General features: G+C 42.8%; 1 protein-coding gene, 1 non-coding gene and 1 pseudogene across 13 annotated transcripts; all 3 read left to right on the top strand.

Annotated features, from left to right (window-relative positions):
- Nucleotides 1-7289: 7289 nt before the first annotated feature.
- On the top strand, nucleotides 7290-9147 carry LOC106839376 (cytoplasmic tRNA 2-thiolation protein 2-like; annotated as a pseudogene).
- A 33721-nt stretch (nucleotides 9148-42868) lies between these two features.
- On the top strand, nucleotides 42869-99224 carry LRATD2 (LRAT domain containing 2). 12 transcript variants are annotated; one of them, XR_011493344.1, is made up of 6 exons: nucleotides 43182-43318; nucleotides 43860-45092; nucleotides 52520-52610; nucleotides 68703-68822; nucleotides 96279-96415; nucleotides 98818-99224. XR_011493344.1 is itself a non-coding variant. In XM_014854046.3 (2 exons), exon 2 carries the CDS (start codon nucleotides 43956-43958, stop codon nucleotides 44892-44894), a length of 939 nt encoding a protein of 312 aa, XP_014709532.2. In that variant the 5' UTR covers nucleotides 42869-43318; nucleotides 43860-43955; the 3' UTR covers nucleotides 44895-48617. The 12 variants fall into 12 exon arrangements, 4 of the variants coding, with proteins under 4 accessions (XP_014709532.2, XP_044599660.1, XP_044599661.1 ...); XR_011493343.1 differs by lacking the exon at nucleotides 68703-68822 and adding an exon at nucleotides 52698-52770; XR_011493345.1 differs by lacking the exon at nucleotides 68703-68822.
- LOC123275888 (U6 spliceosomal RNA) lies at nucleotides 77287-77393 on the top strand. The gene has a single exon (XR_006512061.2). It is a non-coding gene; the product is annotated as a U6 spliceosomal RNA (small nuclear RNA).
- Nucleotides 99225-144179: the final 44955 nt, after the last annotated feature.

The following is a 144179-nucleotide window of genomic DNA, read 5'->3' as shown; positions in this document are numbered from 1 at the left end:
AAATATGTACTTATGTTTCTTTTAAAGTAAAATAGAGCGTAGATGCTCATAACGGACTAATGCACAGATTTATCGGGTATCCGGCAACAAAAATAAATAAACAAGTAATTATTTATTCATTCTAAGAATTAGTAGCCAGTTGGAATTACAATATAAACTGTTTTCAATGTAAGATACAAATAATTGTTTATAATTATTTGTTTCTTTTTAAGTCTCAATTTAACCAGTTTCTCACTATTTATTGTTAAATATGGGTCTTGTTCTGTATGGATTTATTTAAATGACCTTTTTCTACTGTGAAATTTCCACTTCTTTGGATAATAAAGACCTCCTTCAGTTATGTCCTCTATGCAGATGACTTCCAACTCTATCTTTGGACCTGAGCAATCTCTTTTCCAAATGCCCCAGGACATTTTTATTTAAAATGTTTCTCTGTTAATTCAAATTCAATGTAAAAAGTCAAACCTATCATTGCCCCTCTAAATATTACCTTCCTATTTCTCCATGTCATCATAAATGTCACACTGACTAAAATGAAAATACTGGTGTCATTCTGTTTACTTCCATTGGCGCATCCGTCATTTAATGAATTTCCAAACCCTGCTGACTTTCCTTTTGGAGTGCGTCTTTCATCTGTCCTCTCTTGTCCACGTCCTCCATGGCTCCCTTAGTTCTGGTCCTCATCAATCAAGTCTGGATGAGCACAAGAAGCTTCTCTTTTGTCTTCTCACTTCTTTGTTTTTTTCCTATTCTAATCCTACCCAAATAACATGCCCGAGTTAATCTTTCTAAAATGTCGCTCTGCTCCAATCAAAGCATTGTACTCACTTTGCCTTGAGCATTTTTTTCTTTTACTATCTCTTGGCTTTTGCATCATTCTTTCTCCCTGAAATTCCCTCCTCTGTGTCCTGTCTCTCCAAATCCTACTCAGATCCCAGTGCTGTCTCAAGCCTAACTGCCCTCTCCCCAGGAACACATTTTGTCTCCATCCCTCAGGACAAAAGTACCCGCGCATGTGAACTCCGACCGTGTACAGCAGGGAGCCCAGACGTAAGAGACTTGGAATCTTCTTATTTGCCTAATCTTGAATAAAGCTCTCAATGGCTATAATGATTACAAAGAGTTGTTATTCCTTGAATGCCTACTCTGTTTTAAGCTCTTTATATTTATTATAGCAGTCATTATTTACTGAGTCTTTCTTAGGTGCCAGGTCTTAAATACATTACATGAATCAGTCCACACAAAAAGCTCTGTAAGGGAAGTAATGTTATTAGTACCATTCTTCAGATGAGGAAACTGAGGCAAAGAGAAAATTTTAACTTAATGAAGAAAGTTGCAACTAATAAGCGGCAGAGCTAGGACTCAAACCCAGAGTCCAGCTCCTGAATCTATATTCTTAACCACTACCCTATATTATAATATGCCATTTAATGCTATAATTACCCAACAAGATATATATTATTTGCCCTCTTTGAAAATGAGAAAAATGAAATTCCGAGAAGTTAGGAAATACCCTAAGATGTGGTAAGTGGAAATACTAGACTTTATATGCAAGTCCATCAGACTTCATTAAACAGCATTTTTTTTTAAACTGATTCTGATTTTTTTTTTAATTTTAATTTTTTTTTTTTGAGGAAGATCAGCCCTGAGCTAACATCCGTTGCCAATCCTCCTCTTTTTGCTGAGGAAGACTGGCCCTGAGCTAACATCCGTGCCCATCTTCCTCTACTTTCTATGTGGGATGCCTGCCACAGCATGGCTTTGCCAAACGGTGCCATGTCCGCACCCAGGATCCAAACCAGCGAACTCCGGGCTGCTGAAGCAGAAGGTGTGAACTGAACCACTGCGCCACTGGGCCTGCTTCAGCATTTTTTTATTTTGCTTGTGTTCTTGAGATATGCTTGACTACTTCAAAGAATATTTTGGGAGTTAAATAGGATCGTGCTTGTGCTTTATAAATGCTAATACACTATACTGAGTGTTGGGTTTAGTTCCCAGTGAGCACACTCTTATGTTGCTATCATGCCTATTAGCTTTAGACAAATAGTCTCCAAACTTTAATCGGCTACTTCTGTTTATCTTTATTCGTATAAAACTATAGTAATTTATGTATAAATTAAATATATGCATTACTGTACTAATAAACCTTGATTCTGTCGCTTACTAGTTAATTGGTTTTATGCTAGTTCCTTAACCTGTCTGTACTTCAGCTTCTCGATCTTTTATATGGGGATACAAGTATACATACTGGGTGTTGTAAGAGTTAAAATAATAATAAATGTAAAACCTTTAAAGCAGTACCTGGAACACAGTAAAATGCATAAAGCGCTAGATATAATTATTATGATTGTGTGTGTAACAAGACACACAAAAATGAAATTTAAAGAAAATGCGAAATATGAGTGAAGCAAATTTTAGTTTACTGACTAATGATAGAAACTTTTTTGCCTTACCTAAAAATAGTCCTAATATCATTAATTTTAGCAAGAGAAAGATGATTGAATATGCCCCATTGCTTTTGAAAGTCTGGATAAAGCCTTGAATGTACAAACCCTATTGTGGAGACGACAGCACTAAGCTGTCTCACGCCAATGATGCCACCATAAGACCACCAAGGAAGAACATGATGTGTGTTATTTCTCATACCCCTAGTCTTCCCATTAAGGGAACTCAAACATTCACAGCTTTCTTCTTTCTTCTGTCCTTCTCTGTCTTTACTGTCACACTCAAACATATGAATACACACACATATCATTTTAACCTCCATTTCTCTCATTTCACTCTTATATTCTCCATGAATGCTCCTCTTCCCCATTCCTTTTATTCTGAGCTGAAAAATTATTTTAATCGTTGCTTATAAGCATAAAGATAGTATTAGTCATATGTCAGCATTCAAGAAGATAGAAGCTATCCATTTTCACCTAAAATTATACAATAAGTACTAATATCCTCACTTTCAAAAACCTTCATAGATTTTTAGCCATCTCTTTCAGAATTACTATTTTTCACTTAAACTTTCTACCCATAGCTTCATCTTCTCCTAATTGTATCTGTCTGCCTTAAGCATTAGTATTCAAAAGACATATTTCCATCATTTTCTTATTCAATTTTAATATTGTTCTGTTTCAGGAGTTTCCAGTTCCTGGTAAGATGGAGTAGACATGATCCACTCTGTCTCTTGCACTGAATGTGGCTACAAGACCTGGACAGAATGCATGCAGCAGCTACTCGGGGACACTGAGAAGTAAATAGCAGCAGGAAGATTGAGAAAGAAGACCAGAATTTGAAGTACCAACAAACTAGTGGAGAATCTTCATTGCTTTTTCCTCCAGTATCCCCCAGCCTGAGCACAAGGCAGCCTGAAACCCAGAAGTGAGTACCAGCACAGAGAGCTCCAGAGAAGCCCTTAATTCTGCCTCAAGGAGTGAAAAGAGAATTCTAACGGTGAAATAAGAGACTGTATAAATTTCACTTGATTTTTTTCATCCTTCTGTTTTCTCAAGTCCCAGTCGCCAAGCAATGCCATGGCAGTGGTAACAAAGACCCCTAATGGGAGCCCACTGAATGGGAAAGGTGTCGGGGGGGCCCTTCCTCTCTGATCAGTGGGGCTGTAATTCCAAGAAGGTGGGGTGACTCCCTTTTGATTTTTACTCTTGCTCTGTTCTCCCAGTAATTGGCTCTGGACATGGACATGGTCACAAAAATGTGTGGCAGGTTTAACTAAAGCCCCAGCTTTCTAGGTAAAGAAACAAAAAGGGGACACCCAGGGAATAAGCACCAGTGGATTGCAAAGATGAATGATATCAAGAAAGTGACGCCAAAAAGTTATTTATGAACTCCTGGGCATCCCGGGAATCTATACACGCATAGAGGCGATCATAATCAGTGTGTCAAAGAATTCAGAGAAGAACATACAGACAGGCCGCTGCCCACATCACAGGCTGACCCCTGGGTGGTGCACACATTGTGACAGATATAATTGGAACTGCAAAGGCTTTAAAAACCAAACTGACATGGGAACCATAGCCTACAGATGGCAGGTTGGAACTTGTAGCCTGAACCTAACCAGGTCAATTGCCTGATAAAGCAAAAATACTTGTGTTTTCAATAGGATTTCAATAAGGCCAAGAGTCTCACAACATAACATACATAACGTGCAGGGTACAATCCAAGACTACTCAGCATATGGAGAACTTTCAGTCAACATAGGAAAAGGCAATCAACAGATAGTAACCTCAAGATGACGCAGGGTTATGGGTTGAATATATTGAAGCTCTGACCTCCAATACCTTAGGATGTGACTATATTTGGAGATAAGGTCTTTAAAAAGGTGATTAAGTTGAAATGAGGCCATTGGGGTGAGCTCTAATCCAATGTGACTGGGGTCCTTATAAGAAGAAACTTAGACACAGAGAGACACCAGGGATGCTTGTGCAGAGAAGAAAGACCACGTGAGATCCAATGAGGATGCAGCCGTCTGCAAGCTGAGGATGGAGGCCTTGGAAGACACCACCAAACATCCTGACACCGTGATCTCAGACTTTCAGCTTCCAGAATAGCAAGAAAGTAAATTTCTGTTGCTTAAGCCACCTAGGCTGTGGTATTTTGTTATGGCAGTCTAAGCAAGCTAATATACACTGATACCATAATTTTCAATGGAGACTTTAAAGTAGATATTTTTAAAATGCCACAACAAGCAATAGCAAATATTCTTGAAACTACTGGAAAAATAGAAAATCTCAGCAAAGATGTAAAAGATTAAAAGAATCAAATGGAAATTTTAGAAATGAAAAGTACAAGAACCAAAAAGTATATTAACAAACTCCCTTGAGCTCTGAGATGACAGAGAAAATTGTCAGTGAATCGAAAAATAGATCAACATAAATCATCCAATCTGAACAACAAAGGGAAAAGAGATTGAACAAAAATTAAGAGTCACAGGGACCTGTGGGGCAATAAAAAAGGTCTAAAATTTAGGTCACTGGAGTCCCAAAAAGAGGGGATAAAGAGGATGTTGATGAAAAAATATTTGAGGAAATAATAGCTGAAAATTTCCCAAGTCTAGCAAAAGACATAAATCTACAGATTCAAGGAGCTAAGCAAAATCCATACAGGATAAACCCCAACAAAACCCCACACCCAGACACATCATAATCAAACTTCCGAAAACTACCCAAGAAAAAAAATCTTTAAAGAAGCCAGAGAGAAATGATGCCTTACCTATAGGGGAAAAATTCAAATGACAGATTGATCATCAGAAACCATAGAAGATAGAAGAATTGAAGTTCATAGAAATGACACCAAAAGCAAGACTCACACAAAAAATTATAAACTAAACTTCATTAAAATTAAAAATTTTGCTCTGCAAAAAACATTATTAACTGATTGAAGAGACAAGCTACAGACTAGAAGAAACTATTTCTAAATTAGATATCTGGCAAGGAACTTGTATACGTGTATGTATAAAGAACTCTCTCAACTCAACAGTAAGAAGAAAAAATTTAAAAATGAGCACAAGAACAGACGTTTCCTTAAAGAAGATACAAGTGTGGTAAATATGCATATGAAAAGATGTTCAACATAATTACCCACTAGAGAAATGCAAAAGAAAAGCCTGAGATGCTGCTACATACATATTAGAATGGCTAAAAGAAAAAATACTGGTAATACTAGGTGTTCGCAAGGGTATGGAGCAACTGAAACTCTTGTATATTGCCAGTAGGAATGGAAAATGGTACAAGTGCTCTGGAAAATAATTTGGCAGTTTCTCATACAGTTAAACACACACATACCATATGACTAAGCAATTCTACTCCTGGGCATTTCCCCTTGAAAAATGAAAACTTGTATTCACACAGAAATCTGTACACAAATGTTTACAGCAGCTCTATTCCCAATTACCAAAAACTGGAAACAACACAAATGTCCTTTAATGGGCACATAGATAAATAAGCTGTAGTATATTCATATAAAGGAATACTATAGAACATTAAAAAGGACCAAACTATTGATACATGCAATAGCTTGGATTGATTTCAACAGAATTATGCTGAGAGAAAAAATTAAATATCAAAAGATTCCATTTATATAACATTCTTGAAGTGACAAAATTATAGTGACAGAGAGCAAAACAGATCAGTGGTTGCCACGGTGGGGATGGGGGATGTTATTTTAAAGGGGTATCATAAGGGAATTTTGGGGGGCACTGTAACTTTTCTGCATTCTGATTGTGGAGTTGGTTATATAAATCATACATGTGTTAAAATTGGAAGGACTATATACCCAAGAAACAGCCAATTTTCTCCTATGATAATTTAAGAAATAAAAGTAATAAATGAAAAATACATTCTCCTGTTGTATTTATTCATTTGATAACACGATTACTTTTCCAAAAGTTTTCGTTGTCAGATATCAATTACGTTGTTGGAGAAATGAGGTTTTGGCAACTAGCCTGGAAATCTAAACACAACTTATCACAATATTTTCAGGGAAAAAAACCCATAGTTTGAATTTCCACCATTGCTTGAAGTCAAAGAACCAAGATGGAGGCCAAGGGAAGATTGCCATGAGGGTGGGGTAAAGAGAGCTGTGTGCAGAAAAATAGGTCCAGCCAAGGGGAGAGGGTGTGGGTCCTCCAGGAAGAAAGGAAAGGAGAGACTTTCTAAGAGGGAAAACATCAGGCCTAAAGGGAGTTTGAGCTTTTAATCAGTGGCTTATCTACCTGAAAAAGACTAAAGAAACTGTTTCAGAAAGAAAGAGAGTGATCTTTTCAGTCACCAAACATTAGTCTGACTATTCTACCCCGGTGTTAGTCAGTTCAGGCTGCTAGAACAGAATACCATAGACTGGGTGGCTTATAAACAACAGGAATTTATTTCTCACCGTTCTGGAGGCTGGAAGTCCAGGATCAAGGCTCCAGCAGATTCGCTGTCTGCTGAGAGCCCGCTCCCTGATTCACAGATGACACCTTCTCACCGTGTCCTCCCATGGCAGAAGGGGTGAGGGAGCTCTCTCGGGTCTCTTTTATAAGAACAATAACCCCGTTCATGAGGGCTCCACCTTCATGCCCCAATCACCTCACAAAGGCCCTGCCTGCTAATACCACTACACGGGGGGTTAGCATTTCAACATATGAATTTTGGGGGGACACAAACATTCAGTCCATAGCACCACTGCCAGCATCAATAGTTAAGGGGGTGCCAGAGCAGGAGGAGGAAAATTCTAGAAATGACATTTTTTTTCTTTTACCACAGATACAGAGATATATATATATATTGTATATGTGCCAGATGGATGACGAGTACAGGGAACTGGCGCTGCCACGGCCTGGCCATGAGCAAAAGTGTGTGAAGTGCAAGGAACGCCTACCTGTCATGGTGACCCGAGTGGGAAGTGCCTTCAGCAGGGACTATTTCAAGGTGCTTTATGTCTACAAGTTCAGAGCCATGCTTGGGAAGAGCCAGCTGATCTTTCCCAGGGAGAAGGTTCTTCTGATGTGGTTTGGGGGGCCTTTGTCCGGCTACAGGGTCTGGCAGGTCCCTGAGGGCCTGAGGAGAGATTCTGTCAAAAGACTGCATTTTGTGACAGGGATTGTCTACGTTGACGAGGGAGCAGCCTGTGGCCAAAGCCCAGAGGACTGAGCAAAACCCCTGGCTGAAATGAAGCTGATCCTGCAGACTGACGGCTTCCCGTGGCACATTGTTGGAGGGGGTCATTGAAAGGACATGACCTCTAGCTGACAGGAAAGCTGGACCCAGGCAATCGGAGTGTTCCTCGCCCCCTCCCCTGTCCTTGGAATGTACATGTGCGTTCTGCCCACCGTTCCCACAGTGGGAGCCGTTTTCAAGGACGTAGCCTTGACAGAGTAATGCATTGTCGAGGCCATCTGGAGAGTACACACAACTGAATCCAGTTAAGGGCTCTGCATAAACTTTTAACATTCTGGTAGGCAGATGCAGAGATCTACTCATCTTGTGACTGCCCAGGACAAACCTCCTAAGTAAGTTCCTTTGCTTCTTAGACCACCTACCAATCTGGAGTGGCCTGGAGATTCTTTCTTCAGTCGCTCTCCCAGCCCTCCATGGACTGGGAACAGTTCAAATTTCACCCCAGGAAACTCCAGAGGTTTTGAACCAACAAACATCGCTGCCTTTGAAGTGGCGTTCGACCGGCCCAGTGTGCAGCACTGCCCACGGAGAGGAGCAGCTGAGCCAGCCACAACCGGGACCCTAGAGCCCAGATGGGATACCCACAGCTGCCCAGGTCAAGATTCTATCCAGACTGTTCGACTCAGTGAAGATTCTGACAGCCAAGGAGGAGCTTCTGCAGACCCTGCAGACCCACTTGATTCTACATGTGGCCTGGACCCACAGCTACTTCAAGCTCCTGATGTTGACGGCAGCACCCATCTGGCCATCAAGCTCAGGACCATCCTGGTGTCAGGGAGAGGGGCCTTCCTTGTCTGGGACAAGTTTCTCAAACAAGCCACACAGCGACTTGGTGGTGGTGCAGCCCACATGTGACTACACACAGAAGGAGGTCGCCTTCTGTAACCACCTGTTTGCTATCCGCTCCGTCGTCATGCCAGTCATTGAAGCCAAGGCCCCCCCAAAAGGCCAGCATCTACCTGCTGATGGAGGACTTCATGCTCAGGCTGCAAACCTACTTCCCCTCCAGTCAGCACCATGTGCAGGACGAATGAGAAGGAGGTCAAGGCCCCCAGGGACAGCTGTGGTGCCACACCCCTAGGTCTCCACTGCTTACTCTGAATGTGTACATTGGACCTGACAGAGCCATGGCTTTTGAGCGTCAGACTTCTTCACATCTCTCCCAGATGCAGCCTTCAACCCCACTGGCCGAGGCCAGGATGCCCACAGCATTCTGAGGCTCTTTAGGGATAGGCAGAGCTCAGAGCTGCTGTGAGGGGGCTAGAACCCTCCTTGGACCCCCTGCTACCCTACATCCTCATCGAGACCCAGCTGTGCAGCCAAAGGTACTGGTACCTGCTCTGCTGGGGCATCCTGGGAGGGGCCCTTCTCGTCATGAGCACCCGTGGTGCTGGCCCCCACCAGGGCCTGGGTCATGCAGGAGATCCAGAAATATCTAGTTGAGGACAGTGACGATGAGACAGAGACAGGTCAGAGCTGAGCACAGGAATGAGCTCCTGGAACAGGAAGTACCTGGGCCCTGCAACCCAGTGTGGTGGCCACCCAGCTGGGACTTCTGCCATGCCACACTGGAGCAGAAAGGCAAGGACGAAAATGAGCAGGCAGCATGTGATCATCCATTTGTATAAATAAAAATGTTTTTAATTAAAGAATACATACATATAATCTACTAAAATTAAAATAAAAGTTGGCTTTTAGCATGAGCTTGTCATGAATTTAAAATATGTAAGTTCATTGACACTCTTCCATTCAAACAGTGGAGTTTAAATCCCTTCATCTTGAATGTGAGCTGGACTTAGTGACTCATTTTCAACACATAGATGTGGTATAGCTGATGCTTTGTGACTTCAGAGGTTAGATTATAGAAAAGATACACGCTTCTCTCTCTCTCTCTTAGATTTCTCTGACTAGGGGAAGACAACCACGAGGCTATCCAAGCAACCCTGTGGAGAGGCACACATAGAGAGGAACTGAGACGTCCCATCAACAGCCAACACCAATGTGAGTGGTCCACGTGAGAGGGCCACCTTCAAAGTGGATTCTCCAGCCATAGCCAAGGCTTGACAGGTCCAGTCAACATCTTTATGGCAACCTCATGAGAAACTCCAAACCACAACAGCTCAGCCAAGCTGTTCCTGAATTCCTAAGCCACAGAAATGGTGAGGGGTAATAAATGATTATTGCTGCTTTAAGCCACTGCTACGCAACATTAGATAACTAATACAAAGCCCATATGCATCAGGCTTCACATACATTATCTTATGTAATTCTCACAAAGTAGAACATCTCATTTTACAGATGACCAACCTGCTGCCTGGAATTATTGAAGAATTTATCACATGGTCATGGAGCTAATTCACAGTCGAGCTGGAATTCACACTCAGGACACACCAGATAGGTCATAGGAATGGGTGTCAGGCTCTGGGGTTGCAGTCATGGAAAGCAGTGCATGGAGCATTGATCAGGGGGAGAAGCTATTGAACAGGAGAAGGGGAAGGATCATCAAGTTCAGCTGGAAGAAATGGAAGCACTAAATTAGCAAATTCAGTAGAAACTCCGCAGGCCAGGTCAAACTTGAGGAGAAGGAGTGAGATCTCTGGCAAAGAGAAAAGCAAAAGGAGATGAGAAAAAGGCAGAACTCTGGAATTGTTTGTATCTTTTTAACGGCAAATGGGAGGATAGATAAGAACACAGCAGGAAGTGAAGTGGAGTGAGAGTCTCAAGCAAAGCTACACTGCTCATTTCCTATTACTCAGTGTTGCCCTGGCAATAGGACCTCCACCTTATGGTAATGATATTTAAATGAGAAAAGTGCAAATGATGTAACGTGATTTTATTGGCGCTGATGTTCACGTTTGTCTAATTAGCTCTGCCTAATCAGGAAGTCTGAGTACGAATTTGGGAAGGGTTTTGTCCCAGAAAAAGAATGATACTGTAGAAGGGAACAAGGAGAATGGCACATGGGCTTGGGCTTAGCCTCCCAGGAAGGTCTTCCAGGTACCGCTGATTTGTTTCTTTCCCCCATAGCCCTGGTAGGAGTCAGTATTAAGTAGTAAATCTTTCCATTTTTCTTGCCTGGTCCATTCTGGTTTTAATGCTAAAGGAAACTCTATAAGTTAGGGCTCCAGCCTGGCCAGCTGCTCATTCCCAGAGCCCTGTGTAAGGGGACAGAACCCTATAGATGCCTGCTGCTTGGACAGCTCTGCCTGCTTCGGCCATTTCTGCAGAGGCAGACTGCCCAGAAAGAGTGTGTTTGCCTCCTAGGGCTGCCATGACAACGTACCAACTGGGTGGCTTAACACCACAGAAATTTGTTCTCTCACAGTTCCTGAGGATGCAGGTCTGAAATCAAGATGGCAGCAGGGCCATGCTCTCTGATGGCTCAGGTGAGGGACTCCTTCCTTGCCTCTTCCTAGCTTCTGGTGATTTGCTGATAATCTTGGGCGATCCTTGGCTTGCAGCTACAGCACTTCAATCTCTGCCTCTGTTGTCACATGGCCATCATCTCTGTATGTGTCTATGTGTCTTCTTATAAGGACACCAGTCATGTTGGATTAGAGCCAGCCCTAATGACCTCATCTTAACTTCACTATAGCTGCAAAGACCCTTTTGCAGAGCCAGGTCACATTCTGAGGTAATGAGGGTGAGGATTTCAACATAAGAATGGGGGTGGGGAGGAGGGACACAATTCAACCCGTAAAAGAAGGGAAATAGAACCTAGAGTCAGTAGACATCGCCCGAAGGAGAAACGACCCAAAATCAATAGCCCGAGTTGATTCACACTTTATATATACCAACCTACACTCCTGTGACAGTCCTTCTTCCTTTAGCTTCTCATGACACTTGTAGTGCCCACAATGCCACAGCTAATCTAAGCAATATGGTGCCAGGCTAGGAGTATGAAGATTTGGCGTGGCATGACATTGCGACTGACTGAGTGTGTGACTTTTCCAATTTGCCCACCTGAGCACCTGATCAGTGACCTTCCAATGAGTCTCCCTTGAATATACAGCAGCTCCTGGGTCACTTGAGCCTCCCTGGTTCACCTAGTTCACCCTTGGCAGGAGTTTCATCAACATAGATGACACCTGCTTCCTCGACAGTCTCTGGGTCCCAGGAGTATCTTCCAGCTCCCATCATCACAACTGCAAGTCAACCTCTGGGAAAGAGAGTGGGCAAAGGGCACTTTCCTTCACGAATCCTTAGGCAACAATCTGGAAATGGCACATGTCACTCCTGGTCACATCCCATTGTCCAGAGCTCAGCTGCCTGGTCATACTCAGAAGCCAGGGAGGCTGAGAAATGAGGTCTCCAGCTGAGTGGCCCTGTGTCCAGTTAAAATCAGGAGTTCTATTATAAAAGGTAAAAGGGCAGAATGAATATTCATGGAAAACTGTTTATCATATACTTTATAATTTTTTTAATGTGAGCTTTATTTCTGTGCCGTAATCTTTGAAAAGATTACTTAACATTTGCATAGTTTTCAACCATGTAGCTATATCATAATTTAAGTCATTTTCCTCTTGTTGGACATTTAAAATGTTAAGTTTTTCACATTATAAATAATGCTGCAAAGAACAAACTCACTGAAAATCTTTGTGCGGTTCTCTGATTATCTCCTTATGATAATCTCCTAAAAGGCTTCCTTGAGGTCCCCTGACTCAGGTCTTTGATACACGGACCAGATGAGATGGACTGGCTGATCCAGGTCATCTTTGAGAGAAGTGAGTGGTCCATGGCCCATTCTGCCCCTCCTCCACGCCACCTTGCTTTGGCCAGCTCTTCCTCTAGGCCCAGGGCTGGTTCTCAGCAGCACGCTACATGGGAGATAATGTGTTAGTAGCCAGATGTGCCATTGCTGGATGTTTTCAAGAGGTTTGATTTGAAGGACTTGCCTTAAAATTGTGTTCCGTGCATCTCCAGGCCCTGTGTATGTACTATTTTTATTCATCAATTGTATTTGTCTGCTGCTTTACAATATGCAAGATACTTAACCACACTTGATCTCACTGGCTAGATCCCAGAGTGATTTTTCTGAAACGCAAATCTGGTACTACCACTTCCATGGCTTAAACCCTTTGAAGTATCCTTGGCACTCTCCAATTCAAGTCCAAATTCCTTAACATTCCTTAACATAAATCTCTCTGACTGCCATATCAATTAGCTTTTACTGCAAAAAAAAAAAAAAAGACACTCGAAACGTAGTGGGTTAGAATGATAGCCATTTATTTCGCTCAGGATTCTATGGGTCAGAATGTGGGCTGGGCTGTGCTGAGCTGGGCTCAGTCAGACATCCACGGTCAACTGTAGGTCAGCAAGGTGACTCTGCTTCTGGGGATAGCTGACTCGGGGCTGGAGTGACCAAGAAACTGGGGCAAGTATCTCTCATCATCCAGCAGGTTATCATGGATTTATAAAAATGTCAGGGCCAGGGTCTAAGAGTAGCAAGAATCTTCCAAGTGCAAGAACTTTTCAAGCCTCTTGCATTATATTTGCTAATTTTTCACTAGCCAAAGCAAGGCCCATAGCCAACTCAGATACGAGAGACAAGAAGAGAAAACAGACTTCCCTTGTTGGTAAGAGGAAAAGAATTTGTGGCCATTTTTACCATCTACCACAACTTCTTTCTCTAGTCTCATCTCTTTTTGTCCCTACTCTCATCTCCATAGACTTTGCTCCAGCCAAATGGAACTGCTTACAGCTCCCCACTCTGCCTTGTTCTTTTAGGCCTCCAAGCTTTTGCTCATGCTAATGCCTCGCCTGCTACGCGCCTCCCACTATTCACCTAGCCAGCACCAACTAGGTCCCACTCTAGAGGTTCCTTCCTCCAGGAAGCCTTCTCTCATCTCCAGACAGGGGTAGATGTTGCTCCTCAGTATTCTCTGTGCTTCTGCTTTTAACCCTTACAATGCTGTGTTACAAATGTCTATCTTCTTGTCCATTTACCCCACAAGACTGTAAGGTACTTGAGAGCAAGCTACGTTTTCTGTTGCATACTTGGTACCTTGTGCCATAGAGTAGGAGCATCATAGCTGTTCTCTGGTCAACTGATTAACTGCATGTGAATGAGTGAAAGAAAATGGGTGGAGGACAGCCTTTTGCAAATCTATAGGCATCAGATATAACACAAGGATAGAATCTTTGAGTTGGAAGGGACCTTGGTTATCTTCTTGTCTTTGCATAAATCCTTTGAAAAACATGGTTAAAAATTGTTTCTCAGTCCATGGGGCACAGTGGTTGGGATGGAAAATCAACTCACCCCCTCAGCAGAACTCATTCTATTGCTGAACTGTTTTCAGGCTTAAAACTCTCTCTCTCCAGTTGAATACAACTCCATCTCCCAGTAACTCCCACCTATTGCCCAAGACCTTCTACCTGAAGCCTCAAAGGTACAGTTTAACCTGTTTCCCACACATCGGGTCTCTTCACCTGAGATCGCTCTTACCATGTTCTCACGTCCTCACCATCCTGGTGGCCCTCCTCTGGCCGTGCCCACTGTGTCTCTCTTTCTCTTGGAAAATGACATGCAGAACTGAAGAGGATGTTCCTCTGGGATTGAGTGATGCATCTCTGGGTAAGCCAGTTGTCAAGATCGTAACAGCAGCCGCAAAGTTTAAGAGTGCTGGGAATTGCAGGTCTCACAGAAATCGAACTCAGCCCCAAATCAAAACACTTCTAAGAAGTGCATTTAATCTCCACACAGGCAATGGCATTGGGAAAACGTGAGTCTTTTTTACCTGTTCTTATCATTTATATCTAAGTCGAGGCCTCGAAAGCTCAAACTTGCCAGATTTCAAATACCTCTTGTAAAAAGTAGCAAGAGATATGCAACATGTGTTTTATTGCAAATAGATCATAAGCTTTGGAATGAAACAAACATGGATTGGACAGGAAGCTCTAAAATGCATTAGATGTGTGCCCTAGGAGAGGGAGTTAACCTCCCCAGGGTGTGCATCTCCTCGGCATCCTCCCCGCCTAGGCAGGATCACACGTGTGTAATTAGTGTGAAGATTTGTCTAGAGCTTGTCACGTGTGAAGCTGAGGGAGTACACGCACTTCATGCATTTTCACAGGTACCTACTCTGTGAAGAAGGTTCTAGGATTGTGTTCGCTTTGAATCAGAGGAAATGGAGGCTCAGAGTGTTAAAGTCATTTGCCCAACGTCACAGAGCAGTGCTGGGCACTAAACCCAAGTGTCTCTAGCTCCAGAGCACGAGCATCCAGTGAACACTCTAGCAGGCATGGCACCTGCATCTCCACCTTGAAAGTCAGAGAAATGGGTGATTCCTGTCACTAACTGGTGACTGACAGGAGCTGCTGCAGCTTGGTAACCACAGGGCTCACACAGCCACTGTGCTCGGGCCTCAGTGGTAAGGGCCAGGCAAGGACTCGGTTCCATTCAACACCTAGTCAATTTCCTGGGGTTTGGCAGCTATGACAAATTTTGCTGCTATATTGGCACACTTTCCCAGAAATAGATTAGAAAGCAGGAAAATTGAAAAAAACAAAAAGAGAGAGAGAGAGAAAGAAAACCCACCCAAATGTGTTATTTTGCTAACAGCCTTAATTTTGTAATAAATAAAGACTGCAAATGGGAAGAAAATGCATGCAATGAAAATAAGCTGAGTGAATCATGGCATGTGATACGTGCAGCGTGTAAATATTCATGTGAAATCACCTTTTACTCCAACGCGACGGTTCTCCTGTGTGCACTTAGGGCTGAGTGGTTTCCGTAGGCCTTAGTTACCGACACAAACGCGTGTGGCTTTTGTGAGCGCGTGAGGAGTAACTAAGGACTATTAGCACCAGGCTGAATAATGTCCAATCCCACAGCAAGCCTCAGGAGCTCGAGCACCCTCTCCATTTGGCAAGGGAACAGTAATCCGTCTCTTGGTCTTTCCTAATCAACGGAAACTGAGCCGGGGGAGAAAATCCTTAATCTTAGCAACAGCAGGATCTGGTATTTTAGCTATGGAGCTTAAAGGGGAAAAAAAAACCAAAAAGCCTTGTTGAAAAGTTCAAATCTAGGTAACCAGTTTCTGAAAGCGTCTTTTGTGTGAGTCTTTTGCTGTGTGGGGAAGGAGGAATGAGGCCCTGCAGGGAGGTGCCTGGGCTGTCCTGCCTGCCGTGCCAGGGGATGGGCGCCCTTCCTGCGGGGAGAAACATGGCTGCTGCATTGCTCAGGGCTGGTACCGACTGTCACACTGCCTGGTGGGGAGGCCCGTGGAGGGAGGTGAGCTTGCCCCGAGGCTCAGCTGGCTTAGGAGCCAACATTCCTTTCCTTGCTCTGCTCTGGCCTCCCAGTGACCTCCGGGTTAAACTACAGTCAAGTCCAACAACCAGGATAACATTTATCTCATTCCTCTGTGCAGCCTCGAGCTGCTTCCCACCAAAGGCAACATTCTAAACGTGAGTTGTTAGAATTTCCTTACAAGGACACAGAGAGATGGGTTGGAATCTTACACCCTAAGCTATCCCAGGAAAGGGATAGCTACCTAGGGAAGGGAAACGTGTGGTGTGTGTACTGTGGGTGTGATTGTGTGTGTTTATACCATATTAGGTAATTGTGTGTGCAAAAAGGATCCTACATCAATTGCTTTATATATAACGGCAGAATGACTTTAAAGCGTTAAACCTGGCTTTCTCCTCTGCCTCATGGACGCAAACTCATTACATCACCGTTTCCTTCAAATAAAGGTCTATAGTTCAGGACAATAAAACTTTCTAAGTATAGCTCCGGATGTTTATTCCAGTTAGTTCAATAAGTACTTCCTGAACACATACTATGGGGAAGGTATTGCCCTCAGAGATAGTAATGCCAACAGGGCTAGTGTAGAGAAGAACAGAGATGTGTGAGTCAGACGGGTTTGAATTCTGGCTCTGCCACTTGGAACTTCAAGACCTTTGGTAAAAGAGCTGACACTTGGTGCCTCAATTTCTTCATCCATAAAGGGGTGGGGGGGTACCAATGTCCCATAGGGCAGATGTGAGAGTTCAATGTGAGAGCATATAGGAAGCATAGTAACACAATGTCTGGAGCCCAGAAGCTCCGTGCAAGTGTTTGCTGGTATCAAAGCCCAGATACCACTTGCAGAAAGGGCACAGCCCAATAGGGAGGCCATCCGTGGGCAAACCTGAGCATCTCAGGGTGTGAGATCTTCAACGGAGGTGAGAACACAGTTCTAGGGGAAGGATCCACACAGGGAAACTAGGGAGAGGAGCTGATGGTGCTGGGGTATGAGAAGGGCAGCCTTCCAGACGGAGGAGCCGCAGGAGCAAATGGAAGGAGATGGAAACCTGCCAGGCATTTCCAGAGAAGTTGAGTCACTTGAGTCTAAGAGAATTGGGAAATATTTCTGTTTCCTGTTGGTATTGGTTCAGCAAACTAGAGAATCTTTGTGAACTATTCCTGGCTCCGTATTGTTGGTGTGTTTGTGGATGATTATAAAACAGAAAACAAAATAATAAAGTAAGTGATTTCCAGAGAGCCATTTATCGAGCTCCCGCAGGTCTTTGCTTACATGATTTTCTTTCATTTAATCCACATAAACCTACAAGAAAAATATTGTTATCCCACCTTAACCAATGAGGAAACTGAGGCTCAGAGAAGTGACTCAGCTTATCCAAGCTCACACCATCAGTAAGAGGTAGACCTGGGGTGCAAAACCCACCTTGACTAATGAACTCTAAGCCTGTGTTGTCCCTTTTCTAAGCTGCCTCCCACAGGAGCATTTCACCTCTGTGCGCCTCCCTCTTGCTCTCCTCCAGCCAGGTTCCTCCACATCCCTCACCTTGAGGATCATGGGTTTATCTATCAGCAGGGTCTCTCTTCCTTGCATCCTGATCTTCTCAAACCTTTTCGCCCATTCCAGACCAGGCTCCCCACCCATAAAAGAGAGGTGGCAGCAGGAGGGCAGGCTGTCTTCTTCATGCAAAAAGACTCACCTCTTTCCTGTATGTTTTTAGCCTAGGGAATACTCCTGTGAGGTAAGACAGAGAATTTACAGAAATCCAGGTAACGTGACTTGTTCCTGCTCACACAGAAAATGATGGCAGAAGAAGGACCATGTGGAGGATCTGTTAATAGCAAGATCAGGGATCAAGCTGTTTCTCAAAGGGTCAGCCTCTTTGATGATGAGAGCTCCTGTCATCTTCATACACTCTACATTCCACACATACGGCGTCTTGGCAAGTGGAGGCCCCATTTCCTGCTCCTCCAAAACCCAATAACCTATTCTTTCGAGAACCATTACTTTAGTGATTAGTAGCTTAAACCTCTTTTTCTTCATAATAGCATGTCCACCTGCTACCAGAAATGACAAAGAAAAGAAAATAGGAGTGCAGGAAGTGGGATGGGTTGGAAGAAGTATTTGAGCATTCCTTAGGAGAAGAGAGAGAAAACAATTTTCTTTTTATAACAAAGGAAGCACAAACACATCATTATCCCACTTTCACTTTCAATGATGGGTTTGAGTTGGGACATATGTATGACTCTCTGTTCTTCCAGTTAGGCCCTGCTTCATGCACTTCACCCTAAAACATTGGCAACTCTTTCACATTTGATCTAGAAAAGAGCAGCACTAATAGTCATAGCTAACATCATTAAATACTGGAAATGCCGGGAAATGCCAGGAAATGTACTAACCTCTTAATATCATTTCATTAATTAATCAGTTCAGACAAGCTGTGAATTGGTTTGTGTTGGATATCTTCCATTGGTCCTCCACAGCCATCCCCACCCTCTTCCACTTTCCTGTCTCTGCCCTGGGAGGCTGGTCCATACAGATTATGTCACCTGCCCTCAAGCTTCTAGCTTCTAGTTGGGTTTGGCCAACAGGGTGCCTCAGGAAAGCAGGATTTTGGAGAAAGAAAGGAAAGGAAGGTCAGATTCCCTCCCTGTGAGGTTATTCCTGGTGGACTAAGGTCACAGCTGTTCTCAAAGAGGACTTCCCAAGCAATTCCTCCCCCTTTGGGTCCTGTCACTTCTCTCCCCTCTTTCCTACTGGCTTAGGAGTGGTCACAGCTCTGTGCTACTAACCTGGGTTACTTCATTCTCCTGTGTGGTTCCCTAAACCACTTTCACACACTTAAAATTTCTCCTTTTGTAAATAAGCCTTGTTTGAATGATCCCAACCTGAGTGTAGCATCTATTTCCTGTTGGAATCCTGATACATAGGTACTGTTACTATACCCATTTTACAGATAGGTCGTAGAGAGATAAAGCAGCTTGTCCAAGACCTCATAGCTAGTCAGTGGCAGAACTGGATTCAAAACCAGATCTGGCAATCCAGAGCCCATGTTATTAACTACTGTACTGTAACAACAATAAGTAGTTCTGGATGATGCAGGCAAGCTGGGAAGCCTGGGAGATGCAGCCTGGAGCATCTCCTTATGGGAACGTACAGTGCAGGTGGTTCGCAGACCTGTCAATCTGTTTATCAGGCAGAGACTTACGCAATTGAAAGTGGGATAAAAGATGAACACCTTCGTTGAGCCTGCCATCCCCTTGTCCTGGAGTCACCCTAAGATATCGGGAAAGAAAACACCTGCTGGTGCAGACAGCGTGTGAGGGGCTGTCAGAGCTCACCCACATTCAAATCCTGGTTGGGAATCAATTCCAGGGCCCCTTCAGCCTTTCTCTAATCACGCTGATTGAACAGAGAGAGGCTCCCAATGGGGCAGACCCTCATTTAAAACAACCAAACAGACAAGGACAGGCAATGGTTGATTCTCTATTCCAAAAGGAAAACCGGGACTACTTTTTACTCCAAACATCTAATTCATTCACTAGACCCCAGGAAATTCATAGTGGGAACTAACTAAGGACACCACCTCCACCTGAACAGGACCGCCCTCAGCATGTTGGTTTCTATCTTCCACCACAGGAAGCTGAATGATCTTTATTTAATGCTGCGACACTGAGGCTCCCTCTGCAGAGTGAGCAATTTATTATCTCAGGCCTTAGATTAAGTGAAGAGAATTTTTTACCTAAAATATCTACATATCTACATTTTCATAAATGATTTTACTATAAAATAGGAAAAGTCTATTTCCACTGTCTAAAGCAAGAAAGATCATCTTAAGCAAGAACTCTCAATAGAGCCTTCTTCCAAGTAGTTCTGTTACCTCTCATCTCTATCTTGGCATTCACTATGCTGAATTGTGTTTATAGGTTGTCCCCTGTGTTAGAAAGTAAGGTCCTCATAGGCTGATAGCGCATCTCTTTCATCTCTGTGTCCCTGGCCCAGCACAATGCCTGGCATACAACAGACACTTAGTACATATTACAGGATGAACAAGCATATGAATGCCCCAGGATACCCTGCCAGCGCTGCCATTAGAGTGTATTATGCAACGTTATGCTGACTCATCGACGAAGCAGACAGCATATTTCATTTAATTTTATTAGGTCCCATATTTGGAACATCATGATTGCTCAAAACATGTTTGGTAGGAAAAATGGAGATAGAGGACATAGCAAGCAAGAAATAAAGCTCCATTAGCTCTTGCCCTCCTGTATCAGCTAGAGATACTTGCAGGCTCTTTGGGTTGGTGTCATAGGATCACACCCACTGTATGCCTCAGTCACTCCAAAACGAGCTACATTTCCATCATGGTGTTACTCTATAGAGAGGACAATGGAATGGAAGAGTCTGGTAAGCAGGATGCTAGTTGAGCTGGTCACAAGAGCAGCAGACTTAGGGCCGGCCTGATGGCATAGTGGTTAAGTTCATGTGCTCTGCTTTGGTGGCCTGGGGTTTGCAGGTTTGGATCTGGGGTGCAGACCTATGCACTGCTCATCCAGCCATGGTGTGATGGCATCCCACATAAAATAGGGGAAAATTGGCACAGATGTTAGCTCAGCGACAATCTTCCTCAAGCAAAAAGAGGAAGATTGGCAACAGATATTAGCTCAGGGCCAATCTTTCACAGGGGAAAAAATAAAAGTGCAGCAGCCTCTTCCTTCATCCAAGTCAACTCCTAGTTAGCTGTAAGATCTCAGGTCAAGTGCCCTTCCTGTAGGAAACTTTCCGTGACCCTCCAATGGCAGTCAAGATGCCTTTCTTTAGACCACTTCACTCTGTTTGCAACTGTATATTCATTCACATGACCCCTTTGGTGAGTGCCTGACTTTCCTAAAGTTCCATCAGTTGGGATTGCAGCTGCTCTGCTCCTTATGCTATTCCCAGTGTCAAGCATGATGTTTTCCAAGTAGGTGTTCAGTAAATCAGTGCTGAATGAATGAATGAGTGAACAAATCCTCACTCTGTGCTCAAGTTGTATCAGACCCCATCTTCTCATTCCTGGTCCAATGTTCTTCCCCTCACACCAGCCATTTTAAATGCGGTCTTTTGTGTGTCTTTAAGAATTGAAGTTTTCTGTGACCCACTCGCTCACCCCCACCTCTGTTTCCATGGGTGCTGTCTCTGCCGCTGACCTATCCAATATCCTGGCCATCTCATAAAAGGAAGACATAAACTTGAAACCAGTAGTTTTTAAACATGCTTTCTGTACAAGGCCTCTCTTAAAACTCTACATCCAGCAAACTGTGGTACCTCCATACAATGGAATATTCAGTGATAAAAGGTATGAGCTATCAAGCCACAAAGAGACATGGGGGAAATTTAAGTGCATATTGCTAAGTAAAAGGAGACAATCTGAAAAATCTAACATGTTGTCTGATTGCAACTATATGACATTCTGGAAAAGGCAAAGCTAAGAAGGCGGTAAAAAGCTCAGTGCTTTCCAGGTTTTTATGGGAGGAATGAATAGATGGTGCACCGGACATTTTCAGGATGGTGAAACTATTCTGTCTGGTACTATAATGGTGGATACATGACATGATGAGTTTGTCAAAACCTGCAGAATGTACAACAAACAGTGAACACTAATGTAAACCATGGACTTCAGTTAATAATAATGTACCAATACTCATTCATCAATTGTAACAAATGTAATACACAATGCAAGATATTAATAATAGAGGAAGCTGAGGGGGGAGGAGAAAAAGGGATATACGGGAACTCTGAACTTTCTGCTCAATGTTTCTATAAGTCTAAAACTCCTCTAAAAAGTAAAGCCTATTAACTTAAAAAAATCTGCATCCTAACCAGTCACTCAAAATATAAACCATAAGAATAGAGGGGTGCTGGCAGAAGTAGGGGTGTAGCACCCCTCCACTTTATATCACAAACACATCTCAGATCTCACTTTCTTCCTCTTGGGTCCCTGGCGTCACCACGAAAAAATCCTCATTGTTCTAGGCAGTTACTTGAACCCTCCGCTTGCTTTGCCTGCCCCTCGGCTCCCACCCCTACCCCCAGCACAAGTGTGGCTCCTGGCTCTATAGCCCAAACTTGAAATCCACCTTCGGAAAGGCACGTGGTCTCCTTGTGGCTTTTCATGGACCTTTGTGCAATTTGTCTGATTTAAACTTTACTCTTCTCATTTTGGCTTTTCCATTGCATTGGATGAGAAATCGCAGTTTGGGCCCAACCATCTCCCACAAATTCCCATCCAGGACCAGTGGCTACGGGAGACGGCTGAGGAGCGCAGGGAGGAGGGAGCGTGAATCTCAAACTGGGTTTACGTGAAGCTAGGCTGTTTTCATATTCCAAAGTCACAGCCGAGACTCCTCAGCAGTCCTGCTTATTTCCCACCCTAATCTCCAACAAAGAATCCAAAAGGGATCTCAACAACCCCTTGAAAGCAAACCAGGACCTGTTGACTAAAAGTGGTGACATCACAATTACTGGCAAATGTTTGCTGGGCAGAAAGGGTGCCTGTGACATGCCTCAGGGCACCAAGACTGTTAGGAGCCAGTTGCACTAATTAACAGGGTGCTTCTGAGTAGTAGCTGTGTCTCGGAGAGTTTCTGAGATAAGCCGAGGCTGCACCAGCTTGGGCCCCTGGGAACAGGGAGCAAATGCATTCTCTCCAGCAGCAAGGAGGCACCATGCAAGCGTCCCCGTGGCTGCCCCGGAGCCTGCCTCAAGGCCTTTCAGGAATCTCTGCTATTTGTGGAGACTGGAGAGCCTTCCCCGAAGGCAGGTGGCATTCCTACACTCTCCTGCACTTCCAGTGGCTGCCTCTCTTTACTTCCCTCACTCCAATTAAGAAGGCAAGAGTGGCCCTTACACTGCACTCATGCTGGGGGCCCTCAGTGATGCCCAGCTGGAATGCCTCCATCAGAGGCTGTGCCTAGCAGAGGCCATCCTGGCAATTTCTTTCTGCCACAATCCCATACATTCACGGATCACAATGTGGAATGTCGTTAGCTTGCTCTTAAATTCCTAAAGGCATTGGAGGGAAAAATAGACTCTGTTGATGTGACCGATGTGCCAATTAAGGACCGGGGTCTTTCTTCTTTTGCTTTTCTGTGTTCTGTTTTCCCAACACAATCTCAGGGGGAGGTGAGTGACAAGATAATGCAATCGCTATTGTGTATTTGCCACAAAGAACACCCAGTTAGAAACCTTCCCACAGAGGCCAGCAGTGGATGTTAGTCTGCATTTTTTTCAAAGAAAATAAGGCAAATTATAGGTTGGCTTAATAAGGTAATGTCTGGAAAACAATAGAAACTGAATTTAAACTAGTTTAAATTCTTATTAAAATCAGACCCTCCTAACTAACTAATAAAACAAACAAACAAAAACATCCAAAAAGAGAGTCCGTGAGGTTTTCTGTTCAATGGTCCCTAACGCTGTCTGTTTGTGCACATATATTTGTCTTTTTCTGGCCAGTACATCTCCATCATTCCAGAAGAGACACCACATTATTTGGGGGGCAGTGTCTATTTTGGGGGTAGCACTCCTTCTGCGGCCCCTGTGCAAATGTGAAGTTCTAGTGGCAACTGCCAACAGTTAACGGTATCCCAATTGCTTAGCTGCAGAATGGACATCTCATCCACAGTAGACCAATCAGCGCTCTTTCCAGTGACATTCAGAAGAGAATTAAAGGGAAAAAGACCCTTTCCCTTTTGGTGGGAAACTGAGAAGGTGACTTCTGGAGCTGCGGGCAGCTGTGGTTCCAGCCTTAGCGGAAGATGTTTATCTGAAGGAATGAAGATGACCTGCAGAGAAAATCAAAGACACGATAGGGAGAGCCCTGTGGACTTTCAGGGCCTTGGTTTAAGGTATAGGTGGAAGATCGTTAGAGTAATGGGCTCCAATAAATCATGTCTCCTTGTGTACATAACCTGGCAGAGCCTCCTCCCACATTGATTTGGGTCTTGGCCATGGGACTTGCTTTGGCTGGTGGGACATCAACAAAGGTGATACAAGCAGAGGCTTGAAAAGCACTTACGGCGCTGGGACCCACCCTTTCTCTTGTTGCTTTTAGAACTTAGTCACCAGGTGAAGAAACCCAGGCTAGCCTGCTGGAGACAAGAAGCACCATTTGCCAGACATGAGAGGAAGACCACCAGAGATCATCTGGCCCACATCAAGTTATGCCACATGAGGGACTCCGGAGATCAGCAGAAGAACCATCAGCCTGAACACAGCCCCAAATGATGGTTCACAGTTATGAGCAAATGAAATGGTGTTTGTTTATTTCACCAAGTTTTGGAGTGGTTTGTTGCTCAATGATAAATAACTTGCAGCTCTCTGAGACCTTCCTGCCACCATGTGAGGAAGGTGACAGTAGGACGAGAAATCACGTAGAAAAAAAAAGTCCAGGTGTCCCAGCCATACCAGCTATCCCAGCCATCTGGCTAAGGTCACAGATGTAACACCAGGCACAGTCAATGGAACAGAGATGAGTCTCCCAGATGAGCTGTTAATCCGGAGATTCATAAACAAAGAGATGCTTGCTTAAACTGAAACTTTAAAACGTCACTGAGTTTTGGAGTGACTTGTTATGCAGCAAAAGATAACTCACACAACTTTCTTGAAAGCCACCTCATTCTTGCCTTTCTCATGAAGGCACTGTCTCCCTCATTTGACCCAATTTGCTGTGCAAGATTGTTAAGTGCATTCCTAATACTCAATCACTCCTCCCTTGACTACAAAATCTTGATTTTTCTGTAGGCGGGCAATGTGTCTCCTCTAAATACTCTATCCATTTCTGTTGTAGCTAGATGTGGCTATCTGACACAATTGAAGCCTTAAAGATGAATATAACAATTGATGAGGTGGATTACACCCCTTCTGCTTTCCACCTTCTTCCTTACTAGAACACAGATGTGATGACTGGAGCCACAGCAGCCCTTTTGAAACCATGAGCAAAAAAGAAAATAAAAAAGAATCACAGAGATGCCACACCTGATATTGTTGAGCTGCTAGAGCAATTCCAGTGACCATCTAACTCCAGAAATGTTGTTGTAAAAGAAAAACAGAAACTTGATTCTAAGACGCCTGTTTAAAGTGGACTTGTTACACACAGCCAAATACAATCTTAAGAGAAATCGCTTGAGGCAGATTTCTGTCACTTGTAACCAGAAGAGAGATTTGGCTTTTCCTTTGGGGAGGGCCCCATCCCCTTTGGGCAGTCCTAGGGCCACCTCTGCTCTCCTTACCTTAAGGTACACTGCTTCCCCTCTGTCTCTCTGGCTCAGGTGTAGACATAAAGTCATTTCCCTCTTTCACCTTAAAATAGATGAGATAAGTGGATCTTTTCACTATTTTATTAAAACCCAAAGAAAACCCCAAAGGAAATAATTACAGGAAACACAAACAACAAGAACTTGCCCTGTTTCCCTCACATTTAACCTTAAAGTCACCAAATAAGCTTAATGAACTCCCACTCTAATCTTTGACTTTTTGACAGTGGTTCTCAAAGTGGCATCCCCAGACAGGAAGCATCAGCATCACCTGAGAACGTGTTAGAAATGCAGATTCCCAGGCCCTGGTTCTGCGTGTGGAGCTAGCAAGAAGCGCTTTAACAAGCCCTGCAGGGCCGCCTGGTGGTGCAGCGGTTAAGTTTGCACGTTCTGCTTCTCGGTGGCCGGGGTTCGCCGGTTCGAATCTCAGGTGCAGACATGGCACCACTTGGCACGCCATGGTGTGGTAGGCATCCCACGTATAAAGCAGAGGAAGATGGGCACAGATGTTAGCTCAGGGCCAGTCTTCCTCAGCAAAAATAGGAGGACTGACAGTAGTTAGCTCAGGGCTAGTCTTCCTCAAAAAACAAAAACAACAACAACAACAAAAAGCCCTGCGGGTGATCCTACTGTAGCCCAAGTTTCAGAGCCACCACCTTAGCATAAGTATCTGCCAGTTTCTGGCGGACAATTAAGCCCTAGCTCTTTTTCTTCTGGGCAGTGTTGAGTAGAGCCCGGGGTGTGGAACCAAAGAGAACTTGGTGTCATATTATGACTCTGCCATCTTAGCTGTGACATCTTGGGCCAGTTGATTAACCCCTAACTCCTTGGGGTCTTCATTTCCTCACAGGTAAAATGGGATATCACTCGGTAGAATTGTTTAAGGAATAAATGAGAGAAGTCCTCCAAAATGTCACTGTCTGGCCCAACGAAGGTACTCAATAAAGGCAGCTGGTTCTCCTTTTCACATCCGCATCTCAGCTCATATATATATATATATATATACACACACATATATATACACCAGATCTTCTTTCTTCATTTATCTATTGATAGATACTTAGGTCGTTTCCAAGGTTGTGGTCACAGTTCAGGCCAGCAACAAATGCTTGGTATGTTCAGCCGTCCTATTTCCAAAAATAAAAAATAAGATCCGTAAGTCCAGTTCAAATCGCCCAGTCCTCCTACATACTCCCACTTCAGCCGGGTGTCAAGATGAGGAGCCCAGCTTGTTTTTTAACTGATGGACTGGAATTACGGACACCGTCACTGCCCAGCGGTGGACCTGCCTTTCCCGGCTTAGGCGGGAGGAAGCGCTCTCCCATAGAGCATTTCCATCTTCCTCATGGCCAAGGGTCTTCCATCATTCCACTTCTTTCCATAGAACCATAAATAGCCTTTAACCATATCATTAGGACTCTAAGAGTTAATCACATTCAGAAACAATCATTTGCTCACAGTATAGTGCATTTTGTGCAAAACAAAGAGTAATATAGGTGATTTTTCCATATATAGACTATTTCTGGAAGTTTATCCAAAAAGCTGGTAAGCATGGTTGCCTCTGGCTAGCCATCTAACTGCCAGAGGTAGGAAAGAGAATAACTTTGCATAACATCCTCTTTAATAAGATTTGAATCTTTTGCTCATGGATATGGATTCCTTCTTCAAAACAGTAAACTAAAAGAAACAAAATATGGTCAAGTGTCTGTCTTACATTCAGTATACACACTGTCTATACCAGGAATATGGAAAGCATGGGACAAAGGGAGACTAATAAGTCAGACAATAATCTGAAAAGTCCTATGCGGGGCAAGCCTGAGAGTTCTGATGACATAATCTGCAATATAAAGGAATCTTAGTCTGTGTCTCCGGCTACTCACAGACGCTGCCTTGATGACCCTATCCATGTGTGCTTGCACAGACACGTCTGCCTTACTCTGCACAAATGCGACTACACACATCTTTTGGAATCAGTGCTCTCTGTCACACCAGCCTGATCACTCCTCTGATCTAGAGTGGATTTATAGGCCCCAGGGTGGAATTGCCTTTGGAAGGCCTTGTGCTGGTGACTGCTTCCCTGTTCACACACCCAAGCACCCAAGTCTGTGTAGTAACACCCCAATTTACTGGGGACTTACACTTGACATTGTTCAAGCCTTTAAGCCCAGTGACCCTGGCTGCACACCTCCTCCTCCTCCTGCATTTCTGACACCCCCTGACAAGCAGCCTGTGGGGTCTTAGTCCCTCCCTCCCACTATTTGACGGATGGGAAAAATGTCACCCAGGCCTAGCCTCAGTGAAGTCCCCAAAGGAACACCAAAAGCAAGATACCCTGGAATCGAGACTTTAGCATCAGCTTGGGCAAAGTGGGATGGGTGTCTAACAGCAGCAGGTTTGAATCCTGGCTTCACTACATGAAAGCTGTGTTTTCATGGGTTCTGGAGCCTCAGTTTCAATATCTGTAAAGCAGGGTAATAACAACTACATACAGACAAATTAGGATTATAAAAAAATATACACAGACCACCAAAGACTGTGTATTATAGAAAAATGATAATTTTCCAAATTTTAATTTGCATTCCTATATTTCTTTAAGAGGTTCACCCTCAGAGCTCTGGCTTTCTTATTTCCGTAAACACTATTAGCACATATGGAGGAGCTGATACATAAGGGATGCAAAGATTATCAAGATACTGCCTTGTCCTCCAGACGCGGAGGGTGTGGCCAGACAGCCAGCCCCTTCCTACAGCTCAGTGGGGGCGTCCTTCCGTGGAAGTGTGATGAGAAACTCTGGGAACACAAAACACTCATCTACCTGCTGTTGACAATACAAAGGGCAGAGCCAGGTCCAGGGTGGGTGCGACGGCTGGACCAAGGCCAAGCGTGGGCTGAAATGGAAACACACATTTCCTGGCCTATTTCCTCAATCATGCCCCAGGATCAGGCAGAGTTACTTGACACCGCCCCACCTTCTCCCTGGGATTTTCCAAATGCTACAGCCAGCACCATGGCCACGTTCATTTCTGAGCCTCCAGTTGCACAGGAACAAGAGCCCCCTCTTCTGCTCCCAGACGTGTCCTTCCACCTTTAACACTTGGGCCCCTGCATGACCTCTAGATGAAGTCTCCAAGAAATAAGTCTCTAAGAAATAAGTCTCCGAGGATGATTTGTCAAGCCTAGGATTCGGCAACACAGCAGGGGATCTTTCCTGCCTTCTGCGGGTAGAGGCTGATACCGCAGCATGAAATCTCTTTACCCTCATCTTGGCACACAGAACAAATTATCCCGCCCTGTTATAAACCCTGCAGCCCCGTGTCTGTGGGTCAGTTTCTGCGTAAATCTCCAGCAAACTCTACTTGGCCTACTGCTCACTTTTGTTCGCTGCCTTTTCCTGGCTCCAGGCTCACCGAGTCGTCAGTCTCACTAGGGGACATGCTGGCTTTCATCTGCAGAGAGAAGAGAAGAGAAGAAAGCAAGCAACCAGAGAGACTGCTGCCACAGAGCCCCCACCCTCCAGGGCGCATGTCCTGTCTCCCGGCTGAACTGCAGTGGCTCCACTGGCCAGAAAGATCTACCAAGCCAGGATGACATCTGTCCTCCACAGCCGGGGAAACCAGAACTTACCAGCTTTCATGGCCTCTTGTAGACTCACTCGGTTCAGGAAGGTTAGTGTGAACAGATGATCCTGAATTGGGTGAGGAAACTGTCCAAGTGGGGTTTAAATGGCGTTGGTAGCCATTTAAATAATGTGGATCAGGCAGAGGAAGGGCAAACCCTCCATACAGCCAGCAGAGGATTTAACCATCCAAGTAAACATCCTTGGCCTGGATGCCTAGGCCTCAAAGACAACAAGGATGGCCTAGGGAATTTTTTTAAAAAATCATTAAGGATAGCAATAACAATAGCTATGGAGCCATTGTCTTAGACTGTAGAGGCTCCACTGAGCTCTCATCTGGCCTTAAACCTCCAAGTGTCTTACCTGGCAGTGCTCACAAGATCCCAGAGAGGGGTGCACTGTTAAAACTAGGGAACTGAAGCACAGAGAGGTTAAGCGACGTGCCCAAGTTCACACAGATGCAAGAGATAGAGCTTGATTAATATACTGGTCCGACTTCAGAGCCTATGTTTTAAATCAGTGCTTCCTAAGCCTTAAAACACACACGAGATCACCTGGTGGGCTTGTTAAAACGCAGGTTCTGATTCAGCAGGTCAGAGGTGGAGCCTGAGATCTTGCATTTCCAGCAAGCTCAGCCCCCAGGTGAGGCCCCACGCTGCCGGTTCGAAGAAGACCGTAGATGGAGAAGTGAGGGTCATTGCGACCCAGCACCCCAAAGTGGAATGTGAGCACCTCTGTTGACCCACTGACTGTTACCCATCCCCGGAGAAAGAAGACTAGAGGTTGGGAGTGCGCCACTAGAAATTTCATAACTATTGGACAGTTATTTTATGTCTAAGTCTAATAACAATAATAAGAAAATGGGATTTGTATGTCATTACTATTATTTTTATTGCATCTTTCTAGTAATTTATATCAGTTATTTCACAATGGTATCAGTTCACAAAAAGTTGGAAATTATAAACAGAACAAATAAATGAAACAGCCTGGTCCTTCCCACACATAATTTGAAAATCACTTCTCTAAACTACCATAGTGTACTGGCTCCCAACAGATGGGGAGTCTAGGAACATGGGTGTGTGTGTGTGTGTGTGTGTGTCTGTCCCACCTCAATCCCCATTTCCTATAGGTTTTAGGGGAGAGTACTGTACATCTCGCCCCCCATGCAGATGGAGACTGCCATCCATAAAACCCCGTGAGTAACGGGAATTCTGTTTGGTCCCTTCCCAGTTTGGGAACCTCAGCCATTCTGAGGCTCCCTTTCCTCATCTTAGCACAACACTCGCAACAATGACTAGCAATCAATAAAGAGCACATACAACTATCATTAGGGAAACAAAACTGCAAGAAATAAACTCCTTTCAAGCACTCATAGACTCCATCAGCGTTTTTGAGAAAACGCTCCTCACACTCTGCTAGACACTGGGAGGGCAAGATAGTGCTCTTCTCTCAACAAAATTAAATTAATTTCTTCTTCAACTTAGAAGAGTTAGAGCCCGATTTCTCACAAAAGTCTACAACTGCAGTGAAATTTTAATCCTAACCATCAGGCAGAATAGTGCCCCAAGGCTCTGTGAGATGTCTGATCATCAAGCAAATATGTAATTATTTTTTTTCTGCTCCAGAAACTGAGGCAGGTGAGTGAACTAACACAGTTTAGAAAGACTTTCAATAACAAGGGATGAAACAAGGCAGGTTTTATTTAACTTTCAGTTAAGCAGAAACCCAGTTGACTAGAGACCTTCTAAGTGGAGTGTTTCTAGTTAATGGCTCTTAGATTCTGCCTGGAAGTCGTTTGCATAATGACTCAGGAGGCAGGAGCCCTAGGGCTTGTGAACCTTGGAAGGAAAAGGGCTGAGGACAGTGGTGGTAAATATTGATCCTGTCCCTGACAATGGGCAAATTGGGACAGGAATTTGCAAAGCAGTAGGTGAGGGAAAGGTGCCTGCTGGGAAGGGGCATCTCTTTGACCTTGCCAAAAATGGCAGACTTCCTCATGCTCAGGTTGGTGTGGTGTTTAAGTGCCTGCAGACATGTAGCGATTCGGTACAGCACAGTGAAATCTAATTTATTTATCTTAGTTGGCATGTCCCCAAAGCTCTAATGACTCAGACCCTCCCACGGTAATACATTCATTTGTCAAATTAGTCAGGGTCCCCAGGTTGTTTCTCTTCCCTCTCCCTGGGCTTTTCTGATATAGAAAGTTCGGGTTCCTTTCCCAATGGAACCATCTTCTATCAGTCTCTTTCTGTCATCAGGATAGGTGTGCTAAATTTTCAGAAACCTGTCTGAACCCCTTGGGCTAGCTGCTTGGGTGAAGCATGCCCCACTTAGAGGAGGAGGAAAAGGAAAAAGAGATGTTAGTTAGCTGCATTTTATCTCACCAAAAATCTGCTGCTGTTGCTTATGACATTGGTGGGACAAATAGTGGTTGAAGTGCCAAGGTGCCATGTCCAGTGGGACCTGGATTCAGACCTGCCTGGGTCCATATCCTGTTGGTTGGTTGACTCGCCAGCTCTCTGATAGGGACAAGTCACTTTGCCCAGCTATAAAATGGGTATTAGGATAATAACAGAATCTGCCATGTGAGGTTGTGAGGGGGGTTAACTGGGTAAGGGTTACAAATAGTTAGCACACTACTGGGCACAGAATAAATCCTCCTGCTATCTTAGAGACAAGACCTCATCTTTTTGCTGGTTCATAGTGAAGAATGGCGTAAGACGCTACTCCAAAACATGTCACTTTGGCACAAGGATTATTTTGAGTTGAAAGCAATTGAGAAGCAGCAGATACAAGAAAAGCTCTCTGCCCTCCCCTTATCTATCAGAAAATGAACAATAATTCCCCTTGTTAAGGTGTCCCATTCTCCACTTCCTATACCAGGCAGGGGATAACAGCCTTATCATTGGAGACTAGATGGCACCGAGAAAGAATCTACGTAAACAAATCTTATTAACCAGCCCTTTTCCACCATTAGTTTCCCCATATATTTGCCTTCCCACAATTCGATGCCCCTACAAACTCAAAGCCCTTTTCCTTTGTCTTGCCATTTCTCTACAAAATTATTGTTCTTTGCTAAGATGCTATATAAGCCCAAGTTCTAACCACCCCTTTCATCTACTCATCCCAGAGTGCTCCCGTATATATACGTGATGCACATGTTAATAAACTTCTATTTGTTTCTCTCTTGTTAATCTGTCTTTTGTCAGCCTAATTTGAGGGCCCCAGCCAATGAAACCAAGACAGGTAGAGCAAAAATATTTTTTTCCTCCCTTCCAATAGCTATCCATAGAGTGGTTATAGCTCATCTAGCTTTGCAAAAGCTGGGTAAACATAGCTTATATACATATGCTTCTGGCTCAATCTCTAAATATCCCTTGTCTGGCATCCCCAATTGCTTTCAGGACTCTGAAGACAAAAGTCTAATTTTATGCACTCATTAATCCATTACTTCACAAATGTTTACTGAACACCTACTAAGTTGTTCTTTTGATGCTAGTTGGTGTGATGGGGTCATGAGCTCCCAGAGGACAAGGATCAGGTTTTAGTCCCTTTGTGTAGCAAGTGACAATGATGAGTAGCATAAAGTAGGTGCTCAATAAGGATTCATGGGACTGGACAGCTGGGCACAGCAGCTGACTGCCATGTGCACATTCAGCCCCAGCCCCGGGGCCCAGGGAAGAGCCAGATCAAAGGTAAGTCCTTGCCGTGTAAAGGGAGCACTCCAAACCATCCTTCACTCATGCAGTCTAGTCAGATAACTCATCCAACAAACTAGAAGTCAACTCCCAATGCAATGAACTTTAGCAAAATCCTTTCCTGATATTTGTTCTCCCTAGTGGGTCCTCATTGTTTTCCTCATTTGTTTGCTTGTTTTCTTCCTGTTTCTCCTCCTTGATCCATTATATTCCATCAGCTTCCTCCTGTTTCCATTTGACACCTTAGTTTTGTGAACCTGAGCACATAATTGAAACTCAAAATCACTTTTTGAAGAAAGGTTTCTCTTGACACATAAAGAATGAGAATATTGGGCTACTCCAAAGAAGGATTCATTTACTCTGCACATATTCATTAAGCATCTACTGTGTGTAGGATACTACACTGAACAACAGGGGTGCAACAATGACATATCAAAGTCTGGGCTCCTGGAGAGACAGGTAATGATGAGCAAATAAGCAAATATCATCTCTGTTGTACTAAGTGTTATGTGTGGAACAAACAGGGGCCGAGGAAAAGTGAGGTAGGTAACAAGCTGGTTAGCAAAGCCCTCTCTAAGGACTTGACTTAATTGGAGGCATAAAGAATGCAAAGGATTTAGCCTTGTGAAGAGTGGGATGAAGAACATTCCAGGCCCAGGGAATGGTCACGTCAAGGCCTGGGGCAATCACGAGCTTGGTGTGGACAGGAAACCAAGGACTGGTGTGACTGGGGCATCGTGGGCAATTGGGAAACTGGCAGGAGATGAGGCCAGAGGACGGTGAAGAGTCAGACTCATGAATGAATGCAAAGGTGACAGGTGATAGCTTCATCACCCACAGATGGAACCAAGAGGAATGTGGAGTATGAAGACAATAGAACTCAGCCATATTGGTTACTGTCTGGGCAAGGTGGGTAGCCAGAGCTTAGTCCCACTCTGTGTCACTGTCTTGTGTCTGACTCTTGGCTCTGTAAATCACTAGCTGTGTTTCCATGGGCAAGATGCTTAAATTTACTATTCCTTTGCTTTCTCATCTGTAAAATGAGGATAACGATAATAATACCCACCTCATAGGTGAGGATTAAATGAGTGAACACATATAAAGCTCTTAGAATGGTGCTGGATACAATAAGCACTCAACAAATGTTGGCCGCTACTATCTTATTTGTTCATCTGTTTGTTATAACCTTCATGAATTCTCTACCATCTGAGCTGTGATCCTCAAGCTTGAAGGCTCAGAAACCCAACTCCGCCAACCCATCGAAAGCGGAGGGACTCAGCCCTCAGAGTCAGAGGCATAAAACCAGCCCCTCAGCTTACTGATTGACAAAAAGAAATGTAATAATTAGTCAACTTTTATTATTTATAAGCACACCCATATGGGTGCCAGATGCCTCTCAGAAGGTTGCTCCATTGGCAGGGAGCAGAAAATGTTCGATAATGGTGACTGTCCTGGCTCTGTGACAGCCAGCCTCATCCACTTCCGTTATACTGGGGTTCCTTCTTCACAGACCCCACTCTCAAGTATGTGCAGGGGATATCTGCTTTACTAGAAGGTTCTGAAGACACATCAACCCAGGAGGCCATTTCAACTTTCCCTTTGCTTCTCAGGGAGATTTACTGTCCTCTGGAGAGAGACATCCAGTCTTCAGGTATTCTTTTGGGCAGCTTGGTGCCATAGTAAAATACCATAAACTGGGTGGTTTAAACAACAGAAATTTATTTTCTCACCATTTTAGGGGCTGGAAGTCCAAGATTTGGATGCCAATACGGTCTGGTTCTGGTGAGGGCCTTCTTCCTGGCCCGCAGATGGCTACCTTCTCACCATGTCCTCACAAGGCAGAGAAAGGAAGCTCTGATCACTCCTCTTCTCCTTATAGGGCACTAATCCCATCACGGGGGCCCCACCCTCATGATGTCATCTAACCCTAACTACCTCCCAAAGGACCCACCTCCAAATGCCATCACATTTGGGGTTAAGGCTTCAATGTATGAATTTGGGGGTGGGGACACATACAGTTTGTAACAGGTGGATGCATTCTGCAAATCTTTGCTTTGATCCTCACAGGGAAGACGAAGTCACTGTGCTTGCCCTTAAGAGTCCAAGAGGCAACAGACTTGAACATAGAGATGCAAGGTATAACAGAAATAGCTCGAAGACCCAAACGCGAGCCACACATGTAATTTAAATTTTACTTTTTATTTAAAAAATAAATAGAAACAAGTGATATTAATTTTAATAATATATTTTGTTTAACCCAATAGATCTAAAATATTATAATTTCAACATGTAATCAATATAAAAAATTAGCAAGATATTTTACTTTTCTGTACTAAGTCTTGTAAAATTGGTGTGAATTTACATTTATGACACAATTCAGTTCAAACTAGCTACATTTCAGGTGCTCAAGAGCTACATGAGGCTAGTGGCTACCATGTTGGACAGTGCAGAGCTAGAATTTCTTGGCGAGCATAGCTGTGTTACCTGGCCTAACTTCTTTTTTGGGGGAGCGGGGGAAGATTAGCCCTGAGCTAACATCTGCCAATCCTCCTCCTTTTGCTGAGGAAGACTGGCCCTGAGCTAACATCCGTGCCCATCTTCCTCTACGTTACATGTAGGACGCCTGCCATAGCATGGCTTGCCAAGCGGTGCCACGTCCGCACCCGGGATCCGAACCGGTCAACCTCAGGCCACCAAAGCAGAACGTGTGCACTTAACCACTGCGCCACTGGGCCGGCCCTAGGCCCAACTTCTTAACACTTCTGAAACTCAACTGCCTAGTATAGTGCCTGGCACACCATAGGCATTTAGTAAATTTTATAATTAATTTTATCATCCATAAATTGAGAATAATCCTACACCGTTAAAGCTGTTGTGAGGATGAACAGAGATGACTCATAAAAAGCCCTTTCATTTATTCACTCAACTATAATTTAGTGAGCTTGTCAAGCAGTGTTCTAGGAGCTGGGGATAGCTCAATGAACGAAACCAGAGTCGTTGACTTCATACAGCTTATAGTCTAACTGGAAGAGATAATAAAACAAATTAATAAATCACATAGAATACTAAAAGGTGATAAGTGAGTCAAATAAGTGAGAGAGAAAAGAGCAGGAAAGAGGATAAGGGGTATGCATGGGAGGACATTTGGAACTTTAAATAGGGTCTCCATGGAAGGCTCACTAAGAAGCTAACACCTGAGTCAAGATTTAAAGAGCACACCATGATGATATCGGGAGGAAAAGTGTTCCAGGTGGAAGGAACAGCAAATGTGAAGGCCATGAGGGAGAAGCATGCCCACCACAGTGGGAGGAACATCAAGGAGCCAGTGTGTCTGGAGGTGTGAGTGAGGGGCTGTCAGAGAGGTAATGGGGGAGGCAGGCCAGGGCCTTGGGGGCTATTTTAGGGATTTTGGCCCTTCTCCAAGGGAGATGGGGAGCCATGGGAAGATTTTGAGCAGAAAAGTGACCTGGCTTGGTTCATAGTCTCACAGGATTGCTCGGGGCTGCTGTGTTGTACATAGACCTAGAAGTGGTTTGGGGACAGCAGACAGAAAATTGACCAACCAGATTTGTTGAGCCCTATGCCCCAAATACTGGGTGGGTGGTCCCCCTAACCCATCCTGCAGAAAGCCATGCTGAACAAATGCTATCGTCCTCTCTCATGTCGGAGCTCTTCTTCCCTGGAAGCATGAAGGATGCCCAGGGAAAGAAAAGGAGGCTGGGTCTGCTCTGCCGAAGCTTCTCTCGTTATTGACAGCCTGTCTCCTTTCTGAATATCCCATCCCCCTCTTCTTGCACAAGAAGTACAAAATAAGATTCTTAGAATTAAGATTTTTTTTGAAATCCTGCATTTGGATTTGCAGATACGCCAATATTTGGATTTGCAGAGCTATAATTTAAGCCGGTCTCTCCCCTGGAACTGCCTGGTGAAATGCATCTTTCATGAGGCTTCTGCAGGAGCCCAGCTACCAGCTCAGACTCCCGAGCACAAATCAAACTCTGGTTCAACATCAACAACATGATGTCAGGGGCCTCCTAAAGCAGCAAACCTCCGGGAGGGACGGGCCACCGTGTTTTCCCACTGGTGAGCCCTCTCCCAGGAAAGGATGAAAAGCTTCCTCACCATTTAGCCACAGAATTAATGCATGGATAGCTGATGGTCTGGGGTGGGCGACAGTCCCCATACCCCTTCTCCAGGCATCTCTTCATCACCTTTCCCCACAGGGCAGACTAGCTTTGGTTCAGCCTGCTTGAGAGAGCCTGCTCTGGTGATCTGAAGGGAAAAGCAAATAAAATACAGAAGCCAAGGGAAAGGATGCCACTCAGCAGCCTCTGTGTTCCCTTCCTTAATCCGAAGGTCGAGGAATAATTCAGCCAAATTGTAAAACTCTGCATGCAGGTTTTAAAGCCCAAGACAGGCAGGCTGGGAGAGTGAAGAGAGCAGCTGTGGGCCAAAGGGCAGACAGGCCCAGCCCTCACATCCTGTGAAAAGTCCAATTAAAAAAAAGAAAAAAAAGAGGGGCTGGCCCCATGGCTGAGTGGTTAAGTTCGCGCGCTCTGCTGTAGGCGGCTCAGTGTTTCGTTGGTTCGAATCCTGGGCGCGGACATGGCACTGCTCATCAAACCATGCTGAGGCAGCATCCCACATGCCACAACTAGAAGGACCCACAACGAAGAATATACAACTATGTACCGGGGGGCTTTGGGGAGAAAAAAGAAAAAAAAAATAAATAAATAAATTTAAAAAAAAAAAAGGAAGTCAGTTTAAAAAAAAAGAAAAAAAAGAATAAATGACTAATTGCTTTGGCTAAAACTTCTAGTACTATGTTGAATAAGAGTGGCAAGCTGGGTATTAATCCAAAGAACACGGAATCACTAATTTGAAAAGATATATGCACCCCTATGTTCATTGCAGCATTATTCATAATAGCCAAGACTTGGAAACAACCTAAGTGTCCATCAACGGATGAATGGACAAAGAACATGTGATATACATATACACAAGGGAATACTACTCAGCCATAAAAAAGACAAAATCACGCTATTTGTGACAACATGGATGCACCTTCGAGGGTGTTACGTTAAGGGAAATAAGTCAGACAAACACTGTATGATTTCACTCATAGGTGGAAGGTGAAAAAACAAATAAACACAGAGATAAGGAGAACAGATTGGTGGTTACCAGAGGGGAACTGGGTAGGGGTAGGGTGCAAAGGGTAAAGGGGCATGTATGTACGGTGATGGATAAAATCTAGACTATTGGTGGTGAACATAATGCAGTTTATACAGAAGCCAAAATATAATAATGGACACTTGAAATTGACACAATGCTATAAGCCAATATAATATTGATAAAATAATTTTGAAAATAATTTAATATATTATATATATTATTTAATATATAATATTATTTATAATAGAATTATATATTGATAATAGAATTATTTAATATAGTATATATAATAAAATGGAAAATAATTTTAAGAAAAGAATGAATGACAAAAGCAGGTTACAACATTTACTGTCTCTTTTGGATGGCCCTGTTTATGCAGCTGCTGCTGTATGTATAACTTCGCCTGGAAAATGGGGCCCTTTATGGGAGTGAAGTTGGGTCTAAGATGCTTGACTCCCCTTGTTCCCGTCTCCCTTCTCTGCTCCATCCCCCTGTAATATTCCCAGCTCCATCCATGAAAGTCCTTGGTTTGGGGAAGGTGATGACCAGGACAGGGAGGCATCCATGTAGGGCGGCCAACTGTCCCAGTTTGCCTAGGACTTGGAGCTTTCAGTGCTAAAACCAGGATAGTCCCTGGAAAACCAGGAGAAGTTGGTCACTCTACATCCAGAAGACATACCAGTCCCCTGGTCCTCAGACTGGCCAGTGTACAGACGAACAAACATATGCTGCTGGTGGTGCTCCTGAGGCAGCTTGACACAGCGTGAAAAGGAGACTAGGAGCCACCTCGCTCTGGAGTTGAGTCCAGCTCTCCCACTTTCCATCGGCAAGATTCACATCCCTGAGCCTTTGTATTCTTACCTGGGAAATGTAAAAGGCAGGATTGGTCTGGAGAATTAGCAAGAAGATGCCCAAAACAAATGGGCATCCTTTTGCTCCCCATATTAAAACCATCATCTGGCTCTTACACGGTGTGTAAACAATGCCTGAGGTCTATACAGCCTTTAGGATATACAAAGTGCTTTCGCACCCACTGTCTCATTTGAGGATTCAAAAGTGAGGCAAGTAGAATCATCAGCCCCACTTTAGAGACTAGGAAAGGAGGCCCAGAGTGGAGAAGAGACAGCTCCAAGGTCATACACCTGGCAAACAGGACTCCTACCTACGTCACCTGTTTCCATTCTGCTACTTCTTATCTCCTAAGGTCTCAGCAAAACCCCAGCAGTGGGTGACAGGAGCAGGTAAGTCTGGGAGTTGCCCAATATAAAGGAGGTGTGGAGGAACCTGTTTTCCAGCAAATTCACTCAGCTATCTGCTGCTGCCATGGACCTGAGGCCCGGCTGGGGAACAGGCAGAGTTCCAGATAGCCTAATCAGATAATTCTGCCCTCTTGCTCCTGTTTTGTGCATTCTTGGAGTGAGCCATTTAAACTGAGATCTCTACCACACCTGCAGGGTCAGGGCCGATGCCTTGTCAGGTAGAAACGTCAATGTCAATTCTCGATTATTCCCCACTGCTCCGGACAGGAATACTGTGAGAGCGACTAACTGGCATTCAACACAACTTGTTTTTATTGAGTGCCTTCTCTGGCGAGGCGTGTGGGATGTGACACTTGGGGGTCACTGCTGGGGGATGAAGCTACAGAGTGGGTGAGACTTCAAATCCAATGACCATTTCTTTACTGAGTGGCTTCTCTTGGGGAAGGTGTTTTCCCAGCTTCATCCTTTGCTCACCAGTCTCCATCTGCACGGAATGCCTTTTTTCCCCACAGCCTGGTCCTCTAAGAGATCCGCTTCCTCTCTCTCCCCTTTACAGTCCATTTTCCACAGGGCAGCCAAAAACCTTAAAACCCCAAAGCTTTCCCAGCTTTCTAACTGTGTCTCCTCTCACAGCAACTCTCACTCACTGAGCTCTAGTCACAAGCGTATTTTTTCCTTTTCCTAAACCCCTCAGTGCCCACCTTGGGCCTTCACTCTTGGTATTCCCTGTGGAGGGAACGCCAAGGCCGGCTCCTTCTCTTCCTTCAAGCTTCAGCTCAAGTTCCACTTCCTCAGGAGTCCATCTCTGATAATTTTATCCCAAGTAGGCCACCCCCCACACCTTCTCTGTTGTGACAGTTACTCAGTCCCATTACCCTATTTTATTTTCTTCATGGCCCTTATCTGTCTCAGAAATTCTTATTCATTTACCTACTTGTCACTTGTCTCCTCCCATCAACACGTAAGTGCCATAAGAGAAAGGACTTTGTCTACTGTGTCCATGGCTTTATCTCTAGAACCCAGTAAAACCAGATACTCAACTATTCATCAAATATTGAAGAATGTGTTTGTCTCTATTTAAAACAAAGTAGTTACGAGCACAGGCCTTGGAGTCAAGCAGATCTGGGAGACAGTCCCACTCACCAGTTGGGAGAAGTCATTTAGCCTCTTTAACTCAATCATCCTTTGTGATAGAATTGAGAACTCACTCGACGGTAGTTGTCATTATTAATTTTAGAATTGTGTCACCCCAACTAGTCAAGACCCCTGATGGCAGGCATTTTGACATTCATCTTTGCATCCACACATCTTGAAACTTCCCCTCAGCATCTTCTACTTCCCCTTCCTGCAGGACATGTCATACTGTCCTAAGGAGTCCACTTATTCCTCTGTCTCCTCAGATGCACTGAACTCCATGGGGACATGAATACCTACAAAACCCAGCACAATGCCTGTTGTACTTGTAGAATGAATGTATGGTGTATAGGACTGGCAGGTACCTACTAGGTTTTCAAGAAATACGTTTTGATTCAATTTCTCTCTAGAAAAGACATTTTTAATAAGTGAATTAAACAATAATATCAGATGGTATATAATCAAGTGCTGACTTACAAATAATCAAGAGATATATGTAGTTTAGAAATTGGATGGCAGAGGTGGCCAATGATAAGTCTCTCAGGGCCAGGAACTGGGTGGGTGAGGTGGATAGGACTGGGGCCAACTGGAGACTACATCTCATCTCCAAGGCAACCACTACTCAGCTCCAGCTCTTTGTTGCCATCCTCGAATGTGGGCCTGATGGTCTCATATGGTTAGCTTTTTCAAGTGAAGCTGGAAACCTGAATCTTTATATGAGATTTCCCAACTCTCCAAATTGTTGACAGCAAATTTAAATTTGTTAAACAATTATTTGAGATGAGCAAAACATGTTTGGGAGCCATTCGGAAACCTCTGACCATGAGCCTTAGGTGATCAGAACAAGGTTGGGCCCTAAACAGATGTTAATAGGGGAAGCTACACAGGAGACAGGCTACCAATATGGCCAAGAATTCCCCTAAGCCACCTATTAAGCATTCACTGAGCACTTACTAAGTTCCAGGCATTGGGGTATAAAGATGACTCAGACCCTCTTCCTTCTGAGACTTTATAGTAGTCAGTTCAAGAAACATTGTTGAGCCACTATTGTGCACCTGAACAGAGATCATCAAGACTACAGAACAGACACCTAGACAAGCAGGTGTTGTTTCCCTACTCAAGAGGTCTCTGTCCCAGAGTGGTGGCAGCAAACTGTCATACTACTATGTCCTTCTATAGATTCTCCCATCACTACCCAACCTATCCAGTACCACCTAGGGGCAAAGTGGTCTACCCCAGCTGACAGTAGCAGAGGTTTCCCAGTCTAACACATGTGGGGGGACTCGCCATTGCCTCTCTAAGCCTAACTCTTCCCTGTACAGTGGGTACCTATATGAGTTCACACGGGAGTGCCAAATATCATTCAGGAAACAGCAGCCCCCAGAGCATGTGTTATCAAAGGGTCCAAGGGGGACTCATCTGGTCACACATGCCTGAGGCTGGTCGGAAAACACTTAAATGTAATCTGCACAGCAGGTACACAGAAGCCTCTTTTTGGTCTAACTTACACTGTGATCTTAGACTTGCTATAGGACTAACTCCCATCACAGCCTTGCCAGTACTGATTGTTTGGACTCGAATGTACATAAGTAGATTGATTTTTTTTTTCCTCAAACTAAAAAGGATGGCAGTAGTGTTAGTCTATTCCCTTCCACTGGTTGGTAGACACACTGAATAAATAATAACATTATCTGGAAACATTAGTCCAAAGAAACAGTGATGGAAAACAGGGCAGAGGAGGTCTAGAGTTGCATTCTTAATTCCACCACGAATCAGTTTGGGTGTTCCAATGAATGCGAAGCTTGTTAAACCTCCACCCCCACTCCAATCCGTAACACTTTGGGAACCTACATCTTAGGTACCAAAAACAAAACCAGCATGGACCAGGGCAAGAGGAAGTGTCCTCTTGTGGTGGAGGTTGATAGGCAATACTCGTCTCCTGTCACTTTCTTCTGTAAGTCAGCAGGAAGGAAATATATCCACCAAGGGCCTCTGTTAATTTGTACTTAATGTAAAGACAGTTGAGCAGTTCCTACATCCTCTGCCCCCAAGATAAACAACCACAGCTGAATGCTCTCTCACTACCAACGAACTGAGAACTCCTGAAATAACTACGCAGGTTATGAAATCAACTTTGTGCTAACTTCGAGGGACATCTAATAAATAGAGCACCGGTCTTGGAAGCAAGCCAGTAACTAAGTTTTCGTTCTGTTTTACACTGTTTTCTTTCCATGAACTTTTTTTTTCCTACCAGAAAGTTTCACAGGACTCATTCTGGAAATATCTCTGCACTGAAGCACTTCTCGAACGGTCTCAGTAAAAAATTCTGTTCCGTGACCTTTGGCAAGAAATATGTTCTAGGAAAGAAAAGAAAGAAGGAAACGTCTGTTTGCTTGCGAATGACTGTTCCTCCCGCTCCAGATACCCTTGGAAAGAAGAGGCGAAGAGGAAACGGAACAAACACCAAACTTTTATTATTCCCTTGGTCATCTCTTTACTGGCAGGAGGTTTTCGCCTTCCAACTTCTTTTTGAAGCCCACAGCTCGGAAAAATACGAACTGAGCAAGCAGCGAGGACCCCACAGCTCTAAGAAGGCAAGCGGCCAGTGACCAGCGTACACCCCACGGCTGCAGTGTGCCAGACCTGTCGGCGGGTTGATTATTACCAGCGGGATTTAAACTCGCTCAGGCGTGGGGGCGTGGCCTGGCGGAGCCCGACAACCCGGGTGGGCGGGGCGGGGGCGGGGATCCCGGAGGCTGTGTACCGTGCGGGAAAGACCTGGGCTCCGGGAGCGAGCGCCTGTCTCTTTAAATGCCAGGGGCTGCGCTCCCGCCCCGGGAGCCGGGAGCCGGATCTACAATCCCGTCCCTCCCGCCCCGGCGCTTGTTGCTCGCCCGGCCCGAGCGGGAGCTGCCGCCGCCGGGCAGCGAGGCTGATTCCGTCTCCTCCTTCTCGCGCCCCACCTCCCTCGGGAGCAGATTGAGGGGGAGCAGCAGCCCAGCGGGAGGGAGGGGGTGCGGTGTGGACAGACATTGTCCCCCCACCTGCAAGTGTTGAGGGTCTACGTAGCCGCGGGAGCAAGACATGCGTCGCTGCCCCCTGCCCAGCCTCACTGCCGCCCGCGCCTGGAGAGGAGGGACTGCGGAGCCCGCACCTGCAAACTCGCCCTAGAAGTCTCCGGGTGCGGCAGGGGCCCCTCCCAATTCCCCACGGCCTCCACCTCCCGGCGGGTGAGTTTGCGCAGGTAACCCGAGCTAGAGGGCGGGCGCGCGGGGGAGGGGCGGGCGAGACCGGAGGAGAAAGCGCCGCAGGTGAGCCAGGTAGGGTGGCTCACCTGCCCGGGCCGCACTAGGGATCCTCGCCGGTGTCCCCGGGGATGGAGCCGTGGGGGGGTGTCTCAGAGGCTAAGTTAGGGCCCTGGGGTGACAGGTGGGGTTAGGAAAGGGGGGATTGGAGTAAAGTTTCTCCTCCCCCGCCCCTCCTGCTTGGGTTTGGCAGGTAGGGCGCTGGCGGAAGCGGTAGGAGCTGCTGATATAATGGGCTTTTGCCCGGGCGAGGTGAAGGGCTGGGGGCAGCGGAGAGCTGGAGTTGCCAGGCCTCCTGTGACCGTGACCCTGGAGGTGGAGAAATGAGGGAAGGCTCGCTACATCCGAGACTCCCTGTAAAATGGCTCCGGGTGCTCGGCTCCCAGCCTTTCTTCCTCCTCTTAACAAACCGTGTTTTTTCACGGAGGGGCTCCTACATGCCTACCTTGCTTTCCTCTCCCAACAGGTGGTCACTGCCCCTGTCCGGGGACCTGTGCCCATGACCCTAGTGGTGGTTTCGCTTTCTCCCCTCTCGGCGGTGTGAACGTGTGTCCGCAGCGTGATGGGCAACCAGGTGGAGAAACTGACCCACCTAAGTTATAAGGAAGTTCCCACGGCCGACCCGACCGGCGTGGACCGGGACGACGGGCCTCGCATCGGGGTCTCCTACATCTTCTCCAATGACGACGAGGACATGGAGCCGCAGCCGCCGCCCCAGGGGTCCGATGGAGGCGGCGGTGGCTTGCCCGACGGCGGAGACAGCCCGCCGCTGCCCCCGCCGCAGCCCTACGACCCACGACTGCACGAGGTGGAGTGCTCGGTGTTCTACCGCGAGGAGTGCATCTACCAGAAAAGCTTCGCGCCGGGCTCCGCGGCGCTGAGCACCTACACGCCCGAGAACCTGCTCAACAAGTGCAGGCCTGGCGACCTGGTGGAGTTCGTGTCTCAGGCGCAGTACCCGCACTGGGCAGTATACGTGGGCAACTTCCAGGTGGTGCACTTGCACCGGCTGGAGGTGAGCAACAGCTTCCTGACGGACGCGAGCCAGGGCCGGCGCGGCCGAGTGGTGAACGATCTGTACCGCTACAAGCCGCTGAGCCCTAGCGCCGTGGTGCGCAACGCGCTGGCGCACGTGGGCGCCAAGGAGCGCGAGCTGAGCTGGCGCAACTCGGAGAGCTTCGCCGCCTGGTGCCGCTATGGCAAGCGCGAGTTCAAGATCGGCGGCGAGCTGCGCATCGGCAAGCAGCCCTACCGGCTGCAGATCCAGCTCTCTGCGCAGCGCACCCATACGCTGGAGTTCCAGAGCCTGGAGGACCTGATCATGGAGAAGCGGCGCAACGACCAGATCGGGCGCGCAGCGGTGTTGCAGGAGCTCGCCATGCACCTACACCCGGCCGAGCCAGATGAGGGCGACTGCGACGCCGCGCGGACTACGCCGCCTCCTGGGCGCCTCCCTGCGTCCGGCCGGCGGGAAGAGGACCGAGAGGCGGTGGTGCACTGATGGGCGAGCTGAGTGCAGAGCTGTGAAAGGGAGCTGTTTGCAGCAGGCGCTGCCCCCTCCCTCCTCTCACTCCCTCCTCCACCACCTTCTGGGCCCCATCTGGGTTCCTGGGCCATTTGGAAAACCGAGAGTTGATGAAATGCGCAGCCAGCTGTGGCTCAAGCTTGTTATCTTGGACGGAGGAGGAAGAGGGAGCAGGTAGGAGCACTTTGGCTGGGGGCACTTCCTGCCCGCCTCCTCAATTTGTCTTCCTTTCCAAAGTGGGGCAAACTGTGAACTTGCCTGACGCTTAATCCCTCCTGGACCTGGGTCCAAAACCGACTCTTCTTAAGCGTGCGGGGGTGGAAAAAAGTTCAGAGTACCAACGCCTGCCATTGCCTCCTCCCCACTTCCTCTCCTATCCTGGGCTTGGAGGATGTCCTGTACGAAGGCCAAAGTGGGTTTGTGTCGTGCCAGGCCGGCAGAGAGCCTCTTATCTGCTACCCTCGCGGAGCTGTGTGTGGAATCCGGGAAGCTGGGGTGATTTCTGGGATTCCTGGGGTGCAAGGCTGGAGAAACCAGGACCAGGGAGCAGCAGACCAAAACCAAGCGGCCCCCTATGAAGTGTAACAAAGGGTTGTGTAAACTTGGGCTACAAAACAAAGACTTTGCTACCTCCCTCCTCCCCATCCCCAAGTAATTCATCTTCTGGAGCTGGCTTCTAGCTGAGTCTCCTGCTCCCTCCTGCTCCACCCGCCACTTCCCAGGTTACAAGTAAATCATTGTCACCGGCCAGCTAGGGGAAGGATTCAATTATGGTTCTGTTTTGTCGCCTTTGTTTCTCGCCTGCAATTGTAGGCACTTACAGCTGCGCTATTTGTTATCAGAGGAGGGAACAGCCCTTTGTGCCTCTGATCTAATTAAACCTGCTTGGCCATGTGCATCCTCAAGTCACACATGGGGTTGGCTGATGCCACCCCATAAAGTATCTGCTACAGAAGCAGCCCATCAGGGTTGGTTGCCCTGGCAGGAATGAGTCAGTCTCCTCTCCCACTCCCCACCCAACCCCCTTCCAGAACAGTGAAGATAACCTTTTTAAAATGTAAGGCTTTGTTGGTGGTAAACTCTTAGGCTGGAGGCATATTTCAGTAAGGTATTTATTTTGCTAGCCACACTTGATGCAATTTAATTTAATTCAAGATGCTGTATTGTTATATTGCAGCAGTCTCCTAGTTGCTTGGAGAATGCCCCTTCTGTATGCCTTCTCAATTAAGAGAGGTGACAGCAATCACAAATAATGCCACCTGGTGTAGTCAGTGCCATAGTGAAATGGCACGGGTGACAGTCCTAAAGCACCGGGTGGTGACTGTGGGATCCGGCAGGCTGGCCTATTCTATTTGCATCTGCTGCTGAGCTACTGTTTGCTTTACTATAAGGTTTTAAAAAATTTTACAATCTGTCCCTTGTATTCGCGTGAGCTCTTTAATGGCGCGTGCCCTCCATTTCAGAATGCTTTTCTGCTGTACACTGGCATTGCTGATGCTATCTAAAAGTTGAGTAAAGTTTTTGTTTCTCTTGGGAGTCATTGTAGATTACACAGAACGAGTCATTTTGTGACCCAATTCTTACAGTTGGAGTAGAATCGTTCTTGAGTGTTCTACAGCCGTGGCCATTCTTGGGCCTCCTCCTGGAGATCTCCAAATCAAGGCAACAAGACTTGAAGGATTTCTTTGTATACTTTTTTCGAACTTGGAAGTTGAGGCCATAATTTTTAAAACCCTAGACCTTCATAGCATCTCAACATGAAATAATTTGATTGCAAGGGCATTAGCTATGTTTCCTGTCTTTACAGGGATCATAGAACAAGTCCTAACACTTTGTTAAAGGTGAACCACACTCAGCCCCAGTCTGGGACTTTGGAGAAATGTCAGCCTCCTGATGGAAATGTACATCTCGTTGCCATGTTTAATAGTCTCTTTTCCTGCTCATGGAAAAGCGGAGCAAGGTAAACATGGGTCAAGACATTTAGCAGAGCCTACTACAGATTTGGGTTTTCTTTTATGCTTAACAAACCAACATGCAGAGAGCAGTAGGGAGGAAGAACAGAACAGCACTGCCTAGCAGCTCTGGGCTAGCTAGCCAGCTCTTCTTTCTGTTCTCCTTGTCGCTGTCTCCCTTCTTTGCCCTCAAATGGAAGGAGAATGTCATTGGTGACTGCGGTCTGACAGTGACTATCTCTTGCTACAGATGAACTGGTTTTTGTGAGAAGTCTCAACTTGAAGAACTCCGGTAAAATCCACACTAATAAAAGCATTCTGCCTCTAGAGAAGAGGTTTTTGATAATAGAGCCTGAAAATGAACTAGGAAAGGAAATAAATCTACTCCAGATGCTGCTTTCCCATGTAATGCAAGCATTTTTATAGGGTACCAGATGTGTGAAATGTGTAATACTTAGGAACAGCGATTGCACTGGAAGTTTTCTTAGGATTATAATGCTTAAAGGAAAGCAACAACCAACCTGTGGAGGCTGCAAGAAAGGGGAATCCGGTTGACTCTTGGCTCTTTCCTCAAGATGGCAGTGTTGTGGATGAGTGAGGTTTTAATGCCCAGGCGGTGGCTACATCTGGCACTTTAAGAAAATAAATATATTTAATTTTTGTTTCTCCTTAGGAATGAGACTTTAGAACTATTTTGTACTGTGAATTACGGATGCTCTTTGAAGGAAAGAGAAGTTGATTCTAATGTTCTTCAGAAGCTCTGGCAGGGATAAACAGGACACCTGACTAGAACATACGCTAAATGTAATCAGACAAATTCTATTTTCTTACCCGAGCAAATATTTTATTGAGACTGCTTATGTATGTCCCAGGAGCCCACGACTTCAGCTACACAACTTTTTTGTATTGAAAAAACTCATACTTTTTGTAACTTTGACTCCACATTTAATTTAAAATGACTTTATAGCACTAAAATGCCTAGCAGAAGACGTTACTCCAGACCTTTAAGGAAATTTTTAGTTTTTATGAAAAATGATGCTTCAGTGGTTAACTTGTCCTGTCGTTGGTGCTTCTGGCTCTAACGGCACCACTAGACAATACCGCAACCACGTGGAAACATATTTTTGGGAGCAAAACTTTAATTTTGTATGACATATGCTATGGAGAGTGAAGAAAATTTAAAGACTACTTGTTTTCTATTTTTTTTTCTTAACAAATGGAATCCACTGTGTTGAAGACTCTTGATATTATGTGATTGTCTAACCATTTTTTATAAATTAGAATAAAATCTAGTGTGATCATGGTCATTGAATGGATTTGTTTGGAAAGTTACATTTTGTGAATTTATTTTTTTAAATCAGGGTAACTATAATCTTGACTGGTTTCTTCAACTTTTTATTATGTTGGTTTGTCCATAGTTGTAATACTTGTGACCCACAGAGAATTACATTGACTAACACGATAAATTCCACATGTATTTTATTTCCCAGTGAATTGTGTAAACTTTATTTTTGTTGAAGATTGTATGTTAAATCAATGTTCTGTTCTCATACCACTTCTTGAGAAGGAGGTTCCAATTTGAAATTGTATCATTTCCTTCAAAATGAAGGGCAGTGCTTAGTTAAATAAAAGATTGATGACATCTTTTAAACCATTTCCTCTTCACTATGTCTTATTAAAATAAAATCTGTCAAGTCCTTTTGAAAAATGCTGTGAGGGTTTCCAATAAACCATCTATTAGAGTTAACTGATTTATATATTTTTTTCCACTCGTATATCGTTGTCTGCCATTTTTGGTTCGAATCGAAGCTACTCAACTGCAGTTTTTCTGAGAATATTGGTGCGTATCCATCTTTATATTGGTCAGTAAATATTTTGATGAATTCATTTAGTGACTGAAAGCCCTCCCTGCATTTACTTGGTGAGAATTAATCACCCATTGCTTCCAGGCTATCAGTGTTCATGAAAAATGTCTCCTGGACATAAATCTTCAATACGCATTGATTTTCAGAATCAATGCAAGCATCACTGGAAACCACACTCACGTTTTGGAATCTACACTGGGGAGTTTTGGTATTAAGGTGGGTAATCCATGTTGTGTCTTAAGTGGTTTGAGAGCCCCAGACAGAGGGAATGGGCTCGTGGAGTTAATTACAGAAAATGGGCAAGTGTGATCAGGTGGCATTGTTGGCATAATAAGGGAGGATAAGCCAGCAGTTGGTAAAGCAGATGTTGCATCTGGGACCAGTGTATCGGAGCTGCCAGCCCCTGAAGGCGTTACCACAATCCTGTGAGGTTCAAAAGACTGGGCTTTGTCAACAGGCTCCTATGAGAGTTTTAAGTGGGAAGAAAGTTGAATACTGAAGGTTATAGGGAGTTCCAGCAGCAGGAGACCATTTATCCCAGAGTGGGAGTTTTTAATTTATTGTGGTTCTCACTGCACAGGAAAGTAGCAGGGGAAGCCTAATACGGAAGGTGCATTTATTCTTGGGTGATTTTGGTGTAGGCTGCTGTTCCCATTTCTCCTAAGTGGACTGAGCTTGCTTAATGTAGGAAAATGACATGTTCGGAAGCATTTAAAAGGACCTCCAAAATGAACAGGTCCGGAATATGTGCAGAAGGGCTTTTATTTCCTTTGACTGAATTTACTGGAAAAACTGCTTATTGAACAGAATATAGCAATTTTATCTGCAGAGTAGATGCAAGAATGATTAGTGTCTGTATTTGCAATCACAACTAAGTTGTGTGAAGGGTCCTAATATTTGTGAATGGTTAAGTATTGTGAAGGGCTAAAGGATGCTGAGCCCTAGCTTGGGTACCAGAACATACAGAGGTTAAAAACAAAGAAGGAAACAATGAGAGTCCCTGCTCCTGAGCTTGTTTCTAAGGGGAGATCAGTTTCATCCTACATATAGGACAGATGGTAATAAAAGGTGGCCCTGTGAAGTGCTGATGGTTGGTAGGTATTCAGATAAAGCGAATGTGTGTATATTTAATTGAAACACTCCCACTGGAGAAATCAGACCAAAAACCTGAAGGTACAAATGATGGTGAAAAGGATGGAACTAATATAACTAATTGACAGAGTACTTAACTGAGAGACTTAAATCCCAAGTGCCTAACGTACAAAGGTAAACCAGAGCCTTAGTTTCTGTCCTCACATCTTTATATTCTAATAGGTAAGGCAGATAACTATGTACCAAAAAGAAATTCACAGGAAGGAATTCAATTACAGTTGTAGGTGCAATGAAGGAAGTGTACGGGGCCTATGGGCGAGGATCTCTCTCTGAGTCAGTGAGGGCTTCCCTGAGGAAGCGTTTATGCTGAACTTCGGAAGAAGTAGAGGAGAAAGCCAGGTGTTTCAGAGGGCACTGATTACCTGAATTCCAGGAGGAAGGCTGGGAAGTGAATGAATGAATGTTGAGTGCTCTCAAAATGCCTTTGCTTCATGCCCAGTAGTTGTCCATTGCTCCTTGGGGTTCCCTTCCCCAACGTGTTGTCTGATTCATTCATGTACCACTGATGCTTAACACAGGACCAGGCAGAGAGACTCTTGCTCCAAGTTTGAGTGAGTGTGTGACTTTGGAGGGTGGGGTTTACTAGACTAAAAAGCCCCCATATTATCTCAGGGTGATGTCATGACTACGGTTTGAAGAGGGAGAAGTAGCAGTTGCTTTTAGGATGATGGAGCAGGGAGAGCCAATGAGTGACTCTGTGCTCCCCTCTCCCAGGACTAGAGGTTGGCCTGTACTACTGATGACTTAAATTGCCAGCCAGGTTACAAAGTGGGGTGTGAATCTGGGCTTTTGCCCGATGCAAGTGTGAGAAGTGGCACAGGCCAACCTAGATGGGAGCAGAGGTAAAACGGAGCAAGAGGTTTTACAGCCTACATGCCACAGTCTTGGAATTGTGGTGGAGGAAGAGAGTATTTTGTTCAGTTGGCCAACACAAGCCACTTAAAAAATAGTCACTGGGGGGCTGGCCCTGTGGCCCAGCAGTTAAGTTCTCATGCTCCGCTGCAGGCGGCCCAGTGTTTCGTTGGTTTGAATCCTGGGCGCGGACATGGCACCACTCGTCAGGCCTTGCTGAGACGGCGTCCCACATGCCACAACTAGAAGGACTCACAACTGAGAATATACAACTATGTACTGGGGGGCTTTGGGGAGAAAAAGGAAAAAAATTTTAAAATCTTAAAAAAAGAATAGTCACTGTCTTGTGTCTTGATGAATGTAGCCATAAATGACTCAGAAGATGAGTTCCCTGCTGCTTTCTTTGGGAAATTTGTATGACAATGTAATTAACTCCCAAAGTCTGGCTATCTTGATATCAAGGGCATTCTTTGTAACCTCCTAACTTTGCGGATTCTCTGTTGTTAGGCTAAACTGGAGGTCGAGGGTCTGACCAAGGCACACAGAATTGACTAGTGGTTCAGGCTTGACAGTCAAGCTACCGGGTTTCTCTACTCCAGGCTCTGATGCCTTTTAAGGTGGTATAACATTGGGAGAGATCGTGTATTTGCTTAGAAGCTTTATTTCTTCTCTACAATGTGGCTTGTGACATTGGTCCATTCACTTAATTCTCTGAATTTCAGTTTTTTTGTAAAATAATATAATATGTAATATATATAATACTATAATTGGACTATAATAATAGTGTCTACTTCAAGTGGTGGTTGTGGGCACAAGACGAAACAATGCATATAAGGCCCAGATCAGTTTATGATTAGCTAGAGAAAATCTGGGATATTGTGCATTCAAAAGCCTTATTCAAAATAAATAAAATTACTATCTGGGAGAAAGAGGTCTTCTCTTTAGTCTTAGAGAATTTCTTAGCTAGATACAAGAATTTGGTAAGATAAGAAAGAGATAACTCCAGTTGATTCTTTAGCTGTTTGGCCACTGCTGTAGTATTTGAAATTTTATTTTATTTTTTTTGCTTTTTCTCCCCAAATCCCCCTGGTACATAGTTGTATATTTTAGTTGTGGGTCCCTCTAGTTGTGGCATGTGGGACGCTGCCTCAGCATGGCTTGATGAGCGATGCCATGTCCATGCCCAGGATCTGAACCTGCAAAACCCTGGGCTGCCGAAGCGGAGTGTGCGAACTTAATCACTTGGCCACGGGGCCTGCCCCTGAAATGTTTCTCGAGCTTTGGTCATTAGTAGATGAACCATTTAACTTGTTTATACATTTTATTATGTTTACTAATTAATTCACCAAATGTTTCCTGGGAACCTTTAAGGTCCTAGGTGCTGGAAAACCCAGGGAGGATAAGAAGGGTTACTGCAGTAATCATTTTAACAATGATGAGGTCACCTTGCCTGCGCTGTCCTATTTTATTCATCACAACAGTGTTTCTGGATAGGTGCTAATATCTTCATTTTGTAGTTGAGGAAACAGGCTGAGAGAAATGAGATGATTTGTCCACAGTCACATGGCTAACAAATGACAGCTTCTGGCCTGGAACAGAAATGCTGGTCTCCAAAGCCCTAGGCTAGGGTTCTCCACTGAAAGATCGTCTGACCACACCCACCCTTTTGGCAACCCCACCCTCCTCCTTAGCCATGGAGAAGTCTTAGGACGTTATTCTGCTCCAACATGTGGCTTGAAGCATTATCTGAATGGCACGTCTGCTTTTGCTCTTATTGCAGTAGCTCTAGAGGTAGTGAGCCTGGGAGGCCAGAAGACGCAGGAGCAAGAGGACGGGCCACTCTCAGCCAGGAGGGATTTCACGTGCTCATCGTGAGTAACACTGACAAGCCCAGTAATTGACCTTCCTATAATTACCCCCACCTTCCCTGTGGCTGAGCACTTCCTTTCCCCCTTCAGGCTGATGGCAAGTCATGCTGGCCTGCTTTGAATCATGACTCCAACTGCTGATCTGCTGTGTGACCTTGGGCAAGTTAGTACCTTCTTAAGCCACTTTGATTTATCTAAAAATTGGGGCCACTAGGGGTGCCTACTCCCTAAGGCTGTTAATTGGCTTACATGAGATCATGTAAATCAGGCGCATCATGGGGCACTCAGGTGTGGCATGGTGGCCATATTGGTTGGCTCTGCCACATATAGCTCTGCTACGAATATAATATATGACCTTGAGCAGGTCTCTTTACTATGCCAGGACCCTGGATCTATGCTTCTGTGTGTGGAGCACCAACACCATCAGGAGTCTATGATAACATCAAGTGCAACTTTATCCTTTGACAAGGTTATAGAAGTTCCTAGTTGCTCTGCTTATTAAGTAATTAATGAGTACTAATTAATACTGATTCCTTGGCCATAGTCTTACACCTCACTTATGTAAAAAATTAATATATAAATTTAAAAAAAATTAATAATATTAATAAGGCCAGGCCTGTGGCTGAGTGGTTAAGGTTCTGTGTTCTCCAGTTCGGCAGCCTGGGTTCCCTGGTTCGGATCCCCATCCCGATCCTGGGCGGGGACCTACTCCACTCATCAGCCATGCTGTGGAGACATCCCACATATAAAAAATAGAGGAAGATTGGCGCAGATGTTAGCTCAGGGCTAATCTTCCTCAAGCAAAAAAAGGGGAAGATTGGCAATGGATGTTAGCTCAGAGCAAATCTTCCTCACCAAGAAAGAAATAATAATAATATTAATAATAAGATGACTGAATTTCAGGGAGTGCTTTTATTGTGAAAAGTAGGGACTACACACAAAACTTTTTTTCTTGAACTGGCAAATTTTGTTTTGATCTTTCATATTAGAAACCAAATCTGGGCCATGGATGAGGAAAAAGGTAATGATAGGAGTAAATTAATCTGTGTCTCCTTTGTTTTGGAAAAAGAGTGTTTGGAATTTTTTTTTTTTAACTTTTCAGTTTTGCTTTTGGAACACCAATTGTTTGTTTGTTTGTTTTTTCCATTCTAGAGTACATTTCTCTTTGCTACCTGGCTGTACTCTTGGCCAATACATTATAGCCCATGGAGAGAATTCTCTTATATCTCAATAGATATGCAAGATTTAGTCTACTTTATTCCAGCGGAGTCTGTTTCTTCTTATATTTCAGAAAGAGCAAGGTTCTTCATAAAGCCATGAAGCATTAAATGGTGGCAGTTCTTTGTGCGGACATCAGTTTTAGTACTTTTTATAAAAAGCGTTTATTTTTTATAGTATCATACAGAATAGTTTTACACAAGACATGTTCTCCTTCGTTTCTCCTCCTCTCTCCCCCAGCTAAGAATTGGACTATTTTCAGTTGGTCTTATCAAGCCTTAAGAGATACTTTTCTGCAAGGCCCTGTTGCTTTCATTGCAATTCCAAATGGCATTCTTGTCTAGAACTGTGTTCATTTATTCTTTAAGTATTCACTCAGGCCTATCAGGCAGTGTGCTACCCACTAGGGCTAGAAGGAGGAATGCCATGTGGTCCCTGTGCTCCAGGTGCCAGCCCACATTCTGCTGAGGAAGACAGATGGGCAAACAGTAAGTGCAATACCTTGTGATAAAAGTGTGATGATAGAGAACAGGCAGGCACCAGGCATTATGGTGACATTGGTGAGGGGTTGGGGGAGGGGAGGCTGGCAGCTAACCCCACGTGCTGGGGCTGGGGAAGGGTCCAGGATAGGTTTCCTAGGGAGAGGTAAGTAGGTAGGGAGAGGTCTTATCAGAGAAAGATTCTGACATAATTCTGCTCCCAGCTCATCAATCCTTTATTTTAGGAGTAAAACCTCATCTGTCTTTGGTATATGGCTTGGGGGGAGGTGGGGCATGAGAACAAATGCTATAAATTGCTTAGTAATTCCTTTTCTCTTTTTCATAGTGCTGGTATAAATTTCAGCCAACTAGGGTACATTATTGGAAACTCTGAAAGGATATTAATTTTACCCCAGTAAAAGTGTTCTCCTATCTTTAGCACCATCATTCAGCTGACTGTAGGCATGGCCGAGTAGTTCCAATATGGTGAGGGTTGAGGCTGCCCTTTCTGTGTTTTGAGGGAGCTGAGAGGCATGGTGGAAAACATGGGCCAGTGTTGGAGTCAGCCCTGGGCTGTCACCCCAGCACCTCTTCTTTCTTTGCCACCTGGGCAGATGACCTCACCTGGCTCTGGAAGCTGCAGTGTATTAATTTGTAAAGTGGGAATAATATGTCATCTACCATGCAGGGTTGTGGTTCATGGTAATATACATAAATCCCCCAGAAGTAGTCCTGGCACAAAGGTATATGCTCAGGGATTGGTTGCTGTCTTTATCCATTTTCTCTTCTTCAGTTTTGCCCAGTGTTCATAACTCAAATCCAAAATCTCATAGATGAATTTCAGATTGGAGCTGGTTAAGCCAAACAAATCTAACCAGTGTTAAGATGGTCAGAGATGGTGCAACCTTTGGTTTTGTAATGGTTCAAACTATCTGGCCCCAGGAGTTTAGGAGAAAATCATAAATATATGTGGATACACACACGTAAGCATACACACACACACATGCACACACATACACACCAAGCCAAGCCTCGTGCATCATTCCATCTGAATCTTTGGTTTCTACCCAACCTGACAACCTAAGAAGGGAAGCTCAGGCATTGATATCGTCATGAAGCTATAACTGTTTTACTCCTCCCGGGTTAATGCCTCTCTCTGCGTGCCCTTTAAGACGATGAATATTTTCTATTAATGTAATTTTATTACTTTTTTTAATATTTCAAAAATAATATATGCTTAATATAAAAGAAGTTCAAATACCAAAGTATATAAACTCAAAGTAAAGGACATCCTCCATTGCCTTCTCTCACCTTGTTCACTCTAACCAAGGGTTATCAATATTAGATGTGTTGTGTGTTCCTTCTAGACTTTTTTCTATTAACATTCAGATATGCTCATCTGCATATATTTTCCAGTGTTTTAAATTAGATCATGCTACCCATATTACTCTGCCCCCCCTTTATTTACTCATCAATAAATCAACTTTATTTTATATTACTACATCAAATGTCTAGAACATTCTTTTTAAACATCTGTTGAGTATTCCATGGTAAAAAGCTTCTGTTTCTTATTTATGCATTTTCTCATTGATGCCCATTTAAATCATACCCAATTTTTCCAAATTATAAATGATACCACAAACATCTTGCTATACCTGTTCTTGGCATATATGTGAGTATTTCTGGAGGATATAATTACTGAAGTGAAATTTCTGGATTAAAGGTTATGCAAAATTTAAATTTGATAGGAACGACCATATGGACCTCTATAGAAGATTGTGCCAATTTACAGTAATGCTTATAACATTCTCAAGTGTTTGAAAATATTTACTTATTCATAGGTAAAAAGTAGTATAGTGTTTGAGTGTCTATGAGAGATTTATTTTTTATCACCTGAGCTAGTCTCATTGGTGTTTCCAAGAACTTTTTTTTTTTTTTAGCAGTTTTTACCAGTTTACCAGTTTACCAGTTTTATTTTGTTACAAACACTCTAATTCTCTCCAAAGCACTTGGTTGTTCGATCAGCCTGGTGAATTCTAGAGTCCAATCTATGAACAAACAATAGAAAGGCAGGAGTGGAAGGTATCCAAAATTATCCTTCTTTTAAAAATGTAAATCAGAGTGTGCAGCATACTGTTTTACACCCTTTAGTGGCTTCCAGTAGTGCTTAGAATTAAATCTAAGTTCCTTATGGTGGCCTGTTGGCCTGTACAATCTGGCCTCTGCTGATGTTGCCAACCTCACTTCTTATCACTCCCCCTCGCAGGGGACATTCCACCCTCACAGGCCTAGATTTATTTTCCTAAATACACTAAGGTTTTCCTTCCTGGCTTTAGAGTAGTATTTTTCAGACTTTGACCTGCAATAAGAAATGCACTGTGTATCACAACTAAATGCCCACATATATGTCTATGTGTGTGTGTATGTATATGTATGAAATATATATGTATATATCTGAATATACATGTACCTGAAACTAAAATTTTGCCAAACATTTCCTAACTGTACCATGATGTCTTGTAGTAAGATGATGTGGTAGGCAGAATAATGGCCCCCCAAAGATGTCTGCACCCTAATCTCCAGACCTGTGAATGTGTTTTCTGATCAGTCGAAATCTCAAAATTGAGGATTCTCTGGGAAGGAGAGCCAATATCCAGAGCCTTCTCTTTTCACCAGTTTACAGCATCACCTTGGAAAAACCTTAAATTTTAATGCCTATTACATCCTTAGCCCTTACTTGGGAAATGCCAGTTACCACGTGTTTGGTGCCTCCACAGCCCTGGGTTAGGCATGTTAGGGAAATATGAATCCTGTTCAGAGGTATATATAATACTTCCATAGTTGTGTGCTTGTTGGAGAAATCAGATTAAAGGGTCAGAAGAAACTTGAAAGTAATAAAGACAGAAGGAGACATTCAATTGTGAGATGTAGTTAGGGGCAAGAGGACATTTTAGTCCCCTTGGTCATCTCTAGTGATGACAATAGTCATTTGTAATGTGATGCATTTCCAAAGCACCTTTCACAGATTATCGCATTTGGTCTTGGCACCCTCTCCTTCACGTATTATGTATTACTATTCTCTTGAACAGGTGTGGAAATTGAGCCTCAGGGAAAGAGAAATAAAATATTTATTTCTCTTAATTTTGAGTACATACTGTAGGCCAGACTTCATGGTTGGAATCTTACAAATGGTATTTCAGTGAATCCCCAGCATAACCTGGGAAGTGGGCACTGAGATTCTCATTTGACAGAGGAAGTTATGACTCCTCCAAGATCGCTGAGCTGTGAAAGGGACCAAATAAGTTTCAGTCCAAGTTATCTGACTCCTGGGCCAATGCTTTTCCTGCCACGTTACAGTTACTTCCAGTAGCTACACTCACTGTCATTTGCAAGCATTTCCCAAATCACATAATCATAAAGGCTTCTCTTCAGATTTCTGCAGTGCTGCTGAAAGTTGGGGAGGTGGAATATTAGACTTAGATCTTTTTCAGTGGCCCCTGTTACTCTGAAAAATGAGTTGAAGGCAAGAAACTGAACAATCCAACTGAGAGATGACAGAGAGCTAAGGAAGACGGGAGCCTCATGTGCAAAGGACTTTGATTTTTTACTTTAACTTTTTATTTGGGCATAATTTCAAAATTGCTTGAATAAGCACAGTGCAAAAGAATCTCTATCTACCCTGCATGCAGATTCATCTTTTCTTAACGTTTTATTCCATTTGTAAAGTGCAGGGGGGATAAATGTTTTTAATGTCATTCTTGCCCAAGGATTCTGTGTGTCTAGCAGCTCTTTTATGCCTCATTTGAATCGTCCTACAGCTCAACTCTCTTATTCACACTTTCCTACCTGTGTTCTCAGTTCAGTTTGCTTTTTGCCCAGGATGTCCTTCTCTCTCCTATTGTAGGTACGAGTCAGGCTCTGCTACTGGTCAGCTTGAATTTGGATCATTGCTCTATCGCTTACTAGCCATTGTAACTTTGAGAGAGGCAGTTTCTCATCTGAAAACATGGGCCTGAAGTAGCACCTTCTGGAGTGGTTGTGGAGATTACATGGAATCATATGAGAAAAAAGTTTAGCCACAGGACCAAGCATATCCCCTAGAAATGCAAACTCACATTGCAAGGGACCCAGATTCATCCTATAGTCATTTGTACAGCTGTACCAGTTGTTAAAATACTGAAACACTTTATATCAGTTGATAAATACCTGCTTCCCTGAAACCCACCCCTCCCCACCATTGCACTCCCATCTTCCTGGCCCCCTGGCCACTGCCCTGGGACCCCCAGGGATATCTCCACTAACAAGGACATGCTTGCAGAGCTGGGGCCTCCAGCACTCTGCTGCAGCTCCGTGTGCAGCATTTGGATTGGTTAATGACTGCTGAAAAATGCTAATATCACTGCAGAATATTAGCTTAGTGCCTATAAATATTATCGCCCCCGTTTACAAGTGATGAAGTAAGCTGTGGGAGGGAATGAGTAACTGCCCAAGGTTACACAGCTAATAATGACAAACCTGAGACTATGTAATCTCCAAAACCACGTTCGGTTTCTATGGAGTAGAGTCCCAGTCTTCAAGCCTGGTTCAGCCCCCTTGACCTGGGGCAGGGACTTCATCTTTCAGAGCGGGAACAGAGTGAGAATGATTCTTCTGGCTTCTCTACCTCTCCAGGCATTGAGAAGTGCTGATGGAGAGAAATTTTCCTTCTGTTTCTGTTCGGGGCAAATAATGAAACTCTGTGGTCAATTTTAGGCCAGAGACCAAACTCGAGTCGTTAATTATTCACAGAGCTGATAATTCTGCTCTTCTTTTGAAACTGCTAAACCTGTTGAGACAAGCCAGCACTACAAAGCTGGTAAAACAAACTTTTTGAAAATAGCTTGTTGAAGCAGATCTCATGAATATTTTTAGAGAGGGAACATGAGCCAATGAAAGTAAAGATATAATGCACGGAGCGTGACCCTGGGAGCCAGAGAGACTCCGCTGATGAGCTGTTTGCTGTTGGGCAAGTCAAGTAATAAGTAACGTTTGCTTCATCACTTGGAAAATGAGAATAAATACCTTGAAGAGTTCTTTAGAGTCAGATACAATGGGTGCACAGCCCTGAGCTCAGTGCCTGGCACCAAGAGTGAGAGTCAAAATATTTACTAACCTGGACTACAAGACCCTAAAGAAAACAGAGTCATCCTGAATCAACATCCCAGACGCCAACCGGCAGACCAGGAGTTAACCCTTACCTTAGGAGTAACCCCTACCTAAACGCAGCTATTTACCATGGGAATGGAAATTTTTAGCTGCTGTACTCAGGTTCCTCGCTGAAAAGCAGCCCTGCCTGGCAGGAGAAGAAAGTACTCAGCCACCGTTGGGTCTGTTCTTCATTATATGAGAAAGACAAGAGACAGCTGATAATTTGAGGGTTGGTTTGTTTCCAATAACACAGAAGGGGTAAAGGGGAAAGTTGAAGCCTTTCTCTCTTCTCCTTCCTGGTCTCACTCCCCAGAAATAACAGTTAGTAGCAGATTCTTATATCTCTTTCTAGAAATTAGCCAATTACCCTTCCTTCCTTCCATGCAAATGAAATCATAATATAATAATCACTAATATATCTCATGTGCTGCCTGGGAATATTTTAAGCATCTTGTATGAACTATATGTTATTTAACCTCATGACAACTCTGTGAAATAAATACTGCTTTTATTTACATATTTTAGATGGGGAAACTGAGGCCCAGAGAGGTTAAATCATTTGCTTAAAGTCACACAGGAGGTAGGAACAGGAAAAGAACCCAGGAAGTCAACATACATCCATCTTATTCTATTTTATGCTTGCATAGCATGTCTTAATATGGATGAACCATAACTTATTGTTGGATATTGAGATTTTCCGAATCTGTTCTAATAATCTCAGCTGCATCGAACATCTTTGTATATTAAGTTTTAACTTTTATTCGATATCTACTTTGTGCCGGGCATTCTGGGACACCCTTTTACATGTATATTGTCATTTAATGCTCACAGCCACTCCATGAGGTTAAGAATCATCCATTTGGCAATATCCTCAATTGTAAGGACACTGAGATTCTAAGCAGTTAAGTAACTTGCCCAAGGTCCCAGAGTTAGTGAATAGCAGTAGGTGGAACTGAACTCAGGCTGTCTGATTCCAGAGCCTGTGACACCAGTGTCGCTATGGAGCATACATGGCCATGAGCAAAAACATCCACGAGGAAGTCACACATCTACAGAAATCTCCTTTTAATACTATCATCCTTTTATATTTTTTCTTATGTATTAATCACCGAGACTCCATTTTCATACATAAAAAACAGAGTTAATAATACCTCCTGCTATGGACTGAATTGTGTTCCCCCAAATTCACGGTGAAGCCCTAAGTCCCAATGGGATGGTATTTGGAGGTGAGGCCTTTGAGAGGTAATTAAGTGTAGATGAGGTCATAAGGGTGGAGCCCCCCTGATGGGATTAGTGTCCTTATAAAAAGGGACGCCGGAGAGCTTGCTTCCTCCCTCTCTCTCCACCTTGTGAGCACACAGCGAGAAGGTGGCCATCTGCCACCAGAACCTGACCGTACTGGCGCCTTGATCTTGGACTTCTAGCTTCCAGAACTGTGAGAAAAATATTTCTGTTGTTTAAGCCCCCCAATCTGTGGTATTTTGTTACAGCAGCCCAAGCAGCTAATACACCCACCTTATGAAATTATTTTAAAGATTAACAGAAGCAATGAGGTAAAGACATCTAGAATAATTTCTAACATGGATTATGGAGTTATCACAAGCCAGGTATTGTTCCAAGAGCTTCACATGTGTATTGGCTTGCTAGGACTGCCACAGCAAAATACCACCAACTGGGTGCCTTAAAACAGCAGAAATTTGTACTCTCACAGTTTTGGAGGCTAGAAGTCTAAAATTAAGGTGCTGACAAGGCCAAACTCTCTTAAAAGCCTCTGGGGGAGGATCCTTCCTTGCCTCTTCCTAGCTTCTGGTGGCCCGAGGTGTAATCTCTGCCTCCGTTGTCACATGGCATTCTCCCCGTGTCTTCACGTGGCCATCTTCTTATAAGGACACCAGTGATATTGGAGGAAGTGCCTACCTTATTCCAGTATGATCTCATTTTTAACATCTACAATGACCTTATTTCCAAAAAAAAGTCCTATCCTGAGATATTGAGGGTTAGGACTTCAGCATATCTTTTCTGAAGGGAACAATTGAACTCATCACAATACATATTACCTCACTCAATGACCGCTGTAACCCAATGGAGCAGAGATTATTATTGTTCCCATTTTAGATATGAGGACACCGAGGCTCAGAGAATTCACAGAACTTGTCCAAGATCATACAGTGACTAAGCAAATGTATGCTGTACTACTTCTTGCTTAGTAGAGTTTGGGAGCATAGTAGGCACTCAGAAAAAAATGATTTTATTATTCTTTTTCTTTATTTTATTTCAAAATCCCTCGCAAATGACCATATATTCTAGAGCAGGGGTAAGCAAAGATTTGATGAAAAGGGCCAGATAGTAAATACTTTAGGTTTTACAGATGACGTGGTCAGTCTTTGTTGCAGCTACTGAACTCTGCCACTATAGCATGAAAGTAGCCAAAGATAATATGTAAGCAAATGAGCGTGGCTGTGTTCCAATAAGGCATTATTTGCTAAAATAGATGGTGTTTATCCATTCATCAGTTGATAGACATTTGGGTTGCTTCCACCTTTTGGTTATTATGAATAGAGCTGCTATTTGATAGTGTCCTTTCAAGCACAAAAGTTTTTAATGTTGATGAAGCCCAATTTATCCATAGTTTTCTTTTATTTCATGCTTTTGATGTCATAGCTAAGGAAACGTTGCTTAATCTGATGCCATGAAGACTTGCTCCTGTGTTTTCTTCTAAGAGTTGTATAGTTTTAGTTCTTAAGTTTAAGTTTCTCATCCATTTTGAGTTAACTTTTGTATATGGTCTTAAAGTAGGACCCAATTTCTTTCTTTTGCATGTGGATATCCAGTTATCCCAGCATCATTTGTTGAAAATGCTATTCTTTCCCCCACTGAATAGTCTTGGCATTCTGGTCAAAAATCAATTGACCATCAAGGTAAGGGCTTATTTCTGGACTCTCAATTCTATTGCATTGTTCTCTATGCTTATCACCATGCCACTTCCTCACTGTCTTGATTACTGTGTTGCTGTGTTGTAAGTTTTGAAATCAGGAACTTTGAGTCCTCCAATTGTGTTCTTTCTTTTCAAGATTGTTTTGGCTATTCTGGGGCCCTTGCATTAACATATAAATTTTAGGGTCAACTTGTCAATTTCTGCAAAAAAGCCAGCTGGGGTTTTGGCCAGCTGGGGATTTAGGATTGCAGTGAATCTTCAGATCAAGTTGGAGAGTATTACCATTGTAACAATATTAAGTCTTCCAATCCATGAACATGAGATATCTTTCCATTTATTTATGTCTTCATTAATTTCTTTCAATAGTGTTTCGTAGTTTTCAATGTATAAGTCTTGCACTTCTTTTATTAAATTTGTTCTTAAGTATTTTGTTCCTTCTGATGCTATTATTAATGGAATTGTTTTCTTAATTTTATTTTCAGATAGTTCAAAGTGTATAGAATTATATTTAATTTTTGTATACTGACTTTGTATCTTGTAATCTTGATAAACTCAATTTTTTGTCTTAATTTATCTTTTTAGTCTACTCCTTACTTTTTTCTATAAACAAGATCATGCTGTCTGCAAATAGAGATGATTCTACTTCTTCCTTCTCAATCTGAATGGCTTTTATTTCTTTTTCTTGTTTAAATGTGCTGGCAAGAACCTCCAGCACAGTACTGAAGAGACATGGCAAGAGCTGATATCTTGTTCCTGATCTTAGAGGAAAAACTTTCACTCTTTCACCATTAGATAGGATGTTGGCTTTGGGTTTTTCATAGATACCATTTATAAGTTGAGGAGATTCTTTTCTATTCTTAGTTTGTTGAGTGTTTTTATCATGAAAGAGTGTCGGATTTTGTCAGGTATTTTTTCTGCTATTGAGATGATCATGTGATTTTTTGAACTTTGTTCTATTAATATGGTGTATTATATTAATTGTTTTTTGTATTGAACCAACCTTGCATTCCTAGGATAATCTCACTCATTCATGGTAAACAATTCTTTCTATATGTTGGTGAAGTCAGTTTGCTAGTATTTTTATGAGGATTTTTTGATCTGTATTTATATGGCATATTGATCTGATTCTTATGATGCCTTTGTTTGGTTTGATATCAGGATAATGTGAGCCTCATAGAATGGTGTAGGTCTCTGCTTATTTACTTTTTTAATTAGTTTTTATTTTTGTTATTTATATTGAACAATCTCAATTGACCTGTCTTTAAGTTTACTAAATCTTCTGCCTGCTCAAATCTCCAGTTGGGCATAATTTCTATCTTTTTATTGATAATCTACATCTGGTGACATATTTTTCTCATACTTTCCTTTAATTCTTTAGACATGGTTTCTTTTAGTTCTTTAAATATATTTATGAGAACAGATTTAAGCGTCTGCCTAGTAAGTCCAATGTCTGGACTTTCTCATGAACAGTTTCTGTAAACTAATTTTTCCCTTTGTCTAGGCCATGCTTGCTGATTTCTTTGCCTGTCTCCTATTTTTTTGCTATTGTTATTGAAAACTGCCCATTGTAAATAATGCAATGTGTCAACTCTGGAAATCAGATTCTCTGTCTTTTCCAGGCTTTGTTGTTGTTGCTATTATTTGTTTGTTTAGTGACTTTTTGGACTAATTCTGTAAAATATATATTCTTTGTTGTGAGTGGCCACTGAAGTCTCTATTCAGTTAGCTTAGTGGTTAGCTAATGACTAGACAGAGATTTCCTTAAAATTCCTTGAATTTATAATCTCTCAGCCTTTTTAAGGGCTGTGTGTGTGTGTGTTGAGTTATGTTTTCAGTGTTCTGGCAGACGGTCTACAATTCCATCTTATCCTTTACTCCTTGCTCAGGTGGAGACTCAAGATAACCAGAAGTGAGAGAGTAGGACCTTCTCCAGTCTTTCCTGGGCATATGCACAGTCCTGAAAATGCATATGAGCTTCTAGATTCTCAGGAATATGTTGAAACTTTTCAAAGGCCCCTATGGATATCTCATTAGCCAGTTTTTCTTTTTAAAAATTTTGGTTAACCTCTTGTTAGCTGTAACCATTAACACCTCCTCAGTCAGCTGTGATATTAAACAATTGCCACTGATTGTATTTAACAAATACTCTGTGGGTAGGGCTCTTCACAAAGAGCAAGCTCTGATTAGGTCAAATAAAGACAGTCCTTGAAAGTGGAGCTTTTTAGGGAACTGCCAGGCAGGTCAAATAGTGACAATTCTCTGGGAATGGGGCTTCTGGGGAGCTCCAAACCCATTTGCTTCCCTCAGTAGCTTCTAAGTGCTGGTTTTCACAGCTCCTGTAGTTGTGAGGTTTTTGTCTTTTTGTGCTACTGAATTGCTAGAGAGAGGGTGCTGGGCATAAGTCAAGTTAAAATGCCACAAGGCACATTCTCCTTGCCAAGATTCAGCCATTTTTCTTAAATAAATGCTGTTTGGATTGTTGCAAGGCTTTGATAATTTTTCAGAGTGCTGAAAAAGTTAATTTTGACAGTTTTCTCTGGTGTTCTCCTTGCTTTTATGGAGAAGTGGGTTTCAGAGGTCCTCAGTTGACCATTTCAGAACAGTCAGTTGTATATACATTTTCTATAGCTTGTAACAAATTGCCACAAACTTCACAGCTGAAACAACACGGATGTATTATGTCAGAGGTTTTGTAGGTCGGAAGTTCTGGCACAGAGTAACTGGGTTTTCTGCTCAGGTCCTACAAGGCTTAAATCAGCATGTTGGTTGGATAGTATTCTCTTCTGGAGCCTGAGGTTTTCTTCACACTCATTCAGGGTATTGGCAGGTGGTTGTTGGTTTTACTACTGAGCTCTCTAATTTTTTGCTGATGGCTAGCGGTCCATCTCAACATCTAGAAGCCACTTTTAGGTCCTAACCATGATCTGGAAGCTTACTCCTTCAAAACCAGCAGGAAGAATCTTTCTCCAGTCTGTTAAGATGGAGTCTGACATTACATAACCTAATCATGGGAATTACTGTCCTATCATATTCACAGGACCTGCACATACTCAAGGAGAGGGGATTGTATGGGGAATATCCACTATGGGGTGGGATTCTTGGAGGCCATCTTAGAATTCTTCCTACCATAAGCTTAAGTGTGGGTTTTCAAGCGTTTGGCTACAAGACACATCATTTTCAGCTATATTCCATTTGTGTAGCACTGTTTTATATAGCACTTTCATAAAAAGTTAATCTAATGTAATCTTCCGAACAGCTCTCTGAGATAGGCGGGGAAGGTATTCCTAAACCCGTTTTAGAAATGTGAACCAAAAAGCTCAGAGAGATTATATGACTTGTTCATGAGCACACAGCTAGTGAGAGGCAAATTAATTCCTCTGACTCTGAGTGGAGTGTCCCCTGCCCTACCACACACCTGCCTGCCATGTTAAGAGTCAGTCCTTTCTGAGTTTGGCTTGCTACATGGCAATGAGTATGTGAGTGCCTGAGGCTTCTTTAAGGGGCTTTGTCTCTGCAACAGTCTCGCCCTGGGCTCCTGCATCTCCTATGTGTATTTAGGGAGAATACCTGAGCATGGGAAATAGTATTAACCAGGAATTTCAATAAAATGGAGTTTTCAGGGGTGAATTGCAATTTAAATAGCTGAAAAATGCCATTTACTTCCAGCAATATATTCTGAATGCTCCCTCTGGCCCAGCTCAAAGGGAGCAGACAGTCATCTCCTGCAGAAAGTAAATGGGATTTTTATTTTTGTCTTGATAGTGCCTTGAAATCAGCCATCTCGAGGCAGGCAATGGGGCCTCGGTGAAGACACATCAGGAGGAACAGCAGAAAGTTCGGAAGGTAGTCAGCCAGTGACCAAACTCACTCTCCCTTTAATTTGATGGTTTTGTAAGTGGTAGAAGAATTTAATCATTTAAGACTAGTTTTCCTATCTCCCTATACTTAATCTTCTGGTTCAATGTATCCAGTCATCCAAAAGGTAGTGGGGATTCTTTAGTTCCTATTCAAACCTTTTAATTATTCTGTGTCTTTCTGCAGTAGTGCAAATGGCTCTCATCATTCAATCCTTCAAATGTTTGAGGGCCGTGGAACTGGGATGTTGGTTCCCAATCCAGATTTCCTTTCCCCCACCCCTGCGCAGACTCCCCAGCTTCCATGAGAAGCTGCTTCCCATCTTCTACAAGGGCCAGCCCCCTTGCCTCAAAGTGGCAACATGCTCCAGAGCTCCCCCTGCCATCAGGCTGAGCTAGATCCAGCTGAGACCACATCCCTGCCTAGCCTCCTCCCCTGCCCATCCTGCTTCCTGCATTTCCTCTCTCCTGAGAGCCCTCCCCAGTCAGTGAATCACATTCACCCAAATCACTGCCCCAGGTGCTGCTTCGATGGGCCTGGCCTAAGACACAGTGTAAAGAAGTTCTGCCCTGCCCTTCCTCCAGCTTAGTTAAAAAAGAAAAATAATCATGTCCAGGATCTAAAGGCTTTGCTGTAAAGAAACATCCATTTGAATAAGGTAGTCCTCACTAACTTGGAGGTCATTTACCTCTTAACCTCAGTTATCTGAAATACGGCCACAAACATAGAAAAGGCCTATGTGTAACCGATCCAGATAATATAAAATGAAAGGCAGTCTGTGCTTTCATTGTTGAAGAAAAGTACAGGTTTTGGTGCTGGACAGTTACACATATGAATGACCCCTCTCCCATGTGCTGGGCCAGTGGGGTTGGGCGAGCTGGTTATCCCTCCAGCTCTCAGTTTCCCCTCTGTAATACAGGGTTCACCCATATACCTCACGGTGTTGCTGGAAAGACAAATGGTCAATATGTTAAATGAATTAGTACATATCAGGGCTTCAAAAACCAGAGCTTTTATTATTAAGGTCTTCGTGTGACAAGGAGCATGCTGTTTCAGGCCAATTTCTCTTTCAAAGCTGAGGCTGGGAGCAGGTCCTTTTTCTTATACAAAAAAACAAAATCTCACCAACTGCAATGAGACAGAAATGAACTTGGATGTTGTCTGTCACCATGCTGAGTCCCAGGGGGAGAAGAAGGAGCTGGATTGCTAAAGAAGAGGGGAATGTGCGGGACAGTTCTCCGGGCACGGTGAGGTGCGCGTGGACAGCAAAGATGGGGTGGCATTGTCCTGAGCCCCTGGAAGTCTGCTGAGCCCAAGAAGCCTCATCCAAACAGAGGAGGGGCAGGAAATATGGGAGGTGACCTGTGTCAGCATCGGTTAAACCTGGGGAGCAGGGGCTCTGTGGATGTTTGTCTGACTCTCTGCAATTTTATGTAAGTTTGAAATATTTAAAAATTAAAAGTAAAATAAAAGTAGAGGTAACAAAGGACTCAATGAGAATGATTAAATCCACGTTGTGAAATGAACTAAGCATGGTATAATTTACACTGTCTTTGACTCAAATTAGTGTATACACACCGTGTGTATGTGTGTAAATTTATATATATACACATATATATCTATTATTTTTTTCACATAACATATATAATCATATATGTGTGTGTATGTATATATATATGTGTGTATGTGTGTATATATATATATATATATATGTATATTTCACACACATGATTTTAACTAAACCTTCTTACCAGCTTCCAGAGCGTCTGTCCCAGGTTAGTAAATGAGCAAAATGCTCGGATCCTGTATCTCCTCTGTAGATGCCTGTTTCTTCCCAGATTTCGGGTTAGCTTCATGGCCTCAGTTCTTTGTCGCGTTCAAGAAAAATTGTTAACTTGCAGCCTGTCTAGCTTTTTTCTTGTTGTAAGGGTGAGGGCAGTGTTCTTTCTAGCTCTTTATATCTCTGAGCTGAAACCAGAAATCTTTGCATTAAAATTGTGAATTTAAAAATGCGCCCTGATTTAGAAGGTCTTCCTTCTTTGTTTAAAACCTTTATTATCATTTGATTTCCTTTCTCTGGGTTACCAGTGAAGTTGAACACCTGTTCTGCTCTTCATCAATCATCTTCATCAATTTGTAGCCCCCTAGAGTTGGTGTTATCTCAGATATGCTCTCAGGAGTCCAGGAAGGGGAATCTGGGGGTGCTGGATGGGGAGGAAGATGTGGTGGGGTAATTTCGGGAGGCAAGAGAATTGATGTAGGTGGTCCTAGTTCCAACTGTCAGCTCTTCCCTTATGCTTTGTTCATCTCTGGGACTAAAATCTCTCTGCAACACTCTCCTCTATTCCTCCAGGGCCTGACCTGTCCTCCCAGCATAATTTATTTTAACGAGTGCTTTATTCTCAATCATTTCACCAACAGAAACTCAACCGAGAAGAGCTTCAGAATTGGACTCTGGCCTTCTTTCAGGGGAAGCAGCATATAAGGCAAAGTGAAGAAGGTGGTATCGGTCAGGGTCCTGGTAAAAGACATCACCTTCAGGTTAGTCACATTCAAGGAGAGTCTAATTGAGAAATTACAATGTTGTGAGCAGGTGTAAGGAAACCTGAGGGAAGAAGCAGTACCAGGGCTATTAAGAGCAAGGTTCCTTTACTAGCCCTGGGTCCTAGGGAAAGACGTGGTATGTGGAACAGAGACAGAAAGGGCCTGGCTTGTGTGGAGAAAGCTTCCTGACATGAGCAAGACCCAAGGAGGAGGGAGGTGGCTAGCTCCAGGGGTAACTCTGAGAATAAATACCCGACCCCACTCTCCTCCCTCCCTCTTCTTCTGCTGGTGTTTATAATTGGCCAAAGCCAACTAGAAGGCAAACAGCAAGGGAGAACATTGATGGATTCATCCAGGTCAGCCTCCTGGGGTACAGAGAAGAAGGATGAGAGTGGATCTGGGCAGGTGGACTGAACACATCCAGCACAAAGGCCATGGGGACCACATCTCATTAGGTATTCACATGACTATTTAATATTTCTTGACTTAAATGTCAAAATACTGTATAATGATAATTATCTTGCTCTATTAATTCAATCACTACTTTGAATCACCATATAAGGGGTTTACTATTATTATCTCCCACAAAACCAAGGCAGAGAGTGATTAAGTCTTTTTCCCAAGTCACGTAGCTAGAAAGACTAGTAAGAAAAAGTTTATAAGACTCAAAGTCCTTGCTTATAATCACTATACTCTACAAATTTATTCTACCCTCTCTTTGGGCAGTCTCTCAGAGCTAGACTCTTCCTCCTCAGCATTCTAAGGAACTTTTCTGATCTGGTTCCTTGCCTTTCCTTCCTCTTCAAAAGTGAACTGAGTCACTGGTCACAGCATTAAGAAACTGAGCTCAGGACCAGACCAGGTAAGGCCAGGACCTGGGATGCTGGCAGATGAGCAGGGACAGTGATGGTCAGACAGAGCTAGGGAACCATGAACAGGGAACCAACAGAAAGGAACACAGAGACCAGATGCAGACATTTCACCTGCAGCCTGGAGGTCAGCCCAAGGGGAAAAGAGATAAGGGATGCAAAGGTTATAAGTAAGGTTGGCACAGCTCCCTAAGAAATGGGTGAATGACCAGGGTGACATTGCTTTGTCCAACAGAAGCAGCTCATATTTGTACAATGCCTTAATGGTTAAAGCAAATTCCAAAATATGTTACTAGACAATAGTTTATACCAGACAGTGGGCTTCCTGAGGGCGGCACATTTTCATTTTGGTATCCCTACCATCTAGCACGGTGCCTGGCACATAGTAGACAATCTCAGCAAATATTTGTTAAATAAATAATTGGAAATAGAGTAAATAATGGAACCATGAGGGGTTTGGGAGCCAATAACCTCAGGAACATAATCCTGGTTCTGTTGATAATTGAGAGAGAGTCCTTGGGGAGGTCATCTAGTCTTTGTGAGCTGCAGTATGCTCATATATGCAATGAAAATTAAGAATTCCTACATTTTCAGTGTTGTTGGGAAGTTATACACAAACACACACTCTGCATACACACATACTATACACACATACACCAGCATACTAGATGTATATGTATACACTACATATATATGTGTGTATACTCACACATATGTGCATACACTCAACACTACTTTTGTGTCTAGCTAGGTAATCATGATGATATGATGACAGCGACCATGTTGATGAAAGAGTAACTTCCCTTGAGGGTTCCTATATTTTTTTGCTACCTCCATTTCTTGAATGAGTTTATTTCCGACAGCTCTGTCTAAGCAACAAATGGGTCTTAAGCTTCCCAAAGAGAAGAGAGCTGAGGAGAGAGCTGTGCACCTAGCAAGGTGACTTCTGTTATTAAATGAGCACAGTGGTGCAGGCTCGCTCGCCCCTACTTACAACTGTTATAAAGGAAGGCTTAAAAGCCACCCCACCATGTCCTCTCAGAGGTAAAAGCTCTCGCTGCAGGGGTTTGCTGAGCCTTCCTAAGCCGCAGTGACACTGGGCCATGAGCTGGGTCCTTCAACAGTTCACCTCTAGGTTAGTCGTGATTTTTTTTCTTGTATCTTTCTTTCTCCAGTCAACTTTTCTCAGTCTGTGAAAGTTAGAATCTTTTTGCCATCATTCTTCTCACCATTAGAGGTTTAGACCTCTACTCTCATCTCCATATTTCCCACCCCTCATTCTACTAAAATCTGTTTAGTGGTAAAATCGGTTAAGATGGCATTTAATAGAAAGAACGATGCGCTGACTCCCCTTGCTCTCGGTACCAGCTCCCTCTCTGATACAAGTTCACCACCTATGGGCTGACAAGGAGGTTCAGGCAGGGATTCTTCTTAACTTGCGATTACTGTGTTCCCAACATGTGCTCATCACTCTCCTATGCAACCTGGATGGTAGAGGAGAAGAGAGGATGCTGGAATCAGAGGCCCTGCAATATAAGGCATATAGCAGCTCTCTTTCAAGGAGTGAGCCAAACATTTTTGAAAATGTTTTTATAAAATTTGTTGGCTGACAAAAGTCCGTGGTCCATGTATACATTATGATGATCCATATTAATGTGAATCACAATAACACATCAAAAATGGACTTCAAGCAAACTTACCTAAATCCTCAGCATTAGTAAACGTTGCTTTCTGCTGCAAGAAAACGCATGGGAGTACCTGTTGAAAATTTCCCATACAGCACCTTTCAGTAATGTTCATCCCAGTGAGCTTGTTCCCCTCCTCCTGCACTCCTTGGAAGAGGAACCACTTTGGATTCATTGATCCTCTGGTTCTTACTGATGCTCTGAGGGTGCCCAAGAAGAAGGTGCTGTTTCACGTCCATGAGGACAGGAATCTTAGCCAGGAGTTCATGGATCTCTGCAAAGTTGTATGGATAGTGTTCACCAGCCTTCTGATATTTATGCAAAATTTGTATCTATGTCTTCTGTGGGCTTCTTTTTCTGAGAAAATTTTCCATATCTTTCGGGAGATTCCCATGGTTATATATGTTAAGAGGACGCTAACCTGGAGGGTTTGTTGAAATATTTTGTAAACTATACCCAGTATATTTTAGCCAAAAATCGGAGGGAAAATAGTAAACTCCCTTTCTCCTTGGCTTATGGGATTTTCACTCCTTGCCCAGAGGTCAATGAAAGAACTGTGTACAGAGATGGTGTGGCACAGCAAAGGAGTAGTGGTAGATGAAACTGTTGTAGCCAAGACTCTAGTACCAATTGGCTTTCTGAATCCATGTAGTCTCCACAATACTAACCATGAAGTGGATAAAGAAGAATAGTCCCCCTCCATCCTCTGCCACACAGATACAGCCAGGAAGGGACATATGTATTACATAGGAAGTTTGATGGCTTCCATGTGCTCCCACAAATGTACTCCCACAAGTACAACCACAAATATTTACCAAGGGTGCAAAACCAGAGAGTGAGTCTTCTTGAAGAATGATGCATTAGCGAGGTCCTAACTGTGTCCTATGTGTGAATTTTGACAAGTCCCTTAATGTCTCAGCCTGTGTTTTCTCACTCGTTCAATTCAGGTGAGTTTATTCACCTAATCTGCCTTTAAAGGATGTAGTAGTTAAATGGTAGAGTTGCTGAATCACTAAGAAAAAAATGAAGTCTAAAAGAACATAGACACCCAGGTATTTTAGTCTTAATAGAAAGAATGTGATTGTTCTGAAAGGACAACTAGGACCAAAATAGCAGAGTAGACTGCTTCCAGGAAGAAGAAACTAACAGGCAAAGTGGGGCATGTTGAAAGTGCATTTGGAAACCAGAGTCAAAACATTTTGTATGCTGCTGTAAGAGTTTGAAGATTGTTATGTGGGTCTGATATGCAAGTGGTGGTGTGGACTTGGGCCAGACATCAGTTCAATGACCATTGTGAAAGACCATATGGACAATTTGTATTTTGCTCTTAGCCTTCTGGACACCAACCTGGCCAGGCTCCTGGCCACTCAGGAGCCTGAGGTTCTCTAAAAACAGATTCCTGGGCTCAGAGCTCACTGGGGCAACCGGTCTTCTACATTAACCCTGTCAGAATGTGACTACTTCATGTGTTATTAACTTGCACGTGCAACATGTAGATTGAAATCTTTAATAATAATACTAGTAATGTTGAGGATGTACCATGCTAGGCACTACTTTGTGCTTTCTCGGTTATTCTTCACAAATACTCTGCAAAGTAAGTGGAATAGGTTTGTTGGAAATAGGTTGGACCTGGTTGATATAATCAGGAAATAGCTTTCCTTTTCTCCCCATGGCCTTCAAACTCACTTAGTTGTATTTGCCTTCTCCCTCCACTGATGGTGTATCAGGGAGAGGTAGATTCCCAGTCACTTTCAAGTATTAAAACGTCCACTCCAACCCAAATCAAAATTTAATCTCACATCCAGTTTCAAGCTTCTCCGCTCTGCCCAGCTCAGGCGTGTCCAGATGCTTCGGTAAAAGCATAGAGTGCTTGGCCCATTCTTCAACTCTCCTTGCTCCACCGCCTACCTGACTTCCCTAATTGCTGATGGATTTTCCAAGGTTAGGGTAGTGGGAAGGGTGAGAGATCAGGTGGCAGATTCTGTTTGTGATGCTCTCTTGGCTGTTGAAGGTGCTCCAAATGATCAGATCCAAATGTGCAGTCTTCCAGGTGGCACCTTTCATGCGGCTTCCTCAGAGACACTGACTTGGCAATGTGCTAGGCTAATCTCTTGTAACTTCTTTCAGCTCCTGCCCCTTGTGGTACCCTAGTTCTCTTGAGCAGATTGGTTAAGCTTCCTTCCATGGTATTCACCTGGGCCTGGTGAAATGCACACACACTTGCTCCGCCATCGTGGGCACTTTGAGGAGCCTCACCCTTAATGTTCTCTAAGCAAGCTAGGCACTAGTATCTATGTTCTCAATGCCAGGGGGTGAATTTAAAATCTCTCAAGAACTCCACTACGCTCCACTGCAGGGGCAGCTTGGGACCAGTCTTTGCATCTCTGCATCCCAGAAAGTATCCAGCCTGAGAGCGAGATGCCAGTCTTCCTTCTCTTAACAAATCCTCTTTCCAAGACTGATTATCCTAGACTTCCTCATTTTGCTGTGGGTGAGTGGAAGCAAATCCATCTCCAATATTACAAGCATTTTTGAAAGAATTTCTTTCTTTCCAAGGAGGCTTCTAGACTTCTTGTAAGCAAGCTTTTGGGAGTGTCAGATTTGGTTACCAATTAGCAGTTCTCATGTGGAGGGATCCAGCTCCTCTCTGTAGATTACCTGGCTACTTAGCTTTGTTCCCATCTTTGGGGTCTCAGCCGAAACTCTAAGTTCTGTTGAACATTTTTTATAATCCTTTTACCCACAAGAAACTGAATCATAGAGATTTGTTGGGGCCCGCCCCATGGCTGAGTGGTTAAGTTCATGCACTCCCCTTTAAGGGCCCAGGGTTTCACTGGTTCAGATCCTAGGCACAGACATGGCACTGCTCATTGGGCCATGCTGAGGTGGTGTCCCACATAGCACAACCAGAGGCACTCACAACTAGAATATACAACTATGTACTGGGGGGTTTTGGGGAGAAGAGGAAGAAAAAAAAAAAAGAAATTTGTTGCAAAGTGCTGAGGGTTACTCAACTTGTAAGAGCAAAAGTCAGATTTAAACCCTGGTCTGCCCTTCTCCCATGCACATAGTCTTTCCCATACTCCACAGCATTCTCCTTAACTAAAGTTGCCTAGGACCAGGAGAAAGGAACTACACTTAATTGCATTTTACAGATGAGTAAACAAAGGCTCAAAAAATGTAAGAGACTTGCACAAGATCACCCTATGGACTAGTCAGGGTTCCAAAAGGAAACAGATGGCTCACGCAGAGGAGGATGCTCCAAAGACAGTTTAATAAAGGATCATTTAAAAAGGTATGGGCAGTATTAGGAAGCCACAAGGGATAGTGCAATACTCCAGGACTAGTGAGCAGCAGGGCTCTTACCCGTAGGACTAGAGGGAGCAGAGAAGGAGAGAATTGTGTCCAATGGGCCACCTTAAGAGGAACGGGGACCACAGGTTGTAGGAGATAGCCAGTCCTAAGTCACATGTGGCTCTGACACTTTGACTGTATTGCAAATGCTTCTAGGGCAGGGACTTTTTCTTATCATCTTTTAAATGGTGCCATTCCAAGCACACACAGACATTTAGTGACTTTTCCTTTAAAAAAAAATAAAAACGCAGGCTGTGATTTTCTTGCAAGGCTGGAAATTGACTCTGGAGGCAGTTACCCAAAAGGAGTGTCGATCACGTTTTGACAAATGGAACCATCATTGGAAGAAACATGTAATCTTTTTAATTATTCATTCTATAACCCACATGTTAGCTTTGTCCTCATTCTTGAGTACTAGTCCCTTTTTAAATCTATCCACTTGTGCACAATCATGATGGAACAAGGTAGTACACTGAAGAGTTTTTTAGGGATAATAGAGTCAAGGCTACAGAACACTATTCACCATGAACTCCTTCAGATTCTCCTTTGCTGTTTCCTTCTTCTTTTCTTCCTTTGTCTTTTTTCCTTCCCCTTCCTTCCCTTTCTCTGCCTTCTGTCTTGACAGTTCTCTTCCTCATTTTTGACAAAAATTCCTCAGTTCTCAGACCTGGTGGGAGAGACTGCTATGCATTCATCGAAGGTCGTTTTCTCTTGTTCTTGGACACATACCGAAACTACATTTCCCAGACTCCTTTGCAGGTAGATATAGCCATGTGACTGAGTTTATCCAATGGAATATGGGTAGAAGTGGTATGTACCCCTTCCCGATGTCCTGGCCCGTGAAAACCTCCCATAGACAAGCCTCTCTCTTTCTTTCTCTCTCTGCTGGCTCGATGTTGAAAGTCAAGGGATTAGACTGTTGATGGTATTGAAACCTTCATCAACCTGGCTCTGTATGGGGCAGAACTAATTCTAACTCTAGTTCACACCTCTTCTCCTTGCCATCAGGATCATCTTTTAGGTGTTTACATGAGAGATAAAGTTTATGTAAGAGAGAATTAAACTTTATGTGAGTGAGAAATAAACTTTCATTGTATTGAGTCAAAGATATTTCAAGCTTTATCTGTCATAGCAGCTGACCTTACATAAACTAATATAGCCATCTCCCCGAGGAGTCCTCCTCCACCTTTCCTGATCTTGTGCTTCTCCAAGTCTCTCTCCTCTTAACTATGATGAACAAAGTAGATCTCAAGCTGCTGTGTCCATGCTTGCACACTCACAACCAATGTAGCACTCAGCAAAGAAACCTTCAATTACAAAGAACCACCCCCTAAAAGGAGGGATATGTCAAATAATATTTATTTTCTGTGACATACCATCTTTCATTCAACACATATCACGAAACACCTTTTATATTCTCTGCTCTTCTATAGGCGCTAGAGATAGAGAAACAAAAGCCAGTTGCTGCCTTCAGTAGTTCTTGGTCTAGTGTTCAAATAGACAACAAAAGTATAGTTTAGAAATCATAGGTTTTCGCGGAAGTCAAAGGAGGGATATTTAATTCAACTTAGACTTGCATCAAGGAAGTTTTCCTAAGGAAGGATCTGGCTTGAATCGTAAAGCGTGAGGAAGAATCAAGCAAAGGTGGAGGGAGAGTGTTGTTGCATGAGTATTGTGAGTAAGAAGGCAGTGAGATGGTGTGGCTTTCCTGGAAACTGCATTTTAAGCCAAACCAGAGTGAAGGGTATATGACTGGGTGTAGGTGTGGGTGTGGTGGGAGATAAAGCTGGAGATTCAAGTTGGGACCAGGTCCTGAAGGACATCATGTTGAAGGTTAATGTGCATCTGACACCATCTGTTCCTGTCTCCTTGTTAATATGCCATGTCATGATTTCTCAGTTACACGTCAAAAATAATTCTTGTTCCTCATACATGGCTCTCCCTGTGTTCTAAGCACAGTCCCTGAGCTGGAGGAGACTTCAATGTGATGCCCAAGCTTCTCCACAATTGCTCTGAAATGTCGCCGTCTTGGATGTTCCCAGGGTCAGCCTCACTATATGTGAATTTGTTGAGGGCTTCGCATGAAGGAAAAACCATGGGGCTTTGGAGAACTCAGTATAGTACACTAAGAATCTCCTCCTTTCTGTGTGGGCCAAGAGCCTTTTTGTCTTCAACCACATTATCATCGTTGTTGTTGCTGCATTTCATCCTTTTTACTTATACAGCCCTTTACTGTTCATAATGGCTTTTACTTAAATGACTTCATATGATCTTCTCTAGTGTCCTCTGCAATTTGCAGAATGGATTCCATGATCACATGATATAGGTAAAGGGCCTGAGGTCTAGAGAGATGAAATAATTTGCCTCTCCTCATTGGTAAGTGGTTGAGCCAGGACCAGAATTGCACTTCAACAAATATTTTCTAGGTCTTGATCTCCTTGAGACGCAACAGCACATCTTCTAAAAAGTGTCAACTTCCCAGTGCCCTATGTAGCCACTTAATCTGTATTTGCTGATTTAACTTAAAATGGTGATTAAAAACATAGGCTTTGAGTGCTCGCTTCGGCAGCACATATACTAAAATTGGAATGATACAGAGAAGATTAGCATGGCCCCTGTGCAAGGATGACACGCAAATTCGTGAAGCATTCCATATTTTTTTGTAATCTATCATAACATTAATAAAAAAAGAAAAAAAAAACATAGGCTTTGAAATCAAAGGAAATCTGAATTCAGCACCTGGTTCTTGGTATACTTGGGCAAGTCATTTAATCTCTCAGAGCAGCAGGTTTCTTATTTATAAGTGGACTATTAATGTTTTCCTCATAGAGTTGTGAGAACCAAAGGATATGATGTAAATGAGGCATTTAGCATAGTACCTAGCACACAGAATTGCTCAGTTTATGCTAAGATCTCATGGTGTCTCTTTTCAGTTATTATTTTTTTAATACGCAAAATTTTACAAGTATTCAAAAGTAGGCAGAATCACATAGTGGACCACTACACGCCAAACACACAGGTTCAACAATTATCAGCTCATGGCCAATTTTCTTTCATATCTCTATCTTCTTTCCTCCCTTGTATTATTTTGAAGCCAATTTCAAGCATCATATCTTTTCATCTGTAAACTACGCAATACGTATCTCTGAAAGATAAGGATTTAAAAGAATAATAACCACAAGTGTTACTTCCCTCTACAAAAAAATAATCAATAGTTGTAGCAAGCACCGTAATGGCTCCCCAAAGACGTCCATGTCCTGATTCCCTGAACCTGTGAATATGTTTTATGGCAGAGGAGAATTAATGTTACAGATGGAATTATGTTTGCTAATTGGCTGACCTTAAAATAGGGCAATAATCCTGGATTATCCAGCTGCACCCAATGTAATTGCAAGGATCCTTAAAGGGGGAAGAGAGGGAAGAGAGGGAGAACCATGGAGATGGCAGCCAAGAAGGATTTGGCCTGATGTTTCTGGCCTTGAAGACTCAGGAAGGGGGCCATGAACCAAGATTATAACACAATGAATTATAATCTCTTCTTCTTTAGTGTAGGAAGAACCTGTGTCTTGCTTCTAACCAACAGAATATGGAAAACTTGGTGGGATGTCACTCCCTTGATGGGATTATATTATATGGTAAACAGTGTCTCTTCTGAGGTCTAAGAATAGAAGCATTTTTCAAGAAACTTATACGTTAGTTGGAAAGTCATCATTTGCTCTCACTATGTCACAAAACTCTTCTGGCGCTCCCTGACTCTTCAGTGAAGAACTTCTAGTATTTTTGCAGTCTGCTGGATTTGTCTTGTGGGACTGATCAAGAAGGAGGCCAGAAGAGAAATAAGTTAACTCTACCCAATGTCGTTCCAAATTTTGGCAACAAATCCCTCTTGGGTGAATTTTCCTCTTGGGTGGATGACGGTGAGGGTATCAGTCACAGAGAGGGACTCTCAACCCGGGGGTCTGTAGAGAAGATCTGAGTATGAAGTAAAGAGACGCTAACTTATACTCTCACCAATAGTAGAAATCAGGAGGCAGCCCTTAGAGCAGAGAAAAGGGAATCTTGAAGCACCTGCTTTTCAAGGCTTAATTACCCCCACAAAGACTGGGATACCAGGGAAACTGAAGCACATGCCTAGGTGACACACACACACACACACACGCACAGTCAGACCTACATGATCACAGAAGCTTCAATAAGTAATCCGAGATTTCTCAGTCAGAAAATCTTTTATTTTGAGCATACATGTAATGTTTATGTTTTATCAGTGACAAAAGAGGATAAGAACAGGCACTATGAACTTTTCTTTGATTAGGACTCTAAAGATCTGTAGAGACCCTGCTCAGGTCACACACCTATCCACACATGGAGATGCTCGCTTTCCATGGCTCTCCAACACCCCTCCCAGCTCTGATGATGGCAAAGGTACAGACAGATACTCAATTCCTGAGCAGCCATCTGTTGTTGATTTCTACTTGGCTCCTTCTAGTCTCTAGAGATACAGAGACTTGCAGATACTTAGAGCAGGAGGAAACTTAAAGAGCGCTCAGGTCATCTCCAACATTTGACAGAGGAAGTAACCAAGCCCAGAAGAGGGGAGCAATGCATTCAAGGTCACACAGCCTCTCCAGTGCAGGGACAGGACCAGCAGCCATAGCCTGGTCCTCTTTCCAGCATGCTGTGTCTTGCTCTTCTCTGTCACCCTTCCACGTATGCTGGAGGAAAGAGGTGGGTGGACGTTCAGGGAATGCAAACTCCTGCTAATGTTTGAATATTAAAATTTAATATTGTAATTTTAGCCTAAAACAAAACCAAATGAAAAAGGTACATCTACTGCAAAAAGTTAAATGATGCATTTCTGGCCCCAGTACACATGGTTCTGAATAATTTGCCTTGTGGATTTATTCCTAGTGGCAGGGCTGGCCTGGGCAGCATGGGGAGGAAGGCAACAGGGCTTCATGGGACCTCTCTTCTACTGGACATTTCTTTTCTCTCCTCCATTCCCCATTCCATTCCTTGAAGACTTTTTTTTTCCATATAGTGGCCCCAAACTTCCGTGCATTCTTAAAGCCACCCTTTCTGCCATCAAAACTAATGTTTCATGTGTTCTCCAGGTGACCAGCTACATTGGATTGCTAGGGCTGCCATAACAAAATATCATAGACTGGGTGGCTTCATAACAGAAATTCATTGTCTCACAGTTCTGGGAGCTGGAAGTCTCAAATCAAGGTGTCAGCAGGGTTGGTTCCTTCTGAGGAGTGTGAGGGAAGGATCTGTTCCAGGCCTCTCTCCTTACCTTGTAGATGTCTGTCTTCATGTTCATATCACATTCTCCCTGTGTCTTCACATGGTCTTCTGTCTGCCATGTCTGTGTCCACGTTTCCCCTTCTCATAAGGACCCAGTCATATTGGATTAGAGCCCACCAGAATGACCTCGTTTTACCTTGATTACCTCTGTGAGGACCCTTTCTCCACATAAGCCTGCATTCTGCGGTACTGAGAGATTGGGACTTCAACATACGAATTTGTAGGGGGACACAATTCAACCCATAACCCCAGCCAAACTGGTAGATCATGTGCTGCGAGCTGGCAAGAAGACAGAACTTGGTTCTCACAGCTCTGGGCTTCTTTCTCGGGCCCACCCTTGTCTGCCTGAGACAACATGAACAGGTCACTGCCTCTCTCTGAGCCTCTCCTCCTGCGTTTTAAAATTAGTGGAAATCACGCCAGTTTCTCAGAGCTTTGATGACAAAGAAACAGGATAGTGTTTGTGAAAAGTCCTAGCACAACATCTGATACATCAAAGCATAGTCAAACAGAATTGTTCGTGTTCCTACTTTTGTGCACACCAAGAAAATATTCACAGATAAGGACTTATTACGATCATCAAAAAAGGAAACTGAGCAAAACACATACACACATCTGCCCTTGGGAACTTTTGTTCAAACAAAAACTCATGTATAAAAACAAACAAAACCAACACATAAAGTAAAGAAAGCAGAGTGGTGGAAGAGATCATGGGATCACCAAGGCCCCCCTTCTCCTCCCCAATATTTACAAATTTACTGAGAACACGCAGGCGTAATTTCTGACACTGTTTTTCTAATGGTGCAGGGCAACTGTTTGGGTAATTTTATTTTATATTAAAAAATAACAGTAACATTGTGTTGCTTTTCTTATCAAAAGGAATACATGTGCCATATTACAAAATGCAATACAAAAGTTATATATGCATATATATATCTCTTACAAGTTGGGAATATCATTACATGCTTTTTTCAGTAGAACTCTGTTGTTTGTTTTTTTGGTAAAAAGTAGGATCATATAATAAGTGCCATTGATAAATCTTCACATTTCCTATATTAGCAATGCACCTTGAACCTCTTTCTATGTTAATATGTATTCTTCTCCGTATCATTTTAAATGGCTAAATAGTTTTGTGTTGTTTGAATGAACCGTAGTTTAACTATTCGATATTGACGAGCATTTAACTTATAGTCAGCTTTTGAATTATTATGTTACTATTAGAAACCAATGCTTTGATAAGCTCCTTAACCTTTCGACATCTCCCTGCTCTTTCCACTGATATGATTATTAATCTTTGGCTATATCAACCCAAACTGAATAGCTGGGATGGTGAGAGATGAAAGAGACAAACTGTTCACACAGCTCTATACACAATATTTAAAAAAATCCTATGCAAGGACTTGTAAATCTATCTGGAGAGACTTATTATGTCTGTGCTTCAAATGAATCACTTACCAAACTGTTGCTGAAAAAAATTCTAGCAAGATATTCCAAAATAATGGAGAGAGGAAACATAATAATTAGAATTCAGAGTAAGGTGCAAGTGAGCGATAGAGGAATCTCGAAAGGGTTTTTGATTAGAAAGAAAAATGCCTGAGGAATCGTGCAGAAAGTGGAGACTGACAGGGAAGCAGACTTTCTCCATAATTTAGCATAAAGGAGGCTCCTACCCAGAAAGTGTTGCCTAAAATCAAAGATTGCCAGAAGTAAGGAGCCACTTTACGACTGTTGGTGTTTTTGTCGTTACAGAGCTTTGTGGAAAAGGGCGGGGAGGCACATGGCCAGGATTTTGGTCCTGGAGACTCAGCTGATGTTGCGCAAACTTACGCAAGTCTGTTGCTGTCACTGGCTGAGCTTTCTAAACCTGTAAAATAAGGACACTGGGTTAGAAAATGAATAAGGGCCCTCTTAGATTCTAATTTTTAAAAATCCCAGGTCTTCTAAGATTTCACAGATAGACAATGAACAACTTAATGAATAAAAAATCACACAGATGCTAGGAGGTTAAAAGTGCAGGGGTCAGGGCTTCACCAAATGTTATTAAGCATCCACTCCCACCTCTACTTCAATCCTTTCACTTCTGCACTCCCTTCTGGGTCCTGTCAATTTACTATTCAGATCAACTGGCTAATTTTGTCTGAAAAGGGAAGGGAAAATCTCCGTGTCATAGGATACACTTTTCGCTTTGATGGATGAGGCTTAAATTCCAAAGAGAATGTTAGGCAGGAAAATCCAGCTCCTTTCAAACTAATTGCTGCATATCTGATTTATTTCCCTCCTTAATGCTGTTTATCTTGTTTTTATTCAAAATATAAAATTGCTCCCTGAGTTGGGAGATTAATGGCTTTCTTCTCCTTTAGCAACAGATCATTTGTGGACCCAGGTTATAAATAGGAGGTTAGAATCCATGACTCATTGTTTTTTCCTTTTTCATACAGGATGTCCCCAGAGGTTAACTGGCTTTTTTTTTTTTTTTTTTTTTAAGTTAGAGATGATAACGTCTAATTATTTGTAGGCTGCCATGTTGGAGGTTTTCGTTTTCAGGAAAATGTAATGGTTTTCTTTTGTGCTGTACTCCTGGAAAATTTTATATTTCGATAAACTAGAATTTTAAACATCATTGAGCCATGGCTTGATGGATGACATTGTTGCTTGCTTGCTTGATTCATTCATTTAACAAATGTGCATTTATTGTATGCTGACTGTATAAGGAATGTGAATGCTCAGTGTCTCTGATGAAGCAGGTTTGACACTGAGGCTGGAAGGAATGCAGAGGTAGGGGGTTGCTTCTCAGGTCCTTTTGTCTTGTGCTTGGAGTTTATTCATTAGTTTATTATGTATTTCCTCACTGAGTTATCAAACATCTGCTGCAGCTACAGATCCTGCCGGGGTTTTACAAAAGTATGGTGCATTTGGCATTCATTCATTTATTCATTCATTCATTCAGCAACCAAAACAATAACAAAACACAATGCCACCCTCCAACTAGGCTGTGAGATGTGGATGGAGAGAGGAAGACAGTTATGAAGGGCATTGTGTGACGTGCTTAAGGAGCTTTGATTGACTTTAGTATCTCTTTTGTTTTTTTCCTTTATCTGTGCTTTCTGGCACTCTCTGGCTGTTTAACTTGGGACTCTGTGCCTCCGTTTCCTCTGTGTTAAATGGTGTATCCATCAGTGTCCAGTCAAGGAAATAGAATGCATCGAAGATATTTCTAGCAGAGAGGGATTTCATGCAGGTGATTAGTTACCATGTTTGGGAAGAGGAGAGAAGTAAAAAGGAGGAGAGAGTGACTCAGAAGTGAGGAAGCTTACTAGCCCTTGGCAGGAGTGCAGGCTGCATGTGCTGCTGATCTGCTGCAGGCCGTATTGCTGCTACTGCTCCCAGGAGGTCCCTGCAGCTGGGCACAGAGAAGCTGTGCTCTTACTCATACTGCTACCACTGAGGGAGGCACCAGCGGAAGCAGGGGGAAAAGAAAACAGTGCGAAAGCAAACTTCTCCCTTCCTCCAGCTTTCCAGGCTCTCCCCAGGGCCTCCCAGGGGCAGAGGCCCAACCAGAAGGCAGTGACCAGGGAGCCTGGAACATGTATTTTACAGGCTTCCACACCCGCGATGCGGGATAAAGGAGAACATAGGAGGGCAGGAATGGAGATGGCAGCTAACAGACAAATAACCAGCACAAACGGGGACAATGATGGAACCCACCTTAAATCGTTACTGTGAATTAATGAGTTAAAATATACAAAGCCCTTTGGAAGAAGGCCTGGTACATAGTCAGCAGTTGCTCTTAATGATCATCTAGTGGCTCATGGGAGTTGGGCAAGGCGTGTAAATAATGTAGGAACCAAATCAGATTTACATTGGAGAAAGCTCAGCTGGGGCCCACGGAAGAGCATGAGCTTTCAATGAGTCATGGGAAAGCCAGGGACCACTTCTCCAACAGGTGGTTGGAGTGTCTGTGCTATAACAGAGTTGGAGAAGAGAGAATTGATTATAGCATTATTTAGGCAACAGAATTATCTAGACTTAGTGATGGAGAGGAGGATGAAAAAGGAGGGCAGTTCCAAGATGCTTCCAAACTTTGGAAATGGGTGATTGTACGGAGAGCAGGTGGCCTCATTGTTCATTATTGTGTTATCAGGAGAGGGATGGAGTGTGCCTTACTGATCATTGACTCCCTGCAACTGGGGTAGTGCCTGGTAGACTACATGGATGTGCTTGATTATTATTTATTGAAGGAATGAACGAATGAATAAATTGTCTAATTTCCTCACTTTACTAAAGAAGAAATTGAAATATGGAGACAATCAGTCACTTTCCCAGGAGTCTGTAACTAACAAGTAGCAAAGTCACTCGCCTGAATTTTATGTCCATTGCACTTTGCAGTGACCACACAGTCCCCACACAGGCAACATAACACCACAAACACACAAAATCTTTGGTCCAGTGCTGTGATCCTGGAATAGCTAGAGAGTAGATTCCTATTTTTTAAGAGAGAAATTGGGACAGGAAGTCACTTCAGCAGATTATTTCCATACAAATAAGCATGATGGCTGCTAGCATTTGCACAGGACACTTTTCAGAAAAGAAATGGAGATCAGTTTCATTAATTAAACTAGCATGCATTGTCTGCCTGGACAGTCTCTGTGCTAGGAGCTGGGATGTGCCTTCAAATAAAATACATCAATGAACTTGCTCTAAGGGACAGACTCTTTGGAAATTTCTATTTCAGGAGCTTTTCTAGATTTGATAAGGTAGAACGCCGGAAGAAGATAAGAAAACCTCCTCTGCAGCACCTTGCCTGTCTCATGACAGTTGCTGTCACATCCAGGATTTCTTTGCAAAGAGAACAGACCAGAGTCAGAGTGCATGTGAGGCCCGGCTGGGAGCCGGGACCTCTCCACCACACTTCCCAAAGTGAGTTCTGTGGATGTCTCGCATCCCTGTCACCTGGGATGCTTGCTAGAAGTGTAGGTTCTTGGGCCCCAACCCAGACCTGCTGAATCAGAATCCTGTGGGATAGGAGATTCCTGCAAGGATGTGCCTGAGAAATGCTTTTTCTGGCTTTATCAAGCCAGGACCTTCACCTGTTAGCCTGCCACTGACTTGAGCCTTCCCTGAAGGCAGAAGTAGTCTCTCCCGCCTTTCATCCTTTTCCTTCCTCCGGGCCCTCCTCATATGTTATACATGTCTATACTTTTGTGTGTCTTCCCACTAGTCTTTCTTCACTCTGCAGTGACAGAAGTCATTGTCCAATTGCAATTCCCCAGCTCCACAAGTTGCATGGAACTGTGTTCAAGTCCTTGAATGTGCTTTGCCTTCTCTTGACTCTAACTAAGCATCTGCACAGCTAGTCCTCACTGGACCAATCTCTCCATGTCTTTGTTTTGTTGTCTCTTAATCATCTTCTCAAACAGCTCACACATGTGCTCTTCCAGGAATCCTTTCGGCACCTCCCAGGCTGCCACACATTCTTTGAGCTCCCCGTAGCTGAGTAATTCTCTTTATATTGTAGCTTTCTCACTGTTTCTCTGCCTCTTCTGTCTCTCACACTTGACTCTGCACTCCTGTGAAGGGAGGGAACTGGGTCAGGTTGTTGGTACCCCCCAGATTCTGATATTTAAAGTGAGTGTCCACTGAGTTAAAGGACAGCAGAGTTCACCAGCTAACTACATGTCCTGCCCTCTGGCACATTGATTCTGTGTTCTGGAGAAAGAGAGGAAGAAACTTTTACCTCCAGACCATGGCGCCAGCTTAACAACATCTTCCGCTTCTGGGCAATGTGTCTTGGGCTGAATGAGCCTTGTTGTATCTTTGTACCCTTGGGTGATTATTATTGTTTGAAGAGGGTCTTCGGGGTGCAGGATAAGTCCCCATTAGGGCTCAATGCCCTCTCCCACCCTGGGTAACTTGACCCAAGGAAATGGTAATGCAGCTTTTTCCTTTCCCCGGTGCTTGCAGAGGACACACTCTCTACTCTTCTGTCTCAGGAACAGAGGCCTGTCTCCAACACACTCAGTCATTTGTTTTCCAGGATTTGGAGTGGAATTAATTAACTTGGAGAAGCATGGGACAATGCTAAGTATTATTAATGACACAATTAACAGTTCCTTCCTGCCGGGGATGGGTGGTTCCTGGCTCCCTTGGCAGCACTGAAAGATGGACTCTGTTCTTTCCATTTTCACTCTAACAAGCTCTGCTTGGTGCCCTGTGACTGTGCTTCTAGTCACTGCCTAGTAAGCTTGCTGCCAAGGACTCAGTTGTACTATAATGGGGCTGGGTGCCGGGACCCTGCTCACTCTGTGGCAGAGGAAGTAGATGGACCCAGGGATATCTCCTCAGCGAGAGAGGGAAAACCTAAGGGATGCAAAGAGGAAGCAGAAGTAATGTGAATTCAGCACGTGTTGTGTCCCAGGAGCTATGCTTCATGTTTTACACATTTAATCTCATGGAATTTAAACCTCATCACAGCCCCGTATGGTAGACATCACTGTCTCCATTGTACAGATACAGAAGGGGAGACTCACAAAGTTTAAACTCCTTGACCAAGGACACACTTCTTATAACTATCTGAGACAGGATTTCTCTCTAGCTGGGTTTGATTTGAAACGACTAGTACCCAGCCAACACATAGCATTGATATAGATTCTCTACAAGGACTTAATGGCAGAGATCTGCTTTATTGCAGGTCCTGCAAACCAGGATTTGTCCCCATCCCTGCCCCTCTGCAATCATCTCTTGGCTTGGTACTTGGCTCCACCATGGCTCTAACAGCCCCTGCCTGTCCCATTCAGTTTCTTCTTCCTGTTTGTCTAGTCTCAGCCAGGAATGCCTCCTTGTCTGGATTCCTATGGCAAATGAAAGATTGTCAGAGTTAATGATTAAGAGACCTGCCTTGGAGTTAGCGTGCATTGAGACCAAATATCAGCTCTGTTAACTGATAACTTTGCACCTTGGGAAATGTATTTGAGTGTTCTATGCCTTAGTTCCTTCATCTCTAAATTGAGAATAATGGTATTTAACTCCATTACTGCTGTCCCCTAAAATCCCCACTCTCTCCTTCACCTCTTCAGCCATGTCAAGCATCAGCTTCTCCAGAGAGCCTTATACAGCCCATTACATTGACTTGAGGGCTCCCTCTCTGTGCTCTAATAATAGCCTGTGTGCTTGCCTGGGGGGTGACATCTACAACATTATAAGTGCCTATTGTGCTTGACCAGATTGTAAGCTTTTTAAGAACAGGGACCATGTATTGTTTACCTTTGGGTTCCCTAATATGGCATATGGTGAATCTTCAATTAAAGTTTGTTGAGAAAGCAAATTAATGAATGTGTGAAGTGATTCTTCAGTAGAGTTCTGAAAGATGAGTAGGTAGTTGCCGCGCAGGTAGGGAGGCGGGGGGTAGAAGGAAGAACAATCTAAATGGAAGGGGCTGTATGAGCAGAGGCTTGGAGCATTTGGGGATCTTTGGGGGAACTGAGAACAGCTGAGAATGACTCAGATATAGGGTATGAGGTAGGGAGGCACAGCAGCTCGGAGCCAAGGGCCTTGGCTAGGACCAACGCTTCAGAAGGCTTCAGTCTCAGGACTCATTGAGGTTTGAAGGGAATAAAATATTGGTTCAGCTCAGACTGTTTTGTTGTTTTGATTGGTTCCAGTTGAGTCACTTCAGATAATGCATTGATTTGGTCAGATTTTGAGACCATCCAGTGGGCATATTTGTAGAAAAAAACAAACAAAAAATACTTCCTATTCAAGTCACAGTTCAAAAAAAATCATGTTTCTTTAATTAAAAGAAGCACTTAAAACCAGTTCAGTATTTCTGAAATTGTCGTCCATCATTCAGACTGTTGTGTCTGTGTTGCCAGAGGCGGGGTCATATTATCTTTTCCTCCCCACATTTCTGGGGCTCCTAGAATGTGAATTTTATCCCCCTTATTTAGTATCAGGAAGGTGATGTCTGCTTTTCCCTCCACTCCCCTCACTCACTTCTCCCTAAGGAAGGACAAATAATTTGTCTGACTGATGGGGGCAAGAGTTTGACTTCCATTAGTTCAAAGTTTTTCAAACTAGAGTTATTACTAATTTGAGATTATGAAATCAATAAAGGTTGAGATTTACATTATATAAATATAGGGAACATTATAAATATAATTTCTAAAAGCTTTATTTCAGTCGTATGTGTGTGTGTGTGTGTGTTGGGTGACGACATAAAGCATATCTTTTATTGTGGGTCTTGGCCAAACTTTGAAAATCTCTGCCTTAGTGGGTGTGACTTGCCTGCGATGGACCCTTACAGGCCACTGCTCCTGCATCATCTGCCTGTCTTCACCTTTTCAACCCACTTGGCTTGTTGAATTAGTGTGATGTTTACTCTGTTTGCTTCATCTTCAACGTAGTAAGGTCATCTGGTTCCAGGACCTCTTCGAGAGGCAGTCTAGAGGCCCATGGTTTCCCTGGCCCCCTGTTAGGTTCAGTAGGTTGGAGCCAAGCTGAAGTTCTCTGTGCGGCAGACTGAGGAGTGAGTCCTTACTTGGCAGAATAGCTGTGTTAATGTGCTGACAGAAGCACCCAGCCAGCCGAGGTCCAGCGGGGACTGAAATGCAGTTCTCACTCTATGTGCCAAGCCGTGCACCCATAGAGCTGCACTCACCAGAAAGGGTACCTTTCTATTGCCTCTAAAGGTTCTGCAAGGGCTAGCAGTGGCCCCACTGCTTTGCACACTCCACCCAACGTAGGGTGGTGGTCTAGACTTTGGCAAAGTGCAAGCCTCCTTTTTGGCAGCAGATCCAGGCAGGAGTTCTCCAATCCAGCTTCATCCGTGATGAGGTTGATATTTTATTTCCTAGCTGACACTGGTATCTATTCTCAGTGCGTCCGAAACTCAGAAGATGAAGACTTGTAATTATAAGCTCTGAGAAACGACAACATCTATGTGCACCCTTGATGAAGGGTTAGTTCTCCACTCCCCGCCCCCTTCTGGAAGTCTGTTATTAAATCAATGTGTGTCTTACAGTCAGACATGGTATTTGGTAGCAAAGCAATAATGCCCGAGGTTTGATCCTGTTGGGATGTGGGGTCCTTGTCACAGAGTATAACACTGGGGATTGGACAAGCTCACTCTCGAAGGAGCGTCATCGTTGGTGTAAGAACTGTGGTTTCTGTGGGAGCCAAGGACCCTGAGCCAGCTCTGCATTTTAGACTTGACCTGCCCCAAACCATCTTCTATTTAGCAGCTAATGCCGTTTCCTCCATTTCCTCCTCTTTGTCTTCACAGACATCGTGCCCAGATAGACAACAAGGTGCTCACTCTGGGTTCTACTCCAGTTTCCTCCATTAAATAATAGTAACAACTACAGTATTAATAGCTAACGCCTTAAGAATCTTACTATGTACCAAGCATTGTTCAAAGTGCGTTCTGTGTAGTAACTCATTTAAATCCTCAAAAAAACACCTTGAGATGGGCGCTGTTGACATCTCCACCTTTTGTTAAAGGAACTGAGGTGAAAGGATGTGGAATTGGCCTCTGATGGGCCCAACCTGCCGTGCAGACAGTGAAGGAAGGTACAACCATACCAGACTCAGTCCCCACCACCTCCTGCACAGTGCTTTTGCTTTTCAGTGCAAAGTCCTCCTCAGGCAGGGAGGCCTGTGGTGCGGCAGGAGAAGCACTGTGGCTCCACAGACATTTAGTTTATTATTTACCCTGACTGAGCCCGAGTCAGCAGGAGGCACCCGGGTCTGCAGTACCCAAGATCATCCTCTTGGGTTCCTCTGTACCAAACTCAGTCCTTCCACTCCCAAACTTCTCCCCAGACCTTCCCTCAAGGGGATCTTGCTAGGTCACGGGTACATGTGTTTTTTTTTCTCATTATCACATCGTGATCCTCAGGAAGGGGTTACCAAGGTAACCAGGAATTACACAGTCTTTATGGAGACTTCAGTTCTGCTTAATCAGATTATGTGTTCTTGGCTTACTCTACATTCTTGAGATAGCAAGAACATACAATTTTCTTATGTAGTTTGCTTTTCCATATTTTATATTTTTCTCCAAATGTCTTCTTGACCTTCAAACATTTTCTGGAATTTACTAACAACTTAGTTTTCCTGTTATCTCAACATGAAAGCTTTCTAACCTTCAATATAATAGGTGACCCTTTGGAATCATGCCTCCCCTTGACATTAATCCCCTGAGGATTCCTGCGTGTGTGAAATGGGGAAGAGTTAGTGTCTTAGAAGGGGGTGACCAGATATTTCAGCTCCCTCCTCTACCACTGTATGCTCTGACAGTGACTTGTGAACATTATCCACAAAGCAAATATCAAAGAGGGACACTCTTGCTAAAAAAGATAATGATCCCCTCTCATTGTCCTGATGGTTAAAAGAGACATGTTTTAATGTCCCTGAGTTCTTCTGCCTTCTATTGTGTCACACTTTCTGTGAATATTTAAATAAACTAACTCAAGCCTCCATTCTATGTAACTGAGGGAAGTCCAACATCCTCCCCAAGATTTCTGAAGATGCTTACCTTTCTCCAGAGTACCCCATTATAGGGCTCTTCTTGCTTTAATGACTTTACTTTTTAAAGTAATGGCAGATATTTACCACAAAGAACAAAAACATCCATTAAAGTGAGTATCTGATAACACTCTTCTTAGCCGTTTTCTTTAGCCATTCCCGCGGATAGACTATTTTCAGGCTAGTTCTCTTTAGGACCCTGCCTCGCATGATTTCCTGGGAATTGAGACCTCCCTACATCAATTCTCTCTTATCTCTTTTTTTCCCCATTTCCAAGGACTCCACCCTACAGACTCCTGGCTGCGGAGTGGGGCACTGGGATGGGATGACAACCCCCTTTATTTTTCCGAGCACATTATCTCCCCTTTGTTTCAGCCTCTTCCTTCCGTATCACAGCTGAGACTCGTCTTTCCAAACCAAAAAGGACATTAGGGTGTTTTCCTAAATTCCTGAGCCAGTCACTGCATATACTCACTTTAAGTAAGACGGAAACTTTGAAAAGAATTTTTTAATTCCCCCCTCCCCTACTCTTAAAGAGGGTTGAAGATAACCCTCTCCCTATTAGCAGCATCTGCTAGGAGAAGGGGGAGAGAGGACATGAAAAGAATTTATTCTCCACTGTCCAGACCAAATCCTAGAGGCCATGGGCTTTTGGTTTTTTATTTCTTTCTGTTTCAGATAAAGCACATGGCAGATGATTGCAGTGAGCCAATAAATGGTGGTTCTCCCTGCGTCCTTCTTACCCTCCTCTCTTTCCCTGCAACAAACAAGGGGAAAGCAGAGCCAGAGAGCCCTGGTGCTAAGGTTCTGTCCAATTGTAATATTCCCCAAACTGCTGCACTCTTAAGGATGGAGCCCAATTGTCCTGCCAGAACATTTCGAGGGAAACTTGGACACTTTCTGCAACTGTCTCAGCTATCTGGCATCACACTGACACTTACTGCAAAAATTTTACCGGCAACCGTTAGTGTCAGCATTTCTGTGAAGCTTGTGGTGGGGTAATTTATACTTCTTTCCGGCTACTCTGCCTTCTAAATCCCCAGCGCATCCTCCCCCATTTTTGAGACCATCATTTCACTGGAAGAGTCTGGATCATCTATCACCATCTTCCAGACTCAGCAGGTTTTAAGGAGCTCAGGAGCCCAGAGTGCAGCCTGGGAAAGAGAGGACGTGGGAGGCAACCCTAATTCACCTCAATACTGGTGGTCACAGAGACACAAGTCTCGTTGGTGCTGCTCTTTTTAAAATTTAGTTTTCTTTTATTTTTTTGAGGAAGATTAGCTCTGAGCTAACGTCTGCTGCCAATCTTCCTCTTTTTGCTGAGGAAGACTGGCCCTGAGCTAACATCCGTGCCCATCTTCCTCTACTTTATGTGTGGGACGCCTACCACAGCATGGTGTGCAAAGCGGTGCCACGTCCGCACCCAGGATCCAAACCAGCGAACCCCGGGCCACTGAAGCGGAACGTGCACACTTAAACGCTGCGTCACCGGGCCGGCCCCTAAAATTTAGTTTTTATTTTTATTAAAGGGGTCTATGAACATGGTTTAAAGAGTCAAATAGTTCTACAAGCCTTATTGAAACAAACCCAAAAAGCTATGTTCCACTCCTTCTCATTTCCTAGGTTTGCAGAGACAACCGCTTAAAACATTTTTCTCCCTTGTTATGGGGTATATTCTTCCATGTCTCTAAATATTTCTCTTTGGCTGTTCAGTTTTCAGTCTTGTTTATTTGATATCCCCTGTAGAATATGAGGATTTAGTAATCTTTCACACCCCTTCTCAAACCCCCACCAAAGATACACAATTTCCCCCTTTCCTGTCCTCCTAAATGTTTTATCTAAGTATGGTGAGATATACAGTGTTTACATTATTTAAAATATGTAAATGTTATTTACAGGTAAACTATGTCATATATTAGAGTTGCATTTCCTTTCAGGCCCAGATTTTTCGCTGACGTTAGTAATTGTCTTTCATGTTTGTTTTCTTTGTTGTACATCTCGCTAAGTAATTCTCAGTCTCTCTACTTGTCCAAATGTCCTTTCCTCCTTTTCTGACACATAATGGGGCCTCTCAGTTTCATCTTCTTAAAGAAGTACCATCCAGGGCCTTCTCTATTAGGAGACAAAGCCATCCTTCTGCCTCTGTCTCACCATCGTGCTGGACCCTCCAGATTTCTACCATTTGATCCCTTGTCTCATGCACTCCTTGAATCTTTCTTGTTTTCTTCTCTTGTTTGTGAGCTCATCCTCAAGGAAATGCTTGAGGAGAAGGTGCATGGGAGGTAACATTATTGAGGTATTGTGTCTCTGAACGTATCTTCATTGTACATTCACCCTTAATTTAGAGTTATGCAGGAATAATTTGATTTTCTCAGAATTTTGAAGGCGTTCCTTCTGCCTTTCTTGTTAAAACTGTGTGGTCCAAAGCCATTTTGATTCTTGATCCTTTGCAAAGAAACCTCTCTCAGGAAATTTATAAGATATTTCTTTTTTTTCCGTTTTTTCACCCCTTGATTTGCGTGGTTTGAGTCTTTAAAAAAAATCCAGAGCCAGCTCTGGTGGCCTAGTGGTTCAAGTTCACTGTTCATGACTTCAGCCTCCCAGGTTCACTTCCCGGGCGTAGAACCATACCACCCATGTGTCAGTAGCCATGCTGTGGCAGCAGCTCACGTAGAAGAGCTAGAATGGCTAGAATGACAACTAGGATGTACAACCATGTACTGGAGCTTTGGGGAGGAAAAAGATAAAAAAAGAGAAAGATTGGCAACAGATGGTAGGTCAGGGTGAATCTTTCCCTGAAAGGAAAAAAAAAAAGGATTTCTTAAAAAAACTTCCATTTACGAAGTATTAATTAGGTGGCCTTTTTACTCTGGAAACTCATGTCCTTCCATTGGGGGAGAACTTCTTGAGTTATTTATTTGGCATTCTTTTCATTTTCTCTCTTCTTTCTTTCTAGAGTTGCTGTCATTTGGGTGTTGGATCTCTAGGAGTCAAACTCAGGCTTTTTGGTTGGTTTGTTTTTTCTTTTGCTCTCATTTTAATCTCTCTCTCTCTCTTTTTTTGTAACTCTAGATACTGGAAAATTGCCTCAACTTTACCTTCAAATGCTTTGGTTGAGTTCTTGGTGATAACTATTACTGGTATCATCATTTTCATTTCCAAGAGCTTTTTATGTTTCTCTGATATTTTTACACTTCCTCTTTTGGTTCATGGGTACAATATCTTATCTTGATAAGAGCAAAGCTTTGTGTAGCCTGTTTGTTTTGGATTCTACTTTTCATGCTAAAGTCTTCCGTAAGATGTCGAGCCATACTTGGGTGTCTGATGTTTAAGTATTTGGCTCTCAAGAGCTGGTTAGAAGTCTGAGTGCTTGCATCAGGTTCCTCAAATGTGGGCTTCACCATGGGAAGTATTACTTTGTCCATTCATTGGGAAATGGTTAATGTTGTATTTAGTTCTTTATTTGGTGGGTGGGGGAGCTGTTGCAGGTTGGTTTCCTGGAAGTAGACACTAAGACAAAATTGAGGCACAAGATGTTTATTTGAGACCACACTGTGAAGGAGAGGGGGAGGAAGCAGGACTGGACTAAAGAAAGCAGTCAAACTGGTACACAGACCGCAGAACCGGAGCACCGTAACTGGCCAGGTGCCCTGGAGGGAGTGTTGCCCATCAGTGTCCCATATTGGGTGGAAATGGCCACCTGTATACCCCCAACTTAATCAGTCCTTGGATGCAGGCCATCCCAGGAAGGGCATTACTTTGGGCAAGGAGGATTCCAGCAGCTGAGCTAGACACCTGAAGGAGTTGACATGGCTCCCCTAAACTGTGCAGTCAATTGTTCCTTGAAGGGAGATCCTGGGTGGTCGACATCTCCGTGTTTATCACCAGGCCAGTCAGAGTCTCCAAGAAGGCGCCTCCAATCGCCTGCCTTCCTGCAGGATAGAAGCTTGTCCTGAGAGTTGAGTAAGGAGTGAGGGGAGGGGGTCGCAAATCGTCTGTAAACTTCCTCATTATACCATGTTTTGCAATATGGAGGCTCCATCTTTGTCTGTGTATGGAATCCCGCAAGCCAGACAGCCTTTTGTTTTATCCTTCCAAAGGATAAACCTTCAGGTTTTTTGCTGCAGTGGGAAAGGAATGGACTCTTGGTTCTAACTCATAGAGAAAGAAATGTGGGCTTTGACTGCTCCTTAAACCTGCTTTCAAAAAAAAACGTCCTGTTGTTAGCCCCCAATATTTCCATTTCCTTAGGTATACAGCACCACCAATTTCTGCTTCTTTGGGGACATGTGTGACACTGGCACAACCAGCTTCCTACTGCACGCCTCAGGTCAGCCCTTTGCAGTTACAACGTCATATCAATCATCCATCCGCTTTGCAGCTTCCAAGATTTTGCTGCTGTTATGTCCTCTCCTGTTCTCTTTGTCCTTAAAATATTCCCTTTACTCAATTTTGACTGAGTTTGGGTAATTGAAGAGATGAATGAATGTACGTTGCTGTCTTTAACTTGATTTCGTTTTTAAAGAAACACAGTATGTAATTTTCCTCCCCCAAAAACCGTAGAAATTCCTCAGCACAAATTAGAGAAGCAGCGTGGAATTTTAAAATTAGCAAGAGTTGATGTGGTTAATAGCACTTCTACCTGCTAAACAGGATCTTTACCCCATCTGAGCCTCATTTAACTGCCAAATGGGGATCGGAGTAGCTCCCTGAAAGTTATATCAGATCAAGTACATAAATTATCCGGCTTGCAGTAAATACATACTAAATTTAGCTTTTAGCTCCCTTTGAATCCACAAATGAATGTGGTTTATAATTAAAACATGAGAGGTCAAATAAAACACTTGAAATTAGGCTGTGGGTGGACCTGCTTATTGTCTCTGTGGCTGGCAGCCTCTTCTTTGGATATAGTGGGTTGTAGGTCATCCTTCCAGAATGATCCTGAAGCGAAAGATGGTGGAGCCCCAGTTCTCCACCTTTGTTATGCAGGTGGAGCCCTGGTTTCTTGGAATTTCCTGTTTCCTTTTGTCTCACAGCTTATTTGTTTTTATTTCTGTTCTTGGCCTGAGTATCAGGCTAATAACAGACACAGCACGTACATAAATCCGCTATTGACATAAACCCTGGTAGCTTTGCTTCTGTGGTTTAACTGTAAGGAGTGAAGAATAAATTTCAGTTGGGTGGCTAAGTGGTATGCATTATTCATTTATGACTTCACGTTTAAGTTTGAGAGTGTGACATTCTTTGGGCTGTGCTTAAACTTTTTTGGAAAGCCTTGCAAACTAGGCCTAGCTGACTTTCCAGTCTCATTTTCATGCACTGTTGCTCTCTAACACTTCATTTGACTCCTAATTCCAAACACACACGCACGCACGCACTCTCACATACAAACATATAACCTACACCAGAATCTCTCAAATTTTGGTCCCTAGACCAGGAGCATCAAAAATATCAGGTTTGCATATTAAAAATGGAGATTCCTGGAATTTAGCCTATAAAGAAGTAATTAAACTTTTTCTGCCACAGACCCCTTTGGCCTTTGGACTCCCTTCTCACAACAATGTTTATAAATGCATGCACATAGACTCACAAAGGAAACTGATTACACAGTTTTCTATCTCTATAAGTATATATAAATTTTCTGATGAAGTAATACATAAGCTTATTTATTAACACAAAGTATAATAAGAATTAACATCGTTTCATAAATTCTGTTATTTCAGTATAAACATTACTTCAAGATATCTACAACAGTGATATGACTTCACAATACGTGTGGTTTCTGTTGGTGACGTCACAGAGACGGCTAATACTACCCTACGTTGTTGCCTCCTTTCAAAATGCCAAACTTCAGTTAGAGGTTAGTGAAAATAAAGATGTAAAATGTTTCCCATCCAGGTTCAAGGACTTCCTGAATTCTAATTATGTACATCAAGTTCAAAAAATCAATGAAAAAATTTTCCTCTAAATCTATTGAAGTAGAGTCTCAGGGAGAAGGCCAAAAAATCTGCATTTCAGCAAGTTTCCAGAACAAGAGAACCACTGCCTATGCCGCGTTTTCTAAACAGGCCACACTTTCCAGCCTCTGTGTGCTATCAAGCCTTGCCCCCACGATTGCACTGGCCTTCCTGAAGCCTAGTGAGCGCATTCAGCTGGCTCAAGTCTTGCCAAGCCTTCCCTGATAATTTTCTCTATCCCCTGCACCCTGTTGTCAGGCAGATTTAGTTTCTTTTTTGATCTCGGCTCCATAGCACTTCTGGAATGTACTCATCACTCTGCTCCCTGCTCTACCCCATCATGGAAGGGAAGGGTGGAATAGTGTCATAACATGTTCATGTTAGCTGGAAAAACCCAAAGAGCACATGAAGTCCTGGGCAATATATTTCACATTCCTACTGACATAACCCAACCAATAGCGAATCCAGAAAATGGTGATGGGCATTTTGGAGTGGCTTTTTTAGATAATTTACCTTGTCCCTGAGCTCCATTTCATGAGTTTCAGGGTTTTGTCCTAGGATTTCCAAGCACATTCCTCAGCCACCTTCATCACCTTGGACCCTTTCCCACTTATCTCCTTTCCTCCCAAATCAACCCTGTGAGCCGTTTACGCCATCACTCCCCTTGTGCAACCGTCAAGCAAAGTCCTCTCTTCATTGTTAATTATTCTCTTATCTGTCTGTTTCTGCAGCTGGTAGAGGCCTAGCAGGGGCTTCAGGTCTGCAGGATAGAGGCAGAAGGAGAAACAGTGGGCTTCACAGGGCTCTGGTCTCCAAGTGGATTATATTTTTAAAAAATCTACAGACTTTATTCCACAAAGACTAGCTCCTGTGAACCCATCTTCTGTCCCATATTATGCTGAAGAGAGTCTGTCTTCTGCCCCAGTCTGAGTTACCTTATTGAAGTCACCAACTTCAGGAAAGGCAGGGAGGAGGAAGAATGGTTGGGAGAGAAAAGCCCATCAAGTCACCCAGAATTACTTCTCCAGGTGCTTATCTTATCTCTCCAGGGCCCACTGTTTATGACTTTTTTTCTTGTTTGAGGAAGATTGGCCCTGAGCTAACATCCGTGCCCATGTTCCTCTACTTCATACGTGGGACGCCTACCACCGCATGGCTTTTGCCAAGTGGTGCCATGTCCGCACAGGGGATCCGAACCGACGAACACCAGGCTGAGAAGTGGAAAGTGCTCACTTAACCGCTGCACCACCAGGCCAGCCCCTAGGGCCTGCTGTTTAAAAGCAAGTGATTTGTTGGGCAAATTAACCTCTTTAGGTTGAAATTCACTTCAATTGTAATAATATTAATGTTACACAGGTTTATTATATAAAGCATTTCCCTCAGTGTCACATACATAGTAAGTGTTCAATAAAGAAGAGCTTTTATTGTTCTTTGTCTTTTATTTCCAATAATCAGCAGAGTGCTGCCACATAATAGGTGCTCAGTAAACTCTTCAGGACTTGAAGGGCAAGAAAGACATAAAAACCCCAGGAATCGGGAAACCTGGGTCCAAGTCCTACCTCTGTCACTGACTTGCTTTGTAACCTTGGACCAGTCTCATCCTTTCTAGAGTAAGCACCCTCATTGATCAACTGAAAGGATTGGATTATTTAATTTCAAAAGCAGGAGCTCCAGTTTTTCAGAATCAACTAGGGATCTCTCGGGGCTGGCTCCGTGGCCAAGTGGTTAAGTTCTTGCGCTCGCTTTGGCGGCCCAGGGTTTCGCTGGTTGGGATTCTGGGCACGGACATGGCACCATTCATCAGGCCAAGCTGAGGTGGTGTCCCCCATAGCCGAACCAGAAGGCCCTACAACTAGAGTATACAACTATGTACTAGCTGGCTGTGTGGAGTAGAAGAAGATAAAAAAAAGAAGATTGGCAACAGATGTTAGCTCAGGTGCCAATCTTTAAAAGAAAAAAGAGTCAACTAGGGATCTTAATAACAACAACACCACAAACGATAATAGTAATAATATAAAGCAATGGTATTGCAGATCACCACCCTAGAATTTCACAAGAAAATCTGTATTTTAATTTTTGAGTGTGATTTTGATTATCAATTAGATTGAGAACTGCTATTCCAAGGTCCTCTTATCTCATCCCTCAGAGATTATATTTTAGAACAGTACAGGGAATCATGCAAATAGTCTTAACAGGAAAACAGAACATGAAATCTTTCCAATACACTGAATTTTTATGTCATGAGAGCATCTTTTATTCCTTTGGGCTCTACTCCCTCATTTATTCAATAAATATCTGTTTCGAGGTCACTATATGCCAGGAGCTGTGGAGGAACCAGGAATCCCAGAGCGAACAGCAAGCACATGGTCTTTTCTTTGGAAAAACTCGAAGCTGGGGGAGGAAAGACAAGAAAACCAGTGATCCCAATACGTGTCCCTGTCAGGATACAGGGGAAGACAAGATGCAGCGGCACCCAAGAGGAGCTCAGAACTCAGTCTTGGGTGTTTAGAGGTGACCTCTTGAAGGAAGTCACTTCTGGCCGCCTTCTCTCTTCATCTGCCAAAACAAAGGGAAGCCTTCCTCGAGGTATGAAGGCTTCTTAACAGCAAACACGCTAAGCTGAACGACAACCTGCAGATTGATTAAACAGCCAAAACTCCCCCCTGTGAAATGGTAAAACATAATTAAAACTTTGATGCTATTAAATTAGAGAAAAAAAGACCGCTGTTTCTTTTTTTTTTTCCTAAATAGCAGCTGAATGGAATTCTTAAGCATCCACTAAGTACTCATTATAGACTCAAGCCAAGCTGCGTCTGGGCTTCCAGAAGTGTGGGAGTTTGCGCTGGAGTTGCCAGTTTCAAAACTGGGCAGCTTGGGGTGGGGGTGGGGGTCTTTTTTCCTAACTGCATCATTAAAATTTCCCTAGCGTGGACAGAAAGTTATTAACTCACCAATGAAAAATACTTAAATGTCTTTAAAAAGTTTCGACTCTCTCATAATTCTCCTTAATGGTACAAAAATCAGCTTTGGACTCCAGTTCTGAGATTGCATTTTCAAAGAACCCTGCGAGGGAAGTCTCAAATTACCTAATTACCATATTTATTGCCAGATTCTGTTTTCTAATCCCTGATGACTTTGTCAGATATATTTATGTGCTGTTCCTTTTCTTCTTTGGCCGTGGGTACCGAGCTGGACTTTTTGCAATCTGAATTGGAGAGTCCTTTGGTTATGGACAATAGAAGGCAGGCTGGGCAAGAATAGCTGAAAGTCACACGCCACCAGAGCCAGACAGGGAGGGGAAACGTGGCTGGCTTCCAAGTGATCATTACCGGCATCAGACACACCATATTGTAATTACAATGGATATAAATTAAGCTACACAAATAACCTGGCTCCTCTCCTGCTTAGAAGATCTGAGCCAGCAGCCCCCCTCATGAATTCTGCTCTTCTCCAGAAGGAGTGGTTTCTCTTTATTCTTCCTTAATTGAAGTTTAGCCACAAAAAAGTTTGTCATCACAAAGGAGAAAATTAATGGTGATCATGATGCGGGCTTTGTGAGTCGAGGAGTCGAAAGAAAGATTTCTTGGATTCTCAAGGTCTGGCAGTAGTGCTCTGTTATTCAGAGAATAGCATGGAGTAGCATGGGGACAGGACCCATGGGCAGTAAGAGCTGCAATGTGTTGAGAGTTTGAGCTAAATTTATAAGGCATAGGTATAGAGTGATTTCTTTACAAGACAAAGGAAAGATCGTGAAAAAAATCGTTAACATGGTATCAGTGTAGGTGGTTCCTGGTTATTGGGTGGTCCTGTAACTTTGGGTAAGAATCAGGTCGGATCAGGTCAGGATGTCCTATGCTCCTGGAGGATGATATAGATCAGTATGTAGGGCAGGACGCCTTGGGCTTCCCCCTGGGGCAGCCTGGATCCTCATCAGTCATATATAAGTGTGTGCTGTGGTTCTATCCAAGGGAATCAATGGCCAGGAGTTTGCAGATTTTAAGAGAACTGTGGCTTGTTTATGGATGCCAAATTGCAGTTGCATACAGTTCAGCGGGCAGCCCTGTTCTGTTTTTGCTTTTGTTTTTGAGGAGGTTGGGCACTCTCAAGAAAAAGAAAACCCTACTTTATTTCAGACATTCTCTATGTCACCCAGTTCTCTGAAAAAAAAAATGCTCTGATGGGCTAAAATGAATATAACTTGACTTAGTGATTCCTGGTCTATTTTCGTTTACTTCTTCTCATTAAGTAAAGATAAAAGAAAGTATATATACACACATAACTAAACAGAATAAAATAGAAAATCAATCCTTGAAAATGCATTCTCTTTTAATGATCAAATATACTGTCTGGAAAGGCTTTGTGTTTATATACTGGTTATGGCTGAATAGTTTTAGTATCTGCTTTTAAATTAAGATCTTCCTAGCAACTTTTTCTCTAAACTATTGCCATGTTTTCATATATCTCTTCCCCTCCCCTTTTAGGTTAAAGAATATCTTCTTTTAATGGCTGAGTGGTTTTCAAATATCATTTTAAATTAAGATATTCTTAACCACTTTCTCCCTAAATTCTTGCAGTATGCTGATATATTTCTTTTTCTTCCCTCTAGGTTAAAGACTCTCTTCTTCTATATAGACTCTTAATTAATTAATTTATTTTCTGAGGAAAATTTTCCCTGAGCTAACATCTGTGCCAATTGTCCTCTATTTAGTGTGTGGGTCGCTGCCACAGCACAACTGACACGTGGTGTAGGTCCACACCTGGGATCTGAACCTGTGAACCCAGACCACCAAAGTAGAGTGTGCTGAACTGAACCACTACACCAAGGAGCCAGCCGGTACCCTTTATTTTTTCAAGAGATCCAGTTGTTATAATCCCAAATAGATGCTGCAGTTAGCCCCTAATCATTCTTGGCAAGGAGACCCTTTGCTTCCAACATGCAAATAGAGATTTGTTCCCTGGACTACACTGTAACATCGTGAGGAAATAATATGCCTCACCGCTAAAAGCACAGACCAAAACTGAGCGGAGGCTTCCATAAACGTGTCCAATTACAAGAGTACACCAACATATAAATGATAATGATGTCGTAAGCCACAGAAGCTGAACTGGAGCTTTTATGTTTAGAAAATGAAGGGAGGAAACATAATGTTGACTGAGCATTGGAAAAGGCTAGGAATTATGCCTAATGCTTTCCTAAAGTTTTCTTCGTCATTCTTCACACGAATCCTGCAAGATGAGCCTTATTATCCCAATTAGCTATTTATTCATTGATTGATTTGTTCCTTATTTGCACACACAACACCCACAAACTCCTTCACTTATTTACCGTAACAAGAGATTCTCACATATTGAGGTATATGGGGTAGCTATTCTGGTTCAAAACAGATTCAGCTTGACTTAAAAAAGACTGACTTATGGCCTATCAAACACACATTGTACATCTGCTTTAACCATTAAAGCGAAGAATGCACTCTTTTAAGATAAGAATGCACGTTTCCCCTCCTAGGACACCAGTATTAGCAATGCCTATTGGTAATGCCCGTATTAGGACTCCTGCAGGTAAGTTCTCTTTCCAGGATATCAGGGTCATGTAGACCTGCTAATTTGCAACTGAATGCCTCTTTGAAACTTTGGTGAATATGGATCCTGCACATGTTTAATGTATGTTCTTTGTTCTAAAAAGGTTTAAGACTGTACTGAAAACCATGCTTCTCCAGAAAGCTTTCCTCCTTTGTGGAAACTGCCCTCCGAGGTTATCATCCTCACCCTGCCCCAAGGAAAACTGACCTTATCTCTCCTATCTAGAATGGTTATTGGGTATTTTGCTTCGACAACTGGATGTCTTGCTATGACCAGACACTCTGCTAGTCTCTGCTGTGCAAGGGGAGTCAACCCTGTGTTTGAGGTGCATACAGTTTAGTGGAGTGGGTGAAAGTGAGGATGGAAGTGAGCAAAAAGATAAATCCTGAAACGGTGAGCATCACTACAGAGATATGAATGAAATGTTGAAGCTAAGAGCAAAACCTAGAGTCATTGAGACATCAAGGAACTTTCTCTCCTCTCTTTCCCTAGATAGAAACTACAGAGAACAAGGGCCTTTGGCTAAGAATTTAATTGAATCCTTGCTAGGGCAGCACTTGCGCTGATTTTCTTCCAGTAATGAAGGAAGGAGCCCTTGCCATGGGCTCTGTTCTTTTTCCCTCTAACTTCCATGAGACCCAATTTGGAAAGAGGGGAGGATGAATAAAAGGACTCAAGTCTACTGTGTGGGATAATGTGATTTATAATGCTATGAGTAGAGACAAACTTTTCAAATTAATGAAGCACTTCCAAAATTAATTTCTTCCTACTTATGGTTGAGAGTAATTTTATCTCCAAATTTGTCTGGCGTGGTTGTATATATTGGGAGTGTTTTGCCTAGTAAGTGTGTCTGCACTGCCACTCGTGGGAGGTTGTAAATGGATGGGATTTGGAGGGCCTGAGACTGCCTGGACCTTGCTGGGGAAGTCTTTTCCCCTAACCTGTGAACTGTCAGTGGTAGTCAGTGAAGGGTGTTGTGTGGTGTTTTCTGATACCAAATGTATGTTGTTTTTCCATGCTAATTCTCCAACACCAACTGAGTGTCCAACAATTCAATTCAATTCTGACACTAACCACCCAGAGTTAGTGCAGGCCCCACGAGACTGCCCCCTCTGCTGACACCAAATGCAAATGGGATGCCCAGGCTACACACACTTCTGTTCAGCTGACCACAAATTTCCATGACTTCTCCCTCTCAGGTTCTATAATCAACTAAAATGGCTCACAGAACTCAGAAAAATGCTTGCTTACATTTACTGTTTCTTATAAACGATAGAACTCAGAAACAGCCAAATGGAAAAGATGTGTAAGGCAAGGTATGTGATAGGGGGCTAGGGGCGAGCAAGGAGCCTCCTTGCCCTCTTTGACACGCCACCCTCCCAGCACATGAGTGTGCTCTGCAATCTGTAAGCTCTCTGAATTTCGCTGTTCAAGAGTTTTAATAACCCAATCTCCAGCCCCGCTTCCCTCCCTTGAGGTCAGGGGTAGGGTGGGTGGATGGGGGAGCTGAAAGTTCTTACCCTCTAATCACAGGTTTGGTTTTTCTGATGACCAGCCGCCATCCTGAAGCTATCTAGGGACGTCTACCCTGTGACACCTTATTAGTATAAACGCAGATATGGTGAAAAGGGGCTTGTCGTGAATAACAAAAGACACTCCTATCACTCAGGAAATTTCAAGGGTTTTAGGAGCTCTGTGCCAGGAACTGGGGACAAAGACCACATATGTGTTTTCTTGTACCTCAGTTCTACAACAGTCAGTAGAGGAGAGGGATTTTAACCCAGGTGCCTGACTCCTGAGTCCTGCTTGTGATTCCACATTATTTCCCCTGCCTGTCCTTGGCATTAATACAACAATCACACCTTGTAAGAAGATCCAAAACTCAGGTGGTAGAGTAAGAGGACAAGTGAAGTGACAGCCCCAAGGGCCCACAGCTGGCATCTTGTGATTCATAGTCCAGGGCTCATGATGAAGATGTGGAGAACACGTATACATACGGTCGGGACCACCCTGCATAGTGCTTTAGGTTGTTCACTGCACAAGACCACTCAACCAAGGGCGAGTGGAGATCTGCAGAGACTGAAATCTAGTCTGTTCTCTACTTGCCCAGCAGTGTACCTGGTGTGGGACTGTGTTGGCTTGGAAAAGGGAGAGTCTTTCTTTAATTCCCTCAAAGTTGTCATTTGGGATAGCTGTGTCCTGCATACAACTAAGCAGTGGTTATGAAGACTATACAATAATATAGAAAAATGCTTTCACCAACTAAGTGAAAATTGCAGTATGTGAAACTGTTGAGCAATCTGAATATAACTATATGATGATTACAACTCTAACAAGGCCTATGCTCAGGAAAAATCAGATCTGAGATGTTGGCTTTTCTTCCTTTTATTTCCTTCTTTCCCCAATTTTCAGTAATATGGTTATATTGCATTTATAATGAAAATAAATATTTAAAAGCAAAATAATGCAATGCTATGTTTATACATAAAACTAGCTTTCTTAAAGACAAATTAAAGTATGTGTGTATGTCACATAAATGTGTACCAGGCTGGAGGAAGCAGACACAGGGTTATTGAATAATCCCAAATGGGAGTAGCGAGAAGTGTGTGAGCTAGAAATGGCAGGGACTGATGGAAGAGTGCTTCATGTGTGAAAAGATTAGATATGCATTCTTTCTCTACCATCACTGACCAATTTCCTTCCTTCATCATATACTTATTTCGACAATCAAATATTTATTTGGTGCAATAAGCAACTCTGTTAATATGAAAATACTTCTCTTCTGAAGGTTAAGCCATGTAGACTCCATAATGTGTATGAACTTAATTAGAGCGACTTCTAACCAAGAGTCCCATATGCAGCTTCCTTGTTATCAGAACTTCTTCAGACTGAGAAGCCCGAAAGGGAGTTTTGTGTGCTTTCTTGTTATCAGCTTTCTCTTAGTAATCACTGTTTCTGTAGAGGACCCACTTTAGAGATATTTGGAGTTTCAGAACTGAGCTTCAGAAGGATTGCTCTAATAATTATGAGAAAGATAACAGGGATGATGATGTAGACACTGATAATAATCAACAGTTGTTGAGTGCCTATTATATGCCAGGCACATACTCAAGTATCTTACACGTACCATCTCATTTAATCCTCACAACATTCTTACAGAGCAGCTGCCATTTCCCCCACTTAATAGATGAGCAAACTTGCAAGGGGTATGTAACTCGCCCAAAGTCACCCAGCTTTGAAGTGCCACCGCTGGGGGTTCCATCCAAGTCGGCTTGTCTCTAAGACCTAAGCTTTTAACCACGACCTTACAATCTTTCTCTACAATAAAGGGAGGCAAACTTTTTACGTAAAGAGATGGATAGTAAATATTTTAGGCTTTGTAGGCTAAGAGGCAAAATTGAGGCTATCATCTAGGTACTTAGATCAAAAGAGAGAACTAATTGCTACTAATTTTTAGTTGATGAAATTCAAAACTTTATTTATGGACACTGAAATCTGAATTTCATATACTTTTCATGTGTCAACAAATATTATTTTTTAAATTTATTTTTAATCGTTTAAAAATACAGAAACCATTCTTAGCTTGAAGGCCGTCAGAAGAAAGCAGAGTAAGGGAGTGCAGTCGTTTGACTATTGCCATTGTAGCTGGGATGTCCTTGGATAGGCAGTTGTGGATGGGAGTGGATAGGATGCTTAACTAACAATTAAAGGGGAATTAGTGACCTGGGACTTTGGGAGAGAAAACAAAAAGGATGTAGAATGCCAAGAAGGAGAATTCCACCTGTGTTGCCATCCAGCTGAAGCTTCCCCAGCACGGCCAGAAGTACTGCCTACGTTTGCCGTGAGAGGTGAGCTTCTCATTTTGAATTTAGCACTATGAGAAATTCTTCAGAGAGAGTGAAGAGAATACTTGAAATTGAAACTCATCTAGAAAATCTACATATGTTTGTTTAGCTATGGGTTAAGTTTAGATGTTATAATTAGTTTGGAACTCTGCCCACTTGTCTCTTAGTAACCCACTTGCTCAAGTAGAGGGAAGAGGAAGAAAAAAGAGAGAGCGAAAGGAGGACAAAGAAGAGATGGGAGAAGAGCTATACTTATAGCCCATATTTCCTTTATTCTGTTGTCAGGAACGCTAAGATTTCATCATACTCTTTGGGGAATTTATGTACTTACACAGTATTCAGGAATTCGGCCAACTCTAGTGAAGGCCGAGTGACAGTGAGAAAGGACACTGAGAGGAGATTTAGGACATGGCCTCATCCCTGTCTGGCTGAGTGACCTTCCACTGGCGGCTAACTTCTCTAAATCTCTGTGTCATCCTCTGTAAAATAAGGACAAACTCAAAATTGGGTGATGTTTATGACCTGGGACTCTTGGTTATATCCAAATTAGGACTAGCAATTGCTTCTCTAGAAAAAGATATCATGAACAGAGTGCAAATAATGTAAACGATCATATTTGGTCTTCCAACATTAGGCACACTCTTGAACTCACTTTGAAAGAGACAAGCCTTTGGAGTCCCTTGGGGACCCTGCATCACATTTTAGGAGAGAATACAGGGCTCCTACAACTAAGGTTCAATACCAAGTACGTTAAACTATATTGGAACACCATAGTGAAGCCCCAGTTAGTACAGTTGAACCTAGAGGAAGAGGTGAGACAGCATGTAACAGCCTGCCGTTCCGAAGGGATTTACACACATCACCAGGTAGCAGACGGACTCTTGTGGTTTCAGCTTCTTAGAATATCAGCACTGAAGTTGACACGAAGGACACAGCCAAAGAACCTATTGAGTCCTACCTCTGCCCTTACTAGCTGTGTGGCCTTAGGGAAGTTATCAAGTATCCCTGAGCCTGAGTTTCCCCATTTTAAAAATGGAGATAATAACGACTGGTAAATGTTGTGAAGCTCAGATTTATTCATTCATTCATCTATTCAATGAGGATTTCTTTTCTTTCTTTTTTTTTTGTGAGGAAGGTTGGCCCTGAGCTAACATCTGTTGCCAATCTTCCTCTTTTTGCTTCAGGAGTATTGGCTCTGAGTTAACATCTATGCCAATCTTCCTCTATTTTGTATGTGGGATGCCACCACAGCATGGCTTGATGAACAGTGTGTAGGTCTGCGCCTCGGATCTGAACTCATGAACCCCAGGCTGCCAAAGCAGAGTGCATGAATTTAACCACCATGCCACTGAACCCGCCCCTCAATGAGCATTTCTTAAATTCCTTTTATGTGCTAGATCCTAAGGATAAAAATATAAAATACAAGGTCATGTTCCTCCAGAAGCTCACAGATGAGGGGGAGGTGTTAGAGCGGTCAGCACAGACAAATCAGCGTGCCAGATGTTATGCTATAAGAGCAAAGAGAAGGGATGCCCCACCCTGCCTAACCTGCAGGGGGTATATACAGAAAGTATATTCCAGGCAGAGGCAGCAGCATGAATGAAGAACTAGAGGGAAGGAGAATGTGGTGTGTTTTGAAAACTGCATGTCTTTCTGTATTCCTGAAAACTGCAGTGGAAGGAGTGTTGGCAAATTAGGTGATTTCTGACACACGATTAAAAAGTTGTGTCATTTTTATTTGGTCCAGTTCTCAGCCAGGTGATCAAGGTTATTATCAGTGACAAATCTCATCGATTGCATGTACCTTTGATATAATGCAATGAGAACGGCACTTCAACTATTGGTTTTCTCCCCCAAACCCAAAACCCCAGTCTAACTGATAAAAATATAAGACAAACCCAAGTTGAGGGACAGTACGTGGAGTCTCTGACCAGTAGTTCTCAAAACTGTCAAGGTCGTCAAAAACAAAAAAAGTCTGAGGAAACTGTTGGATGCCAGAGAATGCAAAGGAGACCTAATGATTAAATATAATATGATGTAAATTAATTAAAAATTGCTAAATGTAGGGGCCAGTCCAGTGACATAGTGGTTAAGTTCGGCGCACTCTGCTTCGGTGGCCGGGGTTCACAGATTCGGATCCTGGGTGCAGACCTACACCACTCATCAGCCGTGCTGTGGCAGTGACCCATGTACAAAATAGAGGAAGATTGGCACAGATGTTAGCTCAGGGTAATCTTCCTCAGGGAAAAAAAAAAAATTGCTAAATGTAAATGATCCTGGAACAGAAAAAGGACATTAGGTAAAAATTAGTGAAATCCAAATAAAATATAGAGTTTAGTCAATAAGGATTACCAATCTTGTTTCCTTAGTTGTGATAAATGTACCATGGTAATGTAAGATGTTAGCAACCAGGGAAATTGGGTGAGGGATATATGAGAACTTTCTGTATGATCTTGGCAACAAAAAGTAAACCTAAAATTATTCTAAAATAAAAAAGTTTGTTTAAAAAATATACAATATTCTGTCTTTGACTCTTGGTTAAGAAATGGAAAATGCATGGTGCTGGCCCAGTGGCACAGCAGTTAAGTGCGCATGTTCCACTTTGGCGGCCCAGGGTTCACCGCTTCTGATCCCAAGTGCGGACATGGCACTGCTCATCAAGCCATGCTGTGGCAGGCATCCCACATATAAAGTAGAGGAAGATGGGCATGGATGTTAGCTCAGGGCCATTCTTCCTCAGCAAAAAGAGGAGGACTGGCAGATGTTAGCTCAGGGCTGAGATTCCTCAAAAAAAAAGAGAGAAATGGAAAAAGCAAACAACTCTCCAAGGTATATTACTATCTCTGAGCATGTTTCCAACCTTACTGTTATCTGGGAGGAATCTTCAAATCTTCTCTCAATATAAGCTGTACTGAGAAAAATGGTTATTTCTGAGATCAGCTCGCATTAAGCTTTATTTGAAGTGCAGGAGTTCAAAGAGAAACATGAGATAGGAAAGGGTCCTTGGATTTAAGATTCCTGGGAACTCTTTTCATCTGACACTCAAATTGATGTGATAATGTTGCAGTCTTTCTTCTGACATCTTGGAATCTGGGAGAAGTCCAATAGCATCTAGCACTTTTCAATTATCTTTGTAAATCCCAATCCTATAATTAGGGGGAAATGTTCTCTCACAAAATTGAAGAGAAAAATAACGTGCAGTGGGCAACCTCAAGGCAGTATGGCAGGATGTAAGGACTGTGGGGAGAGAGGGAACCTGCCTGGGTTCTAGGCACGGCCTGGGCAAGCAACTGCCCCGCCCCTTTATCTTCATTATAAAATGAGGACTTTATTTTTACTTAAAATAAAAATTCATTTTAAATTTATTAAAATGAGGAGTTTATTTTCTCCTTCTAGCTCTAATATTCTCGACTTCATTTTCTAGACAGTTGAAAACATGTTCAGGGGCCCAGCATCTCTTTTCACAAGGCTGAATATTTGCAGAGCCAAGAGGAATTTCTAAACACCCATTTAACACAGCTATATTTTGAAAGGCAATTTACTTTTCAGACTAATGAGTTTGGATGGTTCAGCCTAATGGGGCATAGTTTTCACAGAATTAACCAATCCACTCACCTCTTTTTCTAGTTTTGCTTAGATCAGCTGGATTAGTTCTAGGGAAAGTTGCTTTTTCCTTTCCAGAGTTTGCCTTTCAAAATGTACCTTTCTCAGAGTCTTCCTCTTTCTTGAATGCTGACCACAGACAGCCAGGTCTCTCCTGCTTCTCTCTCCCCTTCAGGGTGTAGCTACAGGCCTAATGGAAAGATCACTCAGCTGGACCTCCATCTCTCAAGAGACCTGGAATTTAGCCCTGACTCCCCCACTCCTTTCCAGTGAGACCGTTGGCAGTAGCTTTTCTTCTCTGAGTATCAATTTTCTTTTCTTTCTTCTTCTTTTTTTTTTCTTTTTTGAGAAAGATTAGCCCTGAGCTAACATCTGCCGCCAATCCTCCTCTTTTTTGCTGAGGAAGACTGGCCCTGAGCTAATGTCCATACCCATCTTCCTCTACTTTATATTTGGGACGCCTGCCACAGCATGGCTTGATAAGCATTGTGTAGGTCTGCACCTGAGATATGAACCGGCAAACCCCAGGCCGCCGAAGAGGAACGTGCGAACTTAACTGCTGCGCCACTGGGCCTGGGCCAGCCCCCCATTTCCTTTTCTATATAGTCAAGGAGGGACTATATCCTCTCCTTTGCTCTTCCTGCTCCCCTCCTAAGAAGGGACAGAGACACTGCACTCACCTATTCATTCTGTCAATCATTTCCTTAATCATTTATTTGTTTATTTCTTCACACACTCAAATATGTAGAAGGGACTAATTCTTAGATGCCATCAAGGAGCTCATATTTAAGTAGAAAAAACAAACAAGGAGGAATTATAATTCAGTGTAACGGTATACAGAAGGCGTGAAGGAGCATAGAGGAGGAATAAGGAACCCAGCCTGCTCAGCAGGCAACACCAAGCTGTCAGGGTCTTTGCACTTCCTATTCCCTTGTTCGGAAACACTTTTCCTACAGATATACGGATAGTTTACTCTGCAGCCTAACTCAGTTTCCTGCTCAGAATTCCCCCTTCAGTGAAGGCTTCCTCTACTACCTCACCTCTCCCTTACTGTGCTTCATTTTTCTTCAATGACATTATATTTGGTTGTTTATCATCTGTCCATCCATTGGAGGTAAACACCAAAAGGACAGTTAACCTGTCCTGTTAACCACAATATCTCCAGTACCTTGGTCCGTGTCTCGTGGATATTTGTTAAATGCTGAATGAATGAATGAATGAAGGAATGCAGAGTGATACGTGACAGTGTTAGAGGCTTTTAACATCAGCCCTGATATCAGTTCCCCCACGTTGAACCCAGTGTATATGGGGTTAAAACTAAAACCCACCACCCTCTTTCCTGCTTCTCTAGCTCCACTCATATGTAAATACCTGTTTCTTTAAACTTGGACTCTTTGAGCTTTACAACTAAATGGGAGTTACAAATTGTTAAAAGCCCAGGTGGCCTGGAGTTGGAGGCACACTAAAGTTTAGCTAATCATGTGTCCTTGAGTTTGCCAGGAAAGCCACTGTCTCAAGAGTATCAGGGAGCGGAGGCTTCCCAGACCTCAACTCCTCGACTCCCGGTGCTCTGAACCCGACTCAAACAAGAAGACAAGACAACAGCGAAGGACGCCCACCTGCCATCCTCCTATCTCACCCTCCCCCAGCCCCGCCTTGCTGCAAGCAGCCTCTCAAGGCCAAACGCAGGCTGGTGGGAAAGCGCCAAGCTGCACAAGCTACATGTTACCCCCTCCCCTACCCAAAACCCCAAATAAAAATCCCTACCCATTCCTCATCGGGGAGCTAGCAATTTTTGAGGCATGAGCCCTTGCTTTGCTCCCTGTGCCTGGCATAGTAAAAACCTTTCCTCTTCCACTCAAGACTCTGTTCTCGTTATTTGGATTAGCATCGGGTTCAGAGACCAAACTTTCGGTTACAACAGCTCCCTGGAGGAGACAGGTGACAATGTAGCTGAACTATTGAAAGCATTGAATAGGAGTTACCATCGCAAAGTCACAGTGAGAACAGGAATTCCGATGGAAGCAATATATAAGCAGAAGCCTGTAGGGATGGAGAAGCGTGGATTGTTACCCAAACAGCAAATAATTTGGTATTGCTGAGGCTTAGGGTGAGATGGCGATGAGAATTGCCAAAAGATAAACTGAAGCACATTAAAAATTTCAAGAGTTTGTTTGAGCATACATTATTCGAGATGGGTGGTGCCAAACCAAAGGTGGTAGGGAGCCCTCCATGAACAGGAGCTCAGGGAGAAGTTTTTACAGAGAAGACGTGGAAGCAAAACAAGGAAAGTTTATGATTGGCTATAGCTTAAGTAGTTGCCTTATGTGAGAAAGCCTAGATGGCTGTCTGTGATGGTTGTTCCCAAGTTTCATTTCCTCAGATTTGAGTGCATCGAGTCTGGCTCGGGTTTGGCTTGCTTACATAGGCTCCCAAGGCATTAGAGCCCCCTTACCCTAATGGCCTCCTTGTTTAATTACTTCAACAGAGTGGTCAGCCATGAGGCTAGAGATGTCAGCAGGTGCGATCACATATGGCCGTGGGTGCCAAGCAAGGAAGGTGGGAATGAGGATAAGGAGGCTTTGGAAACCAAGTCCGGGGAGGAGGAGAATTCTCTCCTCTTCTCAGACCTGATTATGGCTTTTCCTTCAAATTGCCAGTGACTCCAACCTCCTTCTGTTGGCACTCCTCTAGATTGTGGTCTTTCAAACTCATTTAACTATGACCCACAGTAAGAAATAAATTAAACATGATCTTCCAATTCATAGATCGATAGATGGATAGATAGATACTTGATCCTTACTACATGCAATGCACTCTATTTTCTATTCTACTCTATTGTTTCATTCCTTTCTGTTTCAATTAATTTTTTAAAATGTTGGTTATTCTCACTAAACTGATTTCTCTAACCACTATTTTCAAACATGCTTGTAACTGGATCATGATGTAAATATATATATATATATATATTTTTTTTTTTTTTTTTCACTGAAGATTACATTTAAGAAAGTCTGAGCAATACTGCTTTACATCCGAGGCTCAGGCCCAGACATGTCTGCATCAGAGAGCACACCCCAGGCAAATGGCCTTTGACCCTAAGTTCACTCAGATCCCATTCTGTGATGAAGAACCGGGAGGCCAGTTAATGGCCCTTGCCTTGAGCAGCCAAGGCTCAAGGAGTGGGCTGCCTTCTGATAGCATGCTTCTGAGCATACCAATAGCAGTTGCCTTTCAAAGCATGGTTGTATTAAATGAGTTCTTAAAATGACCTGATTTCAGGCAGGAAGCCTCAGGGGATGTGCGTGAATTTCTTGTGAAGATCATCACTGTTGATATCAGTCATCTTAGCAAAAAGCGTCTAGCAGATTAGCATTTGTCTGGCATGGTTGGAGTCTGCCTGGTTTATGGGTTGTTGATTTTAACTTGCAGGAGGGAAGATGGATTTTTGAAATAAATCTTTGCCTAAAGCAAACCAGAGGCCTTCCAGATCACCTTTCGTGAGGGGGCAGGCAGTGTACCGATGGGAAAGAACATAGCATTATGAGTTTCCAGACCTGGAATTGAATCTAAAACTGTCTCCCTGTGTGGCCATGGACAAGTCATCTAACCTCTTTAGACTCAATTTTCTTACAAATAAAACAGCTCTAACAATACCTCCCTTGACTTCACGGAAGGCATTTTAGAGGTAAAAACAATAATGTATGTAAAAGTACTTTGCAATGTCTCAAACTCTTATCCACATGATAACAGTTTCTAGTAAACATCAATGATGATAATTAATACATTCCTTCTAAACAACAATAAAACTACCATTTTTCAGATGAGGAAACTGAGGCTCCAGAGAGATTAAAAACCTGGCAAATGAAACAGAACAAAACATGATGAAGCCAAACTTCATACCCAGATTGTTCTGGTTTTAAAGTCCTTGCTGTAAATAACCGTGTTGTCAACTAGGCATTTCAGTGAACTGCCTTTGAGCTCCAAAGCTATGTGCTCCTTGATGGGGAGGCATTGTTGTCTATCTCAGGATTCACAATGGCTGGTACAGAGAACATGCTCAGTCTATGCTAGTTGAAAATAAATATCCTTACTCTTCCTTTCCTTCTGATACCAAACCTCTTAATCTCAAGTTCATGTGCCCGATGCACAGTAAGCCGATCACTGAGACATGGTGCTTGGAGATGGAGAAAGCTCTATTCAAATTGGGCAAAAAGAGAAGGCGGGAGGATAGGTTCTCTTAAATTTGCCTTCACAAGAGAAGAAAGCAGGGGGTTTTATAGAGCTAAGGGGTTTGGCAGAAGGTGTTTTGGAGAAACAAAGTATAAGTCCCCATTTCTTTCACTCCAGATAAGCCCTTGGGCAATCTGACCTCTGGGCATCAACAGCAGCTGGGGGCTGGTTATCTGGTGATGTAACTTCCTTGAAGTCGTTCTTTTTCTTCTGCTAAACAAGCTCATAAGTCCTTGTGACCCTTGAGTCACCCCTCAGGTTTTCCTGTTTAGAAAACAGCAAATTGACAAGATTAACTTCTTTTTGTCTCTGTCTACCTTGGGAACAAGGTTGAAAGGTAATCATGTTCTTCTAGAATATTTACAGTAACCCTCAGGTACCCAGCTTCACTTCCTCTTTTTTGGGGGGGGACTCTTTGAATTATTGTTGTGATTTTTTTGGTAGAAAATTACTCTGTCACTCTGCATATCTCACTGTCACATTTAGAATAGCAATAAGCGAGCAAACGCTGGGCTGGATTCGGGAATAAATTTGTTCAGGTTGAAAAATATATAATTAACCAATGTCTGTTTTGTTTATTTTCAAATGTGGGCACCAACAAGGCACAAATGCCATCAGGAACTCACACAAAGAAGGTTCACATGTTAGTGCTGTTAAAATGAACTTGAATTTGAACTTGAGATTGGTGTCCAGCTTGGTTGAATCACATCTGACTCAATTTGGGACAAGCTCATTGGTAGTTTCTTGTCTTTTCTGTGAAGGTCTTGGCTTGGCTCCAGCCAGATAGAGATCATAGCTTCTTAATTCAGAGCTTAACCTGTATTTATTATGCACACGCTACAGGGAAAGTCACTATATGAGTCCACCAGGGCTGCCATAATGATGTACCACAGACCAAGTGGCTTAAACAAGAGAAATTTATTTTCTCATGATTCTAGACCAAGGTCAAAGTGTCTGCGGGGTTGATTTTTTCTGAATGCCTTTCTCCGTGCCTTGCAGGTGGCTGTTTTCTTTCTGTGTCTTCATATAGTCTTCCCACTGTGTGTGTCTGTGTCCTAATCATGTCTTTTTATAAGGACACAGGCCAGATCAGATTAGAGCCCACCCTAGTGACCTCATTTAACCTTAATTATCTCTTTAAAGATCCTTTCTCCAAATATAGTCACATTCTGAAGTACTGTGGGTTAAGACTTCAACATATGTATTTGTGGGGGACACAATTCAGCCCTTGACAGTCACAAAGTGGGACAAAATAAAATAAAAATGATGACAATTGGAACTACAAGTGACACTTCCAAGCTTTAATAAAATCCTGGGGTCTGAAAGTAAAAGGGAGACAAAATTCTTTAGGTTTGTGTATATTTTACTTTCAGCTAAGATATTCATTTTAATTTCTTTTTGTGTTTCTATTGTTAAACTAAAAAACTCTCCTTCGCATTTGGGAATAGCAGGTTATTGGCTCCCAAATGTTACCCTTTTTCCTTTTTTTCTTTATTCAGGTTTATTGAGGTATAATTTACATTCAGTGAAATTCACCCCTTATTTTAGGTGTATAGTTTGAAGACTTTTGAAAAACATATACATTATGTAACTTGAACCACAATTGAGATATAGATTATTTTTGTCTACCCCAAAACAATCTCTAATACCCCTTTCTTAAACATTTAATAGAGTTCAAAAGTGAAACCATCTAGGCCAGTTAGTAAGGATGTCACTTAGCATTCAACTTCTTTGGTAGATATAAGACTATTCAAGTCATCTATTCTTCTTTAGTAATCTATTTGTGTCTTTCAAGGAATTTGTCCACTTGTCATCAAATTGACTGGCATAAAGGTGTTTAAAATATTTCCTTAGTATCCTTTTCATGTCTATTGGAGCTGTAATGATGTCCCTTCTTTTATTTCTTCTGTTGGTTGTTTGTGTCCTCTTTTCTTATTTGATCAGAATGATTAGAGATTTATCAATGTTATTGATAGTCTGCATTGAGCAGAGAAGATAATACATGTCTGAGCAGATGAACAGTTTTTAACAGTTTGCCTTGTAATCCCAGGATGTTCTTCAAATAAACCATTGCTGAAATGTGAAGGAATGCTAATAAGAAATTTGGTTTCCAAGATGAACCATCAGCCATGACAATGATGATGATTATAATTATTATAATAATAAATAAGACTTTGCATTGAGTATATTCAGTCCTTGTGGTTAGTGGTTACTATGGTTTATATCACAACTACTTTAAATTGATATTATAAACATAAAAATGAGACAAGAAGTATCTCAAACTTATATTAAGCACAGAAACCATCTATATGCTGCATTTCTTCCCATTTCTGTTACTCTTTTCACAGGAGGAGTATAGGCAGGGAGCATTTCTTGAATGGTCTGCTCAACAGTGGTATTGCTGTACCATTAGGTAACATCTTACTTAGGCATCAGGCTCAAAAGCAGCAAGTGAGTTGAAAATCAGTTACTGGTCCACCATCCCTCTTCTGAGGGGAAACAATGACCATAAATAACCTCGCAGAATTTGTGGCCAAATGATTTACTCCAAAATGCTGTTTTTCAAAGACTTTTTGGCTTTTGAGACTGTAGATAAGAAAGGACCGTAAACATACATGGTCAGTGTTGCCCATGAAAAGTATCCTAAATCTCCCATTAAATATGGTATATCAGTTTTGTGTCTAGTGTCCCGTCTTTCTACTAAATCTACTCCAGTCAATTGTTCCTCCAGGGTAGAACAGATTGCTGTTACTTTATTTGAGCACCAGATGAAGTAATTGGCTTGCATTTAGGGATTCATGTTGAATGAAAATTATGCTTTCTCTCTTTAATTTTTGGCCAAGCTTGTATAGTTGAATTTGGGCAGATTAAATCAATGTATGTTTGATACAACTCTACCATAGAATACTTGCTTGAATAGTTTTACATGAGCCGACAGGAATAGACAGGAATAGACAGGAATAAAAATAAACACTAGTGCCAAACTACAGCCTTCCGAATCAGCGACACATTTATAAGAAGTTAAAATATATGCACAGAGATGGCAGAAGATGATGTATTCTGAGGTCTGCACAAAAACAAGTTAACGTGGCAACACAAGTTAATGAATTGGTTGTATCCAATGTGTTAACACTTCTCAGTGTGAGGTTTTGTACTTCTGTTTTTAAAAATAATTTGAATATATTTAAAAATGAAATCTGTATCAAATCCTAGGGCTCTACTTAATACAGTTTGATTGTCTCCATGACTTATTCTAGATGTAAGCAACAACTCAGCAACAGTAATAAAAACAACACGTTCATCATAATTAACATTTCTTGGGTGTTTACTATGTGCCAAACATTGTTCTCTGTACTTAAGATATTAACTCGTTTAACATTCATTTATTCTTTCAATAAGTACTTACCAGTCCTTTGCTTTGCATTAGGCATTGCTTTAGTCGGTGAAACTCAATGGGGAGAGATTTTGCCTTCCAGGGGACATTGGGCAATATTTAGAGACATTTTGCTTCTTATAGCTGGGGAGGTGCTGGCATCTGATAGGCAGATGCTAAGGATGATGCTAAACATCCTACAGTTCACAGGACAGCCCCCCACAGCATAGAATTATCCTGCCCAAAATGTCGACAGTGCTGAGGTTGAGAAACTCTGTTCTGGGTGACAGAGATACAGGAGTGAACAAAGACAAGATTTCTGCCTTTACGGAACTTGTACTTTAGTGAAGAGAAACAGGCTATTTAAAAATAAATATTTATCAATTACGCTAGAAGGTAATGAAGGTTTTGTACAATGCAGGAAAAAAAAAAACAACTGAGGAAGAAGAAGAAGTGTGTACGTGTGTGGTTGGCTGGAGGGTTGGGGGATGGAAATTGAGACAGTGTTTAGATAGGCCTTGTCTAAGAGGTGACTTTGAAGGACAGCTTTGAAGGACTGAGGGAGCTTGTATGTGGATATCTGGGGGAACAGTTACTTCCAGGCAGAGGGAACAGCAAGAGGAAAGGGCCCAGGCAAGAGCATGCATGACAAGGAACAGCAAGGAGACCATTGTGACCTGAGGAGAGTGCAAGAGGGGACACAAGCTTGAAGGGCTGGAGGAGGGACGTTGTGTAGGGCTTGTAGACCAATGTAAGGATTTGAGTCTACTCTGGGTGAAAAGGGAAGCCATTGCAGGGTTTTGAGCTAAGGAATGTCATGAGGTGGTTTATGTTTCTAAAGGATCCTGCTGGCCTCTGCATTGAGAATTGACTATTGAGAGCCAAGAACCATTACGTAAAAAGGCAACAATCCAGTGGGAGATGTTAGTGACTTATACAAGGGTTTCAGCAGTTAACGGTGAGAGGTGGTTGGATTCTGGACATATTTTTTAAGATTGAGGTGGCAGAATTTTGTGAACGTATATGAGATGTGAGGGAAGAATCAAGAAAGTTTACTTTTTTGTTTGCTTGTTTGGGGACTGAGCCCCTTGAAGAATGGAATTGCTATTTATTGAAATGGAGAAGGCTAGGGTAGGAGTAGTTCGCGGATGAAAATCAGAAGCATCAGGTTTAATTTGGATATGTTTGGATATGTTTAATTTGAGGTGCCTATTTAAACATTCAAGTGGAGATGTTTGAACACTTGTAACCACTGTGAAATAGGCACTGCTATAACCCCCATTTTGCAGAGGAGAAAACAAGGATAAAGAGGTTGGGGACGGCCCCATGGCCGAGTGGTTAAGTTCGCGCACTCCACTGCAGGCGGCCCAGTGTTTCGTTGGTTCAAATCCTGGGCACAGACATGGCACCGCTCATCGAGTCACGCTGAGTCGGCGTCCCATATGCCACAACTAGAAGGACCCACAACTAAGAATATACAACTATGTACCGGGGGCTTTGGGGAGAAAAAGGAAAAAAATAAAATCTTTAAAAAAAAAAAAAAAGAATAAAGAGATTATGTAACTTGTATAAGATCACCCAGATAGTAAGTGGTACAGCCTGGATTCTGATGATACAAGCTGACACCTTGCTAAAAAGTCTCATCAACCTCTCTCTCCTGGGGTGGCATCTCTTGGTCTCCATTTCTGTGGATGGCTTTGACCAGCTCTTGGAGAGAGAAATTCTCTGCACCAAAGTGAAGTCTTGAGATAGAGCCTTTTATGCAGTTGGTACCTGAAAGTTACACTATCTTTGCCAACTTTTTCTTTGATTTATGCTAAAGCCAACCACAATGTAAAACCTAAGGAAAAGGTGAGAATTCCTCAGTTGTAGGTACCTTAGAAAATGATCATTTTTCAAGCATCTACATTAGAAAGATCACTTTCTGGTCCCACAGACAGACCTGCACAGACCGCAGGCAGACACAGCCTCCATCATTCATTAAACGTGGTATCCTGAAGCCAAAAATGAACTTTTCTAAGTGTGTGTTGAGCAAGGGAATACTGCATGCACGACCAATATCTCTGTGGTATGTCCAATGTCCCAATGGCTTTTCACTCCAAAAGTTACGCTCATACATGATCAGAGCAGTAAAGAGGCCCCTTCTCTACTGCTTTAGTGGCTGTAGAGTCTGTGTGGTTTTACTATGTTCTTGTTTATTGTCTGCTCCCTGCTCTAGGAGGCATGCTTCGTGAGGGAAGGGGTTAGTCTCTTCTGTTTACTGTCCACAACAGTGCCTGGCACCTATTAGAGGCTCAGTGAACATCTTTTGAATGAAGAAATGAATGATCCTCATTGTAATCATCCCTAGGAGCTTGGTTCTATTTTTATCCCTATATTATAGATGTGGAAACTGACACTTAGAGAAATGGAGCAAGGTACCTGCAGCCACTCGGTAGCAGGAGGCAGCACCTAGTCACATGATAGTGAAATGTTTGTGGAGTTTGGAAAGCCCACCACTGAGAACACTAGCAGTAGCAGAGTCTGAGCATTGTCTTCCTGAGTTCAGTGCCCAGCTCTGCTGTTTGAACTCTCTGCATCAGAGTTCCATCTCCAAGCGGGACATGGTAGTAACAGCACACCCTACATCATACAGTTTCTGTGAGGATTAAATGAATTAATACGAATATAGTGCTTAGAACAGTGTAGCAAGTGCTATCATAAATATTAGGTAGTGTTAGTATATTTTGCTCTTTAACTTGTAACACATATGCACCTTGCTCCCGTCTTCCGCCTCCACCACAATCCAGTTGTTTTGCATTTTCCACGTGTGGCCAACCTTTAGCAAGGTATTTGTTTACACATATAATTAGCTAAAGTGTGAGTGTGTGTGTTAAATTACCCATTATGTAAATGGCTTTGGTTTAGTAAGTAGAATATGTTAGGATATGGCTAATGGGAAATTATTTTGTGCAACTTGGAAAACAGAAGAATCATAAAAGGATCCTCCAGAGAGACAGTCTGATGAAGGTGTAACCCAATATATTTGCAGGTTTTTATTTTTAAATGATAACCAGCCACTAATGCAGTAATGGCCCAGAGCAGAACATTGATTTATCCACAGCAAGGTGGGTTGCGTTTCCCCATTATACTGCCAGCTGTCATATATTAAGCTGCCTCGCTTCGATCCAATATCGGTCAATCAGGCTTCTAAGGAGGAAGCTTTGAAACAGTGTGGAGGCTTTGTCATTTTCGTGGATGCATGATGGAAGAGTTTTTTGTGCTTTGTTTGGTAGGAGCCGCTTAGTTTTTGCTGAGCTAGAATCTAGCTTGTTATGATGCACCATGCAGTCAAATTCCTTAGCAGACTGGTGAGGTTCTTGAATTCTTTCAAAGAGAAGGCTTGTGGAGTTGGCCCTTTCTCAGGTGCCCTCCGATGCCTGACGCAGAACACTGCTTTGATGTAGGCAAGTCTCTCTCTAGTCTGGAAGCACTGGTCCCTCTATGCTGAAGGGGAACAGCGTTATTCAGTGTAAGTACATCACAGTGGAACAAATCCCTGAGGAAATAAAAAAAGAAAAGGTGCCTAAAAGGTAAAATCAAAAACACAATTTTACTATGGAGCTTTCCCCAACATCTTTTTTTCGGAAAAAAACCCTTAGTTTGATATTCAGATGTCAGAGGAGATTATTCGTTAAGCCTAAGTGGAAAATTCTTTCAATCATTCATTCATCCACTTACTCATTCAACATTATTTCTTATAGACTCACTATATGTTGAGTGTTTTGCTAGGTGACAGAGGCACAAGGTGGATATGCAGTTAATAACAGGATAAAAAACACTTTCTGTCCTTATTTTCTTTATGAAAGCTGAGATTTCAAAGCAGACGTCCCCAAAGAAGCCTTATGTCTCTATGTAACAAACCCACATTAGGCACCTGCTGTGAACATGGAATCGTGCTAGGTACTGCAAGTATATAAATGTGATCCTCACATCTTAATGAGAAGAGACATAGTGTACATGTTCAAAGCTACCCTCCAATGGGTTCGCAATCTGTAGTAGGCAGAATTCTAAGATGCCCCCCTCCCCAGCTGTCTAATCTTAATCCCCAGGAATGTGAATATGATGAGATATCACACTCATGCTTATGTTCCATTTCATGGAAAAATGGATTCTGCAGGTGTAGTTAAGGTTACTAATCAGTTGACTTTGAGTTAATCAAAAGAGCGATTATCCTGGTGAACATAATCTAATCACCTTAAAAGCAGCATTTTCTCTAGCTGGTGGTATAAAGGAAGTCAGAGGGAGAGGATTTGACATAACAGAAGTTGCTGAGAGGAAGGGGGTCATGGGGCAAGGATCAAGAGCAGCCTCAAGATGCTGAGAGTGGTAGTACCTGGCTGATAGCCAGCAAGAAAACAGAGACCTCAGTCCTACAACCCAAAGAATTGAATTCAGGCAAAAATATGAATGAGATTTGAAGCACATTCTTCCCCAGAGCCATCAGATAAGAACCCAGTTCAGTTGACACTTTGAATTCAGCCATTTGAGACCCTAAGCGAAGAACCCAGTAGAGCCTGCCTGGACTTCTGAACTCCAGAACTATAAGATTGTAAGTGGGTGTTGTTTTAAACAGCAAAGTTTGCGGTCATTTGTTACACAGCAATAAAAAAAGAATATGTCATTCTTGGCCATTCTGCATTTTTATAGATAGTTTGTGGTTAAGATGTCTTAACACTTGAGTGGATGCTGAAAGACATATGTAATTCTTTATGATTGATAATAAAATTACCTCCTTATGTTTGTACAAACCCATTTGCAAAGTGCTTTCACATACAATTTTCTCATTTGATTTTTCACAGCTTGTGAGGAATCGTCTTCTCCATGTTAAAGATGAAGAAAGTGAGGATGGGACATAGTGTGCTTTGCCAACTAACCATTCTAAGAAGTAGGAGTGGGATTTGAATTCAGGCCCTGGAACTCCCATTTTACTTGTGCCTACTCATCAGAAAATTGGTAGATTACCCTACATAGGCCATTTTTTTTTATCTTGTTTTCTCTTCATTACTCCTAACATCATCTTCATTATTATCATCAGTAATGAGGGCATTCTTTGTCTTCTGCTTATTTATGAAATGCTCATTAACTATAAAATTGGCAGTTAACTGGAGCTGGCCCCATGGTGTACTGGTTAAGTTTGGCATACTCTGCTTTGGTGGCCCAGGTTCGCAGGTTCAGATCCTGGGTGCAGACCAAGACCACTTGTCAGCCACACTGTGGCAGTGACCCATATATAAAGTGGAGGAAGATTGGCACAGATGTTAGCTCAGGGCTGATCTTCCCAAGCCAAAAAAAAAAGGAAAAGAAAAAGAAAAAAAATGACAGTTAAAACACATTTTTTGAAAAGTCAAAACAATTATTGAGTAACAATAATATATCATGGCCCTTGCCATGGAACATGGCAAACAAAATGACAAGCATCCTCTTGGTTATATACGTGATATTGAGTCTGGAAAGTAGAGTCACCAAGAGGATGTGCTTCTAACACATGTGAAATATATAAAAAGTAGAAATAGATTTCTTTTTCTGGAGCTAGCTTACAAAATAAGACAATCCAGCAATCTTTTCTCTATCTCCCTGTAAGTTTTTTTCTGGTTTTAGTGAGACATAATTGACATATAAGATTGTATTAGTTTAAATTGTATGACATAATGATTTGATGTATCTCTAGATTGCAAGATGATCACCACAATAAGTTTAGTTAACATCCATCACCTCACATAGTTACAATTTTTTTCTCTTGTGATGAGAACTTTTAAGATCCACTGTCTCAACAACTTTTAAGTATACAACGCAGCATTGAGGACTATAGTCACCATGGGGTATATTGCATGCCCAGAACTTATTTATCTTGTAACTGTAACTTTGTACCTTTTCACCATTTTCCTCTCCCCACTACCTGCCTCTGGCAACCACAGATCTGTTCTCTGTTTCTATGAGTTCAGTTTTTTTAGATTCCACATTCAGGTGAGATTGAACAGTATTCGTCGTCCCCTGTCTGACTTATTTCACTTAGCGTAATGCCCTCAGGTTTCCATCCATGTTGTCACAAATGGCACGATTTCCTCTTTTCTGCCTGAATAATATCCCACCGTATAGAGAGAGTTACATCACATTTTCCTTATCCATTCATCAGTTAATGGACGCTCAGGCTATTTCCATGTCTTGGCTATTGTGAATAATACCGCGATAAACATAGGGGTGCAGATACCTCTTCAAGCTAAAGACCTTGTTTCTTTTGGATATGTAAACATTTTTTATTTCTGTACGACCTTGTCCTTTTCTCTGCAAAATCTTTTTTCGGAAAGTATCCCTATTTCCAGACTTCTCTTTCAGAAATATAGTTAGGGCAATTTAATTTGTGCTGCAGAGACTAGATTCTGGGAGAGCATAAGACAAGATTCCAGATTGTAATCCTACCAGTTTTATAAACCAGGAAACCTCCTGTAGCCCTCCTCCCATACCCCCAACCCCTTGAGAGTGGTGAGAGAATGAGGAGGGCTTGGGAAGGCCAGCAAAACCTGCCTCCTTCTCCCACACAAGACCTCCTTCCATCCCTTTGAGTCAATCCGGTACCTGGTGAGCCTGTTGAGTTGACACCAAAGGCCACACCACTCTTAACATAGGACAGAACACCTACTAACATAAGCCATAGTTCCTCAGTATGTTTTCTTCCCTCTTTTTTAAAACAAATTTCTCCTTGAAGGGTACTTTTTGGGTAGGAAGAAGGAAAGTTCAACAGTAAATTAAATTGGAAATTTGGCTTCAGCAGCTATCCAGTTATACTCGTTATCATCTAATCAAACAATCTGGGGTTAATATAATAGAGCCCAACCTGTTTCACTGTCTGTTACAATCTGCCCTTATAACAACTGTTGTCACGGGAATGGAATCATGTGAGGGTGGACATCCCACCACCAAAGAACATTCTGTGCTCAGGCCACGCCCAAAGGATCTCTGTCCACACTTGCAGGGAGGATTCGAAAAGGACATTTTGTACCCAGGGTCGGCTTTGCAAGACCTTTGTAGGAGGCGCGTATCGGCTGCAGTCTGTTGGGACTTGCCTTGAAGCCAGTTTTGCATGGAATGCCCACTGTTTTCACTTAGATTACAGCAATATCTGGGGCAGGTGAGGATACTGCCCCTTTTGGCCACTGTTCAGCCATGCCTTTATAGATCCTTGTTGACAAGCCACTATCTCAAAGCCTGTCAGTCTGAGGACACTCTTCTGGTGTGCAGCTCCCACAGATGCTTTTTTGAGCCAGATGGAAGGGACGTGGGGGCAGTAACCTTCCTCCTATCTGGTTGACAAGAAAAGCAAGACCCAGTCTACCAGAGACTCCCAGTTACAGAAAGGATCAATGACAGAGAGACAGAATTGAAGGACTCTCTCGGTGTTAGGTATGCATGTGATGAGGGAAAAAACACCCAACCACCCCAAAAATCCATTATGTCTATTTCTCTTCTATCAAGAACAGATTAAAACAAAATCAAAGTCCCATCTGTTCTGTGTCAACATCAGAGATCGTACATTGTGTTTCATCAAAGGCAGGTTTGCCATGGCTGTGGGGGTTATATTTTTGGAACGTGCTTGGAAACCCAGAGTAACTGGAAACAGAGCTTAGCCCTCCAGGCCCTCTCCCGCTGCCGGTGTTTGTGTTCCTCCAGCAGTTGATGTTTTTAATTGATTTGTTTGACCAGGAGGACCCTGGAAAAAGATGAGCAGGTAAGGGCAGCTGCCTGGGCCTCTGGAACAAACACAGGTAAGGGCCCACGGCTTTCAGCACCACAGGCAGATTTCCTGCACAAATTTGTACTCCAGGTTCACAGCAGCAGCCTTGCTGCTCTGCTATCTCAAAGGTTCACATTCGAGGGCTGCTGGCTAAATCCGTTCATAATAATGCCAGTGTCAAAATTCAGTCCTGGAGCTCCCTTCCAGTTCTCATCTCCTCTATGAGGTCCCTCTCCGCTGGTCAGCTGATAAGCACAGGTAGGCTTGCTCCTAATGGCTTGACTTCCACGCCAGATGAGAAAAGGGTAGGCAAAGCCATCTATCACTCTATTCTTGGTGCTTTTCCTCCCTGCCCCAAGCAGTTTGTCCAATGTCGATTCCATGCCACCCTAGATATTCTGAGGACGTAACACATCGCTATGTTATGATGACAAAGAACCAGCCCGCATCCCACTCATACCCTTCAATAGTTGTTCCTTTCTGCATGCACATTGCTGCTATCAGGCTGGAATTGATGAGGGGATGCCTGAAAAATACTGTCCTCCTCTTGAAGTAGAGGTGGTGACAAAAGTCCTGAAGGAGATCTTTGTTCAAGAGAGTCATTGCATGACCCCTTCATTTGCTAGATTTTGAATGAACAGGCAACCATGAGGAGTAGTGGTGATTGAGAAGGGTACAACCTTAGTCAAGATATCCATCCCTGAGACCCCTGGCGTGCAAAACTGGTCCCCGAGGAGGAAAAGGAGGACCAGTTTGCATTAATAGTCCAAGGACAAAAAGAAACTAGAAAAATTGAAGCTAGGAAGATGGGCCAGGATGGATCAGGGTGGTCCAACTCAAGCCCAGTGATCAAAAAGATTCCCCTAAGGGGCTGGCCCCATGGCCGAGTGGTTAAGTTCGCGTGCTCTGCTGCAGGCAGCCGAGTGTTTCGTTGGTTCGAATCCTGGGCGCGGACATGGCACTGCTCATCAGACCATGCTGAGGCAGCGTCCCACATGCCACAACTAGAAGAACCCACAAGGAAGAATATACAACTATGTACTGGGGGGCTTTGGGGAGAAAAAGGAAATAATAAAATCTTTAAAAAAAAAAAAAAAACATTCCCCTAAGAGGTAGCCTACATAGGTGGCTCAGGGTCATGGAAGTACTCTAAGTGGAGGGGGACAGGAGAAAACTGGTATTGTCAAAGTAGTGGTTGAAGCTGGACCCAGGCACACTGGTCAAACATTGGGACCAAGTGGCCAAGCTTGTCTCCAACATGGGGCTTCTTTGTACTCTGGCCAGTGACGTAGATCAACAAAGTCTTCTTAGTAGCAATGGTCATGTATCAAGTGTCAAGTTATGCAGGGCCAGTCTGATAGTGGCACAATGTAGCAGTGAGAAGAAATGATAGTTATCAGATTAGACCTGAGTTCTTTCTTCTCTTGCTATTTAGAAATAAGAATACAGAGTAGAGAGTACAGAATCAACCCCTCTGCCCCTCAGGACGGAATGGAAATGGCTATATACTTCTGCGGCAATTGTTGGAGAGGTTCAAGTCTTAGTCTTTCTATTAATAGGTGGTATTCTGGTGATTATTTGGAAAAATGAGAGAACTGTAACCATATTTGGAAGTCACACTGTCAAAGCAGGCATATTTTATAGTTTCACCTCATGTACTCTGAGCGTGATAGTGAAATTTATAGCTGAGTTTTCAGAGTTATTTTAAGAACAAAACTCCATCTTTAGCTTTTTCTAATTGCAATCTCATTTGCCCTATCCTCAAAACATTGAGGAAAGTGTGTTCTGAGATATTTCTGACCCCAAAGGGAGAAGATGTCAAAGTCTGACTACATCCTTCAAAGACATTTCTGTGAGGATTGGTTCAAAAACCGTAGTTGTCATCTGAAGAATGTACTGACCACTGATGCATTCCTGGAACTCCAAAAGACTTATGCTGCAGACTCCCCAGCAGAAAGCACAGTTCTCATGGCAAAGCCAACATCCAGCTTATTGAGAAGAAATCTCTGTGGGGATTAAAGGCATCCCAATTAAGTTTGCTTTAGTGAAAGCAATTGAGCTTGAGGTTATATTAAATCAGGCCACCACTGCTAATGAAAGTGGAAAAGAATTCTTTCTGGTGCCTCTTCATGGTGGTGGGTGGGAGGGAGGGTGGGGTATGGGGTGGGGCATTGGAGAGCTGAATAGTCCTCACTTCAGTTTATGACCAATGGACTCCCCTTGTGTTCATGCTGGAACCAAGGCTGCAGGCTTGAACTGATTTAGAAAATGTTTTCTCTGGACCATAATTATTGGTTCTTCAGGAGACCAATGTCTTATTATTACCATTATTATTCCCAATCTCTAGCACTTAGTTGTATTTATCAAATGAAAGAAAGAATGACTATTGATTATGCCCTCAGGAGGCTTGCTTTCTAATCCAAGCTCCACCAAATTGACTTTAGTCACCCATATAACATTGCTCTGATCGTGAATCTTATACATTTTTATCTTCTGGAATTGTGAGGATCTAATTTGCATATCAGTTGTCCAAACGAGTCTGTGCACTCCTTAAGGAGAAAGGTGTATCTGTGTCCTACTCAGCTCAAAAGCTCATTGTTTGGCAAGAGAATATGTTTGTTATAGTTTACTGGTGTGATCACGGGGTCTGGAACCAGATTGCTTGGGTTCATATCCTGTGTTGACGCAAAATAACCAATAACCATTCTTTTTTGTTTTTTAAAGAATTTCTTTGGAAGTCACTTTTTTTAAAGGTTTTATTTTTTTTTTAGAAGATGGCCCTGAGCTAACATCTGTTACCAATCTTCCTCTCTCTTTTTTTTTTCTCCCCAAAGCCCCAGTACATAGTTCTATATCCTAGTTATAGGTCATTCTAGTTATTCTCTGTGGGATGCTGCCACGACATGGCTTGATGAGTGAGTGGTGTGTCACTCTGTGCCCAGTATCCAAACCTGTGAACCCTGGGCTGCCAAAGGGGAGTGCGTGAACTTAACCAGTCTTCCAGGAGGCCGGCCCCACCAATAACCATCTATAGATAAGAGAGATAAGGTGAGTTTTACTTGAGCCAGGGTGAGGATTGTAACCTCAGAAGGCAGTTTCCACAAAGGAAGAAAGCTTTCTGGAGAAGCATGGTTTTCAGTACAGTCTTATATCTTTTTAGAACAAAGAATATACATTAAACTCACCCAGGATACATATGCATCAAAGTTTCAAAGAGGCATTCAGTTGCAAATTAGCGGGTCAACATGACCCTGAGGTCTGGGAAAGGGACTAATCCGGACATTACCAATAGGGCCTTACCAAGAGGGCATATGAGGGATAATGCATTGTTACCTTAAGACAGTGCATTCTTTTCTTAAATGGTTAAAGCAGATGTACAATGTCTGTTTGATAGACCATAAGTCAGGCTTCTTTAGTTCAAGCCAAATTAGTTTTGAACTCAAATAGTTACCCCATATACCTCAATATATGAAAATCTCTTGTCACCTGAATCCTCTATTTCTTAGATGTGTGACCTCAGGCAAGTTGCTTAAGCTCTCTGTGACTTAGAGTAAAACTGGATAGCAGTACCACCAACCTCACAGAGTTGTGTGAGAATTAAATGACAAATACATTTAAAGTGCCTGGAACAGTGAAACACACTCAGCAAATATTAACAATGACTACTTTCCTTATTTTCATTGATGGCAATATATATTTGTTGTTAAAAACAACAACACTCTATCTTACTGAGCCTGTTTCTTTATCTATAATAGAGGGGCTCCAATATAATAATAACAACTATAGCCTGAAGGTTTGTTGTGAGGATCAAATGAGACAATGGCTAAGAGTCAAAATATCTTTGAAAACCATAAAGTGTTTTGCAACCCTCTGCTACCGTTGTTTTAGTATTAACTGCAGCACAGAGACGAGATGTGATTTGCTCAAAACTCCCCACTATGAGTGAGGCCGCAGAGCTGGGCTCAAATACTCGTGCTGCTTCCTCGAGTGCCCAAAGTACGGCTTAGCTGTGATGCACACTGCCAAAGCCTCTGGCATTAGCTTGCCTTCTTCAGTATTTGCGTTAAGATGCAGCCATGGGTCTTTCAGCAGAGCATGAGGCTTTAATCAGTGCTGCCCTGGCTTTACTGTCCTCATCCTCACTGCCCTTGTCCAAAGGTCTGACAACTCTCAAAGCTGCCCTTGGTTTCTGAGATGCTAGACATCAACCGTCAACTCTAAGTGAAGACTAGATGCTCTATGCGTAGATTTTACTAGACGCTATTGAGAAGCCAGAAGAGGTAGAAAGTAAGCCTAGACTAGGACTTGGAACACATGAGGCGGAGGTATAATATTTGCCACTAGCAAGTCATGGTGCCCCCGACAAGCCTCTAGATTATTTGGGATTCAGTGTCCATATCTACAGAATAAAAGCAATGAGGTCATTCCTGAGACCCCTGCGGAGTAAACCCTGGAGGAGTGATGAGTCCCGTGTCACTGGTACACCTGCCATTCTCTTGGACTATGACCTTGGTCAAGTCACAATCTCTCTTCAATCCATAGTGTTCTCATTTATACAGACTTTTTTTCTGAAACAGAAAATTTTGTGATTCTATTATGTCAGTCACTGCAGCAGACTATGAAAATGCCCATATACACACATTCACATGGGTATCCACACACACTGACAGTGACAATGCTGATTGTGTGCAAAGAACTGTGGCTTAGCTCTTTGCATGCAGTGTTTAAAGTAAACTTTATAGCACTTTATCAGGAAGGTATTTTTATCCTCATTTTACAGATGGGGGAACTGAGTCTAAGAGAGAGTAAACAACTTGCCCAATGGCACAGCACTAGTGAGTGGTAGAGCTAAGATTTGAAAGCAGTGAACCTGCCTCCACCTAACCAGGATGTTACATGGTCACCTATAAAAGACAAGGAAAGCATCATATCTGCACTAGACCAACCTCACTTCTTTTTTCATTAAGGTTATTCAACGAGTGGACATGTGGGCAATGATGATTCATAAGGTGGCTAGATTTTAGCCCAAGATGGAACACATGAGTTAGCTGGATTCATGGCAAGTTGGAAGGCTCTCCCTGTCAGTGGGGACGCTGCCACTGAATCCAGCAGCAGCCTGAAGGGTTCTGCCCTTTTCTTTGTTGACATTTCAAACAATGGCATAGCTGAGGGCATGAACTGGGCAAATTCACTATGACATGAATTTGGAAGGACTGGCAAATCGACCAAGCCACAGAATCAAAATGAGAAAAAATGTGACCTTAAGTACTTTACATGCATTATTGCATTTTAAACACAACCCTCAGTAAGACAATGATTATCTCCATTTCATGGATGAAGAGACCTAAGCTCAGGGAGGTGACCATCCAAAGATGACACAGCCTCTGAGTTGACTTTTTTCCAAAATAAACTTTTTACTTTGGAATAATTATATATCTATAGAAAACTTTCAAACATAGCAGTCAGGTATGACCCTCACCCAGTTTATCCTATGTTAACATCTTATATTATGGTGGAACATTTGTCAAGCTAAGAAACCAACATCAATATATTAATATTAAGTAAATTCCAGCCTTTACCTTGATTCCATCATTTCTATTAACAGCCTTATATTAGTTTCCTAGGGCTGCTATAACAAAGTACCATAAACAGAGGGGCTTAAAACCACAGAAATTTATTCTCTCACAGTTCTGGAGGCTAGAAGTCCAAAGTCAAGGTGCCCAGAGGCCATGCTCTCTCCAAAGGCTCTAAGGGAGGATCCTTCTCAGCCTCTTCTAGCTTCTGGTGGTTGCTGACAATCCTCAGAGTTCCTTCATGCTGAGGTCCAAATGTTTGTGTCCTCTCAAATCCATACCTTGAGATGAATGCCCAGTCTGATGGTCTTAGGAAATGGGGTCTTGGGAAGTGATTAGGTCTTGAGGGCTCCACCCTCATGGATGAGATCAGTGCCCTTATTAAAGAGGCCTGGAGAGCTGCTTCATCCCTTCTGCCATGTGAGAACACAACGAGAAGTTGGCCACCCTTAAGAGGGCCCTCACCTAACCATGCTGGCACCCTGACCTCGGACTTCCAGCCCCCAGAACTGTGAGAAATAAATTCCTGTGTTTATAAACTACCTAGTCTGTGGCATTCTATTATAGCAGCTTGAACAGACTAAGACACTTGGCTCGTAGATGCATCATTCCAATATCGGCCTCCATCTTCACATGGGCGTCTCCTCTTGGGTCTGCGTCTCTGGGGACAAATTTCCTTCTTTTTATAAAGACACCAGTCATACCAGTTTTATGGCCCACATTAATTGAGTATGAACTTATCCTAACTTGATTACATCTGCAGATAATCTCTTCCCAAATAAGATCATACTCCTACGTGTTACGTGAATATAATTTTTTTTGTGGTGAGACACTACAAATACAGTACAGTTTTATTTCTCCTTGAGCATCCAGTCCAGTACCACATTGCATTTAATTGTTATGTCACCTCATTCTCCTCTGCTTTATTACAAATTCTTAATCATTTCTTGTTTTTCATGACCTTGACAGTCTTGAAGAGTACCGGCCAGGTATCCTGTAGAATGCCTGGGTTTGTCTGATGTTTTTCTCCTAATTAGTATGGGCTTATAGGATTTTGGAAAAAATACCATGGAAGTGACATGCTCTTGTGAGCTGGCCTTGAAACTCAGACTCCAGAGCTCAGGCTTTATTATAAAATCTATAACTATAAAGATGAAACATTTCTTAGGATTAGCTGTTGGCTTATTCTTTTACCTCTCTTTTTGGGGGCTTGTGTAGCATTTAACATATAATTGGAGGCTCAGTAAATACTGATAAATTGTATAACAGGAGCAGCTCCCTCCCCCACCCCATCTCAATTACCTTTCCCCATGGAACTGCTATGTTCCCTCTCTCATATACATAACAAACCTATCCACATTGCTAATGTTAATTTACATCTTTTGAGACCCACAAATATATCAAGTGTTACTGCAAACATAGAGTTGGATGTGACCTCTGCCTGGCAGGCTTGATAATCCAAATGGCAGGACAGCAGAGGTCACCTGCAGGAGCTGAGCTGCGTGTGAAGAATCCTCGGCTTGTCAGGGCCCGGATGAACTGACAGGAGGAAAAACTAGAACTGGCTCTTCTCTTGCAAAAGGTGGATTATGTGGATTCAAATCCTCTCTTGAATATTAATGATAGCCAAACAAAGAAATCTCTCTTATTAAGCATACCTGAGCCTTCAATTTAGTAGTGAAGGAAGAGTACATATAAATTAGTGGATTAAAATTCTAGAATTCTCCTCTCCTCATGTACTTGCTCTCTTGTTTATTTATATATTTACTCATATGTTTATTCCCCTGGGAGTGGGCAGGCTGATGCACTATGGGGTCACTAGAAAGACTATGTCATTTGTAATTAGCAGAACTTGTAAGTCCCAGGTCTCTTAAAGATAAGACTCAGTTTCTCTAGATATAATATCAGGATGGCACACCCCATTGTAGCGCAATTTTTGCCCACTCAGTATTTACTGCCCCTTGCATGGTGACAACCCCTCGATCTCTCTTCAGGGCACTACCCACTTCTACTGGATGCAGCCTTATTCCAAGTGTCCTAGATTTCCCAAGCCAAGAAGTGGACACATGCCTCAAGCCAGCACCATTATACTCTCTGTCCTGGGAGTCTGAGTCTCAAGGGGAGAGGTCTAAGGGCAGAAGTGACTGGAATGAATTCAGCATGGAAGAGGCATTCAGAGGCATTTTATCTGCTTAGAAAAGCCAGAGTTGGTCTCTGTTGCCCATGGCCAAGAACCCTGCCCCATTCCAGGAGCTCAAGATAATTCCTTCTTCCTCTCAACTCCCACGTTAATTTGTTTATCCATTCCTGAGAGCTTACATAGCTTCTTCTTTCACATTACCATTACTTTTGTACCAATGTTGTCTAGTCACAAAAGAGACAATCTAGCATAGCGGTTGCTGTGGGCTGCATTGTGTGCCCCAAAATTCCTATGTTGAAATTCTAGCCCTAACTACTCCAGAATATGACTGTGTTTGGAGAAAGGGTCTTTAAGGAGGCAATTAAGGTTAAATGAGGTTGTTAGGCTGGGCTCTAATCCGATATGACTGGTGTCTTTATAAGAAGAGGAGATTAAGATAAAAACACACACGGGGAAGACCATGTGAAGACACAGGCAGAAGACAGCTGTCTACAAGCCATGGAGAGCGGCCTCAGAATGAAACCAACCCTGCCAACACCTTGATCTTGGGCTTTTAGCTTCCAGAACTTTGAGGAAATAAATTGCTACTGTTGAAGCCACCCAGACCATGCTACTTTGTTATGGCAACCCTAGCTAACTAATACAGTGGTCAAGGATAGTATGGGGGACTGGTCTTGGCCACGCCAAGATATGTCTCTTTGGCATGAGGATTATTTGAGGCTGATTGCTTTTGATAAACTGGGACAGGGAAGGAGGCTCTGAGGAGTGAAACTTGCTTGCCCTTTGTTAGGAGACATTTACATTGTAAAGGAAATCTCTATCTGTAAAGGTGCCTCCCTCTCTGGACCAGGAAGAAGAAAGGGGATGACCTTCTCTCTAGAAACTCTTAATCGATGCCAAAGGCAAGGACTTAAATCTGCATTTTGTTTACTGTAGTTGAGTGGTAATCTCCCATGATCGACTCCCCCTCCACCCGCAACATCCTCCTTTGTCGTTAGCTGAGATGATACTTAATGTGGGGCCTTCAGCCATTTTGGAGAGTTGCTTAGCTTGCCTGACCTCTCCCATGTATACATGGGAGATATAAAGCTTTGTTTAATTTTCTCCTGCTATTCTGTCTCATGTGAATTTAATTCATTCTCCAGCCAGAGGAACCCAGAGAAGATAGAGGAAATGTCTTCCTCCCCTACAATAGAGACTCTGGGGTAAGCCTGCCTGGTGTCAAATCTATATGTAACCATGGACAGGTTACTTAACCAGGTGATGCCAACATTCTTCAGTGGTGATGGGGGAGGGGCATGGAGGAAGACAGCCGGTATGCTTTGAGACTTCTCAAGAGGAAGAGAGAGAAAAGGACTAGGTGTTCAGTTTCTCCTTCCAAACTGCTAGTCATCTCATGTCACTCCTCCTTATCTGGAGGGAGTAGAGGAGCTGGTTGTGTTTTTGCTAGAGGGATTCCCTCCACAAAGAAGGAGACAACAGAAATGGGAAAGAGGTCCCCTTTCTAACGAGGTACTGGTTAAGAATAAAAGAAAAATAGTTAAGAACAAAAAAGAAATTCCATCTGTGTGCTTTGGGCAAGTCACCTAACCTCCATAATCCTGTCTCCTAATCTCTAAAACGGGGAAAATGGTGGCTGCATCTTACAACATTGTTGGGAGCAACACAGGGGAGGAAATGCATCTAGTCTATAAAGAGCTCTCCACTGGTCTGCAGATTCCTTGAAAGCAGGCACTTTGGCTGTATTAGTTACCTTTTATTTTCACCTTACAATTCAGAGCCGGATGCATGGTAGACATTCTGCTTATATTTGTAGATGACTAAGTGGTGACTGTTGTTATTAAGAGAGAGTAGACAGATGGACAGCTGCTCAGAGCTGGGGTTGCCGTCTGTGGGTTTTATGTGCTAGCCCCAGGCTAGTGTGAGAGATGGCAGAGTACGATTTAAGGGTCAGGAGGGAGGATACACCAAAAATTATGATAGAAAAACATAGTTTTCTAAATCTAGACTTCCTGCTTTGAATATTCACCTCCAGAGTGAGTGAGAAATTTAACTCATTAAAATGAATTAGTTGTAGACAGCAGAGTGTGTCTATAAGATTGGAATTGGGGTAGCACTATTGAAGACGCCTCCCTACCTGGTCTCCCTCACTGAACCCCCAAAACACACACACAGCAGCCCATCAACCACATTACAGTGGATGTGAAGGAACTATGTGTAAAATTCCTTCACTGAAATTTACTCATTGTCTCCCCAGTTTCCTACGGGGCAAAATTCAAAGTCCTTATCCCCATATACAAAACCTTCGCGTCAGGCTCCCTGCCTACTTGTGTATCTCATTTCCTCCCTCCTGTCTCCCGTATGAAATCAGAGCACCATTTGCTCAGCCTCCACATATTTGCACATGATTCACCTTCTGCCTGGATTTCTCTTTCCACATGTCCACCTGGCAAGCACCCGCTCTCCTTGCCACACTCAGCTCCACCAACGCCTCCTTAGGTGCAGGGAGGGGCTATTCCAGAACACATTGGTCTCCTCCATCAAAGCCCCATTGCACCAGAGTATAATCAGTTGTTTATACACTGGTCTCCCACAGTGAACCTCAAGCTCCTCCAGAGCAAGGTCTGTCTTCTTCATCTTTGCTCCCATAGGTTTCAGCAAATCTGATGATTTTTCAGCTTCCATTAATTGAAGGCTTACTATGTGCCAGGCACCTTGCTAAACAATTTACACTCACATCTGACTTAGCCTCATGATACGAAGAAATTAAGGCTGGGAGAGGCTAAGTAACTTGCCTAAAAGCCTTCCAGTGATGAAATGGAAAGTGGAGACTGGGACTCAGGACTCTGCAAGTGACTCAGTCGTATACCAAAGAATGAATGAGCATCCACTGTGTTCAGGATTAGTCATTGCTGGGTTTTCTGGTTCTAGCACAAAATGTTTTAAAACATCTTTTTAACTATCAGGGTCCATGAAAGAGGGATGATATCGTCTGTTCATAAGTCAGAAACCCAAATCAAAGGCAGCAAAGAGGAAGGGGAGAGAGGCCAGACTGATAAGCACTGGTGATAAGAAGGAGACTTCTCTGCATTCACTCCCCTGGTTGGGAAAGAAGGGGGCTTGACATTCCCGGAAGAAGGGCTCTGAGTAATAAACAAGGAAGCACCTTGACTCGGGAGGTCTGGAATGTGTCAATGAGTTGAACAGCTGTTTTGTCTCTGATGTTGATGGCTCACCTTTCCATGCTTCAGGGCCCAAATTTTCTAAGTTATTGGGAAATTTTACTCTAAACACCCTTCCCACCTACAAAGACATTTTTGACCATAGCAACCAGCACACAGGAAACACAGTTATCCCAAATTCACTCCCAGCTCACCCTTTGCACACTCGCTCTCCTTGTCTGGAAGCCACTTCCCCTCCCATCTCCTTAGCTAACTACTCATATCTCTGGATGGTGTATGTTTTATAACAAATGCTGTTTCATTGTTTCTGAAGCATCTTTTGCATGCATTTTGTCATCTTTGGTATCTAGTGCACCCTTTGACAGCATCTTTTCTTTTTAGTGGTAATAACTAATGATGTGCCTTATAGTCCAAGGACTCTTAGATTTGTCAAGTTCAGAGTGTGCTCAGCCCAGTGTGTATCCAAGTACTGTAGGGGAAGTGAAGGAAGCATCTTGAATTCCCACTTCTCTGAAGCCACATTTCTGTATCTAACGTGGCTGTGGAAGTGGAAGTTGATGTAACAGGTTGGCAAGAAGCAAAGCATAATGCCACGGCCTGGTCATTTCATTTATTAGAAATGAGATGTCCCTCTCAGGCCCTTCACTAGACTGTGCTGCATAAATGTAGGTGGCTGATTAGGAATAGCTCCTAGGTGCCCTGAGAAAAGATTACCAACAGCAAAAGGCTGATCTTGAGTCATCAGGAAAAGGTTACATTATGTTTTATATTCTCAGTTTAAAACCAAAGGGAAGTGTTTTCTACTTTTGAAAAATATCCTTAAAATTAGCATTTCCAAAAAATAGGTCTATCGGTAAGCTTGGCAAGTTCTTATTTACTTATCCAGATTGACCCACACTTCAAAAAATGCTGACTAGGAGTTAAATTGTGGTATATCCTCTGGTTTCTTCTTTCAAGGAACTTCTTACTTAAATCTTTGGAGGAAGATATACAGGACAGTCACTTCCTCTCTGAAACCTTCTCTGATTCCTAACAGACACTGAAGAACTGATGACTTCTACCTCTGGGAGGGAGTAATGTGTGTGTGTGTGTGTGTGTGTGTGTGTGTGTCAAGAGGCATTCTAAATACATGTATAAACTCACTTAATCCTCACAAAAACTCTATGCTATGTTATTGTGTCCCAAATCTACAAAAGAGGCAATGGGACTTGGCCCTCTGCCTCCCTGTTTCCCCGAGTGTAGCTCTATTTCAGCACTTCTCTGTACAAAGTGATATTGGCTGATGACCAGCTGGTAAACGTGAGCCATCTAGGTTAGGCGCTGCCTCCTAGCTTTGTATCCCTGGGGGTTTTGCCCAATGGGTTTAGGAAAGAAGGTTCAGCAGGCAGCCTGGGCCCCAGGGCCAGTTCCTTCAGGGATTCATCGTTGTCCCTGGGCAGAAGATTTAAGGTTTATCTGCCCAGTCCTTTAATACGGCAACAGGAGACCATCCTAGACACCAACTCTCCCTTTTCACATCTGTGGAATCTAGAAGATACCATGCGCCATTTCCAATCCGGGCTATTGTCAGGCGTAAATGTAGAGACCTTTTCAAAAGGATAAAGTATGTCATAGATGCAAAGCATTTTAGTAATTAGCAAAGCTTTGAATGCACACATAAAAGGCTGTATTACAGCATCAAAAACTAAACTACACTGCAAAACCAATTAATAATGATGGACCAATTCATACATGTAATGCAATTACCTTCCCCCTCTAATTTATCCATTATACTGTCATTAGAATAATCTCCCTTTTAAGGCAAAAAATCTGTAGTGAACTCCACTTTGCCTATTTGAGTCAGTTCTAATAATGACAAAAACTGCACCTGATCTTCAATGAGAAGCTATTTTGTAGCTGGCATTGTGCTGGTTGCCTTGGCTCAAAGCACAGTGATGCCTCTTGGTATAATCTCAACTGAGTTACTTAACCTCTATGAGCCTCAGTTTACTCATCTGTAAAATGGGGTAGCAATCCTATCTACAGGCCTGCTGCACGCAGGTGTGCAAGTTGTACAGTGCACAAGGCACCAGCTCTGAGTGAGCACCATTCACATCAACATGAGAGATTGGTATATTTATTGCCAAAGTTCCACAGCAGGTGCCAATGGAGTAGCGTGTTCTAACAGAAATGGTGTATTATCACAATTTTCCAACAGATGGATGTGAAGTGTCCTGAAGAAAGGGAGGCTTTTCCTGCTTTTTGCTTAAGCACCAATAGGGAAGGAACAGCCCCAAATACCTGATTCTAGGTGGTATGAGGATCACTTGCATAAATATATAGAAATATATAGAACACTGCTAGAGCAAACGTAGGAAGAATCCGTAGGTGGTAGTAGTTATAAGTTATCTGAACTTCTAGAGTAACCTCCTTTATTCTTCATCACAACTTTAAAAGGAAATGTTAATTTTAATCTTTGTTTTACAAATAAAATAAGTGAGGGTTGGAGAGATTACATACTATCTTAAATTTCAGTAGGTAGTGAGTTGACATAGAAGCTTAAACTGAAAGGACAAATAAGAGCTAGCCAGGTGGCAAAAAGGGTGGAAAGCGTGCTTCCACCAAAGAGAACTGCGTGCAAAGGCCAGGGGTAGACAAATACAAACATCATTATGACTAGGTAATAAAGAAATAGGGAGCTGGGAAAGTGAGGGGAGTGGCCTCAGAGGAGAAAAATGGCAAAGGATGGAGATTCCTATGGACCATGACAAGGAACTTGGGCTTTGTCCAAAGGAAGAGAAAACCAAAGACCATTCACAGATTTTGCAGATAGTCTACTTAGCAGGCCTGATTGGTGCAGAATAAAGTCTATAAAATGTGAGCAGGAAGAGGTTGCGAAATTGTATCAAGTTGCAAGAAAAAGTTTGCCCTGGGCTAAGAGTAGCCTTTGTCTTTTCTTGGTAGTGTTCCCATAGCCCTTGATCCAAAGCAGGAGGGGTCTAAGTGGAGAGAAGTGGGGGCCCGCAGACCGCCATTGAATCTGATCATCCAGGGGCAGTTCTTTTGAGCTATTGAGGCACAGAATCCCCACCCGAGGGGTCTACAGAATCCCCACAGGGAGGTCTGCAGGTTCTGTGCTCATGGCTCCTCTTCCCCAGTGACCCACTGTGTGAGTTCCAAGCCCTATGCTTACAGAGGGAGTGGAATGAGAGCTTCTTGTTCTGTTTCTGATCATTGCCATTAATTTGTTCCTTGCTAATAGTGGAAAAATCAATTTGAACAGAGTCTCCGAGAAATTTAGAACTAGACACCAATTTGAAGGGGGTGGAGTGTCCCGCCATAACCTTGCTGATTTTCCTCTCACTTTATCCTGAGTTAAGTCCTAGGACCACCTCACCCTCATCTGAAAGCAGCCTCATTTCACAGCCCCTGGACCTGCGATGTGGCTGCTCTGGCATTTTTTCATGGGTTTTCCATCTGCGCCAACCATTACAAATCCAATTTCATATTTGGCATGAAGTAAATCGGTTTCAAGAAATATCTTGTCATCTTCCAAATCAAAACACCACGTTCAAAATGCTCAGTGCCAGCTACAAATTGTCAGAAGGGGCTGGAGAAAGAGGAAAAGACTTTTGCTCCAGACAGGAAGGGTGAAAAACACATATTTGTATGTAATATAGTGGCTCGGGGTGTTTAAATCATTCAAATGAAGCTGGAAAACATTTTTTTAAAAGCGCGGCCAATCTGTTCTGCTTTTAACACTGTCTCACCCCAGCACCCTACTTCCCTCTGTTTTGGAAGCTTCTAACAGCAAGGACCACTCCTGAGTGTGAGCAAGTCCATTTCTTCTGAGTATCTAAAAAAGTGAACCCTATTTGCCCACAATTACTTGGGCAGTTCCAGAAGCTCTACTAGGACCTAGGGAGATACACTGCCCTCTCTACAGCCCTGGATCTTTCTTTAGAAGTAACCCCACAGCTCTCTGCAGAGGTGGCCTTACCGCTAACTAAAGAAGGCCCAGGAGAGGGACCTCGTGGTCAGCTCATGATCTCTTAACACATTTATGCTTCCTACCAGACTGCCTTAAATGTCTTTAATTTCATTTACGAAATTCTTTAAAGCCCTAGGGACATAATTATCCGGGAAAGAGTCTACACTACCAAGTTACCAAAAGTTGTCTGGTTTCCTAGGGTGTACCACAGGAAGAGAGACTGCCAAGTTCTGAAAAGAAATGAAAGGGTTAAAAAAAAAAGAAAAAGAGCGATACTATGGAGGGCCCTCTGTATGTTTGTCTCCATCCCTTTATACTGGCCACTACCATTGCCTTGGAATTCCTTCTCTTTTGATCATTTAGTGAACTCATTCAAGTTCTAGAATGTTCAAGGCTATATTCCCAGAAAGTCCAAACTGTGCTTTGTATTTGATGGGAGCTTGATAAATGTCTGCTGAAAGAATGAATGTATGAAACACACATTCCTCATTTGTATTACTTTTGCCAACTCCCCATCTCACCCGATAAGGATAAGATGATCAATTCCCATTGACTCTCAGGCATCCTCTATTATATCTCTTACCTTCTTTAGTTGTGATAAAAGAATCTCTTATCATGTGAGTTCCTTAAATGTAGAAATCGTGTCTTATTTATTTTTTTATTCAGAGCACATGATAAAATGTTGACATCTGAGACATGTTCAATACACGTCAGGTAAATTGTGAATGTATGAATGAAGGAAAGAATGACATTTGAACAAATAGGTGGTAGCATGAAGACACTAGATCTGAGTGATAAAGGATTAGACTAGTCAAAGAAAGTGGAAGGCCACCAAAATTTATGTGACAAATCTTTGAAAACAATCTAGGGGCAATCAGTCAAGGTTTTAGATATGGAACATATTTATCTTTAGCATAGCCAAAGAGCTGGAAGTGGGGTACAGAGTGACCACAAAGCAAGCCTTGGCAGCACCAGCGAATGCTAATAGGGCCCTCCTTCCCTTTTCAGGCACTCACCTGAGCACTGGAGCCACTAAGCATAGAGAGTGGAAGGTTCATGCTGGGAATTGAAGCAGATAGACTTCTCAGGTGATATAACTGAAGGACACCAAAGTCCTCTCCTGTCCAAAAATCCTTCCCCACTCAGCATTTGCAGGAGGAAGATGTCCATTACATGTCATCTGAGTGCCAGACACTGTACTAAGTGCTTGGAATGCAGTTGTAATCAAAACAAACACGGTCCTTGTTCTCTAGGATCATAGGCAAGAAACAGGGTGGAAATTTGTAAATTCTAGTGGGCATAAACCACTTGGAGAGTAGTTAAAAATGCTGGGATTTGAAAGTGTCAGAGACTATCCCCCCAGCATGTACTCATGACTGACTTTTGAATCTAAAGTGTTTAAAAAGAAAAAGAATCTTGGCAGTAAGTAAAATCTCGTGTTTTCCAAAAAATGAATTTTCTCCTCTTCCTCTCTCTCTTTGTTCCTTTCTCCTCTTTTCAATCTCTCTCCCTCTCCCTAGCTCCCTTCTTCCTCCTTTCCCAGAGGATGAAACTTTATAGAAATGACCAGGAAAACCACTAGACTCATTCCTGTAAAAAACAACACAAGGATTTTCATCAAATCATGATTTCTCCCCTGATTCTAAAAGGATGTCAGGAGAGATCTTACATTTGCCTTGATAAATCCTGTCATAATATATCTGTGGTGCTTTCCTGAACCACCCACCTACTGTGGCTTTATTCTTGGATTTCTGTCCTGAAATTATTTCTTTCCTTTGGATACATAATCCTTCTACTTTATGATCAGCACATAAATTTCTTTAGGGAACGTCTTCAGGTTTCATAATATGTCATTTCTAAGATACACACTACTTTTTTTTGAAAATCAGAGTGAAACTTGCTCATCTCAGATCTGGCCTCTCTCCTAGAGCTATCTTCTCAAAAGCTGTCAATAGGGTTTTGATATCTATATGTGGGGTCCCAGCACCCTGGGCTGTCATCTATGGGCCTGAACATTGAGCTCATTTGAGCCCATTAGACATTCTGCAAACATCTTCTCTGTCTCTTTGGATTTTTGTTTCTAATTAAATAATTTTTTCAAATCATATCCATTTCAAAATCAAATTTCCTCCATGGTTTAGTCCAGGTATCAACAAACTATAGCCCGTAGGACAAATCCAACCCTACCACCTGTTTTCATATGGCCTGTGAACTAAGAATAGATTTTCCATTTTTAAATGATTGCAAAAAAATTAAAAAGAACATTTTGTGACACTTCAAAATTATATGAAATTCAAATTGCAGTGTCCATAAGTAGTTTTATTGGAACACAGCCATCCTCATTCATTTAAGTATTGTCAATGTCTGCTCACGCTATAAGCCCAAAACTGAGTCGATGCCACAGACACTGTATGATTCTCAAAGCCTAAAATATTTATTGTCTGGCCCTTTACGGAAATTTTTGTCAACCCCTGTGCTAGAAAGTTCCAGGTAGCTTTTCTATTTGTCATTTTATTTTTAGTTAATTTTTACACAATAAAGAAGTATTTAATACTGTTATCTTTTTAGAGCTGCTCAATGATGGTCATTTTAATCAAGAATACAGTGAGAGGGAGGTAAGAATTTATTTTTCCAAACTCACGATAGATTGAAATATTCCAAGCATTTAGTCTAGCTACTCTTTATCTCTGCAGGAAGGATGGGCAGATGGCAAGGCCTTTCTGTAAGCAGAGATCTCCTTAGCACCTTTCTTGCCATCTCTTGCTCTCCATTTCCACTGTTGTACGTTAGTTTAAACCATTGCCCTCTCTCACTTCAACCTTACAGTACCTTCTCAATTAGTTTCACTCATCGGCTTTGGCCTCCCCATTTCATTTTCATGCTGAGGCCAGAATAATCTATCTAAAACACAAATCTGATTGTGATAGTCTCTTACTTGAAAACATTCAAGGGGTGCTAATTGGCCTGAGAATCTGGGTCTTGTTTCTTTAGTGGGGCACACAGGTTTTCCACACTTTGTTCCTGTGTCCCTCTGCAACCTCATCTCTTCCCTCCCTCTCTCCCTCCTCCCTCTCTCTTTCCTTCTTCTTTATTTATTTAGCATTGGATTGTTCTCAGCCCTATCACAGTTATTTCTACTACAGAAAGGGAAGACTTTTCTCCCTGCCTTATCTGACACAATAACTCTCAGAGTTATACTTTACATTTTTATGCTAACTTAGTAGAGTAGTAAAAATAATAATAGTTAGCATTTATTGAAAATTTTTGACATGACAGTACACCTTTAAAAATACCTAGCAGGTATTAGATTGTCAGTATCTCAAAATAAAGTAAAACAATCTTAAGAGGCAGATATTCTTCCTATTTTATAGAAGAGAAATGCCAGGTTCAGACAAGTTATATAACTTGCCCAAAGCCATGGAGTTAGTAAATGACAGAACTAGAATGAGAATTCAAGCTTCTCTGATTTTGAAACCAAGTTCTTTTCACAAAGCCCTACCCTCTCCACTAATGAATGCGTCTTTTTACGCATTGGTGCACTGGCAAATTTTTAATAATGCCTGTCTCTTTTGCACAGTGGGCGTGGGAGAGATAGGAAAAGCCCTGATTTGTAGTGTTTTCCAATTTGAGTGGAGTAAATACTTCAATGACAAATTTCAAGCTACAAATGTGACATCACTGAATGCAAAGTTGGGAAGAGATGTGCAGTAGTGCACCACTATATAGAATCTCGATCACACAGAACCAATGGATGCACATAAACATAAGAACACAGATGGCAACAAAAAATAGTAAAATAATTATGATGTGATGAATTTGGAATATTTATTAAGCTTTTGTTTTTTGAATATAATTTATTAAATTTTAAGCTTATGTAATTTAAAATGGCTATATTTAACAGTTGGCTCATAAAATTCCTGAACACAACAATCAGCTCTCTTGAGCTGTCACAAGCCATCTCCAGCTTCCATGAGAGCTAAAATTGCAGACATGTAAAATGACTTCCGCTATTACAATTACAAAATGAAATGTGAACATCCTGTGACAAGTTTGGAGATTAGGAACAAAGGGATAAAACTTTTAGTTAAAGTTTCAATAGCTTCTTTCCATTTAAAATGAGTTGAGGGTCAATTCAACAATAGGAGTATCTGGCATTTTTAAGAGGATTTTTTGAAAGTCTCTAAGTCTTTTTTTATTATTATTGAGATATAATTGACATGCAGCACTGTAAAAGTTTAAGGTGTATAGCATAATGCTTTGACTTACATATACCTTGAAATGATTACCATGGTAAATTTAGTTAACATCCATCATCTCATATCGATATAAGAAAAAAGAGAAAAAATTGTTTTTTTCTTTTGATGAGAGCTGTTAGGATGTACTCTCTTAATTTTCAAATA

Source organism: Equus asinus, chromosome 12, assembly GCF_041296235.1.
Source record: "Equus asinus isolate D_3611 breed Donkey chromosome 12, EquAss-T2T_v2, whole genome shotgun sequence".
Taxonomy (NCBI): Eukaryota; Metazoa; Chordata; class Mammalia; order Perissodactyla; family Equidae; genus Equus; species Equus asinus.
This window is presented reverse-complemented; position numbering and strand designations above follow the sequence as displayed.

What these genes read in the sequence shown, in the direction of transcription:
- LRATD2 (XM_014854046.3), top strand. Translation starts at nt 43,956, where the DNA reads ATGGGCAACCAGGTGGAGAAACTGACCCACCTAAGTTATAAGGAAGTT.